This window comes from Chelonoidis abingdonii, chromosome 5 (assembly GCF_003597395.2).
Source record: "Chelonoidis abingdonii isolate Lonesome George chromosome 5, CheloAbing_2.0, whole genome shotgun sequence".
NCBI classification, from domain to species: Eukaryota; Metazoa; Chordata; order Testudines; family Testudinidae; genus Chelonoidis; species Chelonoidis abingdonii.
The window spans coordinates 74,649,720-74,793,898 of record NC_133773.1 but is presented as its reverse complement, the minus strand read 5'-3'; the positions used below and the strand labels follow the sequence as shown (position 1 = coordinate 74,793,898).

At 41.3% G+C, this 144,179-nt stretch overlaps 3 protein-coding genes across 5 annotated transcripts in view; 1 reads left to right on the top strand and 2 right to left on the bottom strand.

Annotated features, from left to right (window-relative positions):
- The window catches only part of SAP30 (Sin3A associated protein 30), a 15,344-nt gene extending 6,669 nt beyond the window's left edge, over positions 1-8,675 (bottom strand). The window contains exons 1-2 of the mRNA XM_032780193.2: positions 4,268-8,675; positions 2,067-2,189 (exon numbers count right to left, since the gene is read on the bottom strand). Coding sequence (XP_032636084.1) covers positions 2,067-2,189; positions 4,268-4,573 — 429 coding nt within the window. The 5' untranslated portion in view covers positions 4,574-8,675. The remainder of the gene's footprint in view (positions 1-2,066; positions 2,190-4,267) is intronic.
- Positions 8,676-30,375: 21,700 nt separating this feature from the next.
- HMGB2 (high mobility group box 2) lies at positions 30,376-32,654 on the top strand. The gene is made up of 5 exons (XM_032780194.2): positions 30,376-30,512; positions 31,027-31,197; positions 31,451-31,596; positions 31,684-31,858; positions 32,359-32,654. The coding sequence occupies exons 2-5, from the start codon at positions 31,048-31,050 to the stop codon at positions 32,518-32,520; spliced, it is 633 nt and encodes a 210-aa protein (XP_032636085.1). The 5' UTR covers positions 30,376-30,512; positions 31,027-31,047; the 3' UTR covers positions 32,521-32,654.
- A 4,435-nt stretch (positions 32,655-37,089) lies between these two features.
- Positions 37,090-141,177, bottom strand: GALNT7 (polypeptide N-acetylgalactosaminyltransferase 7). 3 transcript variants are annotated; one of them, XM_075066378.1, is made up of 13 exons: positions 140,699-140,988; positions 93,556-94,016; positions 73,769-73,935; positions 62,391-62,521; positions 62,014-62,093; positions 59,270-59,452; positions 58,929-59,111; positions 55,766-55,883; positions 53,099-53,221; positions 49,334-49,552; positions 43,383-43,481; positions 41,940-42,068; positions 37,098-38,929 (listed from the first exon to the last, which is right to left on the bottom strand). In XM_075066378.1, exons 1-13 carry the CDS (start codon positions 140,822-140,824, stop codon positions 38,792-38,794), a joined length of 2,157 nt encoding a protein of 718 aa, XP_074922479.1. In that variant the 5' UTR covers positions 140,825-140,988; the 3' UTR covers positions 37,098-38,791. The 3 variants fall into 3 exon arrangements, with proteins under 3 accessions (XP_032636086.1, XP_032636088.1, XP_074922479.1); XM_032780195.2 differs by lacking the exon at positions 59,270-59,452 and having other exon boundaries at positions 37,090-38,929; positions 140,699-141,177; XM_032780197.2 differs by lacking the exon at positions 58,929-59,111 and having other exon boundaries at positions 37,090-38,929; positions 140,699-141,014.
- Between the last annotated feature and the right edge of the window lie 3,002 nt (positions 141,178-144,179).

Genomic DNA, 144,179 nt, shown 5'->3' with positions numbered 1-144,179 from the left:
AAAATAAAGTAAAGAACAAGTTAAGAATCACTTAGAAAAGTTATATGCCTGCAAGTCATCAGGGCCTGATAAAATGCATCCTAGAATACTCAAGGAGCTAATAGGAGGTATCTGAACGTCTAGCTATTTTCTTTGGAAAACCATGGGAGACAGGAGAGATTCCAGAAGACTGGAAAAGGGCAAATATAGTGCCCATCTATAAAAAGGGAAATAAAAACAGCCCAGGAAACTAAAGACCACGTAGTTTAACTTTTGTGCCAGGGACGATAATGGAGCAAGTAATTAATGAAATCATCTGCAAACACTTGGAAGGTAGTAAGGTGAAAGGGAATAGCCAGCATGGATTTGTAAAGAACAAATCATGTCAAACCAATCTGATAGCTTTCTTTGACAGGATAATGAGTCTCGTGGATAAGGGAGAAGCGGTGGATGTGGTATACCTGGACTTTAGTAAAGTATTTGATACAGTCTTGCATGATATTCTTATCAATAAACTAGGCAAATACAACTTAGATAGGGCTACTATAAGGTGGGTGCATAACTGGCTGAATAACTGCACTCAGAGAGTAGTTATTAATGGTTCCCAATCCTGCTGGAAAGGTATAACAAGTGGGGCTCCGCAGGGGTCTGTTTTGGGACTGGCTCTGTTCAATATCGTCATCAACAACGTAGATATTGGCATAGAAAGTACGCTTATTAAGTTTGCAGATGATACCAAACTGGGAGGGATTGCAACTGCTTTAGAGGATAGGGTCATAATTCAAAATGATCTGAACAAATTGGAAAAATGATCTGAGGTAAACAGGATGAAGTTTAATAAAGACAAATGCAAAGTGCTCCACTTAGGAAGGAACAGTTTCACACATACAGATTGGGAAGAGACTGTCTAGGACGGTGTATGGCAGAAAGGGATCTAGGGGTTACACTGGACCACAAGCTAAATATGAGTCAACAGTGTGATGCTGTTGCAAAAAAAGCAAACATGATTCTGGGATGCATTATCAGGTGGGTTGTGAGCAAGACATGAGAAATCATTCTTCCGCTCCACTCTGCGCTGATTAGGCCTCAACTGGAGTATTGTGTCCAGTTCTGGGCACTGCATTTCAAGAAAGATGTGGAGAAATTGGAGAGGGTCCAGAGAAGAGCAACAAGAATGATTAAAGGTCTAGAGAACATGACCTATGAAGGAAGGCTGAAAGAATTGAGTTTGTTTAGTTTGGAAAAGAGAAGACCGAGAGGGGACATGATAGCAGTTTTCAGGTATCTAAAAGGGTGTCATAAGAATGAGGGAGAAAACTCGTTCACCTTAGCCTCTAAGGATAGAGCAAGGGAGGTTTAGGCTGGACATTAGGAAAAAGTTCCTAACTGTCAGGGTGGTTAAACACTGGAATAAACTGCCTAGGGAGCTTGCAGAATCTCTATCTCTGGAGATATTTAAGAGTAGGTTAGATAAATGTCTATCAGGGATAGTCTAGACAGTATTTGGTCCTGCCATGAGGGCAGGGGACTGGACTCGATGACCTCTCGAGGTCCCTTCCAGCCCTAGAATCTATGAAATGAAGAACATAGCAAGTCAAGATGAATGCCTTTTAAATTCCATTTTCCTATATTAATCTGCCTTCTCCTGAAATGTTAGGAATCACAGGAATTAAGTATGCCTTCTAACTGCCAATTCCTACTCAAAAATAGTTCTGCTACTGTATGGCTAAGCACATGGCTCCTACACTGGGAATCTGTGGAAAAAATGTTATGAAGGAGAAATCTTTATCAAAGTTAAAATTGGTATATATATAATTCCAACTTTCCTTTCTGGGAAAAATACTGTGTGTAAAACAAAATGAAAACATATCAATTAAATTACATATGATAATTATATATCCTAAATTATCAAATTACAACTAATACAGAAACATTAAAATATTACATAAATATTAATGAAGTGAGTGAAACACGAGCTCTCCCACCCTTTGAACAAATTAACATTGGAAAAAATTGCATTAACACAGACTTGGTAGCAATTAAGAACAAGTTTTACATGACAACAGCCAGGACAACTATTCAGCTACCTCTGGAGTGTCGATGTCTTGCACTGGTGAGTCACCATCATCATCACTGCCTTTTCTCTTTCTTCTGTTTCGCACACTCTGAATTAAGTTTTTGTGGAAGTCACAAATATAAAGATGTCTTGCCTAAAAAAGTAGCAACGCATATTTTAAACACAATTCCACACTAGTCTAACATCCAGGAAATACATGATAATGCAAATTACACATTGATGGATATACTTCATGGTAAATTACTGCAAGAGGTTCTGGTGACATTAACTATGAGTTTAAGAATTCTGCTTCTACCAGAACCCACAAGATAAAATTTGGTATGCTATAACTTACTGCATCCCATTTTGCCTAGAAAACACTTTGTATCACTGTACTGCTGCAGTGAGCCAATTCAAAATTGGTATTAACAAGCTGTAGAGAGAGCCAAGTACAGCCCTCTTACATTACTCATCAGAATGCAGGGAATGGGGTATGAAAATTACTTTGCAGTTCTGTTAAATGGACAAAAAACAAAAGCAAGATTTCACTGATTTCACTTCACAGCTCATTCCCTTAGTTTTACTTCCACCGTCCATGAAAAGTCATTGTAAATAAAGGACTTACACATCTATTTTTTGAAATTTCCCTTTTCTAGGAATTAGCTCATTTTGAGATTAGAGGCCAGTAGTTAAGTGCCTAAATACCTGAAAAAATCTGGCAAGAAGTTCTTTTATAGAGGAAATGTATACATACACATAGGGCTACTGTGCACCAGTAGCTCCCACTGGCTTCAACTGGAGCTGTGGGTGCACAGGGTGGGGGTGGGAATCAAGAACTTAGAAAGTTAAATTTGAGATGATAAAAACAAATTGGAGGCCTAAATGAAACTTCTTTACACATATAAACCCAAACATTGGAGTCCTAAGCTTTCCTTTTGTTAATGCAAAACAGTTTTCTTTCCCCATTTAGAGTTCACTTAAGTTTACTTCACAAGAGCTCTCTCATAAACCACGATTCAAAGAGAAAGCTCACAACGACCAACAGAAGCACAAATACAAATTAGCAACCATTTTCCCAAACTCATTTTTCCCACAAGTTTTCACAATCTATCGAGGGTGGTAACTGTAACAAGCATATTAGAAGCCCCTCTTTGGGCCAGCATCCCCTAACACTTCTGCTGTGTCAAGTAAAAATAAATCGCCTTTCCCAATACTCGTGCATTTCTCTTCTGAAGAAACAAGCATTCATTAGGGAAGGAAACCGGCAGACATTTGCTCTGCAGATTAACACTGCTCTGAATCTTACAAACGTTTCTGCTACCAAAGGGTGTTTCTGTCTCAGCAGACTGGGGAAGGGAGACGGGCTCGACCTGCCTGCGCACAGTTACACAGCTTGTAGCGATTTCTCGGACAGACAGAGGAGCACTGCGAAGAGCCTGATGGCTGCCAAGCGGAAGACACGGTGGCAAAGAGAGACGCGCAGCATTACAACACGCGGCGGAGCGGCCAAGTGTGCTGCCCTCACTAGAGTCAGCCACACAAACATGCAGAGTCCCCGCTCTGGAAGGGCGGCGGGGGGGGGGACGTGCAGCCCCCAGCTTCTTCTGCAGTAGTGGGGCAGCCGGACAAACAGCCTCCCGCTGGACTACCAGCCTGACTTTTCCGGAGGGAGAAGAAGGGAAGAGGAAGAAAGAGCAGGAGTCTCTCTCCCCCATTACACTGAGCAGAAGCAGTTTAAGCTTCAAGCACTCTTCCAGCATCCGCCGACCGTACCAAGGGCAAAGCCCAACCCCGTTTAACGCAGAAGTCTCACACTCGCTGCGGCGCGGAAGGGGGAAGTAGTTGAAGCCTTTGTAGGGGGTGACTCTTGAGGCCAGAGTAAGGCTCCGGGGAGGGGGTGAGCGATGGTGCAGTGCGCCCTGCGCGAAAAGCTGCAACGCGGCGCCTCAGACACATTGTCCCGTCAATAGCGACTACAGAAACCCCAAGGTGCTTCCCCGATACCCCCATACGGGAGGGCTCCCATCAGCCGCTGATCTTGCCTTGGGGCGCTCGGGGCCGGTGACCCCGCAGGAGTAGCCGTGACCGCCTGCCACGACGAGCGCACTGCAGGGAGAGGGGACTCACTCACCGGCCGGCCCTCCCTGACTGCCCCTCACGCCCGCCCCCGGGCACCCTCCCTCTGTCCCGGGGCGCGCAGCGGCTTTGGGGAGGGGGTTTCCCGTCACTTACACTCTTGTCCAGCTCGATCTTCACTTTCTTCTGCGAGATGCTCTTCTGGATCCTCTTGCTGAAGCTGGCGTTACCGGCTGCTCGGCTGCACCTCTCACCTTCCTCTCGCAGGCAGCACAGCTGCCCAGCCCCAGGGCCAGCACCACCCGGGGGCCCTGCGGAACCGGCGGCGGCGGCACCGGCACCTAACCCCGGCGGCGGCACCTCCACGGTGCCAGTTGCATTGGCCACAACAGCAGCAACGACGGGGGCGGCAACAGCATCCCCCCCTCTCTGGGTCACCTCTTCGGGGGCGAACCCGTTCATTACCCTAGCAGAGTCCCGATCCCAGCAGAGGAAGCCACCGACCCGCCCGGGCTCCTCACCCGCCTGCGCTGCCCCTTTGTCCGGCAGAGGAGCAGGATCCGTCCCTGCCTCCCGGACTGAATCAAACTTCCCCGCTGTCTGTGCGCTTGGCTGCAAGGGAGGGATTTAAATCTGCCCCATCAGCAGCCGCCCCTGAGAAAGGCAGCGTCCCCTGCAGGGGCACGATCCTCCCCCTGAGGGTCACCTCCGTCCCCCTGGCCCCCGGCAGACAGAGCCCCGCAACAGGGTGCACAACCCTTTCCCCAAGGGCAAACAAGGGCTCCTTCAAGGGGCACAGTGAGATCCCCGCTCGGCCCCCCTCCACTCGAGTCGGGGCCCAAGGCTGCTGGGGGACTCCCTGCGGCGGCCGAGCGCCTCACTCTGTAAAAGCCACGTCCATTCCCAGGGTCACCCCGCTTCCTCCTTCCCCCACTGTCATGTGGGGACTTTTCAGCTGTTTCCTATGTAACAACAGCAGCATCCAGCCTACGGCTCCGCTCCGCAATGCGCATGCGGGCTCCCCTCGCAGGGGGCTCATGGGAGCTGTAGTTTCTATCATTGCAGCGTCGGCAAGGGCGGGGAGGGCTGGAAAACTACAGCCCCCCAAATGCACCGCGCGAGTAGGGCTTGCGGTCGGCCTGGAGGGCCGCTGTAGACGGTTATGAGGCTGCCCCCCTCCCGATCTGATGGCGGGACAAGATTAGTAACTGCGTTTTCCTTCGCTGCACAGGCAAGAGTCCCCTCCTCGGTCCCCGTCAGGAGGGGGCGCGAGGCCCTGGAGGTGGCGCAGCGCTAGGCTCTGCTCCGCTTCCTCATTCAAAAACTGGCCGAGCAGCAGCCGTTAAGATTTGAAATACGTCTGTGTGGAAGAAGCTGAAGCGGAGCCGTTCGCGGCCTTCCCTGCCCCTCCTTTAAAGCCAATTGTCAGCGGCGCTGGCTGAGAGCGCCGCTGCTAGCAAGGCGGCTCAGCGCAGCCCGGCAGGCCCCATCTCTGCCCGGGGGTGTGCGCTGGGGGGCAGGGGTGCTGTGTGCGCAGCGGATTATTGCGGGGGGGGGAGGGGGAGTGAGACCTTGCGTAAGGCGGGGAAATGACCCCTGCGCCCCGTGGCAGCTGCCTCTTGGTACCATCAAGCAACAGGCAGCTCTATCCGTCGAGGGCGTCTCTTCACGTCCCCGCGCCGAAGGCGTTTCCTTGGCCAGCCACGGCCATGTTTGACGCGGACGCCGCAGCGGGCTGCAGAGCTGCCTGCTGTGTGCGCGGTGACTAGCTTTGTGGCTCCACTAACGTGTGGAAAGAGGCTCGCTTGAGTGAGGCAGCCCTTGCTGCAGCGCCCCTGCGCGTAGTTACCCCCGGAAAAGGCAGGGGCACTTTTGTCTCCCAAGCGACACAGAACTCGCGTGCCAGGCCAGCGGCGCACACACCAACTGCAAGCCGAGAGCGTGATTCTCATTTCTCAGCGCGTTTTTCATCTAGTCGCGCACAGATGTCATGGAGGGGTCGCGCCAGGACGGGTTTTAGAACTTCTTTCTGCAAAACCCTTTCCCCGACCTGTCTTCCTTTCTCCTTTAATTCCGCCCCCCACCCCCACCCCGAGGTCTCGGGGGATAAAGGCTGGAGTGTCTGGTTTGGGCGGTGGCGGTAGAACTAAGGAAGTTGCAGTGTCACTTCTTGAAATGAGAGCAAGCTGACAGCTCTAAACTTAGCCTATGATTTTGCCTGTGTTGATGAGAATTACTGGTCCTTGCTCTTTGTTGCTGATAGCTTTAAACTATATGTAATTTTAGTTAATTTGGTGAGCAATTAGATAACATTAAGATGAGGAATAAGGGTCAATGTAGTTTTTATAATTAAAAGGGACTTTAATTAAAGAAGATTTTAACAACAACAAATGTAGTCCATTTCTTGGCCTGTCATTTTCCTAGATCTCCCTTGCTGCTAGTAGGAACATTTTTATTGCAGCAACAGTTTTTTCTATCAGTACATAGTTTCTCTTTCCAGAACTTACAATTAAATTAAAATTTTCTGCTAAGTGTATTGTCAAGCATGATAGAGAGGTCAAAATTCAAGACTGTCTTCAAAAGGAGGAACAATTAAAATGGAGGTAATGATCAGTAAGAGTAAAAGCATTTGTTCAAAACAAATCTAAATATCAAAACTGTACAAAAGTACATAAAAAAGGTTAACTAACATATAAACATATAATAGTTCAGTTTTCCCTGGCTGAGGGATAGAGTGAAGAGTCAGACTTTGACCTACCATTTTTCTTCATGTGTTTGCATAGCCCATGGTAATGGAGTTTTCCTCTCAGCTAAATGGGGATTTATATTGACCATAGTTAAAGAAGTGTGAGTTTAGTCATTGAAACATTAATTCAGTTGTATTAATTACAGAGTATTCAATAGTTACCAAATCAAAACAAGTAGAGGGGATCGAGAGGTCAGAGAGTGATTTGAAGAAACAGGTCCTGTGTACACTACAATTCTGAGTCAGGGAACCTGACTATAACTATTCCAATCTATAGTGCAGATGGGATTTTAATCTGATTATATAACCTGGTATTATAGAACATGGTTAAGGTCCCACCTAGACTGGAATTTGAAACTGTTGTAATAATCACATAACTGAAATTCAGTTGGGCATGTAGACATGTCAATTACATGGAAGAGATGTGTCAAAGACTGAAGGTGAGTTAATAGAAAGCAGTTAGGAAGCTATGGTTTAGTCAGGCTAGTGGGCTGATATAAGGCTGGAAGTCAAAAGTCCTGGGCTTTATTCTATACTCTGACACTCTATGGACTTGGGCAAGTCACTTAACTTTTCTGTGCATCAGTTACCTATCTCTAGTATGGGATAATAAAGGTTACATTTGTAAAGAAGTTGGAGCACAGAGAGCCCCTTATTAAGGAAAAAAAAAGTAGGAATGTATAGGATAGCAGGCATATAAGGATACAAGTGGGTTCCAGGAATCCTCCCTTAGCAAATTTTGAGATATTAATTGCAATTTCCTGCATTTTAGACTGTGTTCAGCAGTAAGTGGCCAATATGCCATGAGGCTGAACTCATTTGCTTCATGAGCATGGAGAGATTCAGTCAGGTTCAACAGTGGTTGAGGTACTCTTTGACACCTGTTCTCAGACATGGTGGAAAAATCAAATCTAGCATAGTCATTATTACTCTACATGGTTTTGCCTATGTTAATTGCCAAACCGTATCTGAAACTGATTTAGCTGTAACAGCGTTTAAAATTACTTCAACTTGGAGTCCTAATCCAGCAGAAGCTCTATATGACTGGACTCATGAGCCTGCGTGGAGCTCACTTACCCTTGACCGATGACCCTCAACTCAATGCTGTCATACAGAAGCCACCTGAGCAAGATAGCTGCAAAGGCCAAGATGAAACAACCTTCTCAACAAACTGTCTGCTTCTTTATGGGGAGTGAGTGCTCCAACACTGAGGACCTCAGCCCTTGCCATCTGGTATTTAGTAGTGGCGTATTGTACACCAGTATGGGGTCAGTTGACACACCAAGTTGAACTCAACAATGTGCATTATCACAACTCTCCAACCAACTCATCTTCCATGACTTCCAGTTCTGAGGCACGTTGTTCCCCCTTACATCAGGAGAGAGATTGTAATTGGCGAGCTGCTTGAGAATGTATGTTCACCTTTTTAACCCACCAGCTACACGTCTTTCATTGTAACACCATGGTGGTTGAGGCTGCCATTAAAGGATGTGACAGCAGAGTCCCTGTGGTGGGAAGACTGGTGCTTAACACTGTCATGGTATATAAATCCTCTCCTTGAATCTTAGAGTCCAAAAGATGGGGTACCAGCATGAATTCTTCTAAGCTTAATAACCAGTTTAGATCTGATAGGCTGCCACCAAGCAGGACTTACAGTGCCTGGTACACTGTGGTCCCCCCAAACCCTTCCCTGGGTTTTTCAGCTTATAGACACTAGAGAGAAGCCTCCCCCCCGCACAAATACAAATTAAAATACTTCCAGCAAAATACACATTTGCAAATAAAACAATCAAAAGACTAAAATCGCCTTTCTCCTGGTACTTACGAAAATTAGAACATTAGAGATTTTTTCAGAAAGATTGGAGGAATCTGCTTACATGTCTGGTCCCTCTCAGAACCCAGAGAGAACACGGACAAAGAAAGAACACACAAACAAAGACTTCTCTCCACTGAGATTTTAAAGTATCTTGTCTCCTGATTGGTCCTCTGGTCAGGTGTTACAGGTTCACTGTTTGTTAACCCCTTACAGGTAAAAGAGACATTAACCCTTAACTATCTGTTTATAACAAACACCAACTACCAATCAGATCCTCATCATAGACCCTACTGCTCACCTTCCAGCTTCGACCTGCCATATCATCAATGGATCCTTCTTATCTGATTCCAAACTGGGCAAGGATTTTGTGCAGCCAACCACCATTGGGGTCTTTGAGACAATCCACGCTGTCGCTGTGATGCAGATCAAATGATGCACATTGTTGAGGAATGCCCACTAACCAAATTCAGTGATGGTTTCCGAGAGCTCCATTTGGCCACCAAGAACGCTATTGCTTGACTCTGCGAATACGCAAATGCTAAATAAATAAATCAGTGAAGCTCGCTGCAGGATTAGGGCTTTGGTTTTCAAAACATTTCAGAGTTTAGCATTGTGTGAAGAGGGATTCCATTAGATAAAAGTTGGTTCAAGACTAAAATTTTATAAAATCATGATCTTTTGCAATACTTGAGACCAATAGTAATATTTCCATGTAATTTTAAAAAATCCTGTGGAAATTTTTTTAAAATAAACATCCTTAACAAATTATACATATCAAACACTGCAGCAATCTGCTAATGCATAGACATTGAATAGAAACAAGACTGAACTGGATGAGCCTGACTGGATAGTTCACTGCTCATAGTTACACTGCGGCACCTGCACCCCACCCCTCTGAGTTCAGTGTTGTTCTGCAGGGTAGCAGGAGCAAGGTGAGTTGCAGGGCTGAATCTTAAGATGATATTGCTATCATAGGCAAGGAAATTTGCTTTTGTAAAAATATATTATTTTTAACCTGACAGGTTATCCTTTTAAACAACGGGAGATTAATGTCTTCCCTTTTTAGGTCCTAGAAAGTTTATTCTTTGGAAGCCCACTCATACATTATGCTGTACCTAAAGGTGCCACAGAATGTTACTGGAGGGTGAAACCAGCCTATTGGAGAGTGGTTAGGATAGGAAGGGAAATCAAGAGAAGTTTATTTTTGCATATATTATTTATTGCATTTGTTTTATTTTCTAGTATTGAGATTATAAAATTGATTTTTTTAAACCCCACTCCAAATACTCAAAAAAAAAAAATGCAGGGTCCTGTGGTGACCTGTGGTAAGTGACATGACAACACTGAGTGGAGTGTCAGGTGTAGTCTAGTCTTAACGGGCTCTAAAACAAAAAAGTAAGTTTATAGACTGAATTCCCTTTTGATATAGGGTATTCAGTACCCAACACTTAACTTTTGCTGAAGTAGTTTTAAATTATTAAGTGCCATCCCTTCTATGCCATCACATTCCCTTCCTCCTTCCCATCCCATTCCTCCTCAGTGGGCTCTTCTTCCTCTAACTTTTGAACCCCTGATCTTTCTCCCGAATGAGCCTGACCCCTATGGGGTGGGGATTAACCCTGGCCAAGTTTGAGGCCCCAAGTTGAAATAACCCTTAGCATTTGTCAACACACAGTTTTTGTGCCACTTTCACTATATAGGTTTGAAACCAGTGTAGTTAAAGCTGTACAACCTTCCAGTGTGAAAAATTTAGCATATACAGGTGCAGATACCAATATATCTTATTCCTGTACAATTTAGCTATTATCGTTAAAATAACCCACATCCTTAGCTAAAATAGTTAAATTGTTACAATAAAAATGTGTGTAAACCCGGGCTTTGTAAGTGATCCAGCTGATCTGATGTGTTCCTTTTTGTTAGTCCTCTGCCTTATATTTTGTAGGTTAACAGTGTTTATGTAAGATATGGTTTTATTAAAAGATTGAAAGCTGTAAACAAGGTCCAAAAATAAACATTATATTTTAAGAATAATCTAGGTGTTACAGGATTAAAACTGATAAGCCTGAGTATTGTAAAACCTTGGAAGATTTGTGTACATACCCATTACTATTTGTAGCAATTCAGTCTTTGAATGTGCCATTATATTTTGTCAAAACAGGCTCCAAGCTCCGTTTAGTAAATGGCTTCATTTTTATGTGCAGAGAAGAGTAAAATAGTTATCAGTTGATATGAAAAAAAAAAAAAAGGAAAAGTCACTTGCAAGCAAAATAAGACTTTTCTCCTTTATTCTTGTTTGGAAACTAATTGAATGCAAAAGTGTCGCAATTAAATTTTGTATTAATAAAGGATGACAAATTACTTTGATTTATGAAGCAGAAATAGAAGTTAAGGGGTGTATTTTCAAACATAACACCACAGAAATATGTGGGCAAACCTCCAAATTTCCATAGAGCGTCCAGGCTAAATTTGATATATTCTCACCCTAAGAGCCTCCAAAGTGAAAGATTACTTGATGCACATCCATTGATATTACAGTGCAAGACTTTGAGGTTACTATTTCAGTGGTCATTTGCCTATCTATTTTCCTTGACATTTTGTTATATGCTGTTATGTTCATCCTAAGGCCATGTAGAGTCATAAAAAAATACCAGAGAAAACTATTATCTCCATTTCTTTCAATTACAGGGAAACACTAGCTGGAGCATTTGGTGAAAATACTACTCTAAGTTTCGTTACACAATATAATTTGGCTGTTAATATTCAATATAAGGTACAACAAAGTCTCAGTCCAGCAATCTTCTTTTTTCATTCCCGCTACCTTTTTTCAAAAAAGTTTCTCTCGCAGCTATTTTGCTAGTAATGGAAACCCTACCATATCTTCCCAGCAAATATTTCCAGGTCTTGACTTGAATGCGTTTTCAAATACTGCAAAAACTAGCTGTCCTTCACAAAATTTCATTTAGCTGCCAATAATCTACAATGTGGATTTTGTTCTTTTGAAACCAAGAGAAATAAATTCACAACTGACACACTGTCCTCAGCTTACCCACTCTAGTTAGGTGTTTCCTCACACTAATGCATGACGTTCCACCTTTGCAATTTTATCCTAGAGGTCACAAAAAAATGGTGATGATCCTCTGTACCTTCATTACATCCTGAAATTTAGATTTTCCTTGCCCAAAATAAAGTGGGAAACTTTTGCATCCTTCAGTGTAAGTATTACAAGATAAATAACTGTATTGCAGAAACTGAGATGATTGCATCTCTATATCTGATCGTACTCACACTGAAGTTAATGGCAATATCCATGGACTCAACAGGAAGTCCATTCCCCTTCTCTGCCTAGGCATAGTAGAATTTATTAAGTACAGAATATTACATTTAGCAATTAATTTACTTAAAGATAATTTAGGCCCCAAATTTAGGTTCTGTTTATGAAAAGCTTAACAAAACACAATATTTGTTGAAATAGTTTCATGAAATTAAGATAAAGTGATTAAAATTTTGTTTTGTTAGTTTTAAATATTTCCCTGTAGTGTTTTGCTGCAGTGGGAGTTCTGGATGAATAAGAGGTGCTAGATTGGACCCTAATCCAAAGAGAATGACATGCAAAAAGTAATGTTTTTATAAAATGATTTCAGCTTTAATGTTCTAATTTATAAGTAACTGATAAAGAAAATTTTCTTTTTAAAGTCTGGTTTCTATTGTGGTGATAACCTTTAAATGAAAGGGTTGGGGAAGGGGGGAAGATGATAGAAGGCTTTGCACATTTACTACAAAAGTCCACAATCCAATAATATTTAAGGAGCATTGATAGGGGACCATGTCTTCATATGTTTATTAGATACACAGAGTTGCCAGTTCTCATGAGCTGTATCTTAAAGCCCCACCACAAATAGACAGGTGATTATGTAAGAGTCTCTGTTCTCCCTCTTTTTAAAGTAAGTTTCTAGCCCTCATGATTGCAAAGGAAAGCAGGGCCAAAGATTATGCCAATGGCTCAAAAACCAGAAAGCAAACAAAAAGAAATCCAAATTTTTTTTTTTAAAGTCATGAATCTCATGATTTTTGTATGCTTGGGTTAGTAATACTGTTACTATAGACAACATGTTTGGGCCTGGTCTTGCAGATCAGATCAGTGGGGCTCTGCAGAGGCACAGAGATCCGCCTACATGAATCTGTTTGTAGGATCTGGCCTTAGGAGGCATTCAAATACATTTAAGGATATATATTTTGTATTCGTTTTATATTTATTAGCATAACTAAAACAATAAAATGCAGCATTATATTCTCTTCTGTTATGTATATTTACTATTTGTGATGGACTTTTATCTTTACTGAATGTAGTCTTTACTACTACGATTTGGTAATGGCAAGTAGGGTAGTCATGGGTCCTGTGCCATCAATAGTTAATATTTCCAAAGCTCTTTGAACATAGTGTTGAGGTGCTAATTATCATCAATATAAAATTCATAGCCAGGAAAATCATATAATCTAGTCTAAACCTATTAAACAGATGACACCTGATCCAACAATTAAAAAAAAAAACTATCCATCAAGACAGTTTCTCTCTTAAAGATTTAAGTCCCACTGGTTGTACAATCTAGTTCTTTAACTACTGGGTCTATACGTAGGGGTGAGCAAAGAGTTTACTCCTTGCTTGCTGTCTTCAGCTAGGGCTTCTGTCCAATGTAACATACGTGGTCAGATTCTCTTTGTGCAAGCCTGGCCCCTATGGGGTGGGGATTAACCCTGAAGGTGTTTATTGTCACGCTTGGTTAAGATTTTCCATCAGAGCCTGGGGGGTAAGCTATGGATTGCTACCGAAGCTTCATAGTAACAACATTGGCAGTGGTCGCTAAGACGTTGTGATGAAGGTGCGCTCCCCCAGTTGTCTTGGGCACACCCTCTTCTCAGCTAGCACTGCCACATTTCAGGCTGAATTGGCCCATTGGAGCCTTCCCAGCAGACAAGAGGGTCTAGGTACACTTCAGCTCCACAAACTCACCCTGATGGCCTTCTGCCTGGGGATCTCCAGCACCTGGCTTTATCTGGGCTGCATCTGGCCCCCAGTGTCCACAACATCAAGGGGTGGTATTTTCAGAAGACCCTAAATCACTTAAGACTACACAACACCTATTAAAAGTCAGAGGGATTTGTGCTCCTAAGCCACTTTACTCTTTTGAATATCTAATCTAAACTATTTGTTGGGCTAGCTGTCAACCATCTGTTTTCACACGGAAGGGAGATGTTATATGTGGTGTATAGCTTAAAAAAATGTATGATACAAATAAAATAGCGTCTCTACAGAATGTTATGCACACAGAAGTTCTGGTCCTTTAAAACTGCCAATTCAGTTACTTTACTGTAGTAAGAAGAACAGGAGTACTTGTGGCACCTTAGAGACTAACAAATGTATTTGAGCATAAGCTTTTGTGGGCTAAAGCCCACTTCATCGGATGCATGTAGTGGAAAGTGCAGCAGGAAGAGATATATATAGATAGATAGATACACACACACACAGAACATGAAACAATAGGTTACCATACACACTATAAGGAGAGTGATCAGTCAAGGTGAGCTGTTATCAGCAGGAGAGAAAAAGAACTGTTTGTAGTGGTAATGAAAATTGCCCATATCCAGCAATTGACAAGGAGATGTAAGGAACTGTGGTGTGGGGGGGGGGGGAATAAGCATGGGGAAATAGTTTTACTTTGTCCATCCACTTCCAGTCTTTATTCAAGCCTAGTTTGATGGTGTGCAATTTGCAAATTAATTCCAATTCAGCAGTCTCTTGTTGAAGTCTGTTTTTGAAGTTCTTTTGTTGTAATATTGCGACTTTTAGGTCTGTAATCGAGTGGCCAGGGAGTTTCAAGTGTTCTCCAACTGGTTTTTGAATGTTATAATTCTTGATGTCTGATTTGTGTCCATTTATTCTTTTACGTAGAGACTGTCCGGTTTGGCCAATGTACATTGTACTGTAGTATATAACCCAGCAAAACAATATTAAAATTGTAAAAAAGTGACCACTGATTTGATTTTTCCTCCTTCCACATAGAAGATCAAGATGTCATTGGGCATTATAAACTCTGTTCCAAGCTCCTTGAGATGGCAGGAAGTGATAACATGGTACAGGCAGTACAGTCAGCCAGTGGGGGAGTGAGAATTGCATGTCATTCTCCAATGCCCTCCTCCAGCTGACTCAATGAGTGGCAAGGGTAGTGTCCAGAGGGAGAAGTTTCCATCTCTCTTCATTAGGGGACAGTCACTGTAATGTACTAGAGCAGTGAGAGAAAATCAAGACTGAAAAAACCCGCATACTAAATACATAAACCAACATTACTGTAATGTTAGCTCACTAACTATTCATTTACTGTATTACAGCTAGGACATGGCTACACAACAGTATGAAAACAATTACTATACCCCTGTTAATTTATGGATTGAGCCTACCAGCCAGGGTGAAAGATATACCAAGCCATTCCTCAATCGGGCCCCTTTATGCTTTTCTATTGAGAGTGTCTATACACTATTTTTTTATGTAGAATGGAGTCCTACCTCATTCAACATACACTTCAGGAGATGTACACATTCACTATGTGCATAAATACACCTTTGGGCATTTACCCCTGCAGAAAAATTTTAATCAGTAAAGATGAAAGCACTTTGTCTAGAAAAGGATGACAATAAAAACATTTAGGCAACCTTAACCATAGCTAGGATCAACCTAGGGTAAAGAATAAACAACTATAGCCTGGAATAAAACTGGGGAATGTCTATATCAGCCATTACAAATATATTAAGGTTAAAAAAAAGAAAGGGGGCTAGTGAACACAAGCTTGAGATAGAATGGATACACTGGGTATGTCTTTACTGGACAGTTAGCCTGAGCTCTTTCCATGATGATGCCCTTAACCCCCACCTCCACTCCCATCCACACACAGAATTCTCTCATCTAAGTTTAGTGGTAGTGTCATAAACAGATAGCTAAGGGGTAATGTCTCTTTCACCTGTAAAGGGTTAACAGTGAACCGGAACCCATGACCAGAGGACCAATCAGGAGACAAGATACTGTCAAATCTGGGTGGAGGGAAGCTTTGTTTGTGTTCTTTGTTCTCTGTCCCTGTTCTCTCTGGGGTCTGAGAGAGACCAGACGTAAGCAGATTCCTCCAATCTTTCTAAAACAATCTCTTTTGTTCTAATTCTAGTAAGTATCAGGATAAAGGCGGCTTTAGTCTTTTTAATTGTTTTTCTTCATCTGCAAATGTGTAGTTTGCTGGAAGTATTTTAATTTGTACTGTGCTGTGGGAGGAGGTTTTCTCTCTAGTGTCTATAAGCTGAAAGACCCTGTAAAATTACATCTTGAATTTACAGTGATTATCTTTACTCTTCTTTCTTTTATTAAAAGCTTTTCTTTTAAAAGACCTAATTGATTTCCCCCCCCCTGATTAAGGCTAAGGTATTGAGTTGTAACTTCATCAGGATTCGGGGGGGTGGAAAGGTAAGGTCCTCGTGGTAGCATCACGAAGCTTGACTGGTATGACCTACTGGGTGAGGGGAAAAGAGAGAAGGGGGAGGTTGGAATCCCTCGGTTGTAAGATTACAAGGAGTTGAGATCCATCAGTAGATCTACCAGGGGCGTAGCCCCAGGGAGGGGAAGCTTGGAAGAGGCAACGGTAAAGGAAAGGGTTTACTTTCCTTGTGTCAAGATCCAGGGGATCTGGGTCTTGGGGTCCCCAGGGAAGGTTTTGGGGAGACCAGAGTTTATCAGGCACTCCAAGTCCTGATTGGTGGCAACTATCAGATCTAAGCTGGTAATTAAGTTTAGGGGGATTCATGCTGGTACCCCATCTTTTGGACACTAAGGTTCAGAGAGGGGAATTATACCATGACAGGTACTTTGAAGCCATGCTAGCTGGCTCAGCTGAGAAAAGGGGTTAGAGTCTAGCTTTCATGGTCACTTGGGCTGATAACCCACCCACTTTGCAGTGATGACACAGGCTAAATCACTCAAATGCTAATAGTCTTTCAGTGCCTTCCTTGTGCCTAGGACAAAAAAGTTCTCCTACAATTAAATGGGGAAGACTCAGAGCGGCTCAGTTTATTGCAGCACCTGGAACCATGGGATATTCCACCCAGAACTCATAGAGACATGTGGAAGTACAGCACCAGTGAGTAATTCAGGTATGGCATTGCAATGTTACAGCTCACCCCAGGCTAGGCTAACCTGGGTGCCCATCACCCAGGCTAATCCTACAGTTAAGACATAAGAAATATAGGAAACGCTATATAGAGTGAATGGTTACAGACCCTTGGCTTTGCTATACTCATGGTGAGAGTGTATTCTGCTGTAACTACACTTTCTTATGTTATTGCTTACTTATTAAAGGTCAGTTAATCCAATTAAATTAAATCAAGCATATGCTTTCTTACTTTTCATCATACATGTTATTTTAGGGTTGGTCTACATTAGAGTTAGGTCGTTGTAAAGCAGCTTACATGGACCTAATTTATCAGTGTACACACTACAGCTTTGTTCTAGCTCTTATAAGGGCTTATCTACACTACCACATGGGGTCGATCTAAGATATGCAACTTCAGCTATTTGAATAGCGTACCTGAAATCAACATACTTAGATCTACTTACTGCGGTGTCTTCACTGCGGTAAGTTGACAGCGGACGCTTTCCTGTCGAGTCCACTTACACTCCTCGTTCTGGTGGAGGACCCAAGTCGATGCGAGTGCATTCAGCAGTCAATTTATTGCATATCTACTAGATGCGATAAATGGATCCCCGCTGGATCGATCGCTGCCTGCCAATCCAGCGGGTATAGAATCAGAAGGGACCATAAGGGTCATCTAATCTAACCCTTGTATGGGCAACAAAGGCCCATTCCAGCAATTCTTTGCAACTGATGACAATCTCTGCCAGATCTAAATGGTTTAAGGACTTTTACACCACTGTGGAATAGGTCAGTATTGAGTCCAACATCTCCAAGAGTATTACATGCTTTAACAGGGAACAGCACGGGAAGCTCACCAAACCAGCTCAGCTCTTTTGGCTGGAGTGAAAGTAGATGGTTCTCTCCCTTTTTCTGCTTACTAGTAGTTAACATTGCCAATTCACACAATGTTCCTTTTCTTAACGTCCCAGCTCTTGGAGTCATGTGCTTATTCAAGAATCTCAGTTTTCATTAAAAAAAAAAAAAAAAAAAGGCAGTTTCTAGCCCTCCCCATTTTAAAGAAAGGCTTGAAAACATGAACCCTTTAAGGCTTTAAATCAGAAGGCAACCCTTCCCCTCGCCCCTTTTTAACATTTCATGATTTGTAAGCCAATCATGATTTGGGGTGGTGGTGAGGTATGATTTTTTGAACACTTGGGTTTGGCAAAACTGTGCACCGGTACTAGTCTGTCCATGTGCTCAAGCTACAGAAGGGCTGGGATTGTGACGAGAGTCTCCTTGCCTCCCTCTCAGTATTAGAATAACAATAAAGAGCCCTAGCAGAATAAATGAGAATCGGGACCAACAGAGAAAAATCAGAAGAAAAATTGTAAACATAGTGTAAATAGCAAAACTACTATTTTCTTGTTGAATGGAATTTGAAAAAAGTTCAGTTAAATATAGATAGAACAATCATTGTGACCAAGAACAGCTGGTGTTCCTAATATTATCTGTGTTAGCACGAATATAGATTTGTTGTATTCATTTCTCATCATATGACCACTTCAGTTTCACTCTGCTCTGCAGCTGTCCTTAAGAGCGTCTACTGTATGTTGTCTTTATTTCAGATATTTGGTACACAGCAAAGTCAAAACAACTCACTAAACTTTAGAACTCCTAGTGTGACAACTATACCTCTGTTTTAAGATAAGCAGCCCTTACTGTGGCTCTAACTGGTTATGCAGGCTTTACACAGCATGTGATTTTGTGAAGGAGAACATTGCTTGTTCAGAATAATACATTAAAAATAGAGAGATATTCCTGTTTTATAGAATGGGTCAAAAACAGAATAGTTTTCACAATTTTTTTTTTTACCTCTTTCCTTCAAAAGTTTGACAATTTTTTTTTTCAAAATTAGGAGTTTTTAAAATTTGAGCAGCTGTACTATATTACCTAATTTTATCAAACTCAAATACAGAGAAAGTACATACTTACAATTTCAAGGGTACAGTAAATTATTCAGTTTTTTTAATTCATTGCGTCAACTGTTAAAATAGCTCTGCTTTTTAAAAATGATGATGTCCCAAACATAATTAATACCACAGAAACTGGTATGGAACAGGTCAAAATTATATATGCTTTCTTCCTTCTGTTGTAGAATTTTTCAGTCATAGTCTAATAAGGAGGTATCATAGGGACCTTCTTCAGAGTCCGGTTGCCCTCCCAAATAAATCCAGGGAGACTTCAGCTCTGTGCAACACCTTTGTCTGTTATTCTTTAAGCGTTTTCCCACCACCAGTATCCAACTATATACAATCCTTACAAGTTTCTCACCTACCACGTGCTAGGTCAATAACCAGCTAGAGGGTTTCTACCTCCCCCCCACACTGACCTCTCTCTCTCTCTCTGGCTGTCTCCCTCCTTCTCAGCCTTTGTAGCTCCTGCCTATCAGGCTGGTAGGTGCTGCCAATTGCCAGGCAGACCAGCCCCAATCTATCTACCTTGATTGGGGCTGGCAAGGTAGGAGTTGATTAAGTGTGTTTACAGCAGCATCCTGCCACAGTGCAAGTAGAGTAGAGGTGTTAGGGGACGAAAGCTGAGGGAAGCGCTACGCTGATGACATCTTCATCATCTGGACCCGTGGAAAAGAAGCCCTGGGGAGGCAGGCCAGTCCTCGCTTACAGACAACCTGAAGCAAATACTCACCAGCAACCACACAACAAAAACAGGAACCCAGGAAACTATCCTTGCAACAAAGCCCATTGCCAACTCTGTCCACATATCTATTCAAGGGACACCATCATAGGATCTAATCATAATCAGACACAACATCAGAGGCTTGTTCACCTGCACATCTACCAATGTGATATATGCCATCATGTTCCAGCAATGCCCCTCTGCCATGTACATTGGCCAATCCGAACAGTCTCTATGCAAAAAAATAAATGGACACAATTATAACATTCAAAAACCAGTCAGAGAACACTTCAACCTCCCTGGTCACTCAGTTACAGACCTAAAAGTTGCAATTCTTCAACAAAACTTCAAAAAACAGACTAACAAGAAACTTAAGAACTAGAATTAATTTGCAAACTGGACACCATTAAATTAGGTTTGAATAAAGACTGGGAGTGGATGGGTCATTACACAAAGTAAAATCTATTTCCCCAGGCTAATTTTCCCCCTATTGTTACTCACACCTTATCAACTGTTTGAAATGGGCCATCCTGACTATCACTACAAAGGTTTTTTTTATTCCTGCTGATAATAGCCCACTTTAATTGATTAGTCTCCTTAGAGTTGGTATGGTAACACCCATTTTATCATGTTCTCTGCGTGTATATATCTTCCTACTGTATTTTCCACCGCATGCATCCGATGAAGTGGGTTTTAGCCCACAAAAGCTTATGCCCAAATAAATGTGTTAGTCTCTAAGGTTCCACAAGTAGTACTCGTTCTTTTTACAAAAATTGTTTTTGTTAGAGTTAAGTTTGCTCAAGTGCATTTCCTTTCAATGCAATCAACAAAAATCAAGTTAAGGCAACATTTTTCAACTGTAACATATAACAAACCGATGAACTGCAATACACATTGAATCAATCACAATCACTCTGAAATGCATAACCTTAACTCCAACTACAGCTACATTAAGATATATTCCCTAGCGGTAAACACATAATGGTAAAGTCTATGGGGAATATGTTGGCCCCATTGAAGTATATGCCAAAACTCCCATTGACTTTAACATGGCCAGCATTTTACCCTATACTGTGATATTTGAATAATTTTGAGGTCAGAGTTAAGGTCAGGCATGAGTATTTAGGATGTTTGTATGGTTATACAACCATACAAACTGAGGTTGGTCTGGATTTTATTGTGGCCTTAACTGGGCATTTTGTCATTTTTTCGTGATTATGCTTATAAGGAAATTCACTACAGCAATCTTAAATCTAAGATAAACAGGGTTTTTGGTGTGAATTTCCCTCTTTTCCCCCCACTTTTAAAACATTGTCAGTACTGATCAAGAGCAGTGTTTAGATGTGGAATGAGGGAGCGAGATTGGGGAACTGATTAGCTGAGCTGGTATGGACAGTAGGCTTGAAAAACAGGTTACTCAATCTAGAACCATTTTTTTCTGGCCTACTGTGCACCTTTCTTTAGACCAGTTCTCTAGCTCAGGCTGGCTCCTTTGTTCTATGCCCTCCCCTCTCCTCAATATTCCCTGTATTTTCTTCTCTTCTTAATTTATATTTTACTGAAGATTAACCAACATTAGCAAAAAAGCAACATTTAATTGTGGTGTGGATTAGGGACTGAGGAAGGGGCATGGAACTAGGGAGCCATAGAATTTAAACAATAACTTCATGACCTAAATTGTACTTGATCCTCCCATGCTTTACAGTAAAAAGTAAGTATGAAGTCCTGGGATCTACACACCCTCAACTGTAGTCCATGTGTTGCTTGCAAGCTGAGCGTGGATTGACAGACACTGATGCTAGAAGCATTGCATAGGAGAAGAGCGCTATGGAGCTTCTAAGTTCTATAATTCAGCTTTAGGAAAAGCAAGGACTAGATCCCTGGGAGGGAATATGGATCAGAACACAACCCCCCCCCCCCCTTTTTTTTTTTTTTATAGTTTCCTCTGGAGAGAGGAGTAGCTGCATAGGAGGAAAGGGAGGACAGTGACAGTTTAGTGGAATGTTTGGTAAAGTCCAATTTTGTAGGAGTCAAACTCACTCAGAAAATGTTTCCTTTACCCTAGCATGGTGGCAAGGAAAGATTTACACACTAGAGTTTTGAAGCAGAACATTTTCCACACACGAATGCTCATATTGAAAATGTTTAGCATCAACACTGCCATGGAAAGTTTTCAGCATCAATATTCAGGCATAAAAAATTTTCAGTACTGGTTTCTATGTTATGTTGGAGGATATAGTGGAAGTTAGTGACTACAGATGTTTGGGTTTGAATGCTGTCTGATGCACAAGTATATAATATAGCCATCCACAAACAAATTTAAGTATGTAAACCTATTTTGAAGTTAGAAGGGGCTGAAAAAATATTGTTCAGACTTGCAGAGGCAAATTTGTAACCAACTGTAATTTCTAAACTACCTAATGAAATTACTTGACGCTTATGCAAAACAAAATTCTACTCTAATAATAAAATAAAATAATAATAATAAGATGATTAAAGTTTCTGTTCTGTTCTGTATTAGAGCAGGGGTAAAAAAAACAAACAAAAAAACAAAACAAAACGCATGTAATGGACCCTGGTTGAAATTGTAACTATGGTAGAGTGCAGTGTCTTTTAACCTTTCCAGGTTCACAATCCTTTATTCAAAGTCAAATTTTTTCATGCCTTGCCTTACATTTAATATAAAATTAGAAGTAAAACAAAAGTATCAGTGTTAACAACGATAAGCTTACATAAAGTTTGTGTGTGCATGTGTGTGTGTTTCGAGAAGTCAGCAAAGAATATTTGACTTTGAAGGGTAAGGGTCGGCAGGGAGTAGGGGAGGGACTTTTTCTTTGCTTTAGATTGTAATAAATTTTTCCACACCTCATGACCACCTTGGTTGCCTTTTGTAACCTCCCTTGGGGTCAACAATCCACTAGCTGAGAAACACTCATATAGCGAGCCACCTTTATAAGCCAAATTCTGCTTTCAGTTACATCAAAGTAAATCTTGATTTCAGCGGTGTTACTCCACATTTACATTGGTGTAAACTGAGCAGAATGGGCCCCTCCAAAGTCAGAATTTGAATGGCCTAGATGTGAGGCCTGCAATGCTTGTGATACCTCTAGTGACCCAGGTAACAGTCTTACAGGAAACGTACCGCTGGTTATATTATTATTGATTATCTGCAAACGGACAGCTAAAGGCTCCATCTCTAGCAAGGGTGGTTGAGAAGGAACTGAGGATGGTTAGCTTGTGTGTGCTGGCTAACCTAGTGGCATAGCACGAGGAGAAACAGCACATGTGCAGGCCCAATGGATATTGGTACCGAAGTTCTCCGATCAGCAGCCCAGGGATGCAGACACACCTACAGTGAAGCACCCATGGGGACACTACTCAAATAAGAAAACGTACTTAGGGAAACAATCACATAGGAATGTCTCACCAGAAAGAAAATGTCTCATCTCATCAGTTAATCAGATTCCCAAAACAAGATAATTGTGCTTTACAAATAAATATGTATAAATAACAGCAGCAAAGCAAGGTAAAATCAACTTCTAAAAATGCATAAGGATTAAGAAAACACTCCTAACAAAATAAATGAATAGCTCCTCACAGCACTATTAAGTCAGAACCCTGATTTGCTAGTCAGAAGGAAATGGTTTATAATAATAAGCCTACCTTAGGACACTATAAAATATCCACAATTTAGACTTAAAAACCGTAAACTGAGTAAGTGTGCCAACATTATGAATAGGCACAGCCATGGAGGTTAGGTAACACAGAGGATTTTGACTACTGAGGTTTCTTTTAGGACTCGTCTGTGCAGGGAAGCTTTTTGGAAGAACTACTGAGATTGTAAGTAGGGCAGGGACTGTCTTTTTGTCTTGTGTTTGTACAGCACCTCACATAATGGGGACCAGATCCCTGACTAGTGCTCCTAGGTGCTATGGTAATCCAAATAATAAGCCAGTATAACTCTTTGTAGACAGTGTTGGGATCTAGGGTTCCTTTTTTCAGTTCAACTTACATCTGTTTGGAAGTAGCTCAAACTAAACTTAAAAAAAAAGCAGTCTGAATCCTGAAAAAAAGTGTCCACAAGGGGATTTCACCATACAGATCTGCCAGTAAATTTCCCTGTGTAGACAAGCCCTTGGTACTGGGTCAAAGTGAAGTTGAGAGACTAGGCAGCATACTCCTTGATGGATATGTCTTTTGGGTGCTTGGAAATGTCTGGGCAGGAATGAATAGGAGGATCTCTGTGAAAAAATTGTAGAACACCTGACCGTATTATACATGTACTATCTGCCACTGACTGCAGGCCTTGTCTAAACTAGGAAAACACATCAAGGTAGCTTAACTCAATTGAAAACTGCACTGTAGACACAGTTTAAGATCTTGTCCGTGTTGAGTTATCACTTACGTCCTGCCTATATTATAACTTAACCTGCTAAAATCCCATGACCCTAAGCAACCAGCTTTGCTGTTCACCATCTCCAACAGAAGCAAGAAACCTGCCCAGCTCTGCACTATTGCCATGAGTGTTGCAAGCACAGGATACATGATCATCCAGTATTTGCAGAGCTGCAAAAAGAACCAAATCAGTAGGGAACATGACAGTTTAATGTAGGACAGATTGCAGAAGGACATAACAAAAACCAATTGAAGGCTGTTGGGGGCATTCACGGAGCAACTGCAGCTGGTGGAATGCCAGTTCTGGGCCCCAGAAATGAACACTGACTAGTGGGATTGCATTATAATGCAGATTGGGACTACGAGCAGTGGCTACAGATCTTCTGGACGTGAAAGGCCACATTCCTTGGTCTGTGGCTCGAGTTCAACCAAGCTAGCACAGGGACACCAGAATGCTGCACTGAAAGTGGAGAAACAGAAGCCATTGCACTGTGGAAACTTGCAAAACTGGATTGCTACTGGACAGTGGGAAATCATTTTGGAATTGGCAAATCCACAGTAGGAGCTATTGTCATTCAAGCATGTAGGGCTAATAATTGTCTTTTGCTGTGCAAGGCAGTGATACTCAGCAACGCGCAGAACATAGTGATTGGATTTCTAGCAATGGGGTTCCCGAACTGTGGTGGAGTGATAGAATGCATATCTGTATTTTGGCACTAGCCCACCTTGTCCCAGAGTACTTCAACACTGGGAATGCTTCACCATCATCAATGGTGGCTGGTCAGGAAAGGAACATGATCCATACATCTTTGAGAACACAGAACTGTTCAGAAAGCTTAAAACAGGGACTTTCCCACCCCCACTTACCATTGACAATAATGCCAATAACGACCTAAGGGAAGCCAGCCTGCCCTTTGCTACCCTGGCTCATGAAGCCATACCCTGGTCACCTTGACAGCAGCAAGTCAACTTCTGGTTTGGCAGGTGCAGAATGAGGACTGACTGTGATTTTGGTAGATTGAAAGTTGTTTACTCACATGACTGGATGCTGAAAGAAAAATATGATAACTGCCTCCCACGTTCTGCATAATCTGTGAGGCAAAAGTTACCGCGGTGGTGGAAGCAGAGTGGCTCTCTGCTGAGCGTGAGTAGCCAAAAACAAGAGCCATTAGAAGAGTTCAGTGCAGAGTTATGCTGCTGAGGGAGGCCTTGAGAAAGCACTTTATCAGTGAGCTATACAGTAATGTGCCGTGGTGGAGGGCACTGTACCTCACCTTGCAGTTTTGGGACCTGTTTGGAATTGTGTGATGCTTGGTATACATCTATGAATATACTACTATCAATGCACCTATTGATTTTGTGGTGTTTGCTTTACATTATCATTACACTGCATTTGTCACTGATCCTATGATTTGCATCACACTGTACAGTAACAAGTAAGTGAATGCTTTCAGTACTGCTAGGCATTCTGCAGGACATAGTGGGAATTAATAAAGATGAATTATTTCCCCCAAATTATAGTTTAATTTAACAAGACTAGTGCAAAAAAAAAATCAGTTAAATTTAAGAACAAATACATTAAAAACTTAATAAATTCATGGAACAGAAATTAACAAGGGGGGGGCGCCTATCTGTCTATTTTGGCTACACATACAAGAACAGTGACTCTCAAGGTAAGGGTACGTGAAACTGTGATTGTCCTTACTGTCCCCTGGTGTGGAGTGGGGATAGGGTCCCAATGCCACATGGAATGTTATGGGAAGATGGTGTAATGAAGTGCTAAAACTAAGTTCTCCAGGAACTACAAAGAGAGGTGATGTTTATCCCTATGTGCATAAACAAACTACTCTGCATAATCCCCACCTAACTACAGGGGAATGAAAAACAGATAACTCTCTTCAAGATAGTTAGTGTGATGCTGTGACTAGGAAATGGGAATCTTGGATGCATAAAACGGGAATATCAAACAAGAGTAGAGAAGTTATATTACCCCTGTATTTGACACTGAGGAGACCATTTCTGGTATACCATGTTGAGTTTTGGTGTACTGCTACCTCTTCTTGTACAAGTAAATTAATGAAAAGAGGATAGCTGTGTCCTGCTGAGTTGTGAGTGCCATCAGTATGTCCCTGTAATGGGGCACACGTGTATGTTTGAGCCAAGGTTTCTTCCCCTGCATCAGGCTTGTCCTTTCTAAACTGCTAGGACTGACTGGACTGCAGTGAAGTCTCAAACAGGTCGTGGATTGCAACACAGCTGGACCCCTAGAGGCATGTTTCCTCTTTCTCCTCACCCTTGCTCTTCACAGCAGGCCTCTGTCTCTCCAACACCGCAGAGGTTTTCATGGAGATCTGTAGGGTGGCAGTGGGTCTCCACCAAGTATGGCATGCAGCTCTTTTTAAAAACAGCAGGTCAGCACGGGATCGACTGTTGGCCTCCCTGGCCTTTTGGTACGCCTGCTGTAGTTCCTTTGCTTTAATGCGGCACTGCAACTGATACCCCTTCTACAAGCAGGTTATGCAGGAAATGTCCACATTTCTATGGCTCGTCCACAGCTGTGCCTTCCAGCCTCTTCTCCCCATAGTCCCAGGAAATCCAATCTCTCCTGTTTACTCCAGACCGGAGTGTCTGGAGCATATAGCCAGCATGGTCAGCTGGGCATTTGCATACAACAATAGCGAGTACAAACAGCAGTTCTCTAAGCTGGGCAATGAAGAAAATGAATTTCAAAAATTCAGTTTATAAGAGTGGGTTGCAGTCTTCTAGTCTCCTTGATCCCATAGCGGTCAGCGTTTGGCATTGTGGGAAAGCTGCTTGAGAACTGGCAGGGTCAATATAGGTAATTGTCTACACATGCATTGTGTTGACCTCAGTACATCAAGCATGGCTCAACACCACTGGGCAAGATGGTGTTACTGCATCGCCATAACAAGGCACTTACATTGGTGGGAGACAAATCTATGAGCATATCTACGCCACAAAATTAAGTCAACTTAAGTCATCATACTGCCACAACAGTAACTAAGTTGATGTCCATGTCCACACTATGCTCCTTGCGTCGGTAGAGCGTGTCCATATTAGCAGCTTATATCAACACAGAGAGCAGCGCGCCACAGGTAGCTATCCCACGGTGGGTGTCTTGGGAAGGGGTTGCAAAATGCAAAATACAGGGGAAAAGGGAGAGGATATCATTCTGAGATCATAGCAAGAGATACATTTGCAGAGGATAGCATGCAACTCCTTGTAAAAGTAGCATATCTGCAGCTCCACACTAGAATAACTGCTTTGGGCAGCAGAGTTGAAAATGGTGACCAGCGCAGTCATAATGGGCATTGTTGGACAGCTCCTGGAGGCCAGTTCAATTAACATAAGCAATGCAGCGTCTGCAATGCCACTATATTGACTTAGCTACATCAGCAGGAGAAATATTGTATTGTTGTGTAGACATTGACATTATTATGTCGCTGTAAGATGCCTTACATCAACGGAACTCTTTAGGGTGTACCAGGTCTAAGTGCTGCTTTTACAGGTCTAAGTCTAAACCAGGGATAGGCAACCTATGACACGTGCGCCAAAGGCAGCACGCGAGCTGATTTTCAGCGGCACTCACACCAGCTGGGTCCTGGCCAACGGTCTGGGGAGACTCTGCATTTTAATTTAATTTTAAAACAAGCTTCTTAAACATTTAAAAAACCTTATTTACTTTACATACAACAATAGCTTAGTTTAGTTTAGTTATATATTATAGACTTATAGAAAGAGACCTTCTAAAAACGTTAAAATGTATTACTGGCACATGAAACCTTAAATTAGAGTGAATAAATTAAGACTCGGCACATCACTTCTAAAAGGTTGCCGACCCCTAGTGTAGACACACACACAACTAGGTTGATGCAAGGCTGCTTACGTCAACTGTACTTTGTAGTGTAAACGAGGCCTTAGTGACAACAAAACAGACTAAGCTAATTTCAAAATAAAAATGGATCTCAAGTAGGAAGAGGAGAACAGAAATAAATAAAAGAATGTACAAGTTTTAGCACCTAAACTCTGAGGGCCAAATTTACCCCCTGGTATAACATGCTGCTCTGATAAGTACTAACTATAAAAGTTAATAGTTTGTAGAAAGGGCAGATTTACTGTTACTGAATATGGTCTCTAGGCTTTTAACTACAGCTTTCTCTACAGGGAAGAAAACCACAACATAATAACCAGATGACCACTCTTTTTGTTGAAACTGGCTTCTTTTATCCCTGTGCAAGAGAAAGGGGAAGCCTACCAGCCTCTTCAATCACAGACTTCTGTCTTAAACTGGGATAGTTTATATGAGGATGATGATTTAAAAAGAACAAAAAAAAAAACACACACACAAAAGTGAGAGATTGCAAATTCATCATTGAAATATGTATTGTAAAAAGCATCCTACATTCCCAAAGGAAGGGTTTGTAAAAACTGTCTCACTTACCAAGGAAGGAGGCTCAGCTCCAAATGAGAATGAACTAGGCAGGTCAAAACTTCTAGCTACACAAGTTCCAGGCTCTGATTCCATGATGAAGAAGTTCAGCTGTCACAGGAGAAGAGTTAGGAAAGCACAATAAGAAGGAAACACATCATAAAGCAAAGCTTGAAAAGTAGCGTGCACAAACATCACCCATGTTACCTTTAAGGACTAGCTGATGAGGGGGACTCACTGTGTGGAACCAGACCTATACAATTCAGAAAGCCTGAGAAGCCAGAATTACTGATACAGAGCAGCTCGTGGGCATTATAACCCCAATCAATTACGTTGGGGGGGGCGGGAAGAAGGGGCGGCTATCAGACATCACCACCCAGCAATAGCCGTTAATCCTTCCTCCTGCCCCAAAGCAGGAACTGCACCTTCCTTCTGATCTATAAACTCTAACCTGTGCCACAGAGCACAGCTAAGCGCGTCCCGCTTTCAGCTTCATTTAACAATGAAGACAGTGAGAGGGGACTTGTGACGGTTTGAGGAGATGTAGAAGTGAAAGTTAAAACATGGTTTTGCTATTTACCACACGTTGTTAGCTGGATCAGCAAAATATAGCCGACCTCTGGCCCTGCTGCTGCCAGCCCCCACACACATACTGTGGGGAGGAGAGCAGGCTGGCTCTCGGAGCTGCTGTTTAAAGCAGTGTTTACAGTCACTCTCGCTCAGGGTGTATGCTGCATGCATTTCAGTGAGAGGTTTCCACAGTTCTCTGAAGTTTACCCAAGTCGAACTGCCCAAGCTTGACAAACAGCCTTGCAGCTCCTCGCTCCCCACCAAGCCATTGAGCCTGCTCTTCCTGCATCCCCAATCCTTCCCTCCAGCTATACCCTGACTCACACCAACCCTCAGCCAGCCCCTTCGCCACTCTTCACATCTCCCATCCCTCAAGGCAGGGCCAAGCACACCCGCCATTGAAATCCGTCCCTACTGATACCATGCGCAGTGTGACACGCTGGCGGAGAAGGGAGCCAGGTAAGAAGCCGCAGTCAGTCACTGAGAAAAGCCCTTTTCCTTTAACACTGGGAGGGAGGGAACGGGAAGGCGAATCAGAGCGAAATATCACAAGAGGGGGGAGAGGAGGAGGGACAAGGATCTTAGATTTTTCCAGGTTACAAAAGCTGAGCCTGTTCCCCGCGCCACTCACTCTCAACAACGCCTGGGTGTGTAAGAAATCCTAGGGGACGCTTCAAGACAGGTGCTAACTGCTGAGCACATTCTCTCAATAGAGAGCTACAACTCCAAGCGCGCTCTACCCTATCTTGCACCGAGTTGCCGCCTTAGAGACGGAGCAAGGTATGCTGGGAGCAGTAGTCCCCAGCATCATCCCGGGCTCCCCACGTCCCCGACAGACTGCAGCCCCCTAATGCCAGCCCGCGTTACCCATACGAGCGTGATGTGTGTTCGTAAACCCCGCTGGCTTTTAACGGCCTGTAGGCTGTAAATAAGAAGTTTCGCAACAAACCCACCCGCCCTAGTTCCTTTCCTCAAGCCACAGCCGTCTCTACTTTCAGACTGCCAATCCTGTCCGCCTCCCGCACCTTTTTCAGACGCCTCTTGTTTTTCTCACTTAACATCCCTCCCCCTCCCTTTGTATTTTTAAACCACGCTACTCCGTCTAGCTCTATCCAATCGCAGCTCGGGTATTCCACTACAGCCAATGGCGGACATCCCCGCGGTTTTTTAAACTATTACTCGCCTCCAATCGGCGCCGTAGCTCTTAGTCCCGCCTCCGTCCTCTCCCTAACCGGTTCCAACGAGTACAGGAGCCAACGAACCCCTGAGACTCGACCTAACTTAAGCGCTGCTCTTTGGATGACGTAAAGAGAGCTAGGAACCAATCCATTGTACTTGCAAGCCTAGGGGCGTGACCGTGTACGGTTCGAAAGGGAGTGATAGCCAATCGGATAACGCGGTAGGCGAGACCGTAGGTGCTGTGGGTCAAGTTGCTGTGCCGGGTAGGACTGTGGAAAACAAGAGACTGTAAGTGCGTCGGAGAGAAACCATTTGGCTGTGGCAGACGGAGCAGATCCCAGGACCAGAGTCCGATAGCCCGCAGCCGCCGACTCTCACCGCACCAGGCAAGGCCCCAACAACTGCAGCCTGCCCTGAGGAGTGTCCGCACCGCTCCGTGCTGGTGACGGTGCCAGTGGGAGTTGGGACGGGACCAGCCATGGGGTGGGGCGCGGCGGCAGCTCCCGGGCGCAGTGGGTGGACGGCCCCGCGGCGGGGGCGGTGGTTTTGTGGTGACTTCTTGGCTCTCCAGGCCGGCTGGGCAGGACCGTGTACGCGGGTTGGGGCGCGGTGCCATGGGGAGAGCGCGAGCGCGGTGGCATTTCGGGAGGGGGTTGGTGGTTTCGCCGGGGCCGCTGGTGCGGTGGAGGCGCCTGTTGGGCCCGGGGAGGCCGCGCCGCCCCGCCCCGTGGAAGTTTATTCGGAGTCGGAGGCCGCTTGGCTCCTCGGGAGAGGGAGGGGTCGGGCCCGGGGGATGGTTAGGCGGGAAGCCGCCACTAGGGGATAGGCGGGAGTGGCTTCAGCCGCAACCCCGCCCGGCAGGCGCCGCCGTCCCTTTGCTCACTCCGCCTCCTCCCCAAGGGCCCCGTGACCGCTCCCGCCATGGGCAAAGGCGACCCCAACAAGCCGCGGGGCAAGATGTCCTCGTACGCGTACTTCGTGCAGACCTGCCGCGAGGAGCACAAGAAGAAGCACCCGGACTCCTCGGTCAACTTCGCCGAGTTTTCCCGGAAGTGCTCGGAGAGATGGAAGGTGAGAGAGGGCCCGGGCCCGCCCACCGGCCAGGCCGCACCTCGGGGCGGGCGGGGCTTCCCTGCTAGCTCAGTGGAGAACGGTGCGGGGTCTCGTGTCTGGGAATCGTGACTCCCCTCCCCCACCGCCTCGTCAGCCTGTTTCATGGGTTTATGGGAAAGAAAAGGATCCTCGGGTGCAGCTGCTGTTAGCTGTTAATGAGTCACCAGGCCTTTTAGCTGATCTAACGCCTCTTTTTGCAATGTGTCTGCAGACAATGTCTGCAAAAGAAAAATCAAAGTTTGAAGATCTGGCGAAAGGAGATAAAGCTCGTTATGACAGAGAGATGAAAAATTATATTCCTCCTAAAGGCGAGAAGAAGGGAAAGAAAAAGGATCCCAATGCTCCTAAAAGGCCACCGTAAGTGTCTTCACCCTGGAATGAAAGTATATTTTCAGTTTTGGGCAGTATGACACCTTTTATTTTTCTTTTTTTCTCCCTGATCAGATCTGCATTCTTTCTTTTTTGTTCTGAACATCGTCCAAAGATCAAAAGTGACCATCCTGGCTTGTCTATTGGGGATACTGCAAAAAAACTAGGTGAAATGTGGTCTGAGCAGTCAGCCAAAGATAAACAGCCATTTGAACAGAAGGCAGCAAAACTAAAGGAGAAATATGAAAAGGTACAGTGAAAATATCCAAGAATGTATATGTGGTCCAAAGTTTGAGCAGCTATAAATTAAAAGATGGTGGCATGCTCTGTGCTTTACACGAGGGAAAAAACCCATCGCTTCCTCACGATCCTGAATAGACTATACAATGTGACAGAAAACTGAAGAACATTCAATTTCTATAGAGATAGGTTAGACAAGGCCTTACTGTGTAGGAAAACACCAATGTAAAAATATTCAGGCCGGATATTGCAGTGATTCTCAGTCTGCTCCATACCCAAGTTGCATCTTAAAATAGGACAGAAAAAGCAGGAAGGCCATAAGCCCCTGAAATCTGATCTGGGGATTCCTTAGGGGTGGGTCATAAGTGCTAGTTGAGACCCTTTCTCAAAGCGTCTAATCCATATGTTGTTCCGCTCAGTATAACGCAAACAATTGTTAAATTAACGTTAGTCTCAGGATTTACAGGGATGTAATTCATTACTTGAAACTTAATGACATCACTCTTTCAGGATGTTGCAGCATACCGTGCCAAGGGCAAGAGTGATGCAGGAAAGAAAGGTCCTGGTAGGCCCACAGGATCTAAGAAGAAGGCAGAACCTGAAGAGGATGAAGATGAGGATGATGAAGAGGAGGAGGAAGATGAAGAGGAGGAGGATGAAGATGAAGAGTAAATGGATATCCTGCTGTAAAGATTTGTGCTCGAAGTCCAATATTTTGCTAAGAATGTGAACTCAAGTGCAGCTCATTGTTAGCTTCAGTATAAAAAAAAAAAAAACTGTACAGAATTGTGTATAGGTAATGTGATTCTTTGTAGGGAGACCTATATTTTTTAATGTAAGTAGTAGCTGAGGGCCGCTACAGTTAGGTTCTTAAACACAAAAAACGGATGTTGTGGAATGTTTTTGCATATTTAATGGTTTCTTTAAAATTCAGTGACTGATAATCTGATGTTTTTAGCAGAGTAAAACATAGGAAGTAGCAAAATAGCTGATCTTATATTTTGTAGAATATTGCATTGTATTACTTTTCTAACAATTTTGTAATAAAATGATGTACATTACTGTGTTCTGCTGTTACTGTCTTGGAGCATCTTCTAAAATACTCTTTATGATCATAAAGCAATAAATGGAGACACTTAGGTATTTATAATTTGACACTTTAAACTTTCTTTACTTGTAAGCTCTTTTTGGGGTAGGACTGCCTAATCTAAATACATTATAATAATGGGGCCCTGATTCTAAATAGTGATTGTGGATACTTCTGAAATGCTTGTAAGTGGCACAACTAGAATTCAGATTTTTCTCACATGAGTTGATTACATCTTACATCATTGCTTGCTTGAAACTGGCTTCCCTATTCTGTTTCTATTTATAAGTTAACAATTTTGGCAAAGTAAAATCCCTGAATGGAGGTTGGTAAATATTTTGTTTCCAAAGGCTTTGCTGCCAAAATATATATTTTTTAAGATAAGATAACCTTTTTCTGGCGAAGACATAGCTTTAAACTTAACATGCATCCTTGTTAATGAGGATTTATGATTTTTTTTAATCACTTTTTGAAATAGGCCCTCCTTAACCAATACCATTAAATTACATTAACACTGAATTCTGCTAGCATAGGAGAGGTGGTGTGTTGGGTTTAAAGGAAGGATTGAGGTCAGGTCCTAAAGCTTTGTCTAAAGATGTTCTGTAGCTGCCAACAGGTACAATGATAACAGCTTTGCCTTACAATTTTGCTTCTGTACACAATCTTAAACCCTCTATCCCTATGCTTTCACTTATATAGCTTGACTATACTAGTGCTTAACTGGTGATTTGATCCCTTCCCCTTAACAAAAGAGAATTTTACAAAGTATTTTGATGGTACCAGGAGCTGTTAATACACTGATTCAAACAAATGGGACTCTGCTATAAATAATCAGGTCCTTGATCGTCCTGTCTGTCTACATAGGCTCAGAAACCTTTTTAAAGCATATACCTTAATACCTGTTTTTAGGGTTCTAGTTCTCCAGTTCAGTATCCAAGATGGCTTGTAGGTGACCCTATGCACTAGGTCAGCAGTTCTCAAATTTTGTTGCCTCATGACCCTCTTCTGACAACAAAAATTACACAACCCCGTGAGAGAGACTGAAGACAGCCACAGGCAGGGGCCATGTAACCTTAATCCTTGGTGGTAGGGCTTGGGCTTCCAACTTGCTGGGGCACAGGGCACCCTTGGTGACCCCATTAAAATGGGATCATGACCCACTTTGAGGTCCCAAGCCAGAGTTGGAGAACCCCACTGAAATTTGGTGCAGGCACCCCTTTATTAGACAGTGGGACAGATAGGCTAAATTTCAGTGAGTGGCAGTGTGACTCAGCCCATGTGGTTCCAATACCACAGAAACCTAGCCTGGCTGGGAGCAGCTGGGGCAGATCTCAGTAAGTGGTAATGCAACCTGTTGCATGGGATTGCCCACTAGTGTTCAATGTTGAAATTGTGGTATATGGCCCTGAAAACAATTATTTAAAACACTGATTCCAATAAATGGGATTCTGTATTAATGGACCCAGTTCCATCAAGATTACATTGGAAAGTCTCATTTTGTTAAAGGGGAGGAGTAGGTAGGAGCCACATTTTTTAAAAAAAATGAAAATGAATGTGAGTGAAGGTTGAGAGCCCATGGTCTAAAGCAGGGATGGGCAAACTATGGCCCATGGACTGCTTGTGGCCTGTCAGATGCTTTTATCTGGCCCTCGAGTTCCTGCTGGGGAGTGAAATTGGGCTCTTGCCCTGCTCCAGCCACCCAGTGATCCCCACCCCGACTCTCAATTTCAATGATGAGCACCATCTTTAGGCATGCAGAGCCACACTGCACTGGTGTGACTTCACTGTGCTGTTTCTGGGATTGGAACCCCATCCCTGTGCAGCAGGCCTGGCCTCTCCATGCAGCGGAGCACCTAATCCCCACCCAGTCTCTTATGGCCTGACCCTCAAGAGCCTCAAAACCACCCTGAGGCTGCACCAGTTTCAGCTAGGGTGTTGCTGCCCATGCCAGTGCCTGGTATGCCCCCCCTCTGAGTCACTGCTGGCAGGGCCCCTTGAAATCTCCAGTACTGTCCCTGTAGAGCCCCCCAGAGTCCCTCTCCCCCACCAGGCATTCATGCCTGCCCTACAATTTTCATACCCAGATGCTGCCATCAGGCCAAAAAGTTTGCCCACCCCTGCTCTAAAAACTTTAATTCCCCAGCCAACTAACCCACTTAAGCCCTAATCAACATAGGGGCCTAGTCGCCATAGCATAGCTGCAGTACAGTTAACTATGGACACTCTTTTACAATGCACTCCCATTTAGAAGAATCATTGCTGTAAGAATCAAGGTCATATAGTGATCAAAACAGACAAAAATCATTCTTATAGGCTAAACATACTCTGCTTATAAGAATCAAATCATCTAGGAGGGATGTTAGGCTTATAAAAGACATTTACTGTAGCTCCAGTCTGAAATTGGTAGTTTTTTTTGGGGGGGGGGGGGAAGAATCACCCTTTCCCCCTAAATTGGGGCAAATTCTTTTTACTCTGTGCCCCCTCCCTCCATTTGACAACTTGTAAAATGCCAAGTTTGTACAAGCACATCAACCTTGGTGACGTTACTGTCCAAAAATGGAAATGATGGGTATTATAAGTGGAATAATCTCAGCCCAGTGAGAGAACTAGTTGTCATAACAGTAACCATTTTACATGGAGGCATACTGTTAGCTACTGGAAAAGATGTGTAGGTAACACCACAACTGAGCACTATAGCAGCAGTCTCATCATGTTCATACAGTAACTCCTCACTTAAAGTTGTCCTGGTTAACATTGTTTCGTTGTTACGTTTCTGATCAATTTGGGAACATGCTCATTTAAAGTTCTGCAATGCTCCCTTATAATGTCATTTGGCAGCTGCCTGCTTTATCCACTGCTTGCAGGAAGAGCAGCCAGCTGGTGGGGGCTTTGGAGTGGCAGCCCCCCCATCAGCTCTCCGCTCCCCTAATTTCCCTCTGCAGCAGCTGCCCAGCAGGCTACCAATTGCCAGCAGTTCAGCTGTCCCTCCCCCCACTGCCATGTGTTGCTCCTGCCCTCTGCCTTGGAGCTGCTCCCCTGAGCCTCCTGCTTAATCTGTGGGGGAGAAGAGGGGCTAATGTCAGGATGTCCCCCTGCACCCTGCTTACCCCATCTTCCACAGAGCATGGGGGACACATGACAGGGCTCAGGATGGAGGGAGCTTCCTGGCAGCAGCTGCCATTTCAGCTTGTGGATCTGCTTAACAAGGCAGTGTACTTAGAGTGGGGTCAGCGTACTTAAAGGGGCAATATGCATCTCTCTCACACAGTGCGTGCCTCTTTCTACCATGCTCTCCCCTCCCCTCCATTCGTGCTGCCTTGTAGAGCGTGAGGCTACATTAACAACGAGTTAATCCTTGAGGGCTCAGCCAACTGCTCGTTCATCATTCAGCACTAAGGCATTCCCTGGGAAATATCCTACCCTCTGACTTAATCACCTCAACCAAGCCTCACAATCATCATTGCAGTATTAAATTGTTTGTTTAAAACCTATACTGTGTGTATATTAAATATGTCTTTTGTCTGAAGAAAAAAATTTCCCTGGAACCTATCCCCCCTCCCATTTACATTAATTTTTATGGGGCAATTGGATTCACTTAACATGGTTTTGCTTAAAGTCATGTTTTTCAAGAACATAACTACAACATTAAGCGAGGAGTTACTGTACTTTGCTGAGGAAAAAATACTGAAGCTTGTGATGTGGCAAGTTTAGGACTAAATCCTGCATCCTCCTCCCCTTAAAGTCCAGTAGCTATATTCCTACACAAACAGAAGAAGGTGAGCTTATTAAAAAAAACAACACACTATCTTGGTAATGTAATGTTGTTAACACTAGGTACATTTTCATGGCTGGTGTAAGTGAATACATACTACTGCTTAATTCTGAGGAACAGCGTTTTACATTGTAGTTCAGAAATTCAAGTGACAGCACAGCGAACTGGGCTAAGGCAGTGGATGGAAGGGGCCAGTGATCAGGGTGCGAGTCTGGGATTTGGCCTGGCTCAGGTTAAATGCCCTGCTTATCATAGCCGTTCTGTTCAATATCTTCATCAATGATTTAGATAATGGCATAGAGAATACACTTATAAAGTTTGTGGACAATATCAAGCTGGGAGGGGCTGCAAGTGCTTTGGATAATAAAAGTATAGCAAACCCACAAGTTAAAATATTTGTTTTAATTTTCCTCACCTAGAAAACACGCAATCCAGCATTAAGATGCACATCGGCTCCCCAAATATTATCCCTAATAAAACTTTTGAAGATTTATACAATTTCTACAGAAACATACAGTGTATCAAAATCTGCATAAATCAAATTTATAAAATGTGTAGAAATGCATAGTGATATTATCATCAGTTTACAAAGCAAGATATGGGACATCCCCCCCCACCCCCAAGCAGGCTACAATAGGAAAAGTCATTACAGCAACAGCTTCTGATGTTCTCATGTTTTGCAGTTCGCAGTTTCAGATACAGATTCATATGCACATACAGTATCTTTTAATGAATTGCACAAAATACCCATTTAAAATACACACCTGCACAATTTATATGCCACCTTTCTTTCACTAATGCATAGTAACATGATTAATCTACCCAACACAAAAAAGGGAGTCAGTTTTCATACACACAAATAATAAAGTTACCTATACTCATTCTCCTTTTTCCAGTTTCTCCCTCCTTTATTTTCTAATTCTATTTTTCACACCTTTTAAAGGACAGCTGAGAAGTTTAAAGAAGCCAGAGGAGATCCCAAATCATTGCTAAAATATGCATAGATAGATAGCTTTATAAAGGTCAAATTCTGCCTTTAGATATGACACACAATCCTTTCTAACTTCAATGGACGTTACATGGAACACATCTGCATTTGAGGGCAAAATTTGGTTCTAAAACAAATACTTTCAGGGTCTGATCCTGTGAGGTGCAAGGGCTCAACTTTTGTTGGTGAAACTTACGTAAGCCGGGGTGGGATTTTTTTCACTCATTGGACCAACAAAAGTGCTAGTATAGACAAAGCCTAATATACCAGGTGCATCCAAGTGCTACTCAGCACACCTGGTTCAGCTCACTTAAAAGTTCCAATGAAATTACAGCACCTACCTGCAAAAGGGACATTTTGCAATATTTTTGGAACCCCCTACAGCATTTCTGGTGTGGTCTGTATTTTTATTTGCCTTACCAGGATGTAGTGAATACAGAAGTCAGATTGGCAAAACAAACTTGTCTTCAGTAATTACGTGGGTGGTACAATTAATCCTTGTCAATATGACTTATCAACATATCCATACTATACATTCCATCAAATGTTTTTCTTGTAAAATATATAGAGAAATGAAAGAGGCACTAATGTTGAAATCTACCTTTCCAAAAAAGCAGCATGACTGTGAAAGAAGGCCACTCTGGCTAATAACCCGTGGCAGTGCTTGGTAGGATGTAAAATAAAATAAAAAGATACAACAGGTTGATAATCACCACATTATATGAAAGTCTGGTTACTCCAACCTTTTCAAGTGTGTGTAAAAAAACTGCCTTCAGACCCCTGAGTGAAATCCCAAAGAAGACCACAGTGTCTTTAACTTTGTTCCTATAAAACATAGCTAAGAGCACATTAAACCCCCAACATCTTAAAACAAAAAGATGTAAACATCTACAAAGTTTAAGGTAAAAGCAGTTTTGTAAACATTAACTGCAGATGATAATGTTATTGTAAAATCACAGTTCATCTATGTCCTTCATCCAAGTCAGGAGATTTCAGGCTTGCAGCTGTACAAAGTTAATAGTTGCAGCAGTTTTCAGGTTATTTTCAGTCCTGTACAAATTAATGTTTCAGTAGGCCAGGTTTTTGTTTGTTTTGTCTATACACTAAGAATGTTGTTCATTTCCCATTTTTGTGTTGCTTTACTGGAGTCACATTCAGTGATAAAGACTTGGTGTAAGACCTCTGAGCGATCTAAGCACTTCCCTGAAGGAATATGGGTAAATCTATGTAGATTCTGGAAAACAAAACAATCAGAAATAGATTTAAAATCTTCCCCATCTAATATGTGTAGCTGTTTAAAAACAAATTACCCAGGGTCCCTGTGAAAGTCACATTTCTACATTAATAATTTTATCACTTATTAGGCCTATATTTTCACATCTTGAAATGTTACAGTATAAAAAGGTACATAGAGGCACTTGGTCTGTTTGAAAAACCTACACTTATTCCTCATAGGAAACAGGCTACTTCTGCATAACTGATCCTAAACTATGTTTAATAAAAAAAAATTGTCCAGCCTAGATTTTTTTTTTTTAAAAGACAAATGCTTGAAAACAAGACCTTTCTTTTTTAGGATTGCCATCTAATCCGGCTGTTTATGCTTCACCTAAAGTTATAACCACAATGCCGACATTACAGCAGTGCAAATATTTGGGGTGAAAGTGATGATTTGCCTCAGGTCTTCTCCCACATTTTCTTTTTCCAGTGGTAGCAGGGAGAAGTGGGGTTATGACATAGCCATTGTCCCCCAAATCAACAAGTCACCAAAAGACAAAGGGAATATTCTGACCAGATCTGGCTATATTCTCTCTCTGGGATACCTGAGTGGCCTACAGGAGCACTGCTACTTAATCCCTATAGTCACATAACTGATTCACTAGAGTAGGACAAATCTTGTGACTGTTTGACTGACACTGAAACACCCCTCAAAAAATGTTGCTGTTCACGTCTGCACTAGGCATCACATTTCTTGTACTGGTTATAACTGTTATCTTCCCCTAGTCCACCCCCATCAGTGAGAATATATTTTTAAAATAGGTTGCACAGTAATTAAACACTGAAAATCTGCCTCACAAGTGCACCAAGTTTCCAGTGTTTGTTTGCTTACCCACCTTCAAAAGTCTTTTATCATATTTATTTGGAAGTAAACCAAATGTTTTGGTCCACATTCTGTGCTGTGCCTACTGGGCCACGCTCTTCTAATTTCTAGTAACAGAAACACTGAAGCAAACAATTGTGCAATTGGCACAGCTACTGTGGAAAGGGATTCAACTTGTGTAAAATCAAAACCTAATGAAATAGCAAGTAACATGCTGAGCCACATTAGAATTGGTGGAGACCAAACAAGTTGTACATATACACTACAAAACAAAGTAGACACCAAAACAGTGTGTATTGATTTTTATCTGCATTGCTGGGATTTAATGGTCTTTTCTGTCTCTTCCCAGCTTTTTAGCTCCATACAAACAGCTTTTTGTTATTCAGGACCTCACAGCTGTATGCAAATATTACAAAAACGTGTGTATCAGTGGAAGGCAAATGGACTTTCACCACATAATGCTTAACAAAGAATCTAGCTGCTTCAGGCAAATAGAATCCAGATACCAACAGACTAATAAGTGAATTGATAAATGCACAACAAGCTAGATGGTAATGAGTCAGAAAACAACTGGGTAATAGCAATCTGGCATTCAACCCTGTTAGACCACATTATGCCCTCAAATACATAATTGAGGTGTGTGTGTGCGCGTATGTATTTAAAGCCAAAATTGCTTTATTGGTGTATTCCATCTTTATCTCTTTTTACTGGAACAAAAGTGTAAGCTGACTCATTAAATATAATAGAGAAGTAGGATAAAAATGTTTTCAAAGTTAGTACCTATTACAAAATACATATTTACTTAATAGCTGTTACAAGCTATGAAATCAAGACTTCATTTAAAAATTCAGATCTTTCACAACAGCATCACACAGTGGCCACACGCATCATTTGGAAAACACAAGACAATATTTACCGAGAGAATAGGTAGCTAACTCGAACAAAACCAAATGCTGAACAAGACATAGGACAACACATATAAATTACTAAATTTAGCAGAAATAGAACTAGCATTGCTGTACTTCCTCTCCGCTCTCTCAGTACTGCTGAAAAATGTAATTTAAATGGAGCGCTATTTCAGTAATAAAAATGTAATTTAAATGGAGCGCTATTTCAGTAACGTAATCAAGTTACATTATTCGAGCTACTAAATTCACCCTAGCATCTATGCTAGCTTCTGGCAGTACAGACATTGTGGAAGACTCTCTTGGTGGGAAGGGCATTAGCAGGAAGGTTGCTGTTGTTGCAAGCATACTATCATTCTGCAATGAACAGAAGCCATTTAACTCATGAGATGTTAGTTGTATGTTCAGTTCAACCCACTGAGCTCAATGTATATTAATCAGTTATATTTTCAAGACTTGCAAAGCTGTTTCATATTGAGTTTAATTCTGTACCATGTCTAGAAGATTCTCATTAAATTATCATAAAATGTGTGAAATGATAGGGGGAAAAAAAAAAAAAACAAACAAAAAAAAACCTTCATTGGGGTGTGCATGCCACCACAGTGCGAAAAAGGGGGCAGCGGGAATGTGCTGATTCAGCACATACCCATAGAATCATAGGACTGGAAGGGACCTTGAGGGGTCATTTAATCCAGTCCCCTGTACTCATGGCAGGACTAAGTTTTATCTAAATCATCCCTGAGAGGTGTTTGTCTAACCTGCTCTTAAAATCTCCAATGATGGAGATTCCACAACCTCCCTAGGCAATTTATTCCAGTATTTAACCACACTAACAGTTAGGAAGTTTCTCCCTAATGTCTAACTGAAACCACCCTTGCTGCAATTTAAGCCCATTGCTTCTTATCCTAGCCTCAGAGGTTAAGGAGAACAATTTTTCTCCTTCTTCCTGGGCAGCAGCTCTCCTGGTGGAATTTAAAGCTGCTTTTCTGCAGTGGAAATCCTAGGAGAGGGTGGGTAGTGCCAACAAAACCCATCTTCCCTCAGAGTGAATTCCTCCCATAAAGCAAGAGGAGAGCCTGGTACAGGAAAGTGAAATTTACATTTTGCCACACCAAGTTCACTGAATCTGGTCCTACAGCTTTACTTCCAGATGTATGCACAATAAAAAAAATCTTAACAAAATGGGGTGTAAAAAAAGACTTAACAAATCATCTATCCTTGCACCATATGCTGTCACATACCTTGAAGTATTGCCATTCCTTGTATTCATTTAGATTACAGTGCGTAATCATAACTTTTGATCCATCAGGTCCTTTAGTCAAACACTGGTCATACTGCATTAGTTGATTAGCTTCATTTATTCGAAAAAGCTAAAAGAAAAATATTGAGGCACCTTTTTGTTACTGTAGACACAAAGGGTGAACTTTATAAGGTAACTGAAATTTTAGAAGCAATACTTTAACAATTAATTTACATCATCTGGAATATTCTTTTGAAATTATCATCACACCTACCTTTGCTTAAATAGGGCTGATTTATTTTAGGTGATGCAATATATTAGCTTTTCACTATCAGACTTAGCATACGAAGTACTTACTTTCTGAGCTCAGAAAACTAAATATATACAACTACTAAATTAAGTTAAGAACACAGGGGATAAATGCAAAAGATTTTAATCGGAGAGGCTCCTGAGAACAGCTTGGATAAATCAATCGGTGGGTTGATGGCTGTATAATCAGTGTCTTTCAGAGAGCTGGAAACCAGTGAACTTTTGTCCTCACCAGTATTTTCAAATGAAGACAATAATAAATTTAAGAACTACAGAGCACTGGGCCAAAAGGAAAACTACCAAACTGAAATACAAACAGATAATTTCTGCTACTTCTTAGATCGGCATTTAATTACGGTAAGATTTTACAACTGAAAAAGAATGATTTTTTCATAGGCTTTCTAGAGTACCATATGCTGAAAATGTATTTTCACAGGGTACTGCATTATATTTTAAACTACAGTTACAACAATGACATTTTTACTTTAAGAGCCAACTGAATATGATTTTAACAGGGGCACCATCCTGTATGACTGCATAAGATTAAGTCCTATATCTATCTATCTATCTATCGAGAGAGAGAAAAGATAATTTTTTGTTAATCTCTTCATTCTGCTTTGAGCCATTTTTCAGTTTACAGACTTTCAAAATTTTAAGTATCAAATTCAAGAAGATAAAGCTACCTGACTGCCTGAAGTAGGTTTGTCCTTGTGGTGGTGAGATGGTAAAATTGTGAAGACTTGGGCCAAATTGTGCAATAGTCTTATTACAATTATCTGTTAGGAACTAAGCTTTTTCCAGTTTAACTCAGCTTCACTTAAGGAATCAAATACAAAAATTAATTCATGTTTCTGGTAGTGGAAAGCCATTTAGTGCATCAGTGCATTGCACATCTATATCACAATTCTGAAAAGTAGTAACTAAGGCACCACAATGAGTAAAAGGAATATTTCCTGAGTGGAAACAAATCCCAAATTCTCACCCATAAAAGCTGGCACAGTCTACAACTTTTCCCCCACATTTAATCTACTTTTTGGTAACCACAGTAGTTTTAGGGACTTTATCAGAGAACAGCTTTATGATTATTCATTGCATCAACTGTCTCTTTCAAATGTCTTGCCTCGAGGTTACTTACCTGATTACCTCCCATTCTGTGGCACGGTCCAAGTTCTAGAAAGCCGCCATTGGTGTGCCCCATGCTATCTATGCAGTAAGCAGTTTCAAAGCCTCTGATCTGTGGGGGTAGACAGAGAAAAGGGCTTTTTCCAGTTTAGTTTAGACTTTGGGAAAATATGATCTCTAGTGCAAAGAAGTTAAGGAATATCCTACTCATCATCTTCCAACAAATAATATACACGGATATTTGAAGCAAGACTGCAAGAAATTTGAATCAAATGAAACAAGGATGTTAAATTCTCAGGAGAAAGTTTTATGAATCCAACTGTCCATACTAATTTGAGAGCTATTGTGAGATAACAGACATAAATATGCTAGTGAATATACTGTATGGAAGTCTGATTTCAAATTTACCATATTCATACAGAACAGGGGCTCTTTCAGATGTAAGCCTGGTTTCTTATGCAGTTAATCCCCCATGAAAGGATTCTTTACATGTTCCTGAATAGTGTGCAGCAGGGGCTTGCAATTAGGGTTGATCGGGCTTCCCACCTAGGAGAGGATCTGAGGGATGAGATAGGTGGTTGTTTTGTTCAGACTTAAAATGAAATGGAGCTTGACCTGAATGTCAGAAAATTACGATGATAAAGCTTCAACATTGTAGAATTCTGGTGTCCACATTTTAAAAAGGATTGTGAAAAGAACCACAAAAATGATTTGAGGTATGGAGAAAAAGCCTTACACCTTGAGAGACTTAAAGAGCTCAGTCAAAAAGAAAACAGAGCTTATTTGATACAGTATATAAGTACCATGAGTGGGGGTGGGGGAAATACCGAGTACTAAATGATTACTGATTGGCAGCTAAAGTCAGACATATACAAATGGGAAATAAGGGGTGAGGGGGAACCAAACAAACAGTGAAGGTGATTAACCATTGGAAAAAAAGGTTTCTTTTGATATCTTCAGGACTGGATGCCTGTCTGGAAAGTCAAACAAGTTATTGAGCTAAATGCAAGGGTAACTGGGTGAACTGTAAGAGCCTGTCATATACATATTGTTCAGCTAGTTAATTGTCACAGAATGAATGGCCAAAAAATCCCTTTTATAGGAGTTGGGCCTACTTTCACATATGAGCTCTGGGAGGTAGCTGAGCTGAAACATATCAGCAAAGGATCAGGTGATTATTAAAAGCCAGAAAGTGACTCAGCTGGAACAGAGCTGCCAAGAGCCTGAAGGCAGTAACAGGAAGGAGAGCCAGAGCTACCAGTCAGTAGTTGGACTCCTGTAGGAGGAAGCAGGGTATGGCTGTCAGGCAAGTGGCCTGTAGAATGGAAACCTGTAGTGAATAGATAAGCCCCTACAGAACACCCAAGGTTAGGGTGGGGAAAGGGTGCTCAATGTGCTGCACTAATTTTATGCGGAAGAAATAAAACTGAAGCCCTGAGAAGAGGGTTTGAACCAGATTCTGAATATGGTGTCACTCCTTCCTGGACTGAGGGGACTGGCCAGTAGCCTATAGTGATCTGGCCCTAAATTCTATGAATCTATGGGTGTTTATCACAGCTGTCTTCCCAAACAGATACAGTTTATCATCAATCTTTGCACATCATGAACAGCAGTGATTAATGAAGTTTCCAGTTAAATATTAACCCAGTTGTAGTAGAAAGAGCAAGCCTGAGTCACGAGTCCTTGTATAAAAGGTCTGAACTAAAGCAGTGGTCAAGCCTTGCTAATATAAAGCAAAGTTAGCAAAAATCAGGCTGTGAGCAGAAGTCAGGTCTTCTTATAAAAAATGCCTGCTTGCAGGTTCGCAGAGCCTGGCAAGAATAGGCCTGGTACTGCAAAAATATACACATTCTTGAGAAGTACTAGGCACAGGACACTCATGTAAACACTTTCCAGAAGGGTGGTACCAGAACACCCCGATACCAAGTATGACACAAACACGCTTCCCAAAGATGATCGAGAATCCCGCCATTCACTGAGCTGGTCCACTGTTACATGCATACATGTGCTAGTGTAACCAGACACTAGTCTGGAGAGCTAGGACCGTGCTTTATCAACAATAAACCTGGCCGGGTGTCTTCGCTACTAAACCAAGTCTTGTGGTCTTATTGAGCAGTTCGATCGCAGCCTAATGTACAGACTATCTGACCAGAGCCAATGCAGCACGCAGAGAACACACACACACACACACACAGCCAATGACTAACTACATCAGTGACATGGTTGTTCACCAGCATTCTATTCTAGTGCTTCCACTAAGAAGCAAATAAGGAGGGAGAACCTACCAGCAAGTTAGGGTGTTTTAAACAGCTGGAAATTAGTGGAGGGTTGACATGAACACTAATCCAAGAAGCTACAATAAAAAGCAGCCATCCACTTAGTGAAGGAATCCTTTAAATATGAGAAAAATAGGACTGGAAAGAACTTTATATCCAAATAGTAGAGTCAAAAACGTTTTGGCCATCCAGAAATACAACTGAGGCAATGTTACTAAAAGTGCAACAGAGGAGCATTAAAATCCTGTAAACATTGTGTAATGACTGCTGGCCATCGTTTAAGAGAGATCAAAAACATTTCAGAGAAGCCCGAAGACATAGCACTCTGATTCATGCCACATTACTTCAAGCTTCCCTGTCATTTCATCCAAGTCCCAGGGGCTGCTGGCTTCAATTCCTTTTTTCAGAGATGCTCCCTGCCTTTTTTCCAGAAACTATCATAGTGATTCTCACAGCTCAGTCAGGAGCTAGATGTTGACATATTTTCCCCACCTTAGGTGGACTTCGGAACAGTTCTAAAGCTGATCAACTAACTTATTGCTTTGTATTAACTCTTGGGCAAGAAATTTGCCTTGATGGAGATAGTCTTGTTTGCCTGGGCTCCCTGATGCAGGACTGTTTGTCCATCTTCACATGCACTTTGTACAACCAGGTCCAAAGGCCTCATAATAGACCCTGACAGATTCCCAATGTGCCTATTGTGCACTGGACAACTCTGTACTCCACCACTGCTCTCTGGAAGTCACATAAGTAGATCCTTCATACCTATAGAAGAGGAAGTTCTTTAAACTACTCCCTTGCACATCTAATGGATTAGCCAATTGATTAAGTAGTAGAATGGAATACAGGGCTTCTTATTCTGCCAGTTAGAACACTCACTATCTCTGCCTCCAGGTTCTGCAGAAGTAGGTTCAGTATACTCATAGGGGAGACCAGGCAGAGCTTCTGGGGGACTAAAACAATCTTCATAAGCCAAGGCATTTCCCTGGCTGAATAGGGAATCCTACAAAGGAGTATGTAAAAAACCCAGCGAGGATTGTCTATGAAAGAGAATTCAATTCCCGTAAATCATGCACTGAATTTAAACCCTGCCAAGTTGTTTTTCTTGCAGTTATATGAGAATGCTGAATCTGTGATGTCCCAGTAATTTTAACAGTCTTCAAAGTCACATTCAAATACAAATATCTTGATTATTCTGCATAATTGTCTCCCGATATGCCTTTTCTACATACACCAGTGTTCTTCACTGCAAGGCCCACAAGCCAGTGGCAGCTCCCATCGACCCTAAGTGTGGCTCCCTAAGTTCCCTCACTGGCACTTTACAGCGCTGCAACTTTTGTGCTCAGAGTTGTGAAAAAACACCCCCTGAGCGCTGCAAGATACAGCGCTGTAAAGCCTCGGTATAATCAGTGCGGCAGCGCTGGGAGCATAGCTCCCAGCGCTGCACGCTACACTCCTAGAGGATGTGGTTTACATGCAGCGCTGGGAGAGCTCTCTCCCAGCGCTGGCGCTCCGACCACACTCACACTTCAAAGCGCTCAGCGCTTTGAAATTTCAAGTGTACCCATTCCCTAAGCTGTGCAGCTGCATAGCAGGCTATTAATAGCCCTGCAGCAGCTCTAAAGGGCCATGCAGAGGAGAGGAGAGAGGTAGTGGGTGGGTGGGAACCAGGGCGGGGAGCAAGTTGGGACTTGCAGGGCTGCTCTGGGCCTCGGCCTCAGAGCTCCCTGCTGCTGGCAGGGTGGATAGAGGGCCCCTTCCCCCATTGCTCCTGTACTGCTTGCCAGCACCCAGCCCTGGGGCAGCCTGCCTGCACCCCAAACTCCTCATCCCTGCACCCCCAGCCAGAGCCCTCACTCCTGCCCTGCATCCCACCCCTCCACTCCCAGCCCTGAGCCCCCTCCTGCACCCTGAACCCCTCACCCCCGCATCCCCTCTGCCCAACCCCCCTCCTGCACCCCTCACCCCCGCATCCCAACCCTCTGCCCGGGCCCCCTCCTGCACCCTGAACCCCTCACCCCTGCATCTCAACCCTCATCCACAGCTCCACCCTAGAGCCCTCACCACCACACTGGATCATCTCTCACACTCCAAACCCCTCGGCCCCACCCATGTGGCTCTCACATTGAAGTTTGTTTTTTTTTGCCAAAGTGGCCCCCACTTCAAAAATAGTGAAAAGCACTGAACACCATATCGTGATTTCAAGTTTCTTCTCAAAGTACAATCTCACTCTGAAAGATGGACTCAGGATTATAATCATCAATGAAGAAGAGTACACACAGACAAAAGAATTCTCAACAAAAATGTGGAACTAATAAAAAAAACACGTTAAAACATCATGAGTTGGTTACTTACTGTTGCATTTGATCTCCTGTTGTTACTCTATAAATACAGTATTTTCATACCTGTCCGTCAAGTGTTATCCAGACCTGCTATTTAGTGTCATGGTTACTGGGTAAGCTGTGCCTTAGAACACTAACTCCCTCTCACATTCACCCCATGAGACAGGCTTTGCTACCTTCCTCCCCTCTTGGTGGAACTACATGGTTCTGCCACTTTTTAGACTGGATCTCTGGCCTGCAGCCTCCCTATTTACCAAATGGGTCAACCTGACAGACTCAAGTGGGTTTAGCATTTGTAAGCACATTATCTCTGGAAACCTGTGACCAGCAGCTAGTTAAAGTGACACAGAAAGTAGCTTATTCAAAACAAAGTAGTATGATTTGCCAAAAGGAACACAGCATCTAAGAAAATGGGTTAGAACAGCGGTAGGCAACGTATGGCACGGGTGCCGAAGGCGGCACGTGAGCTGATTTTTAGTAGCACTCACGCTGCCTGGGTCCTGGCCAGCGGTCCAGGGAGCTCTGCATTTTAATTTAATTTTAAATGAAGCTTCTTAAAACATTTTAAAAACCGTTTTTACTTTACATACAACAATAGTTTAGTTATATACTATAGACTTATAGAAAGAGACCTTCTAAAAACATTAAAATGTATTATTGGCACATGAAACCTTAAATTAGAGTGAATAAATGAAGACTCGGCACACCACTTCTGAAAGGTTGCTGACCCCTGGGTTAGAACAACTACATGTTGCATACACATATTAGTCTGCCTAAGATTACTCTCTATTCATAGCTTGGGTAGGTTCAGTTTATTACCATCTCTGGAGAGCCAGCCTGCCTGCCGCATGTCTGTCTGCCAGAGCCTCACTATGACTGCTGACAGCCCACTCATCCCCTCTTCTTCTCTAGGGCAACATCTTGAAGGTTTAGGATCCTCTATGATCTTAGCCTTGAGAAGAGTAAAACATGCCAACTAGGCTGGAGCTCAGCAGAGACATTCCCCCAGTTAATAGCTCCACCCATTGTTCACTTAAGGAGCCTTATCTTTGTCATTGTTTTGTTTTGTTTGCATGCCACTTAACAGCCTCCTTGGATATAACTCTCACACTCAGGCAGGATAATATTAAACATAAATTGAGGTGCATGCTATGCATGTAAAAAAATAATATATATCTTCCCTTATTTTCCACATTTAAAAACAACAGTAACCAAAATAAATTCTTTGTTTTCTGTTTAAATATTAAAATATTTATCAGGTACAAGAAGTTACAGTGGCTTCATTGTGGACTCCTAACTTTAAAAACCTATCACGCGCTGATTTTAGATGCATTTACTGTACATACCTCTCCCCAGTCCACATTTTTAGATGGTAAGGGATAGTGTGAAGTTATATCATAGGCTATTTCTTCCATAAACCATTTAAAACTTTTGCAGTTGTGATCTTCACGGAACTTTTTCAGCTCAGATATATCCCCATACGGTAGTGCTTTCGTCTCTGGACGACTGGCATAGAAGTAATCTTTGTACTCATCCCACCAAACTTCCACCACTCTGACATAGTTCTGTAGGGGGGGGAAAAACATCACTACTGCAAAATAAAACCAATATCTTGTATGTATGAGGAATTTAATCTCACAGATTTAAGAATTCTTAGAAACATGTTAATACGTGTTATACAGCCCTCAACTTGCCACCTTTACAGAAGATACAGCATAAAAGTAGTCTTTTTATATATTTTGGGGGTAAGACTAGAATAATTAAGTGAGCTTAGTGAAGGTTGTAATTATAACTAAATCTAGAGAATTCTCTTTTTTGAAGAAAAGGTTGCCTTAGTTAGGAGTACAATGAAAACAGTGCTGTTCATTTGACTGCAATACTCTAGAAAATGTGATGTTTCATCTGGAGTTTATTTTCATCTTCTACACTTTGTAGCATTAAAATAGAGTGACACCTATTAACCTCCAACTGGATTCCACAAGTGTAACTGATCTGGATCTTAGGGCTTTGTCTACACTACAAATGCCACTGCAGCACAGCTATGTCACTATACTGCTGTAGTGCAGACACTTGCTACAGCCAGGGCCGCCCAGAGCCGGGGGGGAGGCAAATGGGGAAATTTGACCGAGGCCCCGCAAGGGTCCCCATGAGAATAATATTGCAACTTTTTTTTTAAATGGAAGGGGCCCCCAAAATTGCTTTGCCCCAGGCCCCCTGAATCCTCTGGGCGGCACTGGCTACAGCAACACAAGGGATTTTTCTGTCACTGTAGTTAATCCCCCCACCTAATCTCTTGGTAGCAGATAGGGTCACAGAAGAATTCTTCTTCTGAATTAGTGGTGTCGATACTGGAACATAGGTTGGCTTTATGACATCTCTCCGGGGCATACATTTTTCAAATTGAGTTTTAAGTGTGGACACAAAAGAGAGATTCAATCTCCTCTCCATGCCTGCATTGGCTCAGCAGTACTACCAGGAATTATGATTATAAACATACATATATGAAAATAAAAAGTGTAAAATGATCTTTAATTTCACACACACAATCTTATCACACACGGTCTTATTCCCCTCTTCCCCAGTCTTCATCTTCCTTGTAGGAAGCTGTCTAGCTCACATTTTGATCTAGATTTTTATATGGATCTCATCACTGTAGTATTTGAATGCATCTGCCACAGATGGTTCTTTTTCTTTCTTTCAGCACGGTACAGACAATGTTAACAGTATGCAATTAAAACATTCTTGTCATTGAAGCAAGCAGATATAACTGAATACACAAGGGAGTAGACCTGTTTAGTAAGAAGGTACCAATTTTACTTTGTCACTTTCAGAACAAAACTGCACTTTAAACTAGAACAGAATATTAGTATAGCACAGGAGTGCATCACACTGTATTTACAAGGATAGTAGTGATGTATATTTTATTCAATAGGGAGAAAATGATTCCAGATGAGGAATTTTCATATAAACAACACAGTTGGAATAAAGTACTTACTGACTATTCTTAAAGAAAAATGAGGTTTCTTTAAATGAGAGTACGATAATGTACAGTAACTTGATTTCTTCAAGATATTTTGTCTCTGTGGGTGCTCCACAGTGCCAGTACCCTCTTGACCAGAGAATGCAAAGTGATGTCTCCGGGCTCACGCCTATTCACAGCAGTGCCTGTGGCTTCCAAACAAGGGCATATAAGGAGGCATGGACCTACTGTCATTCAGTTCCTTCTTGACTGTGAAGCAGAGCCTCCAGAACGGAGAGAAAGGAGGACAGGAGGTGGAGCACCCATAGGAACAAAATATCTCCAAGAATTCTAGTTACTATAAAGTAAGTAAATGTTTCCTCCATTAAGTATATATATTTCACTTTAGGAGACTCCCAAGCAGTAACTCAGCCAGGAAGTTAGTGCTGAAGAGGCAAGTCCAAAATGTTTCAGAGGACTGTGTCACCAAAGGCAGTATAATCCCTGGAAGCAGATAAAATGGTATAATACTTAGCTAAAGTATGAATGGAAGAACAAGTTGCTGTACTAAAAAAATCTGTTATAGGAACATCCTTCAAGAGAGTACAGGTGTGGACTGAGCTCCAGTGGAACTAGCAGATCCATAGCAGGTTAAGATGCAACCCAAAACCCACTTTGACAGTCTGAGCGGAAACAGGTTGATCCTTCATCCCCTCTGCAAAGATACACAGTTTAGGATTATCTTAATCCTGTTAACAGGGCTGGCTCTACAGTTTTTGCCGCCTCAAGAAATGCATCAAATTGCCGCTGCGGACAGCGGGGGCAGCCTGCGTGCTCTTAGGGTGGCAGGCGCATTTCTGTGGTGGCGGCAATTCGGCAGCAGCTTCTATATTTAGCTGAAGCTGCCACGGACAGCTAAACATAGAAGCTGCTGCCGAATTGTCACCGCTGCGGAAACACGCCTGCCGCCCTAAGGGCACACGGACTGCCCCCACCGTCCGCGGCAGCAATTCAGCGCGCTGCTTGGAGGCAAAACAACAGGGACTGATGCCTCTTGCAGAATGCCGCCCCAAGCACCAGCTTGGAATGCTGGTGCCTTGAGCCACCCCTGCCTGTCAAGGCAGAAGGCGAGGATCCTTCTGACATTTAGTCTATGTTGGCTGATCTGCTCCTCTAGAGGTATGAGGTTTTTGGGTAGAACACAGGCAGGTGTATCTCTTGCTTAATGTGGTATTCCAAAGAGACCTTCGAGAGGAAGCGAGGAGAGGGATGTAGTGTTACCTTATCTTTATAAAAGGTGGTAAATAGTGGGTCAGCCATAAGAGCACTGAGCTCTCCCATTCACTGCCTGAAGTGATGTCTATGAGGAATGAAGTCTTGGAGATGTGGAGAGGAAACAGGCCACCACTGGTTCAAAATGGAGGTTTCCTCAGTGCACTGAGAACCAATGTGAAGTCCTACTGGGGAGCTGGGTTCCGTAGGAGGGAAACAAATTGCATATGCCTTTGAGGGATCTAGCTGTAGTAGGGTGGGCAAAGACTGAGAAGCCTTCAACAGATGAGTGGATGGCTGTTACAGCACCCAAATGTACCCCAATTAAGCTCAATGACAGACTGTGCGTCTTTAAATCCAACAGGTAGTCCGGGATTTGGAAAGCAGAACCTCTGAGGCTCGGGAAGAACCAAGGGGAACACCAGAAGAATTTTCACTTCTGAAAGAAAGTTTTGAGAGTACTAGATTTCCTGCTTGATAAGAGAACTGACTGGATCTCATCTGAAACAGGTTAGCTCCATGCTCAAGAACCATCCAGGAACCATGCTCTCGAACCATCCAGGAATCATGCTCTCAGGTTCAAGGAGTTGGGGTTGAGATGGATCAGGGTCCCTGAGTTCTACATCAGGAGATCCTTCTTGACTGGAAGACAGAGAGGTGTTGTCACAGAGATGGCACAAGATTCTGCTCTGTGCAGGCAAGTGCCTGCGGACACTGTTTTGCATTCTCTGGTTTTAAGAGCATGGGTGCATGCGCATCCTATGGTGGAGCACTCCCTAGAGACATAAACTCAAAGACTTGTAATAAAGAAGAAATGTTGTATGTGTACAAGCATTGTTATTTAAGTTAAAGTACTCTGCAGTTTTAAGTAAAGCCTCACCTTCAGCGTAGGAGAGGACCCAACGTACACTGGGGGCGGATTTCCTTGCCAACCCTGGAGACGATAGATGTGTCCAACACGAGAACAAGGAACAAACAAGAGCTTCCCTCCACATTGCCAGATCTATAAGTTAAAGAAAAGAGTGGTGGAAAAGTTGATAATACACATGTAAATTAAACTTAAAAAAACCCAAAACAATTACGAACTAATTTACAATAGATTAAAACAATTAAATTACATTAATTGGATAACATGCTGAGCTCATAAAATAAATTTATGCTTAAGCCTGAAGTAAAATTAACAATGAGAGCTTGAAATAAAAGTCCTGGGCTGTATCCAATACATTCTTCAGTTCTACAACAGACATGTTTACAAACACCATTTTATAAATCATGTTTTTGAGATCCTATTCCATGACTATTTGCAAAGACAGGAATAAATGGGTACACAGAAACTGGAGCTGGTCAGGATTTATTTTATTAAACATCAGCTCATATCTCATCATCATAGGCAGTGTTCTTGCATTTATACTCACCCCAAATATTTTTCCTAATGGAAGTTATGGGGACACAGTACCCTTGGGTAACTCACTGGACTACTCTATTCTGGATAGATTTGTTCATCCCAAAGTACAGTAGCAGAATCTTAAGAAAACTGCACCAAAACTAGGAGATAATCCTAATCACATATTCATAGAATCATATGACTGGAAGGGACCTCAAGAGTCATCTAGTCCAGTCCTCTGCATTCACTATCTAGACGAGGGGGTGGGCAAATTTTTTGACTTGAGGGCTGCATCTGGGTATGGAAATTGTATGGTGGGCATGAATGCCTAGTGGGGGAGGGGGGGCTCTATAAGAGATGGTAGTGAGGTGGGGGGAGGTTGGCATGAGGGGATGGGCCTCCATAGGGTCAGTACCATGGACTTCTAGGGACCCTGCCAGCAGTGACTCCAAGAGGGCTGTACCTGGCACCATCATGGGCGGAGACACTCTTGCTGGGATGGGTGTGGCCCCTGGGTGGTTTCAAGGCTCTCAAGTGTAGGGCCATAGGAGACTGGAAGAAGACTGGGGGCCTGCCGCATAGGTGTGGGGTTCCAATCCTGGAAGCAGCAGAGTGAAGTCGCACCTGCACAGTGTGGCTCTGCATGCTGGAAGATGGTGCTCATCAAGGGAATTATGAGTTAGGGGCTGGGGAGCCCCCGATCTCTCTCTCCAGCTGGAGTGACAGAGTGGGACAAGCCCCCAACCCCCCTCCCTGGCTGGAGTGGTGGAGCAGGGCAAGCCCCCAACCCCACTCCCTGGCAAGAGCTCGAAGACGGATAAAAATATCTGATGGTCCAGAAGCAGCCCGTGGGCCAGTTTGCCCACCCCTGATCTAGACCATTCCTGACGGTGTCTTTTAATGGCGTTTGTTGACATCCTTAAGAGATCAAGCCTCCAGTTAATGGAAACCCATTTACCCATCAACATTACTGCTGTAACACTAAAACCGAAAAAAGAGGTGAACACCACCAAAAGTGAAAAAGTAACGCTGAAACAACACCACACACCACTTTAGGGTCATCCATTAAATTTAAGAAAAAAGAAAGTTTAAATGTAGTCTAAATAATGCTGCTTTTAAATGTTTATAATTAAAGATGGGCCTGAACTATCACATGTGATCTGAACCCATTAAAACACTCGGGATGTTCCAAATCACATCTAATTCCAGATTAGGACTGCATCATTTGGGACCATCTATTCATAACAGATAGTATTATTCATAATAATATACTTTCTTCACTATGGGGAATCTTATTATCCTATTGGTTTTCTTTCAGCAATTTTGTTTAAATGTTTACTAAAGAGGTTTTCTTTACAAATTTTGATATTACATAATACTTTTATATTTGTAAGCTTGAACACAACATCGGTTAAAGTGGCTTTCAATTCTTCTGAAGAGTTGTGTTCTGTTTTTGTCCAGAAGTTAAACTAGTTTAAATGTTCATTACAGGACTATGTAATGACCTCCATCGTCATTTCAAAAATCACTACACAGAACATTGGTTACTTTCTCAACCCAAACTAGTCCTTGCTCAAGCAAGACCCAGGACTGGAAAAAGAAAGGTGTTGCAAATGAGGACTGAGGCTCATTAGGAGAGATCTGATTGCAACACTTGATTACAAATGTGCTCAGTTACTTTACTAAAACTCAGCCCAAAATTTAAGGGTCATTGTTCAGGGATGTTCGATCAGAAATTCTGTCTAAAACGTTTGTTCCTGTTTTTGGGGACACAGCTCTTTGTTCTGCTTGTATCTGTGTCCTTTAGAGTCTAAAGGGGCATAAGGAACTAATTCTTATGATCTTAATGTCTTGCTAGATGGAAGAGCATGCATGTGTCTAGCAATCAAAACAAAATTCTGTGCCCTGGTTTTGTTGGTGATGAGTCATGTCACTGGGATTTTTCCATTTTTATAGTCCTTGTTTTGGGAAGCCTATTTTATTGTCCATAATTCTGAAGAACCATAGGGTCATTTTTCATCCAGAAGGGTGATAGAGAAGGGGGAAAAGTATCATCAGGTTAGTTTTCTTGACAGCATTCTTTAAAGTCATGTCCATGTATGTTAGTATTTCTAGAACTAAGTTAATTTTTCATTTTAAAAGGCAGATCAATTTTGCTGTTACCTTGTAAGAAATTTCAAAGTTTTCACCACCCCAGATTTGAAGACCTGGGTCATAGAGACCCAGTTCAAAGAAGAAATCACGTTCGATGGCAAATAATCCACCAGCCATTGCAGGAGACCTAAGAGAAAGAACAAACAAGTAATTCCTTTCACCAACAGAACATGACTCCTCTGGGGGGGGGAAAAAAAAAAGTTACTCTTAATATAAGAAGCAATTTCTTGTTAATGCGTGAAAAAGATTAGACTGATGGCAATACATTTAGAAATTACTTGGCTTTATTATTGGTTCATTATAAGCCTTCAATGATTCTCTGCATTTGATACTTCTGTTAGTTTTAAAGAAGTCACTTATGACAATTCTGAATTACATAGAGCATTGGCCTACACTTTTCAGCCAATCTGCATCTGAAGTTACATGCCACTTATTGCCATGACAAGAACCGTTGTGGCAACAAACAGAAAAGGTCTATTCATTTCGTGATGCATATGAGAGCATGTAAAGTGGACTAGACTCTACAGTACACAAATTGTGTTCTGAGAAGCTGCCAACTTGAAATCTCATTGTGCAACATGCTAGTTATACAGGTTTAATCCATACTTAAAAAAAAATTATTAATGTGAAACCAGTGGGAGGGCCAGGCATAGAGGATAAATAATTTAGAATTATTCTCAATGAAATTTTTTAGAGGGGCAGTGTACAGGCTTCAAATCTAGGTTTTGTTTAATAGAACAGTTTTGTAAAACCTACATATGCCAAAATTTTGATAACATTAAAAACTATTAAATGAAAAGATGTTCTAGTTTTGATTTAAGAATTTAACTGCAATGATTACAAACAAAATTCTTTACCAATGTGCTAGGCATATGAAAGTGAAACTAGCTAATCTATTTTCATTGGACTTGTACTGTATCGTCCACCTTGGGATCAAAAAGCACTATAGAAAAATTAATGAATTAAGCCTTATCCAACTCCTGTGAGGTAGGCAATTATTAAAAAACAAAAACAAAACCCAACCCCACCAGATAAGGGAACAGGGCTATAAAGTCTCCTGGTCACCAAGATGATCTGTGGCAGAGACAGGAATAGAACCAAAGTCTCCAGCCCAACCTTGCTGAGCTAAGTAAAATACAAACAAGTAAACTAGTAACATAAAATGTGAATAGATTTTTAAAGATCTGCTTTATTTCATGGTGATGTCATTAGTAACATTAAGGACTCCTTTCATATATTGAATTTTGAACTTGATGGTTTCCCTTTTAAAATATTAACAGCTATATATTCCTGTCCTGCACAGAAATGCATGGAAGGGAACCATTTAAACTAAGTTGTAAAGTTAGCACATATTCTCTGAGCAACCCAGAAGAGTGGCAGGTGTGCAGAGAGGAAGGCCAACAAAAAGCAACCAACACTGTGGATCTATCACTGTGAAAATCTCTGATCAGATGTATGGTGGGTTCTTTCTGCATGTTCCCCTTGACTACGCTACTTACTGTAGTTGTTTTTGACATTCCCTTATTCCACATAGTTGTATCATATGGATCCTTTTCAGAGTCCAAAAAGCTGCATAATTCAGGGATGTGGAACATCATATGGAAAAAGTAAATATGCAGAAAGAACAAGCACCCCAAAACTAAAGGAGAGCACAAGTCTGAAATGTTGAATTTTCAATCTTGGCCTCTGACAAGAACACTGTAAAATCCACACAAGCTCAGCAGTTTATTTTACAAGGTTTGAGGTGGTGAGCACTAAGATTTCTGAGGATCTTTCCACGTTACAGAACATTTAAGAACTATTTTATTCTGCCTAGACTACTATTTTCAGCAAAATGATTAGCTAAATTTTAACTGTTTTCATATTACTGCAGTAAAACATGTGTATAGCTTGGGCATAACGGGATATGGTTCTTTTTCAGAAAAAGAGCTAACAGTCAATAATTCAACTATTATAGCTGTCACCTAAACCATTTTTTAAAAATTTTGATTCTCAGAACTGTTCTGAAAACAGTTTATAAAGTTGTGGACAAAGAATATGATAGCAACCTTTGAAACAGCTTAACACTAAGTAGTTTAGTGCTGATAAAATTCCAGTGTGGACAGCCTTCTTCTCTATGACAGGATGTTGTCTATATTACATAAACTACTGAATAGACCAAAGCTTCATAATTTCCTTGAACATGTTTTGCCATTTTTGCAAAGAAGAATCACAGGGTGAGGGCTGAGTGAAGCATATCAGCAGCTCCTGCAATTTGTTTAAACAACAAATAAAAAATGATATGAAACACTATTTTCTAAATATGTGAAAGTGCTTTCAAATAAAAGTAATTGGTTATAAGATTATAGTAATATAAGGGAAAATACAGAGCAGAACCACAGCCTCCCAAGTCCCAAAAAAAGTCCAGTAGCACTAATGTTTAAGCAAAAATTTGCATGTATTTTTGATAAAAAAGAAAACGTTCCACTCACAAAGCAAAAGAAATAGGATGGAATACATGAAATTCATTAAAGCCCTCCACCAAGACAGAGTGGAATTCTTTTTAGTTAAGTACATTACAGAGAGAAAACTTAGAGCTAGTGGGTTATCGTCCTAAAATTTCAAAGTAGTGCACTTGTATTGGTCAGATGGGACCTTCCATAAAGCAAGTGAGAATGATCTGACACGAAAAAGAGGGCTATATTACTCCTGATGCACTTGCATTGATCTATTAACAAGGAATTGTACACATGCATCCATGAGAGAAAACAGCCTGAACATTTTATGTATTATAAAATTCTTTTGAACATTTGTAGCATGCTTATTATGGAACAGTTAAGTAAGCAATTTTTATTGTTCCCAAAACCATACCTGAAAAGAGCCCCCATTAATAGTTCCATGAATTTTGCTTGAAAACCAAATAAGAACATCTGTTTTTCCAAATGACAATTAGTATTCTGAAATACATCCTATATTTTGCTTGAAGCGTTAAGTACATAACAACAGAAATAGAGAAGCACAAGAAGTTAGTGAAGCTAAATTAGCAGCGTTTGACCAAAATAATTAGTAATAGTAAGATACTTTTTTTTTGGACAAAGCATCTTCAGTTGTTAGAGTATTAAAAATATGTGCAAGTATTTAGTAGATCAGTATCTCCTTCAGAAGAGAAATGGGTAAGTGATTTAGTGATTACCGATACGGCTCAGTTTGTGTCTTTCTCATTTCCTTCTCTCGCTTGGTCAAAGGCACCCTCTTCCATAGCATACTCCAATCCCATGCTCCTCTAGCAAACCCATCTTCGTCACCACCCCCTTGGGGTACAATAGTGTAAGTGTTGCCATCTACGACATCTATGAGCGGCACAGTGCATGTGGTTCTGCAGGGTCGTGGATGGTGGCAGTGAGGATGAGGTTGCGTACAAGGACCCACGACACATTTACACGAATCGTAGTTCATGGGAAAAGAGGGGGAAAAAATGAAATGATTTAGATATGCATTCAAAACAATTCACAGAATAAAAACAGCACTCTTTACCGATAAGGCTCAGTTTTATGCTTTCTTTTGGCCTTTTCCTTGTGGCTTAACGGAATTCGTTTCCACAGCAAACTCCAGTCCCAGGCCCCTCTGGCAAAACCATCTTCATCCCCACCTTGCTGCGGCTCAATGGAATAATCATTCCCATCTATGTAATCTATTAGAGGCACAGTACATGTAGTTCTGAAACATTTTAGAAGGGGAAGAAGAGAGGAAAATATAATTTAAGGAAGATATGCTGTCTAATCTAATACATCTACCATTTAGTTTTTATTGAAATGTAACTTAAACGAAAGGTCAAATGTAAATATATATCATTTCAAAAATTTAAAACTCCATTCTAATGGAAGAAAAAAATAATATACTTTTAACAGTCCACAGGTCAATGCCAGAGCACCAAATTACACAACAACCCAATGGTCAGAAGTTAAAGCTAGACAAATTCAGACAGGAAAGAAGGCATTAATTACTCTCACTGTTAAAAATTTACCACTGGAACAATTTACCAAAGGTCATGGTGGATTCTCTATTGCTGGTGATTTTTAAATAAAATTGTTGTTTTTTCTAAAATGTATGGTCTAGGAATTATTTTGGGGAAGTTTTCTGGCCTGTGGTATACAAGAGTTCATACTAGATGATCACAATGGTCTCTTCTGGGCTTGGAATCTATGAAACGCATAGTGAAAGCAGACAAGTTATGACAGAAATGTTGACACACCAATCTTAACACTGGCCTTCTAATAAAATATTGCTTGGGGCAATGAGGGGGGAAAAATGGGAGACCTGAGAGGGTTAAAGGAAAGGGAAAGTACAGATCTCACGATTTTGTAATCTTTCCATAATTGCTGCTATTTACGTGGGATCTCAGTGGGTAAAAAAACAAAAAGTTTTAGCTCTTCCTGTTGCAAATGGAGCCTTTCACTATTCAAGTCTGTACAGTATACTGTTGTCCTATAAAGCCATTCTTTTGGGGGAAAACAAACTAACTAAACTTCGCTGCTGTTGGATCAGGCATTTCTTAGCAGCGGTTTTAAACACAATGGCCAAACATTCCATCAGAAGATTCTACATTTGCTTTTTACAAATACACTGTTTGCTGTGATCCATCAGACACAATATGCAATGAAGATAAACATTCTCTTGTTTTTCCTCCCAGTGTTTTCATAATAGGCTCTGCTGATGCATTGACTGAATTGAAAGTGCAAGTTTTTCCTTAACACTTCCATTTTAGAGGCAAATGCTATATACAATAAGAAAAACAAAACAAGGGGAAATGACATCATAATCTTTACCTCCAAACAGGAGACCAGAAAAGTAGCTCTTTCATCTAACTCTTTGCAAATTTCCATTTCAAGGCTTTGTCCAATCAAGTAGCAGCTATCAGCACCCCTCAATACTGTGGCCTTCAGCACCAATCTCTCTCTCCCTAAGTTTTGTCTTTGAAAATGTTTCTTCAGTGTTCTCCACAACCTGCCTCCCCCAGGTAAAGGGACTGAACGGGAACAAGAGAAAGTGCCCATATCCCAAACAACTGAAGCACCTGGAGACCTGGCCTATCACCAATGCAGTGGCCTTGCAGGACTTGTTTCCTGGCACTTTTTAAGCCTCTGACATACTTGTAGTTAAGACTCGTGCGGTACAATAGGCTGAGGGATTCAACAGCTTTAAAATAAAGATATGCCACACTTCCATACCCCTCCTTCAACTACTGAATAAGCCAGGGGTCAGCAACCTTTCAGAAGTGGTGTGCTGAGTCTTCATTTATTCACTTTAATTTAAGGTTTTGCGTGCCAATAATACATTTTAACCTTTTTAGAAGGTCTCTTTCTATAAGTCTAAAATATATAACTAAACTATGGTTGTATGTAAAGTAAATAGAATTTCAGAATGTTTAAGAAGCATCATTTAAAATTAAATTAAAATGCAGAGCCCCCTGGACTGGTGGCCAGGACCCAGGCAGTGTGAGTGCCACTGAAAATCAGCTTGCCTTCTGCCTTCGGCACGTGTGCCATAGGTTGCCTACCCCTGGAATAAGCCAACTAAAGCTAAAACAGCAGCACAGAGCAACTGCAGCAGCCAGGTGGTTCAAAGGATCGGAGGCAGGTTGGGTCCACGCCTTCTTTATAGGCTCAAATGGCGTTTCGTGCACATAGTTGCTTGTGGTTCCAACATTAACTACTAGCACAATGTCTGGGCATGCAGATAAGGCAAACGCATCCCAAAGGCAAGGATTTGTTTGAAACAATTCTCTAACTTTAAAATTAAGAGAAACAAATATATTTTTGTAGTAACTACCATAATTATTGCAACCCTAAGATCACAGAGGCTGTAGTAGTCTGAAAATTTCCACTAAATCAAAGTTGAGGTCCTTCTCTCTCCCCAATTCCTACCTCCATTTAAAATATAATATTTCTGATTAATAATAATCTTGTTTAAGCAGGCTGCTCATTCATCTAGTAAGACATTTTCACAACAGGGGGTCTGTAAGATAAAGTCATTGCAACAGACTGGATTGTCCTTAAATGTAATCCACATTTGAGTACCTTCATTAAAATAAACTAATGAGAGATTTATTTGTATGACTGTCACTTGTTACACGACCATCTCTTCCACTATGGGAGATGATGCAATAGTTGTAAAGTGAACAACACACTGAATATGGTTTAAAAACATGAAGATTGTTACTGTAACTATTTTTCTTCTTAGGAGGCTTTCTGAGTTATAGAAAAACAGGATAGCGTTACCTGTCCTTAGATATAGGAGCTACAAGTGGTGCATACCAGTTAACTGCCACCTCACAATGGGCATCAAGGTAAATCAAAACCTTTAAAAACAAAACAAAAATAAAAACAAAAAAAGGCAGGGAGATATAATATCATTTGAGATTTCTGGATACAAATCACACATTAATTGAATCATCATATATCTTACATTTTGACACAAATTTATACAAGTTTTTTTTATTACATTATGGTGTAATACCTCACTATAGTGAGGCTTTAAGAATTTAAACCATTCTTATTTCAACAATGTTCATAATAAAATAACCATTTTAAGATTTGTTAAAAATATTTTAATGTAAAGAAAATACAAATGATTTTATTTATCAAACATTTTCTACCTGTCCAAGTTTAGCCTTCTGAGCTCCGATGCTTCTAGCTTGAATTAAACCTTCTCTCCTCTCATTTCGAAATACCTTTACAAGGCCATTCCACTGCTTAATGTACTCGTCTAGTCTCTCTTTTAAGTGCGCTATCAAATAATAATAAAAAAAGAATTTTTTCCATGTTATAACAATTAGCGTTACACTTTTAATGCAAACTAAATATAACTGACCAGATTACTAAAGGAACAGATGTTCAGAACTAAGAAGTTCTCAAATACAACACTGTCTGATCTATTATTGATAAAGTGCTCATAAGTGTGATGAAAACTTGATTTGAAGTTCTCTGATTTTATAGCAGGAATTCTAGCTTTAGTACAGAAAAAGTGAATAGCTGCACTATACTAAGGGATTGCAAAAGTAGATTCTGAACCACCTTTCAGCAAAGACCATAGTCAATGACACTTCACTAACACGCCTCATGATTTTGACTTGATATCACATTATTTTGGGAAATTTGCATGATGTCTTTGTTAAGTTATCTGTTTTTGTCACCTAAAACTGCTGGGAACTTGAGGAAAAGTTCTGCAAGACCTGGATCCCTCTATCCCTTTCAACCCCCACATCTCCAGGGTCAGTCAATGCTTCCCATCCATCTCCTCAATGAGTACGTCCTTATAGTGGCAGCTGTATTCACTAGAAGGAGACACAAGGTAGGTGAGGTAATTTCCTTTGTTGGATCAATTACTATTAGTGGAAGGTACAAGCTCTTGAGCTCTTCTTCAGGTCTGGGGAAGAAAGCAGAGCTAAATACAAGTTGGGACAGATTGTTAAGTAGAAGGGGTAACACGCTGGAAGCGCTCACTTGAAATGAAGTGGTGTTAAGATTGTTATGCATAAAGGATTTGAAATGGGCAATTAAGGGTAGCAGATAGCGTGTGTATTACAAATTGTTGTGATGAGCCATAAAACCAGCATATCTGTAAAGTCTATGGACTTTGGTGTCTAGCAGAGTTATGAATTTAAGGTCTCAGGCTCATGTTTTGAAGGTGTTGGCAGGTTTCCCTTTAGGGCAAGTACTGAAATATCAAAAATGGAGTGATCGCTTTGTGAAAAAAGTGTTCGTCCATAGGTGATATGGTGTGGCAACATTTGGTACCACTTTGAGTTGGTGTGTCCTGGTCTGTGAGGAGCTTGCTTCTGATGATGAGCTTGGTGAGGTTGGGAGTTGTTTGGACGCCAGAAGAAGAGGTTTGGGAAAAATTTCTTTCAGGATGCGGTCTCAATCAAATATGGGTTGTAATTGTTTGATGATAACCTGTATGGGTTCCAGTGTGGGGTGCTAGATGACAACTAGGAGAGTGCAGTCAGTAGGGAGCCCACTCATCTGGTACTAAACCAGAAAGCCCTCTTTTTGAGAGGTCTGTCCCCGATCTGGACCTGGGACAAAACCAGACATGTCTGGTTTGGTCCAATATCGGATGGGGGATACCACTCCACCCCCCCGCACTTAAAAATAGCGTCACCTGTGCAGCGTGACTTCACACGTGCCATGCCGAGAGTGACAGAGCAGAGTGCTTTAAAAAATGGCTCCCACTGTGCAGGGTGACCTCACATGAATGGTGTGTATGAGGTCATGCCAGTGGGGATGGACCCAGGCTGTTCCTGGAAGTACTGGAATTTACAGTATTCCAGGAATATGTGAGTAGCCATGTAAGTGGTCAGTGGGTTTCTTTTTCCTGTATTGAAACAGGTTCTCCCAGGGCATTTGGATGGCTCTTTTCATGAAGCAATTCCAGGGAAATCTGCACACTTTGAAAACGCAAACTTGGGAATTTATATTCATAATTCTGCTAGACACAAAAAGCCATGGATTACAGAGGGACATTGTTGTAATGAGCCATACAGCTAATCTGCAATATACCACACTGCCTGCTATTCTTAATTGCCCACTTCAAATCCTTTATGCGTAACAATGTAACCTCCAATTGCCCATTTCAAGTGACTGTCTCCAACATGTTACCTCTTTTACTTAACTATCTCTCTCAACAGCTCTATGAAACTCAAAAGATTGTACCTTCCACTGACGGAAGTTGATCCAATAAAAGAAATTATCTAATTTACATTGTCTCTCCCATATTCTGGGACCAACAGAGCTACAGCAACACCTCAATAAACAGAGCAGCTGAAGGACGATGACTGAGGGGCATGGATTGTGGTCCATCACCTGATGATCATACCACAAAGTAATACACAAAATGATAAAGATGGAGAATCACTGATATTAGGCAGAAAAACTCTGAGGTAGAGAGAAAGTTTCAGGGAGGATGGTAGGAGACAGGCTAGAATACTTAAAGGGCTCGGTTACATATTTAGCAAAAATAAAATCAATCAATAGATTCAGGTATAAATATATTCTGATGTGGAAATCCCATCGCAGTTATGGAAAAAGTGTTTCATTCTTGCAGAACAACTTCGCACAAATGATTCAGCTCAGAAAAATCTGAACATGCACCAGAACAGGTATGTCTTGTTCCTATGAAGTTGCACTGATTTAAATAAAGGTGTTAAATTAAGAAGATTTCCTTAAGCCAGTGCAAATCCCATTGTGGACTCTTATTTTGATTTAAGACTAACATATTTCAATTTAGCTTAAGTCAATTAAGAACAAGTTTAACCTACACCAAAATAATCCACTTAAACCAAAATAAGGGTCCACACACTAGTTTTCACCAGTTTATTTAAACCAGTACAAGTTTATATATAGAAAAGGCTTAAATTTTAGTCTCATAAATTATTACATTTTACCTCACCTTTGACAAAACTACTAATAAGATGCCAACTTCAAAATGTAAGTAATGAGGTTGTGCGTTAATCATTGAAATAAAAATGGATTTTTAAAAACCAAAAGAATATCCAAATTAATTTCAGGAATTGTGCATCAAAAAACAGGAATTTTTGTTGAACCTGCTTTCTTCCAAAGCCACCTGAATACCAAATACTATTTAACCCTCCATTAAAAAAAAACAAAACTAAACTAAAAAATATGATTGTCAAAATCAGTAGGGACAAAATCTGATCTACTCTCTTCTCCCTCCCTTTACATATGCCACAAGTTTGCAAACAATTCTTTGAGGGTTACAAATATTTCACATATACCTAAAGACTAAGTTAGAAAAAGGACAATTATTTATATACGTCTTATGCATTATATAGAGGATACATGATAGATGCAGGATAGACATTTTACAAAATGAATTTAGCGTGGATTCATAACTACAAGAAAGTTATGAAGTCATCCCACGCAAATGTCAATAAAAGCTTTACACCACACCATTACTTATATGCCTCATACGTTACAAGAAGACTTAGCTGTCTGTAAAACATTCCTGATTATTAAAAATTGAATATATTTCTAACACTTTCTGCCTAAAAAAGCAGGTGCTTTAGTTATTATAAATTCACCTATGCAGGGCTCAGGGAGAAGTGGGCAAACTTTTTGGCCTGAGGGCCACATCTGGGTGGGGAAATTGTATGCAGGGCCAGGGCAGGGGGTTGAGGTGCAGGAGGGAGTAAAGGGTGTGTGGAGGGGTACGGTCTGCAGGAAGGGGCTCAGGGCAAGGGGTTGGAGCTCAGGAGGGGTGTGGGGTGCAGCAGGGGCTCAGGGCAGGGGGCTGGGGTGCAGGAGGGGTGTGCCAGGTGGCTCAGGGCAGGGAGTTGGGGTGCGGAAGGGGTTCGGGCTCCGGCCCGGTGCCACTTACCTGGAGTGGCTCCAGGGTGGCAGCAACGCGCACCTGGCTGCTTGCCCTGGCCACTCTCCCAGAAGTGGCCAGCACCACATCCCTGCGGCCCTGGGGTGCGGGCGGGGAGGGGACGGGACGGGATGGGATGGGATAGAGGGCTCTGCACGCTGTCCTTGCCTGTGGGTACCTCCCTCGAAGCTCCATTGGCCGGTTCCCAGTTCCCGCAGAGACATGGTGCTGGCCGCTCTTGGGGCGGTGGCTGGATACAAAGCCCTGACGGGCTGGATCCAGCCCGCGGGCTGTAGTTTGCCTACCTCTGGCTCAGAGGGAACTATAAAAATCTCTAAAACTCATTATGGGATATTTTTCAATGGTAAGTATTTCAGAATTTTGAAGTCTATTATCTAAGGCCCTTCCAGGCCTAGGAAATGAGCACCTGTTCCCATTGGGAAGCTGTGGATTTCCCCCTTCCCAACATTATACAGTTCCAAGGTCTAGCCTTGCAGGGATGCGAGACAACAGAATATAAAGCCTTGATATTTTATGTTTAGAAAATCTGCCACTGGCCCAGTGCTGAATTTTGTGATATATTTCGTTTCTTTAAAAAAATATATATATAGGTGGTTTGAAAGGAAAGATGTGTTTGTTTTTAAATTAATTTTAAATTAAGGGTGTACTCCTGCTATTTAAAAAAAAACCTTAGAAATATCAAGAACGGTTAGTCTGGTTTCTCTCGATTTTGCTGAAGAACCTCCTATATGTTTCTAAATAGTGAGTGCTGTCAATTAATGTGATCAAATATTCCTGTGCCTCTCAACTGTTCAGATTTTACTTCTTTAGTTCTCAAGTTATCATAGGTCTTACCTACACCAGCCATAGTTGTGAGCACTCTCATGGTGATGCTACCAGTGATGCAGGTCTACTGGGGCCATCAACAGGAGTATAAGCATAGACAAAGCAACAACATTAAGTGAGGTTTGTACCACTGTTTCATCTATATATGCTCTGAGCAGGGTTAGACAATACATTGATAAAAACAGTGGTTCCCGGCATATGCTAGCTCATCCTCTGCTGCTACCTCCTGTGGAGCTGCACCAGTGGCAGTAAAACAAGATTTAAAAAAATAAAATAAAAATAAAATAAAATGGTCAGTGTAGACAAAGCCTATGATAACTTGAGAACTAGTGAAAAGCTGAGATCAGGAGCCCTTAGCTGATGTAAATCAGCGTAACTCCTTTGGATTCAAACGGAATTGTGTCAATTTATACCAGATGAGGATCTGGTCCCTTTTCTTTACAAAGGACAATAAGACCTCGGTTCAGCAAGGTATTTAAGCATTAGCCTAACTTTAAGCACAAGTGGTCCCACTAACTTGAATGGAACGTCATAGTATTTTGCTGAGTCGAGGTCTAAATGCAAAACACAACGTTAACGCAACATTAAAGTGTACAGTTAAAACAGAAGGATTCGGGAAATATAAAAAGTAAGGTACCTGCAGCAATATAAAGATTAGCTATACCCTCCTTATGTCTGATATTTGGCAAAATAAGAATATATATTAAAAGCTACACCTATACGAAACAAAGGAAAGGAAATATTCTATATATATGCACAATGTGGCCCAGTTGACATTGATATAGAAACTTTTGCATTCTTTCATTTTTGGATTTTAAACATCCTAGTAATGCACATTTTTCCATTTAAGATATCAGAATTGTGATGATTTTACTAACTTGGCATTGAATTCCTGTCATTGCTATTCTCCTGTGCTTCTGACAAAACAAGTTAAAAAAGAAAACCCACTCTGGAAATTCTCTACAACCAAATATTGTGCACACTAGAGAGTGCAGGGAGAGAGAGAAGTGTGCCATTTATTATAAAATATTGTTTTGAAAATATGAAAAAATGCATAAACAATGCCATTTCTTTCTAGTAACTAGAAGAGAATAATATTATTAATGAATAAAAAAAATATGCTAATAGGTGCCCTTAATGACCTTTTAGCATTTTGAATCTGGCATTTAGGAGCACTGCCAACAGCAAAAACATCACCTTAACCTCAAGCTACTCAATATGCTCTCAAGTGGGGAATCAGAGCTCCACTCTTCACTACTAAGATGGCAGTGCAGCTAATATAGCACAAAGCACCTGAGCTGAGGCTCAAGCTTTTCAGGCAACATTGTCTGGTAGCTGCATTTAACCAGTTCCAGACACGGAAAAGGAGAAAATGCAAAATTAATTTTGATTTAACTGAACCTGTGAAAACTGTACTACTGTATGCACAAGCACACTAACAATGATAGCATGTGTGAAGCATGCAGCTAAGGATGGCAGAGTTGTACATATACCTGACAGATTTATAAGCACATTTCACAAAATGTTCATGTGCTAGGACTAGGGCATCTCAGAAGCCTTGGCTTCAGAAGCTTACATGATGTATAATAGCTCCATGCACCTTTAAGGAGCCCCATTCTGCCAGCCTGAAAGCAGGAGATTCCCAGCTCCCAAGGTTCACAGAGATAGGCCACATAAGATGCTTGGGATATGGCACTCTAGCCAAATGGTGTCAGATTATGTTTTGGTTGGTTGGTTTCCTCCTACCCCTAAAAAACATAGGAAATGCCATACAAAAACTCACTATGTTAAAGTTGCATGCTTAAAAACACTGAAGAGAGTTAGGAAATATAAAACCACCAAGTTCTATACAATGCTTTTCATCTGTAAACCTCAAAGTGCTTCACAGAAGAAATAATATTGCCACCTCCTTTTTACAGATAGGGCAAATGAGGCACAGAGAGATGAAGTGACTTGCTCAAAATCACCCAGCAGACCAGTGGCAGAGATGGGATCATCTGAGTTCCAATCCAGCACACTATTCACTAGGATACATATTATATATGTAAGAATCAGAGACTATAATTAAAAGTCTATATATTTTATATGACAATACTAATTGCATAGTTATGCTGTTTCTCAGGTAATAAACTTCACATTTTTCATTATAATCTTAGATACACATATACCAGGGGTGGCCAAACTTTCTGACCCTCCAAGCCGCATACAACAATCTTCAGAAGTTAGAGAGCTGGGTGCACCTGCTGGTGCTCAGGGCTTCAGCCCTGCAGGAAGCACTTTACGGGACTTGGAGCTTCAGCCCTGTTCTTGATGAAACCCTGAGCCCCAGTAGGCATGCGCCACAGAACTGAAGCCCTAAGAGCCGTCTCTCCACTGGGCAGAAGCCCCTACCCCACCACCTTGCTGCAAGACAGAGGTCTCAAGCTTCCCCCTCACCCAGCCAGGCAGATTGGGGGGATGGGAGGGCTCCAAGAGCCTGTGAACCACAATCTGGCACCCCGACATATATTATTATATCTTGTAGTACAGGGATTGGCAACCTTTCAGAAATGGAGTGCCGAGTCTTCATTTATTCACTCTAATTTAAGGTTTTGCATGCCAGAAATATGTTTTTAAAAGGTCTCACTCTATAAGTCTATATTATATAACGAAACTATTGTTGTACGTAAAGTAAACAAGGTTTTCAAAATGTTTAAGAAGCTTCATTTAAAATTAAATTAAAATGCAGATCTTATCAGTTTAGTGCAGTGGTTCTTAACCTCAGGTGCACATACCCCCTAGAGGTGCGAGATGCCCTTTCGGGGGGTGCGAGACATGCAAGATTTGTTTAGAAGATAAATCAATGAAAACACAAATTAAGCACAGGCACATAAGTACAACGACTTTGTTTCATCATACCAAAGTATTTATTTACATGAAACATTTTTTAATGATTACTGTAATATACAAACCAAGTTTTTAAGCTAATTGTAGTGTAATTTTTGATAAGGGGGGCGAGAACATATACTGAGAACTCCAGACTGTCAGTGGGCTGAGCGGGGCCCAGTGTTGTGTATTAAATTGCTCCTCACAGGAATGTGCTACTTATGGTGTACTACTTAGGGCTGCCAGTCCTGATGCTCTGAGCGGCATGATAAGGGGAAACGAACAGGGGTGGCTGGATTAGTGTGGGAGTCCCGGGGGGCCTGGATAGGGGTCAGGGCAGTCAGGGGACAAGGGCTCAGTCATATTTACAAACATGAACAGTACTATGAATTCAGATTAGTAAAAAAGTTTGTTGGTATTTAAATAGGCTATCTAATTTTACAGTGATGTTAGCTTTTAACTGGGTCAGCAAGTCCTTGAATTGCATATGAACATAGCTGTGATGCCAGCTAAAAAGTCTAGTATATGGCTGCTGACTAAAGTATTTTTAAAAAAATATCCCTTAGAGAAATATTTACATATAATACAAAAGTCTAAACCAGCTTCTCAGATGGTATGATTCCATTAGGAGTCAATAGGAATATAATGGATCATTCTTTGACAGCGCTACTGGTCTAATGGATGCAGGGAAACGTACTTGTGAAACATCCTGATTTTAGTAAGGCTTCTGACACAAGTCTACATGGCATTCTTGTAAGCAAGCTAGGGAAATGTGGTTCAGATGAAATTACTATAAAACTGGATGCACAACTGGTTGAAAGACTATACTCTAACAATAGTTATCAATTATTCACTCTTAAACTGGGAAGGCATATCTAGTGGAGTCAGTCCTGAGTCCAGTACTATTCCGGTCCTTAAATTTTCCTGCCTCATAGGGAAGTTGTGAAAATTAATGTTTATTTATCATTTTAATAATGCTTTACATGAAAAAAGTCTAAGCTGCTTTTAATACAATCATTTCAGCTTTAAAACTAATTTCTAGGATTCATTCTTTACCAATATACCCCTGCGACATGGGGACAGGCAGAGGACAAGTATACTGTGTGCCAGACTGTTTAACAATACAAAACGAGAACCACTTCAGTGCTGGATCCCCATACAGCCAGAAGCCCTCCATATCTCCAAATTCAACTATTCAAAGGAAAAAAGGAGTGTAGGGGGAAGCATACCCCAGATTCCCCCAGGAGCAGCTCAGACTCACCTACGATCAGCCATGCCGCCTTGTCCTTGCTATATACCAATCCAAGGACAGACAGCATAGAAATGCTGTTGCGTCAAGATTTGGTAATACTAGATTTGCATAGGAACTGCCATACTAAAAGCAGACCAAAGGTAATCTTCACACTCTCAGCTACCCATGCCAGATGTTTCAGAGGAACATGCAAAGATGCCACAATAATCATGTATACAACAACTTGCCTGTAGAGGAAACTTCTTTCCAATCTCAGGTTTATGCACCTTATAAATGTTTATCTTATCTAACTTTTCTGTGTGAGTACTTATTTTGCCCCTCATCACTGTAGCATCTCAAAGCTGTCCCCCACATCCTAGTATTTCTGGATTTAGCTGCATAATAACCCAGTGAGGTATGGAAGTATTGTTATCTTCATTTTCAGATGAGGAACTGAGGCACAACGAGATTAACAATTTGCCTGAAGTCAGAACGGAAAAGGTACCATAACTGAGCCTGGTACTCCTGAATCCAAGTCCAGTGCCATAAGCAAAGATTATCCTTGCTGTAGAAGCAAATATTTTTTATTCACACAAATGTCTAATCTTTTCCTGACTCTTACTAGGAATTCTGTCTCAATAACATCTTGTGGCAGTGAGTCTTTCAGATTAATTATGCATAGTATAAAACAAAGTATTTTCTCTGATCAGTTTTAAATTTAAAACAGGTATCGGACTGACCCTCTCTATATCATTCATTATCTTATTTACATGTGTCATAAACAGATAGCTAAAGGTTAATGTTTCTTTTACCTGTAAAGGATTAACAAAGGGAACCAAACACCGGACCAGAGGACCAATCAGAAAACCAGATTTTTCAAAGTCAGGGAGGGAAGTTTTGGACTTTGGGTCTTTTGTCTGTCTCTCAGCTATGAGAAGCTTCTTTCTTCTTCTAATCTTCTGTGCCCAACTTGTAAGTACAGGTAGAAAAACAATATAGGCTTTTATGTTGTTTTGGGGGTATTTACATGTGTGTAACTTGCTGGAATGTTTCAAATTGGATATCTTTTTGAATCAGACTGTTTATTCATATTTTCTTATAAGCAATAGCCCTGTATTGTCATCTTGATGCAGAGTTTATATTCTTATGTCTTTTTCTTTCTTTTTTTTTTATAAAGTTTTCTTTGTAAGACTTGTTTGAGTTTTTCTCTCTGGGTAGGTTAAGGAACAAGGGGAGGGAATTCTCTTTGTGTTAGATCTACGGAGGGTAAGCTCTGCAGCACCAGGGAGTTGGTGGGAGGGGGAAGAGATAGGATCATCTCTGTTTCCTTGTATTTGGGGTTTGTCTCTTTGTGGAATAGAGGAGACATGCTTCTTGGTATTGTGATGTAAAGAGATTGCATCAATACTCTCAGGTTAGCCCAGAGAGGAAAGTCTGGGCGGGAGAGGGAGGAGGAAGGGAAGTGGATTATTTCCCTTTGTTGGAGACTCAAAGCATCTGAGTCTTGGGGGTTCCCCAGGGAAGGTTTTGGGGGGCTCAAGTGTACCAGGCACTGATTCCTGGTTGGTGGCAGCGAGATAAGATCCAGGCTGGTAATTAAGCTTGGAGGTTCATGCTAAGCACCCAGATTTTGGATGCTACGGTCCAGATTTGGGAAAGAGGCTTATGATAACATGTACATTAACATGCCACCTCTTGATATTCTCTTCTCAAATCAGCTTCACTTTACATTGCCAATGACCATTAGACCTGAAGATTTCAATATTAGGAAAACAGTCAGAGAGAGCGAGAGAGTGTGTGTTTTATAATGCATATTATATACTTAAAATCATACATATGTACACACGGCATTATACATTCCCATTTTGGTTCACATCTGAGGAAAGGAAGAACAGGGATGATGAGCACAGGCAGGAAAGACTATAAGCATCTGGAAGCTTTGATGACATGCAGCTGGAGCCCATATGCCACCATGAAATAAAGAAAGTTTTTCATGTAAAAATGTGTGGGTAAAATAGTTTTTCTTTCAATGAAATATAAGCAATGATAAATGCAGTACTGTGTTTTAAAGAATCATGGGTGGCTCCAAAAAACATTAAGACAGTGAAAAAAATAATATGGTTTACTGAATAGTTCTAGTCAAATTTCAACTATAGTCAGAATTAAGATAGTATTCCCCTGTGAGGGTAAGATGAAAGACACTTCTTACGTCAAATTTAGCAGTAACTCTTCAATCAAAAGAAGAGAAGCAGTGAAAATATGAAGTTAGATAAGTACTTTGCTCACTGGTTTGACCGTTACTGATAGGGCATAGTGCTGGGCGCTGTTTCAATTTATCTCTAACCAGATTATCCTTTTAAAAATTCCTAATGACAAAATATGCTAATTAACCCAGACGTCCATACTAATGTGCTAACCAAACTGTGGGGAAAACCTGCCACATATTCTATGCATAGAACAGAAATGTATGCATATAGACCAGTGTTTTCTTTTCATTACTATCCATGGAGATGTAGCTTGTGTTTTACTGAAAGACGAAAATGACTGTATAAATACCATTTTGTTTTTCTTGCACAGTTAAATACAATCCATATTGTACAAATAATAAAATAATAATAAATCCACAAAGCTAATTTTTAAAATTATTTTAATACTTCCCCAGCCCTTTTCTACAGATTCAGTGTTAATAGACCGTGTATTACCTTTGTTACTGAAATCATCAATCATCACAATTTCTGCCAAGTATTTCCTTGGTGTCCTTTTTATTACACTGTGAACTGTCCTCATGAGCGTGGACCATCCTTCATTATGGAAGACAATGACAACACTGGAGGTGAGCAGGTTCTCATCATAATGCCAATACTTGCACCTGCAAAAAGATTTTATTTTGTTACTGTAAATTTGCCAGTGTATCTCTTAATGTGTGTGAATGAAGTTTTACTTAATGTCTCTGCTTCACATTACAGATAAATAGCATTATCAAAAATAAAATACAGCATTACTATTTCATAAATTCACAGGATTTTAAGGTCAGGAAAGACCATTATGGTGTCTGACCTCCTGCATTATACATTTATATTACTGATTTATAAAAAGCAGCAACCAGTTTGTAATGTTCCTGTAAACCACACTGTTACAAGTAAAAAGAATAGTTTATTAAATGTTTCCATTTATGTCACATATTTAGGATACAAAACCTGCAAAATCTTGTAAATTACTACTATAAACGTTAGGTGGACTGTTTCTCACTGTGTCCCAAAGCCCTGGTTTATCAGTCCTTTCATATCTAAACACATTTTTAAGCACACAGATATTAAGTGATAGATGTGCAGAAGCTGCACACATATGCTCATTTGCCACTGATGCATATAAAACTTTATGTGCTATATAAAATCTGTCGGAAAAGCATAGCTGCTTATGGAGAAGATTTTATCTTTACAACAGAAAATATTTTATTAATTGGTAATCACTGATGCATAAACTTTCAGCTATGATGAATGAAGGCTAGAAGTGCCTTGACATCCATCCCCGCCCCACCCCCCTCCGCAAAACAACAATAAAAGCATTGTACCCAATCTACTGAGGATACATCTTTTTGCAAAATTCTATGTAGATATACAATTTTTTAAAACGGATAAGTCAACAATGAAGCTCAGACTGCTGACAACAAATTTCAGCCACAGCCCAACTTCAAAGGCTTCCTATTAAAAAATTTATCAAACAAGAGACCAAACAAGAACTGCACACAAAATCCAAACAGCCTAAAAACGAACAGTATGAAATTTCACACTGATAGACCATCTACATTTAGGGGGTAAAAAACCCAAGAGCTGGTGGCCACTTTAGAACGTAAACTATCTACGATATTGCTACCAGGCATCACCATAATAAAAAAGTAATATTCAAAATTCTGAGCTGAGTAACCTTTAAATGGCTGCCATTCCCTCATACATGAACAGAAATTCAGCCAGGACAGTACTTCTCAAACTTTTGTAGTGGTGACCCCTTTCACACAGCAAGCCTCCAAGTGCGACCACCCCTGCCCTTATAAATTAAAAACACTTTTATATTTAACACCATTATAAATGCTGGATGCAAAGTGGGGTTTGGGGCGGAGGCTGACAGCTCAGAGCCCCCACATAATACCTTGTGACCCCCTGAGGGTCCTGACCCCCAGTTTGAGAACCCCTAAGCTAGAACCACAGGAGGTGGCACATCAATAACAGTATATCCAACTGGTAGTCCATACTTCTGACATAGGTCACACAAGATGGTGCAAAGTAAAGTGCAAGGAGCCCCCTAGCGGACAACTTTGGAATACCCTCTTCAGAGAAAATTTTTAATTCCCAATAAGTCCTTGTGACCTGAAGCATGCGGGTTTATATCCAATCTAATGTAACGATGGATGTTCTCATTATCCATATAAAAGGTTTAAATATTTTAAAAATACTACTAAGATTTTGGGCTCTAACATCATGTGGCAATGAGTTTCAGATGAGGGACACTATGTAAAAGTATTTTCTTTTATCAGTTTGAAACCTGTTACCTTTTAACTTCATTGAATGTTCCCTTTATCTTCTATGGTTAAAAAAAGAAAACAGGATTTACTACAACTTTGCCCTTTATTATTTTTAATGCCTTATGTCCCCTTACCAAACTAAACATTTCCAATCTTTTCAGACTGTCCAAGTCTCTAAAACCCTTCTATTAGATCAGGGGTAGGCAACCTATGGCATGGGTGCCGAAGGCAGCACACAAGCTGATTTTCAGTGGCACTCACACTGCCTGGGTCTTGGCCACCGGTCCAGGGGGCTCTGCATTTTAATTTAATTTTAAATGACGCTTCTTAAACATTTTTAAAACCTTATTTAGTTTACATATAACAGTTTAGTTATATACTATAGACATCTAGAAAGAGACCTTATAAAAATGTTAAAATGTATTACTGGCACGCGAAACCTTAAAGTAGAGTGAATAAACGAAGACTTGGCACACCACTTCTGAAAGGTTGCTGACCCCTGTACTAGATCATATGAGATAAAGGGTGATGCAGTACATCAAAGTGCATACAGAACTTTTAGTGCATGGTAACAGGATCCAAACAGCCAGACAGTGTGCTACAGAGTCACACCCTGGCTTGCTATGCACTAAATCACTGTGTAGACAAATCATTAGAAACCAGCAAGGTGTTTAAGTAGTTCAAAATATTCCTTCCAATATGTATTATGTCACATTTCTCAGTACTGAATTTCATTTGCTATTGTGCTGCCCATTTACCTAATTGCATTAGATCCCTCTGAATTTGCTTAGTCACCTTACTTGTGACCAACCTAGGCAAGTTGTGTCAGCTTCAAATTTTATCACCTTACTGCTCACTCCCTGTAAGAATCTGCAGGATTGTAATTTGGGACAATGGAGGTTCTGGACTGATGCTTCCACATCCCTATTGGAAATATAGGCTGGATTTCCACTGAGGGACTGTATGAGGCTAGACACTGCAGAAAGCACTGCTCCAGGAGTGCCTGAGTGGTGACCGCCCCCCACTGATTGGCTCATGCTGGTATATAAAACAGAAAGCCATCATGGTGAGCTGTGTGAGCAACGACATAAAACACTGCTTGCTTCTGGTCCAGACCTTGCCTTGTTGTGGACCCTAGACTCTGGCTTCTGAGCCTGGTTTGTCCCTGACAGCTATTTGCCTGCTGTTTGTAACCTGGTGCCTGATCCTGACTCTCCAGTATCCTGACCTGGCTCAAACCCGACTGTGCTACTTGTCTCCCATCTGCAACTTGGTGCCTGATCCTCACTTCCAGCTCAACTCCAACCCCACTATTTGTCTCTTGACTGTAACTTGGTAATTAACCAGTACACACAGGCCACCCATAGCCTGGCCCTGACACTCCTTTTCCAGGTATCCTTTTCCATAGAATCATAGAGTTAGAAGGGACCGCAAGTGTCATCTGGTCTAACCCTCTGCAAAGATGCAGTATTTGTTGGGTCTAAGCCAACCAAGACAGATGGCTATCTAGCCTCCTTTTCAAAACCTCCCCGAGGGAGCTTCCACAACCTACCTGATGGTATCAATACGACCAGTCCTACTACAGAAAATTGGAGGAATCTACTGTTAAGTTAACCTATTGCCATGTTGAAAATTAACTGTTAACTACAGGAATGTCTATAGAACAGGAGAGATTCTGATCTTGTTTTCCAGCATTATCTAACTTGTGTTTATTAGGTGTTACAGAAAAACAAAGAAAGACAGAGCAAGCTCACACCTTATTCCTCATTTTTATATTTCCCTATATACTGTACCAGCGGTTATCTGTAAAGAATCCTGCATTTGACTGATAAACAGAACAATTATGTTCATCATGCAATTGGATGTTTCAAAAACAAAATTTAGAAAGCAAGCAGACATGCACATAGTTGGAGCGTTGTGGATGACTACCGGCATTTGTACAAAAGGAGGGAAGAGATTTGCTGTTTTAAGGAAATGTGATTCAGTGCTATTCTATATATATCACCAAAGCAAAGCTGAAATCTGGTGGACATAAATTAGTCTCACATTCCGGAAACCAGTTTATAATGTGACTGAAAAATCTATTAAGACTGTCCCTAATGAGGCCTCTACTCTCAAATGAGTTTGAAATACCACTTCTGAAATCAGAAGAGCTCTTCAAAAATATGGATTAGAGACTGTATATTTTATATCTTGCTATTTTTATAGCTGAGAAAGAAAGAAATAAAAGACAATCACTTCTGACTATCAGTTAAGGACATGCAAGTATCTGTGGACAGACTTTCAATTAATCGTACATTCAGACACTGGTTTTTCACCCAAAGTCTGTGTCACAAAAATTTTGTCTGATTTCAAATAGGAGTAACTCCAGCTTGAAGCAGAAACCTCTTCTGGTATTCCTCCACTCCGATACGAGTTGTTGGCAATATAGGTACTATACTGTGTGCAGGCTACACGCTTAGCTATTGTGTCCTTTTAAAGTTATTTATTAGAGGAAAGTTTTTCCACTACGTATTTACTCAAGGCAGGTTATGTATTTGAACTGTGTTCTGGTTTTAAATATGCATTTATCTGGATCAAGTTTGGAGTTTTAGTTACACTTATTTGGAAGTATTTCTACCACCCCATTATCATGCACTCTAATATATCATGTTCTAAGACAGAAAGGCAGCTGAAATCCATTCAAAAATTCAATTTAAAGGTCATGGAAAATATCTGTATGTTTGCCTTATGAGAGAAGGCGGTATCTGATCTAGATTGTACTGCCAACTTTTGTCTTTACGAAGTTTAAGCACCGTTATCACATAACTTGTGTTCTTCAAATAGGGAAAGACATTGATAATTAATAAAGATATAGAGATTGCATCCTGATCCCCAAAAAGCTACATAAATCACCCAAAAAATGGAAGCGACAGCCTTATTTTAAAGCTAAAAAACAAATGTTCTGCTTGTTCCTTTCTTCCTGACGGTACAATTTTCAAGAGGAAAAAAAATCTAATAGTAAATCATGTTCTGTTCCTGTAATAGCTTAAAAAAATTCTTAAAAATCTGATTACAAAAGCCGACCATCATGAAACATCTGTTAGTAATTTAACAGCATGCTGTGCTCTAGTATATTTAACAGACCTATCACACTGACATAAAACCAAGGAAGGCCTAGACTTTTATTATACAAATCCAACCTAATCCCTGCAGATCTAACAGTTAGTAGACATTGCACTTGTAGGTTGAAAGTCGTTTCTGGATAAATGTGCTATTTGTTAGCTATAAGACTACAGCATCTATACGCCTAGTAAGAGCTTATTCCTAGCCATTTCCAGAGACCTGATCTAATTTCTTGGATAGTCAGTGTGGTGACTCATCACCAACAAGCCTGTGAATGGTACTCAGAGTTTACAATAAATGATGCATTCAGTCTGCTCTCGCAATTCTGCATTTGCCAACTGGAGTTTGAAACAGTGTGTGCATCTAATGGCTTCAAACGTATGCTATGAATCGTCAACGTGAGCTATAATGTGCTAATTTTTCTGAGAAGCGTTAAATTAAACAATTTCAAATAGTTTAAGTGCTAAATGATTCTCCCTCCTCCCTTCTCTCCCAACACTTGATAAATCCTTTTCCTGGCTGCATATAGGTGGAACAGTGATGACATCCAGTGGTAGACTAAATAAATGCCAGGTACAAATTAATTCCAAGAAACAGGACTGAGTAAGTTTTCCCTATAGTTTAAACTGATTTTACATAATTTCACATTGAATTTAAAAATTATGACTGGTCAGACTAAAAATAAAAGACTAGATTAGAATTTGTTTTTATACAGCACCTTTCACACTCCAAGTATGAAGTTAACACAGACAAATACAGGAAGATTAGGCACAGCAGTCGCAATTTAAATTTATCATGAAATTACAGATATCCCACCTGTCCCCACAGGAAAGGCAATCCTTTTGGGGTGGGGAAGGGGAGGGGAAGGGACAAGGTAAAGAGGGATTGATCATATTTGTTTGTGAAGGATAAGAGACATTTTATCCCACTGACACCACAGTGAAACTAACATGCAGCTAGTCAGTTTCTCTTTAGGTTTTCTTCACTAGTCTACCTCAAACATTTTGTCTAAAAGCAGAAGTAGAATCTTCCATTACTGTGGGTGATCTATGTGAAATGAATTGATGATCTCAGTTTCTTGCAGCAGGTCTTCACATCAGACAACAACAGGTACTGCTGAGTGACCATCCTTAACACAAAAATTGAATGACTGTGGAAATAGATTTCAGAGTGGTAGCTGTGTTAGTCTGTATCAGCAAAAACAATGAGGACTCCTTGTGGTATCTTAGAGACTAACAAATTTACTTGTCTACTGTATTTTCCACTTCATGCATCTGATGAAGTGGGTTTTAGCACACAAAAGCTTATGCCCAAGGATTCCTCGTTGTTTTTATGGAAATAGAGTTAGTTTCTCACTCTGTTAGGTGTATGCACGCATGCATGCATTTCCCCTCCAGAAAACAGGCATTATCTTGACAACATGGAAAAATGCATATTCCCAATGAAGTCTAGCATCTGTCCTGTGAATGCAGGGCTATCGAGATGGCAACTTAATACTACCATAAATTCATAAAATAAATAAAGTTAGTATTCAGAAATGCATACCCACCACAATAGCTATTGTCCCTTCTGATGACTGCAGCAAAAAATAATCATTATAGACTTCCACAATATTTAACATTCATGGAACCTCTACAACAATCTGAGGATTAGAACATATCATTTGAGTTAGTGCTCAGATCATTGCTCAGAAACTACAACTCACAAAGCAGTAGGGGGGAAAAATGCAGTGTAGGGAACAACCCTGAAGCGACAAAGAGACAAAACTAGATAATCTCATGGATCTTCTCCACTTTTACAACTCTTGAATACCAAAACCAGAAAGATATAGAATAGGTACTGTGGTCAAGTTGAGTTTCCCCCAACATAAGAGGGAGAGAAGCAATTATAATGGGCTATTTAATACTGGATATCTTAAGAATAAAGTTTTCGTCTATATTTTAGTTTTTTAATTCCTAAGAAATCTGGTCTCTCTTGCTTAAGATGTTATGTTTTCTATTTCGACCAGAAAAAGCAATGTGGCCATTTTTTCTTGCACACAACTTTATCTATTTATATTGTAGTCACTTCGACCTATATTTTCAAAAAAGTTTCCACTCATTTAGAATGTCCGATTTTCAGAGGTATTAAGCACTTATACTGACTTCTTTGGGAGTTGTGGTAGCTAAAAATTTCAGGCTCAGCAGAGAACCAAAAATTAATGAACAGTTTTGAAAATGTAGGCCTTAAAAACTTAGCATTTACATTACTGAAACATATTCCACGTGTCATTCAGACATTAAAAATAACTAATTTATTTCTAAAATTATATAAAATGAGATCAAACCAGTATCAAACCCTTCATAAACAAATTGCATTTTTAAGCTGATTCCAATTTCAAAAGATTTGTGATTCATCGTGCCACCTAGTGGTAACTATTTTGTACTGCTCACTTTTTTGATCCTTTGCTCAAAAGTGATATGGTACTGGTACAGTAACTGCAATAGTCTTTTTTTAAAAGCACATTTTTTTCATTCACAATCATCTTTTGAAGTCAGATCGGCTCATTACCTCCCTCCAACAGCCTTTCACTGACTAGCATACTGGTATCATAGTCAAATTTTGAATTCAGGCCTGCCAAGGACATATTTTTGTTATCAAGTTTTGTTAGGAAGAACAGTTAAAACAAAACTGCATTTATTTTTAAGAGTTGCACTGCCATTTACAAAATATCCAACTAAAATTCCCATACAGCATTTTCAGATATTCTGCTGACAGCACTAAAATCCTACATTTGTAACTGCAAGACTTTCTGCAAGTCAGAAAACATTGCATGGATTACTGTTGTCATCTCAAAAGAAAGGAAAAGGTCCATGACCTTTTGGAAATAACCAACAGCCATTTAATACTGTGAAATCTTAACAGCCCAGCCTCTTACCTGATATACCACGTGGACCTAAAATAATCCAGAAGTGGGCTTGAGGACTGCTACCATGACGCATCATTTCTGTTGTTAACTAGATGTGACCAAGTAAATTTAGCATTCCAATTTACATATGGAAAATTTTCTATCCAGTTTATAGGCAATCCACATATAAATGATAGTAATGTAAACATATTTTATAAAACAGGAAAGTGATCTGGAGAGGAGGTGAACAAACAGTCCCCAAACGGATCATTTCAGTCAGTTTGGTTTACCATTTTTTCCATGACTTAATAGGGGATAGCATCCCCCCGGCTATTTAGTCAAGCTAACAACTGAAGACTGTGCTGCAATGGCTAACACTCCACACCACATCCCAGCTTTGCTTACTTCCAGCCCTACTGTCGCCCTTCAGTCTCCAAAGAACAAATTTTTTCAAAGCAGTGGCTATATTTATTAAAGTGCATGGAAGAACGGGTATCTCAGTCATATCTCTTAATCTGCCAGTGCCCAGATGTGGAATACAATTTGTGCAAAAAGCCCAAATATGGGATTAAATAAAATAAAATAAAATAAAATAAAATAAAAAGGTTAATGCAGGAAAGTTAAAACAATGCAGAATTCATTATTTTTCATGTAAATAACTCTTGCTATAGCATCAGTTTTAAGATTCTTTATTTCTGATGTAAATAATTTTCAACAATAAAAATAAGGGGACACAAATTGTATGAGATGATGGTAATTTTGGGACAAAAACAGCCCTTGAAATAAGGTATTTTTCAGACTATGGTCCCAATAAATATTTTCTGTTTTACCACAAACAGTTTCATATTTCGGATTCTGTTGCAGTCGGTAAAAATGCTGCTTTTTCACACTACGTTTTGATTTCTCTCATGCTACTCTGCTGTGATAAAAGGTGAAAATGTAATGTGCACGAGGGTGCCGATTTTATAGGGATGTCCCAATTTTATAGGGACAGTCCCGATATTTGGAGCTTTGTCTTATATAGGCATTTATTACCCCCCACCCCCATCCCGATTTTTCATACTTGCTCTCTGGTCACCCTAATGTGCACTTACATCATGGACTTCATGCTGGAATTTTTCTGCTTTACATTGCTTTTCTATCTGTATTCCTAAAGATTTTGTAGTTAGTTTTGAAAAGGTTCTGACCTCCCAAATGCAAAAGGAGTAAAACAACCTCCCACTCTATTTGCCTGGTTGTCTGGAAAAAGAAGAAAAAATGATGTGAAAAAGAGGATCATATGACCTATATGAACTAAGGTATTTTTAATCATGGTTATTTTATTATTATATATTGCTTTGCAATGGGGTGATTTTAAAAGTGTATCTGACTTTTGGAGAAGATTAATCTTAGTGTTAACATTCGTTTATCTTATATGCTTTATCACCTAAGATTAAGAGGCTATATTAATAAATTTTATTTCATGCTAACTTGATTTCTTAATCATAACAGTTCTTGTGTACACCAAATGCTAACTTGTGTTTAACATTATATTGCTAACTTGTGTTCTAACATCATATTTTTCCCTGTAACAAGCCTGCTGAGGAAATGATACTGAGAAAATAGGGTCAATGATGGTACTGAGTTTCTTGTTTGTGCTACTGAACATCTGACATGGGTGAGCAACTTTCCATTTGCCCAAAAGCATTTAGAACAAAAGAAAACACATGATGAAAGTGGACAGGTGAGGACTGGGAAGTCTTGCATACAGCAGATGGAAAGAAGCTGCAAGGTCTAGTGGAGAACTTGAATACAGAGCTCTGAAAGTGTTGTGCTATATTCCCATTTGATTTTTGGAATCTGATGTTCTGTTTACAGCTCAATCTCCCCATTTTGGACTAAGTACACGTACAAATAAATTCACTTACAAATACCTATGTCTGTGCCAATGTCTCTTTCCCCCAGGAGGGGAATAACCCACATTCGGAGTGCTTCTACAATGGGAAAATATATAATGGCAGGAGCACATAGTGTTAAAGCGCACTGGCTCTGTGTACACTCTTCTACTGTTAGTGGCACTGGTAGAGCTGGACTGGTACAGAAAAATGCTTTCACACTTTCCTGCTACACACAAGACCTTGGAGGTCTGATCCACCAATACATTGCTAATTATATTTTAAAATAGCTATATTTTCCCCTCCTTTGGAGTCTTGCCAACAAAGCAGCTGAGGACATGCGGTGAAGAGTATAGCCTTCTTCTTCAAGTCTGATCACTATAATTCACTTGATTCTCATAAACTTAAGTCTCAGGAAAACACTGTTTTAGTATGCTTTTTGCATAATAAAACCTCTTTTTTGGTAGTTCATGGAATTATTATAGTGTGCCATATTACAAAAATTGATTTTTCCCTAGGCTTTGTGTATAATGAAAGCAAGTCCTTAATGCTTGGTTTCCAAGGAGACAGATACCAACTGTAATTTCTAAAAGCTTATTTAATTAAACAGTATCATATGTGTAATTACTACAACAACGCAATTAAGCAAATCACCACCTTCGTGAAGGAAGCAAGCTTTGGCATTGAGTCCTCCTGTGGAATCTCCTTTGTTATACAGGGGAGCTGACTGGAAAATTAACAGCTGTTTAGAACAGGGGTTCTCAACCTTCTTCCCTCTCTGAGGCCCTCGATATGCTATAAAAACTCCAGGGCCCCGCTGGAGGAGAGAGGCAATGGAAAGAGGGCTCGGGGCAGGGACCTTCAGCATAGGTGTAGTCTGACTTCTATTTGGGGGGCGGGGAGCAGGGGCCAGCGGTGCCACCCGATTCACCTCAGCAGGCCACCTGCCTATCGGGCTTGGGGGTGATGGAGGGCACAATCAAAAATTACAACTCACAGGTGGAGGGCCTAGCTCAAAAAGTTTGAAAACAGCTTAGGGCGCAGGAAGGTGGTAGCTAGGGGCTGTGTGCAGGCAGTGGGGTAGCTCAGGGAGGGTGTAGAGAGGGGGTAGCTGGGGATGTGTGCACAGAGGAGGCTGTGAGTGTAAAGGCTGTGAGTGTAAAGAGGGGTGTTACTGGGGCTGTGTGTGGGCAGGGGGGTAGCTCAGGGTGCAGGGAGGGGGGTAGCTGGGGCTGAAGGCAGGCAGGAGGCAGCTCATAGACTCATAGGTCAGAAGGGATCAATATGATCATCTAGTCTGACCTCCTGCACAAAGCAGGCCACAGAACCATACCCATCCACTTCTATAACAAACCCCTAACCTATGTCCAAGTTATTGAAGTCTACAAATTGTGGTTTGAAGACCTCAAGCTGCAGAGAATCCACCAGCAAGTGACCCATGCCCCACGCTGCAAGGAGAGCGGCACTAGGGGCTGTGTGCAGGCAAGGGGTAGCTCAGAGTGCAGGGAGAGGGGGTACTAGCGGCTGTGTACTGGGAAGGCTCCTCTGTAGTCCCTGTTCCCGGAGCCAAGTCTCCCAACCCAGACAGCTCTTACCGGCTACCTCTGCAGGAACAAAGGGGCCTGGGACTTGGGAGATGAGGAACAGAGGAGGGAACACTGCGGCTGCCTGCTCCATGGTATCAATCAGAGCATCAGCTGCCTGCAGTGCCCAGTGTAATGGCAAAAACAGCAGCCAGCACATTTTCTCACCAATAGCAGTTACCTACTGAGCCTCAGTTTGGGTGAGCGTGCTCAGTACAACCTAGATAGGAAGTTCTGCCAGGGAGCTGTTTGTACCACTACGCTGGCGAAGCTTCGGCCCTGCACCTCCCAGGAGTCCCAACTTGAGCCCTGCGAGGGGCACTAGGGCTCAGGGTCTAGGTTTCAGCCGCAGAGCCCCACAGCCCCCTTGAAAGGGCTCGTGGATCCCCAGGGGCCTGTGGACCCCACATTGAGAACCGCTGATTTAGAACATATTAAACTCACTCTGTGTGTTCAGTTTAAATATTGTCCCTCTCTGGTTAGCAGCGGCTTCCTCACAAAATCTGGCATTGGTATTTGATGTTGATGTGATAGTTTGACATTATTATGATGACTCTGACCTAATAAAGGGCTATTTTTCAGCAGATTGTTATAGGGAGGATGGATACTTCACCATACTCCTATATTCCTACCAAGACAGGTTATTTCCTACCTTTAACAATCTAGGAATAAGAACCTCCCTGCCCTCCAAAAACTATAGGATTTAAGGAAAAAGAGAAGTCTTTGCTCTTCCACTTTTGAGACAACCATCAAAATGGTCGACGATCTTGCTCTTATCAGTTCCTAAAATGTTAGGGAGCAGGGAAAAGGAGAACTTCACCCTATTGCTAAACCCTTATAAATTTAGAAACAATACTTTATTCCATAATTTTTTCATAATTTGTCAAAGTATATTTTACTGTAAAAGTGGAATTATACACAATGCTGCAAAAATATATTGAAGGAAGTATTTTCTTCATTTTGGTACACAAATAAGTTGTGTTTGGCACATGATAAGCAACTGTGACACTTCTGAAGTGCAATTTTTAATTAAGGTAAACAAGATCAAAATGGACTGATTGTTCATTTATAAAAACTGATCTTGAAAAAAATTAAACTATGTTATAATTTAGATGACCAAAAGAATAGGAGAAGAGAACCTTGTTTTTTTTAATTTCAGATTACTGAAAAGAAATTTAAATCAGCAGAAAGTGTTTGCTTATTTAATAAATTATCCATGATGACAGTACCCCTTCACTGAAAATATACAGTTGTATATAGTCAGAGGATATGCCCTTTAAGGGCTATAAAGTAATAAAAGGTGGAAAACGGAGGGGAGAAACCCTGGAAGAACTGGGAGGAAGAGCAACAATAAATTCAAAGGAGCAACATAATTAAACGTCTGGATATTACTGGTTTAAAGATTACTGAGAACAATTCTATGATAATTTTGTTTTATCTTCAACTAATAATACACACACAATTTGCTTTGATGGAAAGTCTTTTTTTTTTTTTTAAAGTTATATCACAATGAATATTTTGTTGCCAGCAAAATAGCCTTGCTCAGTTTATAACTTTAAAACGATAACATGCTGACCAAAGTCAGATTTTAAGAAGTGCAGCACTTACGCAGCAGCATCTGAGATACATAATAATAGATCCGAGGCTTGTATAAGAGATGATTAAAGTAATTCACCATGTTATGTCACAAACATTCACACAAATACTTTAATCTACTAGCCATCAAACTACTCAATTTTTTCTCCTATAACTGAAAAGTCATATATTGGTAAATAGTAGGAGGAGAGGGAGAGATGAAATGTAGCATAAATAAAATCCTAACAAAGCCATCACATTTGTAACCACGATTTCTATTGGTTATATAATAAAATGGCAAATAGAAGAACAATATGTTGAGTACTCGTTCTTTCCTAGGGCCAACATAGTTAATTATCCTGGTTTATTATCCTGGCATATAATCTGATCAACAGAATGAACATCTCTGGCCTAAGGGCTCTAACATACGATAAAAATTAGTAAATAGGACAGACAGGGAGTTTCTAAGTATTATTTATTCACAGTATATCCTAAGAGAAAATTTCTTGATTTAAGTTTCTAATACAGATACACATTTTACATTGTATTTGGTTTGAATTAACTTAGCACAGTGAACTCCATCTACCAAAAGGAGACCACATATGGATTTAGGTTATTCTATCAAATATATCTTTTTAATAGGAGAACTTTTTTACCTCACTGACAATCACAAGAGTAAAAGTTGCAAGCAGTAAAATTACTGCTATAATTAATGCCGTGTGTACACAGCGTTCTTAAGGATATGAAATGTCAAAGTCCTGTTGTTTTGGTCTTGGATACATTTTGCTGTGTAGTTTTATATACAGGACTGTTAGCACCACCTATTGTTAAGTTTGCCAGACACTTCCCATTATATTTTGTATTCATTTGCTTATAACTTTTTTGCTGGAATTTTACATGCTGAATATATTTCTCTTTCAATTTTTTTTTTTTTTTTTTTTTGGAAAAATTCAGGCAAAGTGGTTCAGTCATTTCAGAGAATGAGGTTAGGGAAAAATGTGTTGTTTTTGCCCATATTAAAAAATTCTGGCAACTTTCTCTAAGAGCTCTAGCATCCCAATGCTTGGGGAGCAGGGACTTGAAATTTCACAGAGGTTGTAGTCATTGTGGGATGTGCCTGGTGTCCATCACCATAAAAATCCACCTATATTTGGCCAAGTTATAAACTTTTTGGGAAAAAAACTGCAGTTCACATATGCTCAGTAGATGTTACTTAGATTTTAACTGCTTTAATCTCTGAAGAATCCATCCTCACTAAGCATGCTTGAGCCTCTCTCAGCTCCTTCATTGACAAGACTGCATACACCATCCCCACGGAGTAACAGCGGACTCTTCCTCGAGACCAGGCAATCTTAATTCTGGGATGTCCTAACTTCTGAGTGCATGATTTTTAAGGTTAGTAATGTTTTTAATGTAGGTTTGTGTGTGTAATTGGAAATAAAACTAGAGCATGCAGCTCCAATTTCAATTGTTTCTTGGGGATTAAGACACAGAAAAAAAAGAGTGTGCTTTATACTAAAAAAGCTAGAAAAGCCACACATTTGCTTTGCATGTGAGACACATCTGCATACTGAGTAGTTTTAGAAACAGCTCCTATTATACAGAAAATCACCATGGAAGTAAGATGAAACAATGGTTTGCTTAACCCGGGTAATAGGAAAATTCATCCATGCTTACCTGCATATTTTTTTCTTTGAGTACTAAGGTCCACAGATCTGTGACAATGGGTACTTCAGTCTGCTTTCAGTGTGGGGGCAGGAGAGACCAGTCAGGCACTAGCAGCCCAAGAATGCCTCACCTCCAAAAGTTCCCTCCAGTTGAGAAAACTTCCACCACCAGCATAATTCAAATCTACCTTCCTAATTTACAGATTGTATTAAATATGCTTTAGGTAAAAAAGCACAACAACAATTTCTCCTACTTCGGGGCAAGGTGAATTCTATCTAATGACTACAAACCCAAATCCTTGGATATCGGTTTCTGTAGCTATTCTGGATGATCCATTTGTTCTTAGAATGGACTACATCTGTGGATCCTATTACTTCAAGGAAGAAATTTTGAGATAAGCACTGATAAAATTTTCCAATTCCTCTTCATACTAAGGTACACAGATCCATTACAGTGGGATTTTCAGAGCACCGTAGCTTCAGTGTGGGAAGCAGGATCATCCTTTAACCACGGACATCCAAAATGAGGTAGATTATCTATAAATATTGCATCCATCTTCTCATGCACTAAGGCATGAAGAAGACTTTGGCATTGGTTAAGGCTCGATAACCAATATGCAGAATTTGGTGAATTTATGTATTGATAGGCATCTGCTGTCTAGCAGATTTCAATACTGGAGAGATGACTACTCTGCCCTGAGATTGTCAGTTCTTATAGGACCTTGAGTTTGATGCTTAATTGAAGGAAGACTATTTCTTGAATTTGCGTAGAGAATCAATGCAATGATTGTAGAAAGAACTACCTGCCAGAATTAAAAGTATAATATTGCCTTTCATTAGAGAAAGCTCCATTTCAAATACCCCTCTCCCCAACTTTGATTGGATTGGAGATAGGAGCCATCAGGAGGCCTTCATTAATGGATAGAAAGTAAAAGGAATCTTTCTGTAAGGGTTCAATCTGAGTACTGCTGCAAAGTGCAAAATTAGTTTCCAAACACTGATAGTTGAGTTTCTCTTTGGTACAGATACCAAGTTAAGTTAGATGTGTGCAAACCAGGCAACTTTCCAGCTTTATAAAATGGAGGCTGGTGAGAGAGTAGAGTAAAATGAAAGAAATGGTGAGTCAAGCAGCTGCTTACAGCCTACCAGTTCTTTCACATCTGGACTGCTGTCCCTCTGATCACTTCATAGCCATCAGCTGGGAGGAAGAAGTGGTGGTGATGGTGACACATGGCAACCTATAACTCAAGTTGGGAACAACAGCCTGGACCTTAGGGCATGTTGAACCACAGCAGCAGCTGGAGATGCAAGCCAGATACTTTCCGCATCTTCTGGGGGCAGTAGAAACCTCTATCCCTCCACTACATTTTCCCAGGGTGCATGAGGAGGGATAGCTAGCTATAGCTTTTCTAAGACAACAGTAGACTTCCTAAATGTAAGTTGCACAATATTTAATACTCTCTTGCCTGAAAGAGGCTCAATTCTTTTTTTCATATTTTAAATATATTTTACTATTTGATTCTCAAACTCTGATTTTGACACTTAGAAGAAAGAACTGCCTCTGTGAGATTGCATGTTTGCATGCCTAAAAGAATCAGCACATCTATAGCCTGTCTTTTCTGCACTGATCGACCATGCTGCACTCTGAGGTGAGCAGGAGAACCCAGCACTGATTTTATTACTCATTTAATTTCTCCCTTTTGGAGTTTGTCCCCATAATCCTGCTTCAGAGGGAGGATGAAGTTAGCCGCAGAGGAGAGGGAGCTGAACCAAAAGACCCCTTACTGCATTCTCAAGCATTGGCAGCATCTGTGTGATATCCAGTGTCTCCATCCCCAATCAAAGGGGACTCAGGGTGAGGAAGGGAGAGGAAAGTGTGTGTGTGGATGGGGGCCAACCAAACTCTGCAGTCAGAGGTGTGGATGTTGGTGGGGGTTACTGGGACTCAAGTGCATTGCCGTTCTGGCTTCACTCCCCTCATAGAGACAGGAGCTGCTTGCCCTGATGCCACCTTTTTTCCAGTCTGCTCAAATTCTTTCCCACCCAGAGAAGAGAGAGTCCAAGGTAACCCCACTGTTGAGGCCACTAAGTGTCACTAAGCATTATTCTAAGTAATTTTAAAAGGTAAAGGCTATAAGAATATGGAGTTTTCCCTCAGGCCTCTCATGAGCAAGAATCCGTCCATGTTAAACTCTAATTAACCTAGCAGGCCAATAAATAAACAAAAGGCCAGGTGTCCGCAGCCTTATCTGTTGTAAGGCTGCTCAGACTGGTATGGAGCAGAAATAATGAAGCCTGCATACTTTTGGTCAATCCTGATCAGTACCCTTGGAGAAGGTCCTTGCTTTGCCCACCTGGTCTGATCAACTAGGGGTCTTTGGGGGGCCCTCTCTCCGCTCATCATTGTTTTTGAGCGTACCCCATTTTTAAACTCCTCCCGAACAACGAATTTGTGCCTGAGATCTCCTGATTATTGAAACCAGCGCAAATGAGTCCTTCTCCATCCTCCGAATGCTACTTGCAGTTCCTGTCTCTATGTTGCTGCTGTCCGGGATTGGTAAGAGCTCTCTTTTCTCTTGCAGGCCTCCCCTGTCCTAGCTGCTGCCTCGTTTCCCCAAGCAGACAGACCCAAGCTAACTCCTTGGTTCTGGTATCTGTAATTCAGTTTCTTGCTCCCGCAGCGCCTTTGCTGCTAAAAAAAATCCGCTGTGCCGCTGCTGGCTGTGCCTTCCTGGACTGTAATCCTGGGCGCAAGCTTGCAGCCCCCCCCCACTGCTGCTGAGGTGCACCTATTAGAATCAGGTTCTTAGTCCTATGGATAATTTGTAATTTCCATTTTGGCATAGCGCTGTGGTTAAGTTAGGCTTAGAGAACTGTTTTGTATTGTGCTTCTGTAAGTTAGGTTTAAACAATTGTTCATTGTGTTCTGTTACTTGCCTAATAATTGTGTAGTCTGGGTTAAGTTAACGTTGTCATAGATAAGATGCTGTGTTCTTTATAACTTGTGGTTAAAGTTCTGTCTTCCCGCTGCCCCTCCCGCCCCCCAAGCTCCCCAGTCATCGTTTAACAGTCTCTCTGCTGTTTAAAACTGGCAGCCTGTCTGCTCCTGGTGTTCCCTGATTTCAAACCTCCCTCTGCTCTCTGCTCTGTGCTCACTCTACCCCTGCCTCTCTCTCTCTCTCTCAATCCCTTCCCCCACATGTTACTAGATCGTCCGCTCCTACTGCTGCAAACTCAATTGTTACTGAAGTCTAGCATACAAACGCCATTGGTTAACCGCTTTTTTTTCTCTCTAACACCCTCACCATTTACCATTTTACCACTGTGACACATGTTTCCCCCTAGAGTTGTTGGTTATTTACACATTTTGCCCATAACGTGGTTATATGCTGCTGTGACAACCCCTTTTACATAGCAATTGTAAAGCAACCTGTTACATTAACCTTCAGTGTCAATTGGTTACCAACTGTATTGTACCACCAACGCTGTATTATACCCACCACTAATTAAAAACCCCCTAATACTATTTATCAATTTATCAAAAAAGAAACTCCTCCCCCCAAATCGTCTACCGTTACACAAACCTAAAAGAAACCCCTCCCCAATTGTCTACCTTAACAAACCCCATACCCCTCACTATTGAATTTTCCCTGTTTTTGCATTTTCTTAATAAAAGTTTATTTTGCACCCCACCAGTGCAGTAGTTGTCCCCCAAGATCCCGCACCTGCTGGCAGGGTCACCCTGAAGCTTGCAGGGGGAGCAACTGCTGCAGACCCCTCAGGAGGGGAAGTGAAGCTGATGGGTCAATCTCTGCACAGATCAAAAGCAGGCCTGGGACATATCTGGGAATTAAACCAATTATTCAGCTGATCTTATAAACATTTGAAATAACATTTGGAAATTTCCTCTGAAAAGCTGTGTGGTAAGGAGATCTGGATGAGCTGCTGGCCACTGTGGAAGCAGAAAAAACTGCAGGGAACTGTCCCCAAGCTGCAAGCAGGCAGAAGTACCCATTGAACTGAATTTGAGAAACAGGACACAAAAAAAAAAAAAAAAAAAAAAAGAAGATAAGGAGAAAAAATGCTGTAGTGTCTAAACAGTTAATTCAGAGTATGCTCTTTTTCTTTTTTTAAACAAGCATGCAGCAGGCAGTAAATTCAAACAACAGAAGATATAAAAGTATGAGTCAGGTTAGCAGATGGCTGATTGTGTCCCAGCTCCTGGAGTGGAAAACACTCATCAGAAAATACACGGGTGGTGCTACAGTAACCAATCACTCAACCAATGATTCAAATGCCACAGCTGGAGACATACAATCCAGAGCTTGGCTTCAAGCCCTGTGGTTGGTACAGCTCCACATATGGGGATGGCAAGTGAATGAGATAGACAAGTGCCATATTTCACATAGCAAACAGACACAAAAAAAACAAAACAAAACAAAAAAGATAATAGTGGCAAATGATTTAGCAGTGATCAATATATTGAACTCAGAGGAGCTTTTCTTAACACAGATTTAAGAACGAAAACGTGAAGATTGAACACAATCCAGCCTTCACAAGCTGCTAGAAAGAATATCTGTAGAGTAATTGGAAGAAATTGTTATGAACTCTCAAGCCCCATCAAAATATACCTCCAAACCCCCACATACTAGAGTAAGAAATTTAAATCTCTAAGGCTGTTTTCTTCACTACAACACACAAGAAGCAAAGTGGTTAGGATTATGCTGATGTCAGCTTTCAGTTCTAAACATCTCTATGGCAGATAAATAGTTTTGTGGATATAGGGAGGTAATCAGAGTTATAGGTGCATACATCAAGGGAAAGAATATATTTCTTAGTTTTGCTTTTCTATCACAAAGAGCTCTCTTTAGAGGGCTTGCGAAGTGATGGGAAGAGGAAGTGTTGTAATGCTCTGCGCAAACTTTAAAAGGACATAAAAAGGCTTATTCACAATATTAAAAAAATCTTGATGAGAGATTGAAAATAAAAGGATAATTAAAGAAGTGGCTGATCCAAGACATCCTAATTCAAGTGATTAGGCAGGAGAATGGACTACTTCAGAGGGGCAAGCAATTGAGATTAATAGTCAAGAAAAGATTAAGTAAAATAAGAAGACAGGAACGTGTTCGGTATGATGCAACAGGCAGTCTGCTAACACAAGATATCTTATTTGGCTTCATCTATTCTTTAGTTTTAAAGATGTGGTTAAAACTTGTAAAAAAATTATGCAATCCTTCAACAACAACAAAACAAGAACAAAAAATAAGAAGTCTGCTTACTCTTCTTGACGCAGGTCATTAATGCTCCGATCTAGTGAGATCATATCACTTGCCACCATATTAAACCCAAACTCTTTAATGCTGGCTTGAATGGATTCTTTGTAGTCTGGTCCTAATACATATGCCTTGCCTTCCTCTCCGGGGCCACCAGCAACTCCATGAGGCTCAGGTTCTTTGGGCTCAAAATTACCAAGGACTGCAGGTCGTAAAACAGGATCATGGTATGTAAATGTCTGAGGCTTAAATGTGAGATATTGCCTCTGCATGATGTTCTGCTGATTGTTATCACCAACATGATGTTCTAGTTCATTTTTGGCCTTATTTTTTCTTCGAATAGATTCTAAGTCCACTTCCATGCCTTCAACATGAGGCCAGGGTACCACAGGTTTGAATTTCTCATTTCCTGGAGCTAGTCCATGGTTTCCTTTGTCTGGCACGGGATTCTTAGCTTCTTTGTCCTCCTATATGTATATTAAAAAAAACAAAAACACACACATACACAGTAGGAAACCATTACAAGCTATGATAAATATAGAACTCAGTTTTTTAATCCTAAACCTTATATGCTGATACTCAGTACTAAAGTAGTAAACAAACAGTAACAGCAAGCAAGTATTGTTTACAGATTGGACTCTGGGTTCTACTGTCAACCGCCACATGCTTGGAGAGAGTGTCACTGGGGACTTCTAATAGGACTAGTACTCCTAATTCTCTTAGGCACTTCCACAAATCCCACTTACTCTCTCTGGCTGAATTTCTCCCATTTATAAAATGGTGTGGTAAAAAACACTGAGTTATTTAATAATGCCTTACGATTCTAAAGCACCTTTTAAAAGGGTCTCAATGTTTACACTAGATATGAATAGCAGGATTTTCAAGAGTGTTCATCATTGACCTAACTCAATGAATTTAATGCGAGTACAATTAGGGTAATGTTGAGTGCATCTGAAAATCCCACAAAGGCCATTAATTTAGGACCTATCGTTAAGATTTCTTCAAATTGTGAAGAAAACAGGAGTAACGGTAAAGTTTAATTTTTCTTAGAACACTGATGAAAGCATTTAAGCCAATGTGACATCTGGCAAACAATGTAGAAATTTTGATCAAGAGTCTGTTGCACCAGGGTATTTTAATGCTTGTAGAAATTATGAATGAACCAAGTTGCTAAAACAAGTTATTAGACTACTACATCCACACTTTCATCTATAACTGTTACTTTTTAGGAAATCTTGAAAGACGAAGAGAACAGAAAGTAGCTCAGCATGTGTTGGGGCACATTTTACAAGGAGATAATAAGCTACCATGGAAGATAATAAAGCAAAACACAAATAGTAAACAAGCAACACAGATACATACATACACCAGAGGGGACTGGTGAAAAGAGTAAGAGCTACCATGAAAAATATTCTCTCATGACTGCCACTGGAAATCAAGAGGGAGGTCCTACTGTAGACAGAAAAAAATTTCAGGTATAACCAACCAATGAAGGACTGGTTCATAGAGTAAAGAAGCCTCCAAAAGTGACAAAACTACAAAAAAAATTAAAAATTCCTTAGTTAGTTAACAATGGTATAAAATATCTTACTCCTTTCACTGTATTTTGATCACCTTGTAAAACAGAAGTTCTAGGTGTTGATGTAGCAGGAACCTACATGATACTCTTCATATTCACTGCATTCTAGCCATTAAAAAAAAAAAAAAAAAAAAGGCTCATCGTCTACCAAAGTTGTTAATAATAATAGAAGATATATCAATCTCCTAGAACTGGAAGGGACCCGACAGGTCATCAAGTCCAGCCCCCCTGCCTTCACTAGCAGGACCAATTTTTGGCCCAGATCCCTAAGTGGCCCCCTCAAGGATTGAACTCACAACCCTGGGTTTAGCAAGCCAATGCTCAAACCACTGAGCTATCCCTTCCCCTCTTTAGTGGTCATCACCTACTAAAGTTGTTACTAAACTCCCAGATTTTGAGAGCAACAATTTGAGTGGTGCTGAGCTAAAGGATAGCCAAATCTGTTAGAGATTAAGTACATCAATTGTTTCTTAAGGCAGTTTCTAAACTTCCACATAATTTATTGTCAGTCTAAGACATTCTTCATCTACTTGATCTAGTAGAAGACTTGGAAGCACATTACAACCAGGATGGATAAAAATCAATGATTTAAAATAAATAAATAAATAAAAATTGGATTTTTTACTTAAATCGGATTTTGAGGGAAAAGCCTATCTAAAGATAGTTTTAATTAAGATACATTATAGCTCAAAGATATTTCATCATTGAATAGGGATTATAAATTCTAGTTCTATAGTATGAGACAATATATTCATGTAATGTTTACGAAAAGTTTTGTAAATGAGTTCCAATAGTTCATGGATTAGGGACCGAATTTTATGAGGCTCCTGGGGCTTCTGTATAGATTGTTTAGGTTAATCTTTCTATCTACCCCATGGGACTCAGTGCTCCATCTAGAAGATAGTGAAAAATATAGTTGTTACCCTATGCTATTATCATTTTTGATGCAGTAGTGATAAAAAATAAATAGCTGAATCAGGCAGATCTTCCTTTTACAATTTTACCTTTAAAGTAGTACTGTCAGTGAATGCAATGAGTAATACTAAATGAGCAGTATGGTAATAATACTTAAATAACTGCATTGACTTATTTTGTTAGAGAATCTATCCTCAATATACAGGATTCTGAAGACTATCCACCTTCAAGAGCACCATCATTTTCTATAGTTTCAGAGTTATCTGCCAATGCTAGTGTCACATAGCCACAGTATATCATCCATAGCAAAAACAAAAACAACCAAACTCCATCATCCAGAAACAACCATAGATAAGTTTGTGATGAGAACCCGTGGATTACAAAAAGAGGTAATTGATGAAAAAATTGCCCCGTTTGTTTATGCAACAAACTCTCCTTTCTGTAGGATTGAGAACCCACACTTCATTAACACGGTTCAGTCATTAAGACCAGGATATAGTCCACCCAAGTGAGCAGATGTTGCAGGCAAATTGCTGGATAAAGTGTATGAAAGAGAAATTGAGCAGTACGTAAAAGGTCTGGGTGAAATTGTTAACCTAAATTTTGATGGGTAGAGCAATGTCCACAATGATCCTGTTGTATGTGCTTGTGTGACAACAAAAGAAGGGAATGTTTTCTTTACAGAAACAACTGATACATCAGGAAACACACACACAGCAGAATACTTACAAATAGCAACAGTAAAAGCTATAACAAACTCTAGAAAAAAAAATTCAAATGTCTAGTATGCAGCTTGGTCACAGACAATGCTGCAAATGTACCCAAGATGAGAAGAAATTATTTAGAAGAGAGTCCCAAGCTAATAACATACGGTTGCAGTGCTCATTTGATACACATCCTAGTCAAAGACGTCAGTGTTCCAGAAATAAAGGCTAATGTTGTTGAAATAGCAAAATACTTCTGTAACAACCACTTTACAGCAGCTGCTCTGAAAAAAGTGGGAGGAACCAAGCTAACTCTCCCACAAAACATGTGATGGAACTCAGTAGTGGGCTGTTTTGAGCACTATATCAAGAACTGGCTTAATATGATGACAGCTTGTGAACAAAATCATGAAAAAATAGATGGCACTGTCACAGTTAAAGTTATCAACATTGGTCTTAAGAGAAATGTTGAACACATGCTGAGTACCCTGAAGCCTATTTCTGTAGCCTTGAACAAAATGCAGGGAAATAGCTATTTTACTGCTGACACAGTTGAAATTTGGAAGGAACTGAGTGCATATTTCCCTTTTTAAGATCTCAATAACAGAGTTAAATTACAAGCATTAGAAAAACGAATGGGACAAGCACTCTCTCTTGCTCATTTTCTTGCAAATATTTTCAATACTTGGTACCAAGGTCAAACCTTAAACAGGAAAATGAAGGTGAAGGCGACTGAGTTAGCTGAGGAAGCCAATATTTTAAGTTTCTCAGGTTGACCTGGCTGACATAGTTGAATTAATTTTTGTTTTGTTTTTTAAAAATGTTTCATTTAACTATTTTAGTTAAAAACAATTTTAACAAAAACAAACGTTCAAGTTTTTTAAAATCAGGTTTAACTAAATTCAAAAATTCATATGTTTGTTTTGTTAAAATATTATATGTTTGCTGGTGAAGAAAAATAATCCAGAATAAATAACGTTGTTATTTTAGTAAAATAAAACAATTTAAATGTCTGTCTGGTGATATTCTCCTCCTAATACAGCATAGCAAGAAAATCCTCCAAATATTAATGATTAATCTGTTGAACTGGAGATGTTTATGAAATCATTGGGAGGTGAACTATCTGCTTCAATTATCTTTGGTAAATGAAATAACCAAACAATCATTCATTTTCTGATATAATCTGAAAAGTTCTCAAAATAAATCACTTTAAAAATATATTGTGCGTACCTTCTAAAAATGAAACCTACATCTATCTCTTGAGTTGAAGAATATTTATTAAGGTTATAACAACCAACAAAAATTGCACTTTTATGTAGAAATCCATGATTAACTTGAGTCTTCCTGACTAATGATTTAAATCAAATCCACCCTGATTACACTAGTTTGAACTTTCCTAAATACATACAGTGTAGTTTTGTTAAGTTGTAAAATTAATTTAGTGATACACATATTGCTAAAATGAACCTCCAGATGTCAATGGAGTATGGTTGATTGAATAGGATACAAGTATGCTACAGGACCAATGGAAAAACCAAGAGACAGAGTGTCTACGAGTACACAATTTGGGATTATTTAAAAAGGAATTGTTTTACAAAAAAGATATTCACAAGCAAGTACACAGGTTTTAGGTGGAACACATCAGGTATCTGATGTACAATTCAACACAAGAAAATGCAAAGGTACATAGTGTGAAATTATAATCACAACAATGTTGCAATATCGTTACATTGTAAACTAAAAGGTCAACTAGCAGTTTGTATAGCATTTGCACAGTTGGCTATGCAAATATTTTGGCCATAATACAATAAAATACCAAAGTATGTGCTTAACATATATGCTTAAGTCCCATTGACTTTGAGACTTAAGCACATGCTTACATATTTTCACGAATCAGGGCCTTAATGCAGAGTTCTATTTGGTTAGTAGATAGGTGTTACTTATTCAGAATGTACAATAAAGAAGAAAAAGCTATCTGTCTAGATATAGTACAGAGTAGATTCAGGTCAAAGTGGTAGTGGTGTGTTTATTGTGTTTTAGAATGAGTTCACAGGCTGAAGCACAGCAATCTTCAAATCAGTTCTGGTTTATCATCAGAGCTGTTCCATATCTTGTATTTCATTTAGTTGTATTGTAATTGGTGGGTTCTTTTGTGAGAAAGTGTTGTAATGCATTTTCTTGATGCTTTTTCTAATATTCTAAATATTTTCGTACCTTTGGGAGTACTATCTAGAATATAAATAAGCATGATTGAAATCCAAGTTTATGTTTAAAGTTTTTTCTAAGGATTTATGTATGCATGACAAAAATATATAGAATGTAAGTAGACTCAGAAGAGGTATGGAGCAAGTGTGATTTAAGAGAGGCTGGTTGTAAGGTAGCAAGCACTCTACTGGAATTATTTATGGTTGTTCATATAAAAAGAGGGAATGTTATCTACTGTGCATGCCACAGTCCAACCCAAATCAAGAAGTTATAGACTTGCCTTGATGCAACAATTATGTAAGATTTCAAAAGAGCAAAACACGTGTTAACTGAGTGACTACTTTTGGTTGTCACCTCAATAATTCCACCTTAGTTAGGAATCTTCAGAGTTCAATTAATCTGATCAACGAATCTGGCTTGCCTGAACCAAAGAGAAATGTACTGTCAAAGTCATTTGAACCTTTTTTAAAATGTTCATACCAAACTTGGAAGGCACAGCTGTGAGAAAGCATCTCTCTGTTTTTGAGTTATGAGTTTCTCTTCTCTTCTCTTCCACATCAAAGGAGAGAAAATTGGAGGGAAAAGCCTGAGAAGAAAGGAGGAAAGGCTACGTTGTTAGCTCCCCTTCTGCAGCACCCTCTCTCCCTATTCCACAAAATTGATAAGAGGGCAGGTAAAAATCAGAACAGTCTCTGTGAAGGTAAAAGCAATCGTTAGTGCTGCATTAGAACTCCATATCTGACAGCCACTCAGATGAAGAGTAGCACAGAGTCCTGGTCAAAGGGAAGCACAGCCAAAATGTGAGGTCACACAACTCAGGCTCTTCAAATGCATGCCCCAAGAAGTGTAGGACTGGGGGCCTGGATTCCTTGCCAATCCTCTGGCTCCACATGAATGCAAGCCCCTCACGTCTCTGCTGTTGTTTTCCTCATCCCCTTAAAGGGAATATGAATCAAGATTTCAGCAAGTTGAAACTGAGGAGTCTTTTTTTTTTTTTAAACTTAGTTTTTCTTCTTCGCATTCTTTCCCCACAAAAGGAGACTGTTTGGCTCAAAATGAGCAAAAACGACAGCCTAATGTCCTAACTGTAAACAAGACCTGAGATGCAACACAGAGCTGCTGGTATCCAACAGTAACCTGTGAAATCTACAAGTGGCTTTACTCACTACTAGAAGACTCTCTTTTACAAGCACTTTTATAAATCATCCATGGTAAAAACAAAACAAACAAACAACCTGGCATGACTTCCATAAGGTTGAAAATTTAGCCAATTGGCTAAATGTGGCTTAATACGATGGCTGCAAATAAAGATATCAAAAATAGAAATGATAACTAAGAGACAGAATATGTAAGTCAGTCTGAGAATACAGACTACTTAGAGACTTCTGAAATAATGTCCGAAGTACTAATTTCATCTTAAACAAAACTAGAAGCCTTTTGTTTAAAAAGAGAGGAGAGGAAAGGTTTATGATATTTAAAAGAAACCAAGGTTAACTGAAAAGAATGCATAGCTAGATAAAATTCTTGAATGTGTAAAAATGAAAGGGAGAGCAAACTGAGAAGAAGAAATTAAAAGTGTGTCAGTTAGTACACTCAAACTCCAAGTTGTAGTGAGGTAGTGTGGTTCCCTGCCGCTCGAGAGAGAGGAGCCCCTCTAGACATCAGAGTGGGCAGAGCCATGGAGCTCTGAGCCCGCCCCCCAAGAAGGTCAGGCATTGCCCCGGAAGTATAAAGGCCCAACCTCAGGACTCACTGGGAAAGCAGCTGCCGGGGAGGCCAGACGCATCCGGCCTAGCTTGCGATTGGGAAAGCCCAGCGGCCTGCGGAAAACCCGAGGACTGGCCCGACCTGCCCTGTGCCAGCTACCCAAAGGAGCTGTTGAGCCTGCCCCTGGCCAGCTATCCCGAGGAACTCATGGTACTGGACCCCCTGAGGACACCACCCCAACCCAGGTACCTTAAGACGGGGAGTCTGGAAGTAGTAGAGTGACCAGATGTCCCAATTTTATAGGGACAGTCCCTATTTTTGGGTCTTTTTCTTATATATGCTCCTATTACCCCCCCACCCCCCTCCTGATTTTCCACACTTGCTGTCTGGTCACCCTAGGAAGTAGCCCGGGGGCAGCAAACCCTAGTCTGGCCGCAGCACTGCCAGAACCCATGTCAGTGTGTTGTGGCCAGGATCCCCACTGACTAAGCTGCGGGTCTTCTGCCTCTGCCAAGGCCCCGGGCTGGGATGCAGTGGAGAGGGAGGGCCTGTGTCGCAGGTGGCCGTCTCTCCCTTTCCCAGGCCCTTGGAACCTAGGGCCTGGGCCTATTGTTTATATCCTGTTACTGCTCAGCCCCTGCCTGAGCACCTGACGCACCAGTGACCCTGCCCCCTGCCCCAGGGCCTGGGCTTACTGTGTTTATTTGCACCTTCACTAAAGCCGTAGAGGACGACTCCCATAGCTGGACTAATTCCCTGCAAGAGCTATTCCCAAAGGTAGTGAGGTGGTGTGGTTCCCTGCCGTCCCGGAGAGAAACGAGCCCCAGCTAGCTTCTCTACACAAGTATACAAACTCACAATGTATAAAAATAGATTCACCCTTAACAGACTGGTATTTATCTCAAATTAGTTAAGAGAAAATTACTAAGAGGAATATCTAGCAGATATTAAGGTTTTTGTTTTGTTTTTATTGTGAAAACTTTGGAGGCTCCTCTGCTTTTTGTAGCTTAGTACCTGTGGAACGTATTTCTGATTTAGAGAGTTGGGAGCAAGGGAGTTTAACAAAATGTACTATCTTTGTCAGCCACTAATCCCTTAATTCTGGCTTCACCAGCCCATAGTGTTAAAGGACAATACACATGCTGCTTGATCTCAGTCTGTATATAGAATAGGACACATATGGAAAGGTTTTACAGTACAACTAAGCATGCACCAAGCAAACTGTAGCTCTCAAAGACCTACACACAATTCTACTACAAATTACAATATTTAAAAATAACCCCCACAGCCACCCCAGCTTGTTTATTAGTTCAGTTTATTAGTTTTTGAGGTTCTAAAAATGTGTGTCCATAAAGACCACCTCAGGATATCATCAGCTTGCTGAGTCAAGACACTTCACTACACACTTCAGCATGCATTTAACATATTAAAAGTTTGATTTTCCTACACTTGCCTATGCCACATATAGTCCAGATCTTAGTTCATGCAAAAAACAACAGTAACAGATTAACTTGAAGCTGGGTGGGTGGTGTCAGGATGTAGCATATTGACAAATCTGGGGAAATGGTCAGAGACTTACTCTGTTTCCAGTGCAGGTGACTGGATAAAGTAAATTAACGTACATTATATTTATACAGCCTTGTGGCTATACTTACAAGGCACACTTTGTTTTAAACTCAATTTCTTAACCACGTTTCCGTTAGGATCTTGTTCTACCATCAAAAATTTTAACAATTTTCTTTTTAATTAACATATTTACATTTCATTATTCATGCAGCATGTTCTCCTTTTGCATTTTTGTCTGTTTGCACAGTGAAATTGCACCAGTCTCTTACTATTTAAGTTTCACTTTCTGGTCTTTATTCACTAGTACAGAGCTATAGATTGCAGTGGAACATTTAATCTTGAAACTATCAAAATAAGGACCTTCCATTGTGTTTGAATAGTAAAATATTAATAATTTGCTGCATAAGACTTTTTTGAATTTACATTTTGGGTCCCAGAGAGGAGACTGGTGCTGCTTGGATGAAAAATTAAATGAAATGAATCGATCACAGGATACACACACACACACACACACACACACACACACACACACGTTGGGCCCGAACTACCAGACTGACATTCAAGAGATTAGGATTTTTTGTACATTTCACTTGGCCATCAGCACACTGTACTCTGTAGAAAGTGCAACACAAGAAAAACAGCTATGACAAGAATATGGAAGATTGCTCAAGAGGTAGGCTCAAAACAAGCATAGGAGAGAACCAACATACGTAACAACTCTGATATTTGGGGATAGATTTCATTGTAGACACCTATTAATTTCAGAGAAATAAAACATAAGCTCCTCAGCTAAGGTGAAAGGAGGTAACCTGTGACAATCCAAAAATAACTTGTATGATTGCAGATCACTGGATTAATCATCATCATCATGAGATTCAGTATAAAAGCAGAATTTAAAAAAGTCCCCAGTATCTTCAGAGAAACTCAACCCTGACAACCATTACATGCAAGCTCTTAAGAGTCAGTAGGATTGTACAGGGTGTAAAATCAAAGCAGAATTTTTAAGCAGAAATTAAGACTATTTCAACTAAAGAAGAATGTTGGCACTGCAACCTATCTAGGTTTTTATATAGTTGTCCATCACCATGGTATCTGAGCAAACCCTGTCTGCATCTTTCACTCTCTTCCCATGATGTACATTGATAAAAATCTGCCAACTCTAAAAGCTAGATCTGTGACCTTTCAGAATTTCCACAGAAGACAGAATATACAAGCATTTGTGTTGACTAGATTCTTCTATAGCAGGGGTAGTCAATTATTTTTTGTCAAGATCCCAATTTCTTGGTTGAGGTATTATCAAAGTCCAGACTCCAGAGAAGAACACCACAAATGATAAGTAAATAAAAAGATTTCTTGGTTCATTCAAAAGCGTCTGGCAGTCTGGATATGGCCTGCAATCCGCCTATTGACTAACTCTGTTCTATAGTAAATCTTAGAACTTGTGAAGCCTCATAACTATAGTTTTAAAAAAATGTATACATAATTGCAATTTTATTCTAATCTTGCCTGATGCTACACTGTGGTTTTTGTTAGGTAGAATTTAAGTTAAAGTTTACATGCCTATCAAAAACACAAAGAATGCTAAGTCACTGTGCTAACTTGGTTACTTTGTGATGTGTGAAGCACAAGAAGTTAAACAATCCTTACAAAGAACTTTCTCATTCTTACCCAAGTGAGAAACCTTAGCATAAGAATCACAGAACAACTATTTGTGAAACACAAATGTGTTCACGTAGAATATTTCAATTATATCTTTGCTGGAGAAAGTGCTTCACAAACACTCACAATAATAGTCATCTTAGCCATGGCAATTAAAAATCTTAAATCATATTAATTTCTTCACAACAACTTATACAGTTGAAGATGAATGAGATTCCTGTTGTAAAAATACAGCATACGATTCAAAAAAAAACCAAAACCCACTAAATTTAAAGGATATAAACAATACATTACTTGTGTACACCATTGTGGAACCAAGAAAAACAGTTCTAGATCTACAGAAATGTGAATACCTTCTGTTCCTTCTAAAATATTTGTAACATGCCCCATATCCACACACAAGTGTTCCAGATGGTTTACAACCGTACAGTTTCAGAAGGCAGAATGGATCCAGCCTCAGTCTCGTTCCACAGATACATTTGTAACTGCCAAACTGCAAATTGTCCTCCTATTATAACTATCTCAAAGTAAGCTGGCTTCATTAGTCTACTACTTTCTACACTCCACTGGGATCAACTTGGTCAGAAGCTACTTCTACATACAAACATTACTACATTCACCATAGACAACAGTGAGCCATTTCCAGACTTTTAAAAAACAGATCTGCAACAACTTGTTTATAACTGAATTCTCCCCTCTCACATTGAACAAAGAACATCTTCTGAATGTCCCTCCAGTTGGGCAGAGACAGACATTCAAGCTCCAATCATGTTATAGGCTGAGACAGACATCCAAAAAGAGTGGGTGGACTCTATAAATATACTGGTGTATAACTGGATGTCCAAGCTGGTTGCTGAAGTTCTCCATAGTACAATGCATTGGTGAGACAAACTTATAAGCTTAAAAAAAGCTTTCAAAAATAAAACAAAGAAACAAAAATACCTCCCCCCACCCCCACTCAAGTATTTTTCCTCTGCCCGCAAGACCATCCTGCCTGGCCCCTGAGCTCCCGGCTGGGGAGCCTAGTCCCCAGCCCCTCCCCCGCAGCCACACGGGTAGCACTCTGGCCCGCTGCGCCCGCTGGGCAGCATGGAGAGCGCAGCTGGCTCTGGCTGGGTGTCACGGCTGCAAGCTCCTGCTGCTGGTAAGGGGACAGGTTGGGTAAGGGAGCAGGGGGGGTCTAGGAGGCAGTTGGATAGGGCCGAGGTTCTGGGGGGTGGTGGTCAGGGGATCGGGAACAGGGAGGGTTGGGAGTGAGAGTCCCGGGGGGCCTGTCAAAGGGCAGGGATGTGGATAGGGGTCGGGAGGGCAGTTGGGGACAGGGAGAGGAGGGGGGTTGATAAGGGCGTGGGATCCCAATTGGCAGTTAGGGGCGGGGGGGGGGGGTCCTGGAAGGTGTGATCAGGGGACAAGGAGCAGAGGGTGGGAGTCCCAGGGGGCTGTCAGGGGTCAGAATAGGGGTCAGGGCAGTTAGGAGACAGGGGGTTGGATGGGAGCAGAGGGCCCAGGAGGGGGCAGTCAGGGGATAAGGAGCAGGGGGTTGGAGGTTCTGAGGTGGGCAGTCAGGGGGTGAAAAGTGGGAAGGGGTGGATAGGGGGTAGGGCCCAGGCTGTTTGGAGAGGCAGAGCCTTCCCTACCTGGCCCTCCATACAGCTGCACAACCCCGACGTGGCCTCAGGCCAAAAAGTTTGCCCACCCCTGTACTAGAGAGAGAGTCTGTCTAGCTGATCATCTAAAAGTACACCACAAACAGTTGAAAGGACCATGGGTGCAAGACCCTAGCCCAAAGATGCCAGGATTATAGTTCAGTCTCTGGCCGTCTTTGGCTCTCTACGTCCTTGCAAACGGAGCAATGGAGATGGCAGACCTTTGAGGCATGTAAGCAGCTTTTTAATGAAAAATTTCCAGCTGGGGCTGATTTGGTAGACTCAGGCAAATGAGATTTCTGGGTTCCTAGAGCTGCTGTCATAGTTTGTTATTGGGAAAATATTTATCTTCATTTAAGAATGGAAGTGTTGACCTCTCTCCCTGTTCTGCCAGTACCTGCCCTCTGCCATTCTGCATGCGCCCTATCTCTGTAGTATGAAAAGCAGTAGTGGCTTGACCATCCAGCTGAGTTCTCCCATGATTCCCCTTGACACATATGCTCACTTTGGCTTCAGAGACCCTATTCCAAGTCAAGGCTAAAGTGCCCTGCTCAGTGTTCACAGCAGTTGTCTATGTCATCCCGTGTAATAAGAAGCACAATAGCTGACTAGCGAAAGAAAATAAATTCTAGAGGTCACAAAAAATAAAAATATTCTACGAAAGATTATTGGTACTGTGGGCATACAATCTACATCACATTTTATCTGTTGCACATCGACCAGCCTGTAGTATATAAAAAGCAGGATTATGCAATCATAGTATAGACCTGAAGAAAAGCTCTGTGTAAGCTCAAAAGCTCATCTCTCTTACCAACAGAAGTTGGTCCAATAAGAGATATTACCTCAACCACCTTGTCTAATATGCTGGGACCAATAAGGTTACAATACTGTACAGGACAGTCTAATTTTCTATTTAAGACAAAGAAAAACAGGTAGAATCATGACATTCTATGCAATGTATTTCAAACAACAGTATGCAAGCTGAGTTATATATCTGCAAACACATCCTGTCACACAATAAGCACAAATTTGGAAAGTAACTGGAGTGAAAGTACTACAGGCAGCCTAGTAGAATGACTTATTCTAGCTGAGATTTTACATCACTAAATTCAGCTACAATGCCTGAAAAATACTCAGATAGGTTTGGATGCTGTCTATTAGAACAAGGACGAGGGTTGTGTTTTTTTTTTTTAATTTAAATTAGATCTATCTCTCAACTCTCATGGTAGCAAACAATGTCTGTCTAAAGGAAAATAAATTTGTAGCATTGCTACCCAGCTTGCCTTTAACTCACTCAAATACTTTCTTTCATTCCCTGATGGATTCTATTTTCTCCAGTGTATGGTGGTTTATAATCAGTTGTGTCACTATATTGGCAATAGCTACCATACAGATTTTTTCCTCCTCTCCTACCCACGTCCTGTGGGCTCTCTTCTTCCCCCAGCCCAGGGGGTATTTTGCCGCCCCAAGCACGGCAGGCAGGCTGCCTTCGGCAGCTTGCCTACGGGACGTCCCAGTTCCCGCAGATTCGGCAGCATGCCTGCGGGAAGTCCCCGGTCCCACGGATTCAGTGGCCGAAGCCACAGGACTAGCGGACCCTCCGCAGGCATGCCACCAAAGGCAATCTGCCTATTGCCCTCGCGATGCTGGCAGAGCGCCCCCTGTGGCTCGCCGCCCCAGGTTCACATTTGCCATGCTGGTGCCTGGAGCCGCCCCTGCCCCCAGCTTATCTTGTAAGTAACAATCAGACTACTTCTTGGTTTTCAGGTATACATAAGTCCTATTTATAACAATGTGCCAAGTAACCTTGCTCAGTGCACACCTAATCAATGCTCAAACAAAAGGGATCCCAAAGTTGCCAGTGCTGGTAGAGCTAAACCAATACTGGAAATGATAGCAAACATCTATTCCATTTTTAGAAGTTGATCAGGGTGGAAGGCACTCTCTCTAAAACAGAGTTGGGCAAACTATGGCCCGGGTGCTACATCCGGCCCTCCAGATGTTTTAATCCAGCTGTTGAGCTCCCGCTAGGGAGCAGGGTCTGGAGTTTGCCCTACTCTGTGTGGCTCCCAGAAGCAGCAGTATGTCCTCCCTCCAGCTCTTACACGTAGGAACAGCCAGGGGCCCCTGCCCACGCAGCTCCCATTTGCCAGGAACCGCGGCCAATGGGAGCTGCAGAGCAGTGCATGTGGACAGGGCAGTGCAAAGAGCCGCGTGGCCGCGCCTCCACGTAGGAGCCGGAGAGGGGACATGCCACTGCTTCTGGGAGCTGCTTGAGGTAAGCGCTGCTGAGAGCCTGCACTCCTACCCCCTGCCCCAGCCCTAATCCCTCTCCTACCTGCCAAACCCCTCAGTCCCAGCCCAGAGCACCCTCCTGTACTCACAACCCCTCATCCACAGCCCCACCTCAGAGCCTGCACCCCCAGTCGGAGCCCTCCTTCCCCCCCCCACATCCCAACCCCCTGCCCTAGTCCGGAGTCCCCTCCCACATCCTGAACTCCTCATTTCTTGCCCCACCCCAGAGCCTGCGCACCCAGGTGGATCCCTCACCCCATCCCACACCCCAACCCTCAATTTCGTGAGCATTCATGGCCCGCCATACAATTTCCATACCCAGATGTGGCCCTTGGGCCAAAAAGTTTGCCCATCCCTACCTTAGATCCACTGAGAAACAAGTAGCTTCTTTTGAAAGTGGTCATGCCCCATGATCTCCTATTTTATTATAAAGCAAGTTATTTTTCTAAATACTATCTAAATTTCACAATACTTGCATTGTCATTTCAAATAGAGATTCATGGTTGACCAGAAGTAAAATTTTCAAGAGTACTTAAGAGAGAGACTCCTAAATCATATTTTCAGAAAGGGCTTAGGCATTTAAGCTCTCTTGAAAACGTTACCCAAACTCCTCCAAGTCTTTTATAATGACATATAAAACTTGGTTCTTCAAATGTTTCGTTCGAATGCTGAACATCTGGCGATATGGACTGACCTGGATGCCTACAGATCAGTCATCCGGAAATCCAACTTTCTGCAAACAAGATCTGCTTTTACCCAGCACTAGCAGTGCAACAAAGAAAATAGAGCAAAAGGATACTATAAAACTGAAAATAAAGTTGGATATTGTGTGAACAGGACTACTGTCAAAACATACTCCCATCAGGAATTTAGTATATGGTGATCTATCTAACTTAATCATGTCTTGAAGGGCATTCTAGCACTTTCACATATTACAACACCTATCTCTAATACTTCGTATGTAGACAAGTTAGTTCTAATGCATCAAGATAGAAATATATTGCAAAGCAAAGTGTTAACAAAGCCAGCCGAAAATAAAGCCCTGTGCACAAAAGCAGTTCATGAGATGAAATGAAGTTCATTCACAGAAAGTTGAAAAGGAGGGGGGAAAAAAAAGGAATGTTTAAGAAGGAATTGAAATGTTATGGTTATGACAGAACATTTAAAATTAACCAACTGGAAGGTCCAGGCTGAAACAGTCTTTGATTATTCCCCTAGAAAACTGAACGCATGTGATTAGCTCTCCTTCTTTCAGTCTAAGATTGTCCTTATTCACAATAATATGGCCTCCACCATCAATACACTATCATTGCTACCTTCTCACTACATCGATTTTTTGACAATTTGCCCTCTTTGCACCCTCTCACACCACCATCTGATCTGGTCTTGCACTGTGCTCACAATACCATAATCAGTAATCCGTTCCTTTGCTTCTGGGACTTTTCACAATAGTTTGTTCATCACTGATCCAGTCTTACTATAACCTCCTTCCATCCTGTCTCACTGAAGGAAATACCTTCTTGAGTAAAAAATTTTCAACATAGTATCACTAAGAAGGTCCAACCTGGGATTTGTTTTTGCCATACCATTTCAACTGCCCTGCTCCACAGAGTTAGCAACCTTTCTGCAGAGTAAATCATCTTCTTCACTTCAGGAGTACTATGCAAGTGTGTGTGCATATAAGTTGTTAGAATGAGACCTTAAAAACAAACTCATGTCTATTCATACGGACAGATTCTTCAGAACTTCAAGACTAAGGGTTTACCCATCTGTCTTTCATTAAAGTTTCTCTGATTCCCCAGTTTTGCAGGAAACTGGTTACTCTTTTCTACTCCAGAAGTGGCTGCATTTTAGTATTGCGGCATGAATACATATATTATATAAAGCTCTTTGGGGGCACAAAGTGCTTTATTTTACATCTTATCAAGACCAAACCTTGTATCAGGGCCTTGTGTGGACTAGGGAAGGAATGCATGTAATTTGAAAATGGAGAAACCAGCATTATCCTCTTTAAGACTTATCTATTTCAAACATGAATATTCTGTACAACGTTAGGTTTTGGAGGTAAAAGGGTCAAAAACAGACAGATGTTTTTGCTTGAGTGGTAGGAAGCCATACTACAAATCAGGCAGAACTTATATTGTGTGTTTTTTTGTTTACTTTCAATTACAACACATGAGATCCTTATATCTATCTGCATCTCTCTGAGAAAAACCTCATGAAGTTTTCAAGATGAAATGAAACACTCCTATCTGCCAATATAATCTTTTTAATTGCATGATAAGCTGGTGCAGCTGCTCTGGCCCTCCAGGCTCGGAAATCAGTTAGGAACATAGTGCTGATAAAAGTAAATGGAGGACACTGGAGGAATAGAGATGAAGTTCCACAATCATCTGAAATACATGAAACTACTTAAAACCATACATCTGTACCCCAGCTATAAGAAATCAGAGCAAGGAACTAGTAGCTAGAATATACTAACTGGATCCATTGAGAATGGTCTCACATAGGTTTCTGGAGGGGAATGCAATTACACCTTGCATGTTTCAATATTCTTTAGATGAGCTTTTGTCCATATTTATTACTATTAGGAGACTAAGTGTACTGCAGACATTTATCAAGATAAACGAAAATGCACTGCTGTCTTTACACAGCTCTCCATGCATGTGCTACATTTCAAGACTTTATCATCATTAAAGTTATGAAAGGGCATTGTAAGAAGCTTTGAGAAACTCTGCTTTGAAAAAAAAAAATTACAAAATTTGCAGACTGTTTCAATGGATTTACCACAGAGTGCAAAACAAATCTGGGACAGTCACCTGAGTATTTGATATTCACTTGGTCACCTCAAGAAGTTACTTATTTTGATTTACAAAATAGAAATAATGAATTCACTCTCTCCCCCAACCACTCCTCCATGCCTTTCTTTTTCTTTTTTTTTGGGCGGGGGTGGGGACAGAAAGAAGGAAGAAAAGTCTTCATGATATTCAGTGAAAATACACCGAGTATCATATTATAATACTGAGGCAAACAAACTTCTCATCTCTCCCTTTAAAAAAAACAAAACTTTTTTCCTTAAAAGTTAATTCAGTAAGAATATGCATTCCAAATAATACGTGAAAAAAGTGTTTAGCAACAAAAGTAAAGCGGTATTGTAGTTCCCATACCGAACATAGAAGGGACCTTAGGAACTTGCCTGTTCACCTCATGACAAATAAAACAAGCCACACTTCAGCAGGCTTACTGCATTTTGCTATTAAGTATAGAAGCTGAAGCTCAGTGCATTTAATCATTTTGTTATAGCAGAGCATGAACTGTTACGATGAATGTGTGGACACAGTTTTATTATATCCTCTACAGCAGGGGTGGGCAAACTTTTTGGCCCGAGGGCCACATCAGGGTATGAAAACTGTATGGTGGGCCACGAACGCTCACAAAATTGGGGTAAGGGTGCATGAAGGGGCAAGGTCTGTGGCTGGGGGTGCAGGCTCTGGGATGAGGCCAGAAATGAAGAGTTCAGGGTGTGTTTGGGGGCTCCAGGTTGGGGCAGGGGGTTGGAGTGCAGTTGAGGGGGGGGTGAGGGCTCTGGCTGGAGGTGAGGGCTCTGGGATAGGGCTGGGAATGAGGGGTTTGGGCATGCAGGAGGCTGCTCCGGGCTGGGATCAAGGAGTTCAGAGGGCAGGAGGGGTCAGGGGTGCAGGCTCGAGGAGGCACTTACCTCAAGCAGATCCCAGAAGCAGTGGCATGTCCCCCCTCCAGCTCCTACACAGAAGCACAGTCAGGTGGCTCTGTGTGCTGCCCCGTTTGCAGGCGCCGCCCTGTAACTCCCATTAGCCCTGCAGTTCCCAGCCAATAGGAGCTGCAGGGGCAGTGCTTGGGGCAGGGGCAGCATGCAGAGCCCCCCTGGCTGCCCCAACACATAGCAACTGGAAGGGGGAGATCGCTGCTTCCGGGAGCCACGCGGAGCCCTGGCATGTGGAGCAGCCTCTGACCCAACTCCTCAGCTAGAGCACAGGAGCAGGGAAAGCCCCAGATCCCGTTCCCCAGCAGGAGCCCAAGGGCTGGATTAAGTCGGCTGGTGGGCATGGCCTGCGGGCCCCAGTTTGCTCACCCCTGCACTATAGTTAGTCACCAAGCGCGTTACTGTTTGGTGCTCTACAGCCAATTCTACTGATGAAGTCTCTAAAAGACAATATTAACATACAAGGTATGTAAATAACTCCCCCTCCACACGTACTCTCCTCCATTCCCTTTCCCCTCCCCCGCCCACTTCCCACATGATGATGGACTCCTTTATTGTCTTAAAAATAAAATTGAAGTTTTAAGCTTTTAGAATCTTTTCCGGCAATATCTGCAACGAGATAAAGAGGCTATCCCCGTCACTATGAAACCAGACTGCTTATAAGTCATGGAAAACTAGAACACGGGTGTGCACATCAGCAGACGCTGGTATATATGAAAATAAAGACGTCCACAATGTTTTGGAATGGTTTATTTATACAATTTGTACGATCATCAAATCTTTGAAGACGACGTCAACAAATACAAGACCAGACATTAGACAGGTAAAAAGCCTCTTAATCTTTGGTAAGCATCTATGTCTTAAAAGTGCTTAAGGTTCTTATAGCCTTCAACAGGAGTTAGTATAAAAGTCACTTTGATAATGCCTGCTGGAAACGCTTGCATTTAATCAGTAGTACAGAACTTTAAGTCGCTGACGCTGCTGCTTTCAAACTAATTTGAACAATAGACAAAAGCAAAGTTGCATGGATTTTGCTTCAAGGAATGAATAAGAGTCAGGACTCTCAACAGCAGGTCTAACTGCATGATATACAGATTCTACAACTACATGGGAATAATTACCTGTATTAGTACATATATTCTTACTAATAAAGTTTACGGCTTGTAAATTTTTTTTTCTTAAGAACTCAAATCTTTGAAGTTCAAAGCTCTTCATTTGAATAAATGAGCTTTGAGGTTTGGTTAAAACCCATCCTCCAGAATAATTATTCAAGTCCCTTCCTGAATCGATCCATAAACTCATTAAGCCTATTTCTTCAAAGCCCGCTTCTACCATGCTGCCTTTTAAACATATATTTTTAAAATCAGACAATTAAGTGGTTTCAGGGGCAGAGGAGGATAGTGGGCACAAAGTAATTTTCAAAGTAAAAAATTGTAAATATATGTAAAAAAAAATCAGGGCTTTGGAGCAGAGCCAGAGCGTGGAACTGCAGGTTTTTGCCCAGAGTTGGAGCACAGCCGGAGCACAGAAAATCTTGACTGCTCCAGTTCTTTTTCTCCCCATTTTCAATCCAAAATGAAAGCTATTTAGCAAGAAAGTCCTAAAGGTGCCAAAAAGTTTCAGATTATATAATAATTGATACTAACATCTACTTTACCACTTTACTTAATATGTCACAGTTATTCTCACTTCAGCCAAAATCAAGATTTAATGTACAGATACAAAATTACAAAGTTTTTTGGAAATAGGTTTTATTAAAGAATCAGATAATCATCAGACATCTGGCAACAGTGCAGACTGCTCCCACCCTTGTGCCAAGGTTAGGTGAGTACGTACTCGCGTAGATTAGTTAGATTAGTATGTGCTGATACTACTTTTGTAAGGGCTGATCAACAAGACGTGCTGAATGCTGCGATTCAGAAAAGTGTGACACGATGTAACATTTAAGATATCACAAACAGATATATTGCAAAAAAAATAATGCTTTTGTTTATTGATATATTAAGATATCGCAAGAGTTATTAATCACTTAAGCTTATTTCTCACACAGACTCCTGTTACCAGTACATTTGTTCATTTGTATATGCGCCCATATCACTCTGGCAGACTTATTTCATATGTCATCTGTTCAACAATCTTTTGGTAGCATTATTTGTAATTTTAAATTTACTGAAAAAGTCACATGCAGACATAAATATACAGTAAACATTTTTGCATAAATTAGTAGTGATTTTTGTGATATATCCAGAGTGATTGGAAAATGTCCAACACAACTTTGGGGGTGAATCCTTAGGTCATTAAGAAAAAATGTTTTTGTAAACACGTGTCCTAAAATTCTTTCTAAGGGAGCTACAGTCCCTTCAAGGAGGTGATGAAAAGTTAATTTCTGATTAATACCTCAGAAACACTTTAATATAAAGTAATGAAATTACGTCTTTGTCTTAGCATTAATATGTGCTACCATATTACATTATCCAAAATTATTTAAACCACAGGCATCCCAAACTGGTGGTTGGTCATTTTTATTTCATATTTCAAGAAAGGCTTGTTGTCAAGTGCCCCTGGCTACAAGCGGTAATGTTATGTTCCATAATAAGTTAATAATTTTTGGTTATTTATTACATTTAAAATTTATGGTTCCAAAGTTGAAAAATAAGTAATAAGTAAAACTGTTTGTATCATTCTAAGCATCTAAGCAGATTAAAATTTTTAAACAGTTTTCTCAGAAACAGTTAATTATACAAAATAAATTAGGAGTACCATTTTAATGCAGGTTTTAGTATTAAAATTATATTCCAGGGTTGTATCTGTTAAGTCAAAAATTTAAAAAAATATTAAATAAAATTGGTCCAGTCCTCCCAGTTCATGACGCCTGTAGTTTAAATAATTTTATTTGAATGACTTTGTATGACAGAATGTTGGAAATAAACTTTAACAGGAAAGTGGATTCAAATTGCAAGCACAGTCCTTTTAGTTAAGAGAGCAAATTTTTGGAAATATGTTTTTGCTTCATCAGCCTGAATAGATTATAGAAGATAGAATAACAACAGCTTCTATGTTGTATAAATCTATTCAGGCTGATGAAGCAAAAACATATTTCCAAAAATTTGCTCTCTTAACTAAAAGGACTGTGCTTGCAATTTGAATCCACTTTCCCATTAAAAATTATTGTCAACCTTGTAACGTGTATCTCCTTACTTCCCAACAATTAATGTTGTAGAACAGCGACAGCACATACTAACCCTATGGCACATACCAAATTTCATTGATATCTACATTAAAGCGTTTTTGAAAGATTAATTAAAAACTTGGAAAATATTTTGAGTAATTTTTACCGCAAAATTTGATAAGAAAGACTTGCAATTTATACAAATTTATATTACGTACATTAAAATACTTCTTACTTCATTAAAACTGCAAGAAACATGTTAAAATATACTTCAATAATAGTTTTGTGTAAAAAGAAAATGTGATCATTTTTGTCCAGAAAGTCCAAAAAATTGGAAGTACCTTAAAGTAGTTAAGATATCATAAGCAGGTACGTTAAAAAAAATGTAATGCTTTTGTTCATTGTTTTTCAAAGATCATAACAAGAAACCTTTGGATGTGGTAGCAGCACAAGAAGATTTAGCCATGGCTTCAACAAAAAAAATCTGCACCCCATGACTGATAGCCAATTTATGGAAAAGGATCTCAATGACAACTTTACTTTTGAATTCAAAAAGCCCACATTTGGGCTTTTGGGAAAAGTAAAGAAGAAATCGTCAATGTCAAGGTGGAAAAAGGAAGTGAATGGTGAGCTCAAACCATGTAGCTTCAAGACAAGTGAAGCAAGTGCCGTGAAAAGTTTCAGCCTTTGGTGACAGGTAAAACGTAACCATCCTGAAAACTATGTGGCTCTGGCTACAAAAAAAGACCAGGCAAAACAGAAAGCTGACACGGCTAAACAACATTCATCTGGCTCTTTGAAAACTCTTTGAGAAAAGATTTTTTGCGGAGCTTCATTTGAAAAGAAACCCAAAATTAAGCAAACAAAACTTGACTCATATTTGAAGTCTTCAAAGGTTACAGTCACCATGGATTCCAATACTTTCCGTGAAGGGCTGATGGAAATGGTTTGCTTGAGTTCAATACTGCTCACTACCTTCAGGCTAAAGAACAAAGGATTCCAAAAAATTGCAGGTGAAATGGGTCAGCAGCTTGGCGTTTTGATGGGGCACGATGCGGTTGGTTATTTAGTTGTCAGCACAGCTGAGTCTGGTCGTGAATTGCTCAGAAAAGCACAATTTTCGCCCCAAAGCTACCTGAAAATGGATGCGGCAACCTGTGGAAACAGAAATTTCCTTGCAATCAGTGCTCAGTACTACGAAGAAGGAAAAGATAAAGCTGTGGTAAAAACCTTGGACATAATCGACACCGAAGTGCATCACAATTCTTCATACGTGAAAAGTGAAGTAAAAGCTATTTTAGAAAAATTTGGGATCAGTGAAATGCAAGTGCTGAGCATCTGTGTTGACAATGCAGCAAACGTGACATGTGCCATCAAAAATTTCAGCGAGGACAATGAAACCATTTCTACCTCCGAGAACAGGGATGTGGACAGAACTGAAGCTATTTTGCCGGATGAAGTAATTAAAGGAACGGATAAAATCGAACTCAACATGGATGCTGCTGCGCAATGGATTAATGACCCTAGCCTCATACTTCCACATGGCTTCATAAGGACAACTCAAAAGTCCAACTAATGAACTGTGGTATTCACACTCTTCAGTTGGCAATCTGGGATGGACTGAACGAAGGACATGCAAAGAAATTTCTGGCAAAAATTTGACAAGTCATCGTCAATCTACGAACCCCAAGTATTCGAAGTGTTCTGCTTGACCTACATGGGGTAATTCAGGCATTGGATACTGTAACTCTCTGGGTTCAACATTTGCGATGATTGATCAGCTTCTCGTTTTTCCATCTTACTGTGAACAAGTGGCTGCTGGTGGAACAAGAGAACTCAAGTTAACAAAAGCTGAATGGGACAAAGTGAAGAATCTGCAAGACCTCTTGGCAAAGCCAAACCAAACAACCATGAATCTTCAAACTGTCGATGTAACCCCGGGAGTTTTAATGAAGGAATGGTGAAAACTGTCAACATTCTTGCAAGAAAGTGGTGGACAAATTGCAGAAGAAATTCTATCCTTCATGCAGAAACATGAAGAGAAGCTTTTTGACCATATTAATTTCCTTGCTGGAGTTTATGTTGACCCACGGTATCAGATTCTTCTTACCTCAAGGGAAATACCACAGGCAAAGGAAGGGCTCCCTGATATTTTTTGACAACTCGAAAAATAACATCTATTGCTACATTTTAACTCGGCAAAAGAGGTTGAAGAAAACGAAACAACAAAAGTAGTCAATTGAATTTGCAGTTTTGGAACGTTCACATCCTTCAGAAATAGCAGGCTGTTCTCAAACTTCCATCTCCACTCTGAACTTGTTCGAGCGTCCATCTATGAGACATCTTCAACCATCATGGGACAATGGAGATAATTCAAGCATCAATTCTTCAGAAGATGACAACTTCAAAAAGGAATTGGATAAACAAGAAAGACACCAGCGAGTTTCTGTGATTGTAATGAAGCATTATTCGAAAGAAACGTTAGGGAAGATTGTGAGGCAATAGAGTCTACTAGCAGGCTAAAAGTTAAGTCTGTTTTTGAGGCCATTCACAGCTACCCACACCACATTCAGGCTGCCTGTAGAATTGCTTCCAGCATGCCAACAACTCAAGCTAGTATAGAGCGACTGTTTTCAGCTTTAAAGTTAATTTTAAATGATTTGCAACAGGCTATGAAAGACTACTTGATTGCCGCAGTAATTTTTTACAGAATGAATTATGAAGGATTCTAGTTTGTATCATTGTTGATGACATTTAAATTGTTTTAAAAGTCAGAATAAAAATAGTTTTTTCAAAATTACAGTATGCACTTTTTTATTTAGTTAAAAATTAATTTGAGTCTGAGCACGGAGCAGCATCAGAGTGGAGCTGAAAAGGAGCAATTCAAAAATTTGATTACTCCAAAGCCCTGGTAAAAATTGTATATACCTGTATTAGATTGTTTCCCTCTCTCCTCATCCTTCATTTGTCACTTGCCATCTTGTACTGCAAGCTCTTCAGGGCAGAGATGGTCTCTTCACATGTTTTTGTACAGGGCTTAACAAGCACACGTGCACGTGCGCGCACACAGCCACACACCAATAAAGTCAGTATACAGGAAGATTTTAACCAAAGCTTTTCGTTTCAGAACTATCAAAGTTTGTCTGTTATTTTGTAGGTAAAAACTGTTTTCTAACATACAAAAAGACAGGACCACACTTGGGGCTTAGTCAGGCAGCCCTGCCAAGAGAAGATGCAAGGTTCTTTAAAAACTTGTCTTACACTTGCCCGCAGCATGATATTAAAAATAAAAAAGCATACAAACTTTACTTTTAAACCAAATAAAGCATTAGATACCCAGACAAATCAATATTTTCTCAATGTGTTGCCTGATCACACAGCTCAGACTTAGGCAAGCCTGCCAAAAAAAACAATGGGAATTTGCCTGAATCAGGATTACAAAATCAAGACCTATGAAGGACAAGAGCAAAGCAGGTAGCAGGGAACAGTGAATTAAAGATTTTAAAAATAAAAATCACGTACACACAGAGCAAACTAACTTGTTATTTCACTTTGTGCTCTCCTCCATGGCTGAAGAGAATCTGTGTGTGTGTCCCCTAATCATTTATGGAAGCTGATTGAAGGTATACAATGATAGGCCCAATGTTTTAGCTACCTTAAAGTAAGGTTGCAATAAGACTTTAACCCAGGTGGCTCAATACACAAGAGCACCTCTCATCTCTGGAGACTATTACAGACTATTTTCTCTTAGGTCAAAAATAAAACAAATACATGTTCTTAACCTGATGCCACATGAAGCTCCTCTAAAAGAAGCTTGTGGCTGGAATGTTAGGGGTGTCAGAAGTAAGTAATATCAGAAGATCTGTGTGGGGAAGCTTACACATAGTGTTAGCTTGCTCTCCCATAGTTCAATGGATTACTTTATTCTTGAAAGGAGAGAGTAATGTTTCTGTTTACAGTTCATGAACAAGCACTGAACAGAGAGATGCAGTTCGACTTCTAATATATGCACAGGAGCATAACATTAGGTAAAAAGCTGAGGAAAAACTGGGGACTCTACACATGACAGTTCCTTTAAATTAAACTATTATTTACCATACCTTGCATTTATTCAGAATCATTAAAAACAAAATTAGCTAATGCACAACCTTCCATGTCTTAAGAGTTTTTAAAATAAGCAACATTGTTTATATGTTTCTGCAATAAATATTTGAATATCATATGGTGAGAAGAACAGTGACAAGCAAAAACAAAAAGATAAGGGACACAAATCTCAGTTATTGTCAGTCATAATATTTTGTTTTGGAAACAATCTTTTCCTATGCTTTAGTAGTTTTCAGCATTATAGTTTGACTATATGACATAGTTGGATAGTCACAGATCCCAAAAGAAATGTGGTTTTGAAAAGAAGGTAGGACAAACATCCAGGATTTGAAAAAAATCCAATTGCCTACTTGTTACTGACGAGAAGTTTTTCCCTACTAAATGAAACAGCCAAAAACTTAATTTCCAGAGAAGTTGATTTTTTTAAACGAAAGTTTCTGACTTCATAGTTTACAGAGATTTCTAAACGTGGCTATAATACTGCAGTGATTTAAACTATCTTCCCAAGATGAGACATACACAGGTTCACTGGCACAGTGAAACTGACAAAAATCATGTTAATTTCATGACATTGCAGGGTGAACTATGAGAAACTATCCCCAGTGCAGCATCTGGCTGAGCTAAGAACATAAGAAGGCCATACTGGGTCAGACAAAAAGGTCCATCTAGCCCAGTATTCTGGCTTCTGACAGTGGCCAATACCAGGTGCCCCAGAGGGAATGAACAGAACAGGTAATCATCAAGTGATCCATCCCGTTTCCCATTCCCAGCTTCTGACAAACGGAGGATAGGGACACTATCCCTGTCCATTGTGGCTAATAGCCATTGATGGATCTATCTTTCATGAACTTATCTACCTCTTCTTTGAACCCTGTTATAGTCTTGGCCTTCACAACATCCTCTGGCAAGGAGTTCCACAGGTTGACTGTGTTGTGTGTGAAGAAATACTTCCTTTTATTCCTTTTAAGCCCACTGCCTATTAATTTAATTTGGTGACCCCTAGTTCTTGTGTTATGAGAAGGACTAAATAACACTTCCTTATTTACTTTCTCTACACCAGTCATGATTTTATAGTCCTCTATCATATCCTCTCTTAGTCATCTCTTTTCCAAGCTGAAAAGTCCCAGTCTTATTAATCTCTTCTCATATGGCAGCCATTCCATACCCCTAATAACTTTTGTTGCCTTTTCCTGAACCTTTTTCAATCATACTTCTTTTTTGAGATAGAACAACCACATCTGCATGCAGTATCAAGATGTGGTTGTACCATGGATTTATACAGAGGCAATATATTTCTGTCTTATCTATCCCTTTCTTAATGTTCCCAACATTGTTAGCTTTTTTGACTGCCGCTGCACACTGAATGGATGTTTCAGAAAACTATCCCCCATGACTCCAAGGTCTTTCTTGAGAGATAACAGCCATTTAGAGCCCATTATTTTGTATAGTTGAGTTATGTTTCCCATGTCCATTACTATGCATTATTGATGCATTTATTTTGCTCACACTGTGTCATCTGCCATTCTTTACCCAGACACCCAGTTTTGAGAGATCCTTTTGTATCTCTTTGCAATCTACCTGTGACTTAACTATTTGAGCAATTTTGTATCATCTGCAAAATGTTGGCCACTACTGTTCACCCTGTGTCCAGATCATTTATGAATATATTGAAAAGATGGGCCCAATACAGACCCCTGGGGAAACAACTATTTAGTCTCTTCGGTCTGAAATGACCATTTATTTTGTTTACTATCTTTTAACCAGTTACCAATCCATGAGAGGACCTTCCCTCTTATCCCATGACAGCTTACTTGCTTAAGAGCCTTTGGTGAGGGACCTTGTCAAGGCTTTCTGAAAATCTAAGTACACTTATATCCACTGGTCCCCTTTGCCACATGCTTGTTGACCCCGCTAGAATTCTAGGAGATTGGTGAGGCATTATTTCCCTTTACAAAAACTGTTGATTCTTCCCCAAACAAATTACATTCATCTACGAGTCTGACAATTTTGTTCTTACTATCGTTTTCAACTGTTTGCCAGATTCTGAAGTCAGGCTTACTGGCCTGTAATTCCCGGATCACCTCTGGAGCCCTTTTTAAAAATTGCATCACATTGGCTATCCTCCAGTCATTTGGTACAGAAGCTGATTTAAATGATAGGTTACGACTACAGTTAGTAGTTCTGCAAATTTCCATTTAGTTCCTTCAGAACTCCTGGGTGAATACCATCTGGTCCTGGTGACTTATTACCGTTTAGTTTATCAATTTGTTCCAAAATCTCCTTTATTGATACCTCAATCTGGGACTGTTCCTCAGATTTGTCACCTAAAAAGAATGGCTCAGGTTTGAGAATCTCCCTCCCATCCTCAGCCATGAAGACCGATGCAAAGAATTCATTTAGTTTCTCCACAATGGCTTTATCAACCTTGAGTGCTCCTTTAGCACCTCGATCGTCCAGTGGCCTCACTGGTTGTTTAGCAGGCTTCCTGCTTCTGATGTACGTTAAAAAAATAAAATTGCGATTACTTTTTGAGTCTTTGGGCTAGCTGTTCTTCAAAGGGATGCTATGATCATCAGCTAAAGCAATGGAATTGTGGTCTCTACATATGCAACTTAATGACAATATTGATGTAAAAATTCATCTTTCACATTTCATGAACTTATCCCTCATCCACATCAGACATTTATGAACACTCAACATATGCATCTCAAGCGTGTAGAGCAGGTCAGAGATAAGTTTGAGGAATGTATAAGGTGAATTTTTACATCAATATTGTCAATAGCTTGAATGTACAAACTGTAAAGGTTATGAAATATTTACCAAAGTTATCTTTGTTGGTGCAAAGGCATATTTAGGCTTGACAGAAGTCTATTATAGATTTTAAGACTCTGTTCTGATAAAACCTAATGGTATAAGTAAAACTGTAAGAAACTGCAGAGTAATCATGTTTGTAAGAACAAGAAAAGATAAACTTAAAAAAAAAAAAACAAGCTAGAAAAGACCAGTTTGAACTAACTCTAAACCTGTACTGATGGTGAAGGAGAGAGTTAACATGGAAATGAGAGACTAAAAAAATACTTATCAGAAAAAATAACAAAAAATTATAAATAAATTTATGCAATAAAGGAAGGTTGAAGGTGCATTGTCTGGTGCTGGAGGCAACTGTGGTGAGATTGTCCTGATAAGCTTCTGATATCACTACTTGCTGAGTGTTTTGACTTAATAAATATTTGTTTACCCACCTGCTGAGTAAGTGAATCTCAGTCCAACAACTTTCACTTATTTTCACACTCCAAAATGCTCTGTGTTTTGGAGTAAGTATAGTAGAAAGGATATTAAAAATTATTGAAGTTTTTGTGGGGGAATTTCCAACACACAGTTTTGTTTTTTTTTAATAAAATATAAAGGAGAAGCCAGTCTCTCTTGCTATAGACCTTAAAGCTTATTGTTTGTAAAAGGAAAGTAGCTTGCCACAAATCTTAGCACTTAATGGTTTAGTTGCTTATATTTTTAAGAACACAAGCATTTCAGCAATCCAACTACAAGTCAGTTAGCTAGAAGTTTGTAGTTCTAGAACCAATCTCATCCGAGAAATCTTATTGCTTATTCCTAACTCTGCAAGATCCCTTGGCTCCAGATTTCTCAAGTCTGCAAGTCAGAGAGAAGAAAAGAAAGGAGGGGGTGTAAGGAGGCACCCTGGCTCCCCGTCGCACCTGAGGGAAACGAGCCAGAGCAGGCACCCCCGTGGGCGGAGCCACTACCCCCTGTTCCCGCCCCCTGGAAGTCAAGGGGCGGGACAGGAAGTATAAGAGCCAGGGCTCAGAGCTCAGTTCAGGGCCGGCCGCTGAGGAGGACGGATGTGGAGGCCCGAGCTCCCGCTTGGCCCAGCCTGCCTCAGGCCCACTACCCAGAGGAGCGCTGGCCGGAGCTGCCCCGGGCCCACTATCCAGAGGAATGCTGGTCGGAGCTGCCCCAGGCCCACTATCCCGAGCAGCGTTGGCCCGACCTGCCCCACGCCAGGTACCCCGAGGACCCCCAGCCGCAACGACCCTGTGCCGGCTATCCGGAGGAGCCACCGGACCCTACTGCCTCCCAGGTATCCGAGGAGCCCATGGTCTGGGACCCGCCGACGTACGCCGAGGAAGGACAGGTACCGGGAGAAGGGGGGATTGGAAGGAGCCCGGGGGCGGCTGACCACAGTCAGGCCGCAGATGGCCCCGAGCCTATGGTCGTCTGTATCGGCCACGATCCCTACGGATCACCCAGTCAGTGTGTTTCGGTGCGGATCCCCACTGACCGCCTCAGCGGCGACAGCCGCTACCAGGGCCCCGGGCTGGAACGCAGAGGAGTGGGTGGGCCTGTGTTCCCCCTGCCACCCGTAACCGGGTGGCAGTATCCCCCTTCACCCAGAGCTACAGGTGTTTGCTGCTCTTCCCTGCTCCAAAGGGTCAGGGCCCCCCTGAACTGTTTGTTGCTCTGCCCTGCTCCAAAGGGACAGAGCCTCCCCTGAACTGTTTGTTGCTCTGCCCTGCTCCAAAGGGATCAGAGCCCCCCGGGACTGTTTGTTGCTCTGCCCTGCTCCAAAGGGATCAGAGCCCCCCGGGACTGTTTGCTGCCCCACCCTGCCTGAGGGCCTGGGCTGTAGACTTTTGTTTGCTCAGCCCTCGAGTACGGGAGCAGAGCGTGAGCCGTCCGGCGGCCGGGAAGGAGGCGCCCTGGCTCCCTGTCGCACCTGAGGGGACGGGGCCCGAATGCACCGGCTTACAGGGGGAAATAGACATACTGCCAATATCACTGTTTCAGGTATTATGCAAGTACTTTCACTACTGGTCATTTTGCAGAGCCTTGGAGGCAAGAAGGAGGAAAAGACAGATCTCTCACTGAATTTTAGTAGTTTTTAGACATTTATTTCAAGCAGCATAATTTTTTATTGCATTGATCTGACAAGCATCATGTATTTTGCGTGTGGCAACACTTTATTTAATGCAAGTAGTACAGTAAGATTCAAGAAAATAGTCCAAGTTGTTAGAAAAGACAGTTTTAGCATTTCTCACCAACATTCGCAGTGGTGAGCTATTTGTCAAAATTAAGATTGCTGGGATTAAGTTACAAACCTAATACTGTATTTGGACAAGTTTCCATGCAAACGAAATTCCTATGATTATTCTCAGCTTTTCAAAACAAGTCAAGTCATTCTCCTTTTGCTGCAATACTAACTAAACCTATCACTTCGATCCCCTTTGTGTAGTATTCCAGGCTGTAAACTCTCTCTCATTAGTGTCCCTGAACATAAACTTGATCTGTAGAATTTAAAAAAAAAAAGAAAAAAGTTTCTAAACATATGAAGAAAAACATAACAGCCTTAGACTAAAACAAAATATATTGCTTTTCCACATGTTGGGCTAATAGATTTCCTAAACGAGTAAAAAAAAAAAAAAGTAACATTAGTCTGCATCATTAATTTTTTCATTATCTACTGAGATTATTCTTCAACTATCTAGTTTAACTTCAGCGCAAGAAAACCGAAGGTCAATTGTTGAGCAGCAGGTTAGAAAGTGACTATTTTAATTAATTTCTTAAATTGCCCAACAAATATGAGCAAAGAAATCTTTAACAAAGTTATAATTAAGTACTACATGGAATATAATCATTTTAATAGCACAAGTTTGTGATGGCTGCAATCAATCTAAAGTGGCAAATCTACATCTATGTAGGTACTCCCAAATAAGTACCAAAAACTCATATTCCTCAACACCATCGCAATGTCTCTCTGTGTGTATATATTATATATTTACAGAAAATATTTATTTTTAAAAAATATCTCCCTCCCCGCCCCCCAAACAGGAAATCCCAATATCTTAGTTACATGACTATAACTGTACATGACTCAGAAGGAAACAATGTTTTAAGTATATCATTAAATAATTATGCTACACATAACACCATGACTTTGAAGTCCAATAATTTAAGACCTGCAGGAAGGGAATGAAGTGTTGTATGCCCCATTGTGAAGCTGAGAATCATCCCCTTATAATGGTACAAAAACTCTTGTTTCTATCTTTCCAGAATAAGATATTGGTTACTTAAAATCAATCACTGATCCAGGCCTCAATCTGGCCTTTCCCTGAGCCAGAGACCAATATACTTTTCAGAGAGGATATTCCATATTTAGGAGAAACAGGAAACATTTTGCAGCAGAATGATTAAAAAGCAACAGCTGTTTGAACCTGCTCAGAGGTCTGGAATGTCAGAATAGTCCTGGGGGAAGATGTATTAAGGGACAGAGGGTAGGTGAAGCAGTCAAAGGTGCATGGTAAATGCAATTCATCACAAGGCTATCACCACCACATATGTTGCATGTTACACACACACACACCCCTGCTTGAAGAATTTAATTTTGAGGTCTTATCTGAAGATTTTAAACTACAATTTAAATATAAGTGTAGCAGGACATATTTCAAGAATGGAGAAGGCTGAAAACAGGATCTCCTTTCTCCCTGAAGAAAACTGTAACACAATCACCATTTTTCCTGTTATCCTTTCATCAACAGGATTAATAAAAAAAAATTATTCATTACATCATCTTCCCAGCAGGTTTAAAAGGATTTTATTTTTCCTGGTAGTTTTTCCATACTCAATTTACACATTAAAGTAAAATAAGATTTTGGATGTTTAATTCAGTAAATAGAGACCCTACTTGTTTATCTCACACTCAAATATTGTTAAGCATCACCAACCCACAAAAGGCAGGATTCAGTTTTATTCCGACTTGTGTTACAGTCTGAGCTGAACTGTCACTTTACTGATAAGGGTCATCTGGAATACCTAGTAAAACAGGTGAAGACAAGCAGAGAGTTCCTTCCAGAACACTGATTTTTAAATAGGAAAAGCCAAAATGTTCAGTTCCTTAAAAGAATGTTGCCTCTGTATTGTTCTACAATATATTTTTTTAATGTCTCATAATAAGAATTACTTCTGTCTTAGCCAAAAAAACAAAAAACCCTTCATACTGTGTTTCAAGGCAACAAGGTTTTTTTTTTAAAAAAAACAGTATTTTATATTGAATAAATCAGACAAGTTCTTGCTAAATAGAAATTTTCATTGGACAAGAGTTACAAAGGGCTTAAAACACATATTAAATATGGACTCTTTTAAAAAGGAAATTGCTATCAGCTTACACTTTACTTTCTTTAAAAGGTTGAGAGACCTTTTGAATATAAAGGAAATCTTCCAAATGTAAGCAGAGTGTAAACTGGTACACTGTTTCTTCCAAAATCTTCAGACAACTCCAGTACTTTTGCTGTTGCTCATAGCTTTTCCAAGCAGCAGTGATAACAGCACTATTTATATATCCGTGGGCAGCAGTGAAACCACCAAGCTGTCAGGCTAGTTTCACTCTACTGCAGCTTGGAAAGCCAGGCACAATACCACAGGAGCTATTGACTAGAATGGATAACTCAAAGAGCGGCTGAGAGAGAGGTAAATTAAGTGGACACAATCCTGATCCATGCAGCAACCAAGAGGCTCTGTATTGAGAGGAACAAAGATAGTTCTTCCTTCATTCCAGCAACCAAAGGGTGTATGTACACACGGAAGGGAAGAGTCTTCAAGATGGTATGATTCCTTCCAGCTGACAGGGACCAAAAAGGGACCAGAGATAACAATCTGGCAGAAATCTTAGCACCCTTCTCTTGCTCAGCAGTTGGAGGCATCAACCTGTTTCCAGGGAGACTCATACAAGCCCAGGAAAAATAAGAATTCTTTTCTGGAAAAATAAATTTTACTTAGGACTCAGCAAAATCAGTATTCGAGAGACCATTCTCCATTTGCGGAATCCCAAGAAAGAGAGAGAGAGCCAGCATGGAAAAAAACATTATCCATTCCACATATGAGAATGTTTGAGTTTACCTGAAAAGTGAGAGCACCCCTTTATGCTACGCCACCTGCCATGGCTGTACTGTTATAAAAACATCACAGGATGCAGGAACATTAATCCTATTGCTTAGCTAAGGAAAGCTACAACAAACTAATAAATCCTGACCTACAAGATTTTGAATTAATAAGCACTGGCTTAAAGATTTGAATAAACTCCAAGCAGAGGTTATCATGAGTTTCAAATCCTCTACTAAATCTACATTAGAAGGAGGGAGGAGTGGTGAGAAGAGAAACAAACCAGTAGACTAAATAGGTTGCAAGGACTTGAAGAAGCTCTTTGCTTTCATTTGATGATAATAATTTAAAATGGCTATGTGGCCAGAGGTAATATAATGAAGGGGAGGTCACTATCCAAAATAGCTTCTAAACATAAATGCTCCTGATGCCCCAATATTTTGAAGTGTTAGATATAGTTCTAAATAAATGGTAAGCTTTTACATTAGTCAGTTTTCTGTAATCAAAGTGTGAATTAAAGATAACAGAGAGGAGGCAGAGACCTTTTAAGCAGTATGTTTAGATTTTTTTAAAAACTAATCACGCTTAGCAGATGCTTGCATTCTATAATTGAAGGAAATCTAGTGATTAAAAATAACTTATTAAACCAGGCGGGCAGTTAGGAGTGGGGGGTGGTTGCGGTGGTGGGTCCCGGGAGGGGGTGGTTAAGGGACAAGGAGCAGGGGTGGGGATTGGATGGGCTGTGGGTTCTGAGAGGGGCAGTCAGGGCGCAGGAAGTGGGAGGGGGTGGATATGGGGCAGAAGCCAGGCTGTTTGGGGAGGCACAGCGTTCCCTACCCAGCCCTCCATACAGTTTTGCAACCACAATGTGGCCCTCGGGCCAAAAGTTTGCCCACCCCTGTGACAGCCTATTTTAAATGGCCCTCAGAATCTGGAAAGAATTCAAAATTAAGTCGAAAAAGCACCTGATGCACCATCTTTGATGAGCACCAAATACCACAATGCTCACTGGCCCAGACTTCCACGTTTTTAAAAACAAATCAAGTTTTTGATTAATTGATATTTTAAGATGTCCCATTGTCTGACCACTGAAAAGCCACTACTGCACAGAACAGTGATGTTAAACATTTTAAAAGCTTTCTAAAAATGACAGCCTAACAAACCTGGTGTAGTGACTGTACTTGAAACTTTTTGGCCCGAGAGCCACATCGGTATAGAGGGCCAGGTAGGAAGGCTGTGCCTCCCCAAACAGCCTGGCCCCCGCCCCCTATCCACCGACTGCCCACCTCAGAACCCCAGACCCATCCAACCTCCCCCTGCTCCTCATCCCCTGACCCCCGCCCCACGACCCTACCCACCCTCCCAGGACCGCACCCCATCCAACCCCCCCGCCCTTCCCTGTCACCCGGGACTCCCAAGCCTATCCAACCCCCCTGCCCATTCCCCATCCCCTGTCCGCCCCCTGCCCAGAATCTCCAACCCATCCAACTGCCTCCTTCTCTCTGTCCTCTGACTGCCCCCAGGATCCCCTTGCCTCTCTTACCATGCAGCTCTGGCAGCCGTGCCAGCCGGCCGGAGCCACACATGCTGCCACGCTGCCCTGCAGGACCGCGCAGCCCCACTGCCCAGAGCGCTGCTCAGGGAGGAGCCGGAGGCTAGCCTCCCTGGCCAGGAGCTCAGGGGCCAGGCAGGACAGTCCATGGGCTGTAGTTTGCCCGCCTCTGCAATAGACAGCGTGGAATAGTAGTGACATTTTATTTGCCAAATATCTAACAGATTTTTTTAAGTTCCTCTTTAGTCACCCTGGCAAGTGTTTTAATAGGCATGAAGATTTTTTAAAAGCTTTTTCAAAGGATATTTAGAGGGAAGCATACATTTAAAAAAACATACTTTTGTCTGAAAATATTTAACCTAGTACTCTAAGGAGCAAAAATAGAAATTATTGTAATTAAGATTTAAGATAAAATTCTGCCATTTACTTTCCATTTTTGGCTGCGCTTTGGATATAGCAAGCTCACTGTTTTCTGTATAGTCAGTCAGTCTTTGCTTAAGATATGAAAAATTTGTGAATACTTCTGAAAATCTGGCTATAAATGTCTCCTCTACCCTCTGCTGAGGGTCTCTCACACAATAGGTGAAAAGTGACTAAGGCATTTGACCTGCATGGAGCTTGTTTTATAATCAAGGCCTTACAGAGCCCAAATGACATCAATAAATCTGAATGCCTGCATGGAGCTCATTGTCGATTCAGGGTCCAAGGATCTGACCTACCGCCCATCCCATTCAACGAGCAGTGGGTCAGGCTCCATATGAGAACATGGAAACAGAGAAAATGACCCTAAACAAAACACTTTCAACTACAAAACAAGTGAAAATAGATTTTGCTCTTTAATCCCCCACTGGGAACGGTGGGTCCTCAGTGCCTCTGAAGAATCAGGCACAAGGTATCTATGGTCAGATACCCAAAGACTGGGGGCTTGACTACACTTGACAGTTACAGCATTGGTGGTGGCTTTACAGTGTTGTAACTTACTCCCCGTCCACATTGGCAAGGCACATACAGCACTGTATCTCCCTGGCTACAGCGCTGGCTGTTTCCACCTTGACCTGGGGAATAACAACTATAGTGCTGCTTTTGCAGCGCTGGGGTGCCAGTGTAAACAGTGATTAATCTTATTATAATGTAACTGACCTCCGGAACCTTCCCATAATGCTTTTTAAGAAAAGATAACACTCTGTTTTGTTGTGAGCTCAGAGCTCCCGGAGCTGCTAATCTAAAAAACGAGCAAACAGTAGCTGTGTTTGAGCAGAGACAGGGATGGGGGATCCCCTAGTGTTTGCTTGAGGAGAGAAGCAGCCCGGAGTGGGAAAGAGGGGTCTGTTTTGGAGCAGCTGCTTATCTGGTCTGAAAGTTATTTGCATTTAGTGAATAAGAGAGGGGTGGGGGAAGGGGTCGAAACTTTTTAAATGATTGAAGGTTGGTGCTGTGTATCTTCCAGTCCTTAGAACTTGCAAGGCAGGGAGCTGACACAGTGTCAGCTCCAAAAATCCACTCTCTCTGTCTCCCCCACGCTCCCTGTCACACTCCACCCCACCCCCCTCTTTTGAAAAGCACATTGCAGCCACTTGAACGCTGGAATAGCTGCCCATAATGCACCACTCCCAACACCACTGCAAATGCTGCAAATCTGGCCACACTGCAGCGCTGGTAGCTGTCAGTGTGGCCACACTGCAGCACTTTCCCTACACAGCTGTATGAAGACAGCTTTAACTCCCAGCGCTGTACAGCTGCAAGTATAGCCAAACGCTGGGACACAAAAATCTGTAAGAAGGTTGGTTTTACATAGAAAAATGGAATTGTAAAACCACAGACTGGCAGAGGGACTCATGGGAAGTACACCATTACAAACTCTTTTTCAATCTTTTTAAAACTGATTCAATTTCAAGTTCACAGTGTCACTAACATTTTCTATAACAAGCAATAAATGCTTGTTACAAAATAAAAAAACACAAACAGTTTGAGTCTTTATCCAAAAAGAGTACTGTAATAGTAACTCATAATTTTCCCCGAGTTGCACAAAAACAGTGTTGTGATGTTCCCTTATTCCCCCAAAACCAAACCACCACCCCAGTGGAAAAACCAAAGGCATAAGCATATATATTCTTCCTACATAAAAAGGCACATTTTCAGAATTGGAACTTTTTCATTTTGGATTACAACAGAAGCTCACTACAACTGAGCTCCTCCTCGATCTGCTACGATATGTTAAGCCTGCCATTTTTCTTCCTTTGAAATTTCCCCTTAGACACAGATACCTTACTGAATATACTAGCTTTTTCACAACTAGACTGTTACACAGTTTTGGCCAGACCCTGAAGAGAGAAAAAAAATTCCTGTTCTGATTTATACTCCAAGTGGGCCCAAAGAATCTCAACTAAGGCACCCCAGCCCAGCCACCAGCACCCGTTTCCCCATAGAGCCCAGCCACGGGGCAACCCCTAGATACCAGCGCACCCCTCTCCACACAGCCCAGACACCAGCACCCTCTACCCCACAGAACCCAGCTGCAGGGAAGCCCCTAGCCCAGACACCAGCACCCCCCGAGCCTTTACTCCTCCAATTTTTTTACTGTCCCACTGGGGGACATGGTGTAGTGCGGCCCTGCCCTTCCTCATCCTTTGGCAGAACTGGGTCTCCCAGGCCCTCTCCTGTCCTTGAGAGAATGAGGATCATATAGCATTCACCTCCAGTCCTGCCAGCTGAACATTCCGCTCACTGTAAGCTGGGCTCTGGTCCACAGAGGCAGCCAGAAATTCTGCGGAGGAAACAGGGAATTCTGCAAAATTCTGCATTCTGCAGTGGCGCAAAATTCCCCCAGGAATAAATTACTATGTCTTGCAAGTAGGTGTCTCGTAAACACATAACTTCTTCCCCTTTCCAAACATACAACTTGCCATACTGACTCAAACCAGTGGCCCATCTAACGCAGCATTCTGTCTCCAGCAGCAGCCAGTACCATCTGCTTCAGAAAAAAGTTGCAAAAATGCTACCACAGTAGAGCCGTGCAACCCAACGGGACCGAACTACAAGTGTTGGGTTGGGTCAGGTCTGATGACAACCTGACCCTCACAAGCTCAAGCTCAAGCTGAGCCATCTCTAATCACCTCCTCCTGCCCGTGGGGTCAGCACAGCACCACCTGTGTGCCTCCCTCCTGCCAGCTGCTGCCATCTCACTGCGCTCATGTGTGGTGCAGAGTTAGCGTGATGACAAGTTGCAGTGTCTCTAACTCCCCAACACACGCAGTGTGGTGAGATAGCAGTGGCCAGCAGGAATGGGGCATGGAGCCCCTGTTGTCGTGCTGACCCCACAGGCAGTAGGTGGCTAGAGATGGATTGGGGGCACAGGGAAGCCCCAATCAAGGTCATTCCTTAAAGACAAGGCAGCGGTGCTAGCACAGATTTGGCAGGTGGGGACGTGTCAGAGTCAGTTCTGAAAACGACAACACTCTTCGGTCGAGTTCAGGTCAGCGCTGCTCGCCTTGGGTTCAGGCCCAGCTTGGACTTTAAAATTAATCCAGATCTGTCCTTTACACCACAGTAGGCAGTTAAGGAATAAACTCCCCATAGGGAAAGTTTCTTCCTAACCCTGCATTAGTGTAAGGATGGCTTATGCTTTGAGCATGAGTGTTTGCATCCTTACCCAAACTTTTGGCTTTTTAATTCTGATCTCATGGCACCGGATATTCTTCTTATCCATAGAAAGGGAAGGGGTTTTTTGGTTTTGTTTTGTTTTTCAAATATGCTCCATGAATTGAGAGAATATATTTTGTTTGGCTAGTCAATTCTGATTACGTTTGTTTTAGACTGCAAGCTTGTGAAACTTTTCAGAACAAAGGATTGTCTTTTATTGTCTCTGTCCAGCACCTACCACAACAAGGCCTTGATTCTGAATGAGACCTCTAGGTGTGACTATAATACAAATGTTAATAGATATCCATTTTCTTTTTTAATTCTGCTAAACTCATTGCCTCAATGATATCTTTTGGAAGTGAATTCCATGGGCAAATTATGTGAAAATTTGCTTCCTTTTTTTCAATTCTGAATTTGCTCCCTTTCATTCTCATTGAATGTCTCTTTCAACCTGCACCATGAGAAGAAAGCAGAAAATCTCTCTCTTCTATACTGTTTTTTTGTATAATTTTTAATGTCACCTCTTATTCACCTCCTCTTTAAACTGTCCCAGTTTTTCCTCCCACCCTTTCTTCATATAGAAGCTTTCCATGCCTCTAACCATTCTCATCTGTCTTTGAGACCTTTCTATTCCAGTAATAATTTGAGACAGAGCAAGAAATGAATACAATATTCAAGGTAAGAGAGTACCATTGATTTACAGAATGGCATTATAATATTTTCATGATTATTCACCATCCTACTCCTGGCTGCTTGTGCAGGGAGTGAAGGGTGCAAGACTTTTAAAGCAGAAGGGGTCTGTGATGAAATGTAACCCTGTATTCACACAGTACACACTATTGTAACTCTTGTACAAAATATGTCTTGTAAGGTAGTATTTGAAAACTAAGAACTCACTGATGAAAAATATCATGATCAAATGTGTGTATTAATATATGTAAAGTTATAAACATAAGGTGAAATTATGACTGAAGTGTGTTTACCAGACATATCTGGAGAGTGGGCAAACCACGTTTCTCAAAGACAAAGGACATGCTGACACGCAACTTTACTGGTGTCAAAGTTAATGGGCAATCACCTATCAAGTGGCCATTCTTTGGCAGGGGAGAGGGGAAAGAGGAGAGCAGGAACAAACTGATCTGCATCTTAGCAAACAGCATGGAACCTCTTTCACCACAAGACTCCATGATCCAACCTCACAGTAGGAACAAACTTTATCTAGGAGTAACCCTCAGGAAAACACATTTCAAAAGAAGGACAGGACTATAAAGTGAGATGCAAAAACATTCCAAGTTCTCTCTCCCCATTCCTATCTTTCATTGTCACCTAAAAAGACAAAAGAAAAAGTGTTTGGACTTTGGGAGAGATTTTGACCTGAAACTGGGGCAGCCCTATTGCATGGAGCATGAGGTAAGAATTTTACCTTTAACCAAGTCTAGTTTAAGTTTTAGCACTAGAAAGCATTTTATCTTTATTTCTCTTGTAACCATTTCTGACTTTAATGCCTTGTACTTACTTACTCTCTTTGTAGTTAAATAAAGAATAAAATTAATTTAATTAAAACCAATCCAGTATCGTCTTTAAACTGAACTGTGTGGGTAACTTCATTTATGGTAACAAATTGTTGTATACTGATCTCCTTTGAGGAGCAATGGACCTGAGAGGGCTGGACAGTGCAGAACATATATTTGGGGGGGGTAATCTGAGACGGTTTGTATTGGGGTCACCCTGCAAGTGATAACCAAGGCTGGTGGACACCAGAGTGTGACTGACAAGCTACAGTTATGCACAAAAAACCCTCAGGGTATTACCTGCATGTTGCATGGCTGTAAACAGCCCAGATTGGAGCTACCTCAGCAAAACAATGTGAGGCACCCAAGGTTGCAAGGAACTGGTAACACGGCCCCTAACTGCTCTGGATTGCACCTCAGAATGTCATACAATTCCAAAGACTTGGTTCTTGAAAGCTTATAAGCTTTATTAGAATTTTACTCCCTGCTGTGCCTACGTGTTTATAAATGCTTAGTGCACAAGTGCATTATTTAGCCTTAGCAGCAAAATATTAAATTCTAGTCTATTTTTAGATTGTATGGCTTGAAAAAGGCTTTCAGCAATCTGGTGTTGATTTTTTCTTCTATTCAAACAATAATGTAGTTTTTATATAAGAAGCACAATTTGTAGAGTAATGCCTAGTGATAGAAACAATAATCAGTATAATTGAACATAATGCAGACAAAGCCATTTCAGAAAAGTAGTAACAATTATAAAATTCCTTGCTACACTGTTTAGAAATAGAATTCAGATAAGACTAATCTATTAATACCCACTCACAGCAATCATTAGAAATAGAATGTGTGAAATACACTTGTTAGATATGTGCTTTGCACAACATGAATACGTGAGCTGTTTTTCTATTGGATAAAGCTGTCTCATAGTAGACAAGATATGTTGCTGCAACAAACACTCTAACACAGACCTGTGTTTAATCTGGAAACAACTCTGCAGAAGTGCAGTTTGAGAACTACTAGTCAAAAGCATACTAGCTTCTGAAAAGGTCAGACTGCTGCTTGACTAATGCTCATTAAAATAGAGAGGATGTCAAAGAGTTAAGTATTGTTAATTAATTGTAAAATAGCGTATTAGTAGGTAACATCACCCTCTTCATCCAAACAAATGACCCTTGATGAGTGCTCCAAACCCAAATACCAACAGCCACAGAAAAATAAGGCTCAGAGACCTATACAGTAAGTTTTTATCGTCAACCATACTACCTATACAAGATGGTTAAGTACTAGAAAATGTGTTGTGCTGAACAAAGACTGGTTTTTAAAAGAGGTGTTCCGAAATAAGGGCATCCACCACTTTCCTTGGGAGATTATTCCAGTGTCATACTCTCCCCTTCCTGATATTTACCCTAAAATTGTACTTTTAAAAATTACATTCCATCACTTCTCACATTACTCCACTCTAATCCCTAATGATTTCTCCCATCTTTGAGGTTTACACCATTCAATCACTTGTGGACTTTTGTCCTCCTTCCTCTCCCCCATCCCAAACTGTTCATTTGCTGGATTTTGTATAGTTAGTTTTTACTTTTACTTTGTAAATCCATCTCCGCTGATATACCCTAGGAGAAAGTCTTGCCTTCCCCCTAAAACAGTCAATTATGTTTTAATGCGTACGCTATTATATAGATATACCCCAGAGGCTGATGTGTTAGGGACACATTGTAAATTCCAGTATAAATAATACAAGAACAAGAAATTTGCCATAGTTAAGATTTTAATCCCATTTATACCCCAAATACCAGTGGTGAGACAAGCAATTACTACTTTTCCTAGAATCTTTATAATGTAAATTCCTCCATTATTTCTAAAAGCAAATAATTTCCAATGATGACAGCTCTCTGGGTATGGCTACACTTGAAATTTCAAAGCATTGCCGCAGGAGCGCTACCGCAGCAATGCTTTGAACTGTGAGTGTAGTCGCAGCGCCAGCACCGGGAGAGAGCTCTCCCAGTGCTGCACGTACTCCACATCCTCATGGGGTTTAGCTTGCAGCGCTGTTTACACTGACGCTTTACAGCGCTGTATCTTGCAGTGCTCAGAGGGGTGTTTTTTTCACACCCCTGAGCAAGAAAGTTGCAGCACTGTAAAGCGCCAGCGTAGCCAAGGCCTCTGTATACTTAGCCCAAGTTTTTCTTCTTGTCCCTCCATTTTAGTGTCCACGGTAGTGTCCCTTCCAACCCTGATATTCTATGACTATGAACCTCCTCCAAATTATTCTTAACCTCCTGCACCATGGGGCATACTAAATACTGAGCTGAAATCCCACTAACTACTACTTGTGTTGGCTGTATTTTAGTTTCAGGGCATGGACCTTGTTTTTATACATAAAGCATCAAGCACACAAACTACAAGATACATAAAATAAGTGACTAAACAAAATAACCAATTCACCTGACTAATAAATTAAGACCTAGTCACTCTCTTGGATAGTGTATGTAACACAGAGAAACACATTTAAGTCTTCATTAGAAATAGTGTAGTTTTCCAAAATGTATGATTAAATGCTGATCACAAAATTAAAAGTCTGAGTAGTTCAACCTGCATATATCATCTATAGGTAACCACTAACAGAATACCTCTTCCCCAGATCCACACATTTCAGACCTGCGCTTGCTAAGTGCCTCAGCTGGAAGTGGTTTCCAAATCAGGGCTTGGCTACACTGGAGAGTTGCAGCACTGGTGGTGGGTTTACAGCGCTGCAACTTACTCACCGTCCACACTTGCAAGGCACATACAGCGTTGCATCTCCCTGGCTGCAGTGCTGGCTGTACTCCTGCTCTGCAGGGGTATAAGGATTGCAGCGCTGATGATACAGCACTGCTCGGCAAGTGTGGCCACCAAAAGCGCTGTAATTGGCCTCCGAGGTATTCGGAGGTATCCCAGAATGCCTTTTCAGCCACTCTGCTCTTTTGTTGTGAACTCTGGGCTCCCAGAGCTGCTTATCTAAAACACAAACACAGCTCATTTGCTCGAGCAGAGGCAGGCAGGGGAATTCATTTGGAATGTTCACAGTTTGCTTGAGGGAGAGAAGCAACACGGTGGGAGGGGAGGGGGGAGTCTGTTTTGCAGCAGCTGCTTATCTGATCTGAAGGCTATTTGCATTTAGTGAATAAGAGGGGTGGGGGAAGGGGTCAAAACTTTTAAAATGATTGAAGGTTGGTGCTGTGTATCTTCCAGTCCTTAGAACTTGCAAGGCAGGGAGCTGACAGTGTCAGCTCCAAAAATCCACTCTCTCTGTCTCCCCCATGCTCCCTGTCACGCTCCATCCCACACCCCTCTTTTGAAAAGCACATTGCAGCCACTTGAACACTGGGATAGCTGCCCACAATGCACCACTCCCAACAGCGCTGCAAATGTGGCCACACTGCAGCGCTGGTAGCTGTCAGTGTGGCTACACTGCAGCGCTTTCCCTACAGAGCTGTACGAAGACAGCTGTAACTCCCAGCGCTGTAAAGCCTGTAAGTGTAAGTCAATAACCCTCAGTCTTACTTATATGGGATGGCTACACTTGAAATTTCAAAGCGATGCGCGGCAAGCACTTGAAGTGTGAGTGTGGTCGGAGCCAGCAGGGCTGGGAGAGAGCTTCCCAGCGCTGCATGTAAAACCACATCCTGCTACAGGTATAGCTGCAGTGCTGGGAGCCACGCTCCCACCGCTGCCGCACTGATTACACTGAGGCTTTACAGCGCTGCAACTTGCAGCGCTCAGGGGGGTGTTTTTTCACACCCCTGAGCGCGAAAGTTGCAGCGCTGTAAAGTGCCAGTGTAGCCATACCCTATGTGACCTGAGAGAGAACTAACAGCTTGAACCAAGCAGCAATTGTGCATGCACAGTAAACAAGCAGCTTTCTGCTAGCGCAGCAGTTCTCAAGCTTGCATACCGGTGACCCCTTCAATATAGCAAGCCACTGAGTATGACCCTCCCTTAAACAAAGTGTTTTTAATTTATAACACAATGATAAGTGCTGGAGGCAAAGCACGGTTTGGGGTGGAGGCTGACAGCTCGCGACCCCCCATGTAATAAACTTATGACCCCCTGAGGGGTCCTGACCTCCAGTTTGAGAACCCCTGTGCTAGCGCTTAAGTTAAGGGTCTGTCAGCATTTCCAAGTTTACAAACTCTTGTTTTCAGAGCTTTATAATTGGCAGTAATCATTCATTTTATGGCTAACCAACCCCCCGCCTCCATCACAACTGTAGAGGTGTTAATAGGACACTTCACTTTGAATAGCCCCTTGAAATATAGGTTAACTAGTTATGCTAAACAATCTGCTGCTCCTTATATTTAGCTGCAACACTCAGAATACATTTCCTAAAGAACAAGAGCACTGTTCTAAGCTCAAAAGCTTGTTCTCTCACCAACAAAACTTGGTTGAATAAGAGATATTACCTCATCTACCTTGTCTGTAATCATTCACTTGCAGCAGAAACTTGGCCACAAGGTTTCAGTTCAGAAGCAATTTTTAGTTGAGTGAATTCAGTGTTTGTGAAAGGTGGCAGTTTCATTACACTACAGTCCTTATTTTAATCAATACAGGCATACAGAGACAGTGCAAAATTCTTCACATCAGGAGTGCACCTTAAAAGTGAACAGTAGGAGCCACCTCAAACTGCAAGTAGACAGCCTGTGCCAACTGACTCCAGCTCACAGAACTCAGCCAGTGGGGCTGTTTCATTGCTGTGTAGACTTCTGGGCTCAGGCTGCAGCCCAGGTTCTAGGAACCTCTGAGGCAGGAGGGGACCAGAGCTCAGGTTCCAATGAAACAGCCCTGCAGCCCACGACACACAAGCCCAAGCCAGTGGGCACAGCCCAGCCATGGGTTTTTCCTTGCTGTGAGGATATACACCTCTACCTCAATATAACGTGACCCGATATAACATGAATTCTGACACAACACAGTAAAGCAGTGCTCCGGGGGGGGGGGGGGGGGCTGCACACTTCAGTGGATCAAAGCAAGTTCGATATAAGTGTTTCACCTATAATGTGGTAAGATTTTTTGGCTCCCGAGGACAGTGTTATATCGAGGTAGAGATGTACTCTGCATTTCCTCTCAATAACTACTACCCATGATTTGCCTACTCCTCTTTTAGGAGACAAGTTTCCACAGCTGTCAAGTCTAACACCCTTCATAAGCACTAAAAATAAATGATTTTAGTGAATTTAAACTGAAATGTCATAGACAAGAAAATTCACGTGCAAGTAAAAATTCTAAAGATTTTAAACATGGGTTTATTGTACAGGAAAAAACATGTTTTTAGAAGGACAGATCAGAAATTAGAAAATCAGTTTTCTAATCAACCATGAGAACTCCAAAGGAGCCATTATAATCCATCATCTCAACCATGTCTGCCAAGATTCAACTAACTGTACAAGTTTCAAAAAATAGCAACATCTCTTGAAAGAGCCTATTACTTTTCACAAGTTAAGAATTATACAAACTAACTTTCTCTTGGTTATTATGCAAAGTGTTCAGCTATAAAAGCCAAACACCGCATGAGTGAAAGCCAGAATGTCATTTCAGATTTTTAGTTTTAACTATGAAATTTCCTTGCTTGCTTTTGTGGGTTAAAGTAAGATCTCCAAGATTACTTTAAACTTAGCTTTTAAACATCAACATGATGAGCAGCACTTACAAGATATGATCCAAACAGAAATACCTACTGAGAATCCAGTCAAGGACAGGTCAGTTTATTCTCAACTGTGGTAATGCCGTGTAACACATGCTGTTGGAGAGCATGCACATTTGTTTCTCAGACCTCTTAAGTATAGCATTTTTACAAGTTACCAGTAAGAAATATTTTAACAACAAAATTCTATTAGAATAGCAGTCAGTTGTTCTAGATACCAAAGGCCATGCTACTGTTCCACTGTGGGGACTTGTAGCCCTGAACAAGGTCTGTTCTGCCGCCTCCACACCAACCACTACCATGCCAGTAGCAAGAGCCTTTCATATTACTCTTCCTGCTGGATCTGCTCCTCTTGTCTCCATCACAAATGCTCCTCTGTTTGTAGCAGGTGGAGCACAGTGGGGGCCCGTTGAGATAAGAGATACCCCATAATGCTTATGTTTTACCATGTATTAAAAAACAGTACACCCTTTCTTCTTTTCCCCCTTTCACAAACTTTCTTCATTCCCCTGTGATGTGGTATCTGGACACCTTACAAAGTTTAAATTGAGACATTAATTATCTTAATATGACAAAATGTGCCTTTAATCTAACCAGTCAGTTAGGAATTAGTTCAGTTGGGAAGGCCTAGGGAAAAATGGTGCAATCTATAGCTTTTACTAAAAGTGGCCAGGATTGTTATGTGCATTTTCCCAGGGAGTGAATACAGAGGTGCAGGGCCTCGACTAGAAGTACCGAGGCAGAGATGCATATCAAGTGTTTGACAATTAGGAGATCATGGTTCAAGCTATTGTTTACTGCAGTGAAAGCATATACCTGAGCCAGTGCTCTCTTATCCAGAGCGAACAAGGTTACGGCATTGTTTTTGAACATAAAAGACTACCTCAGACAAACTGATTAACTACAACTACACCTGACTAACTACAATTAGTCCTGTACACCTGTGCACCTCTTGCTTCTGCCACTTAGTTCGCAGAAGAAGGCAGGGCATTTCCTACCACCGGGCGGCCGCAGGACAACAGAGCCCTTCCCCTCTCGTCCAAAGCCTGTGGGCGGTTAGTGTCGCTCTAATGACCCTGGTGAGTGCAGGATACACTCACCGAAGCCAACGCCTCTTGGGGCTAGGCTGCCGCTGCACCAGAGGGCTGCACGGGCCGCAGCCTGGGCCCCTCCCCGGTATTGGCCGCCTGGGGGCGGGCGGGACTCCCCCTACCCGGCGCCACAGGGTCACGGCAGGCCCGGGCGCCCAGCGAGACTCGATGCCCGGGGTGGCCGCCATTGCGAAGCCCACCCCACCCGTGCTCTGCAGCGGGGCCGGCTGGGCACGGTGCCCGGGCGCTGTGAGGAGCCCGGCTGCCCAGACCGGCCGTAGCAGCCTCTGCCCGGGGCCGCAGCTCCCCGGTCGGGCCTTCAAACGCCACAGGCCGCAGCCTGGGCACCAGCCGCCGCCCGGCGAAGGGGGGGCCCTGTCGGGAGCAGCCGCCTCCCACGGAGGGGGGTGGGCGGGCCAGGAGACACCCTCACCCCCGTCCCCCGCCCTGCGGGGGGAGCCACCGCCCCGCCCCGCCAGAGCGCTTACTCACCCGCATCCTGCCCTGCGGGCTCGGCTCCTCGGCGCGGGGGGCCAGTGAGGACCAGAGCAGCAGCAGCCCCAGGAAGCTGCCCGCCAACAGCACAGCACGCAGCAGAAAGCCCAGCTTCAGCCGCATCCTCCCCCGGCGTTAAACCCTGATACTGCTTCCACTCCCGCCGACGCCCGCCTCGGCCCCTCCTGAGCTACTCCCTCCCCAGCCCGGAGCCGGGCTCGGGTTCCCCACGCCGCTCCCGGCGTTGTGTCCCCGCTGCTGCTAGCTCCAGCCCCCTTCTCTCAGCTGCTGTTGCTGTTCCTCTCTTTGCTCTACCAGATCCCGAGCTGCTGATCCGCTGCCTTCCCGCTGCCGCCCCCTGCTCACTCCGTCACTGTGCTGCAGGCACAAACTTTTTCCTCCCCTCCTCTACCCTTTAAACTACCCCGATTCCTCTCTTGCTCGCCTCGTCTTTTCCCTGCTGAGCTGCGCCCAACAGCTCAAATGATCTGAAGCAGGAAGTCACCGCAGCAGTAGCTCCACGTGGCTGATTTATAGCGCTGAGGGTTTTTCATATTGACTGCAGGTTGCCTTTTCACACGTCTCCCTAAGAAGGTGGACTTATACTGAGTAAAGCTGGAATGTGGTGTGCAAACACCAAACTGCGGCTCCTAGCTTCGTGACGTGGAAGAAGGGATGAGTTCCGGGTTTACGCGTTTACCTTGGCTTGGAAAGAGAGAAAGAGTCCACCCTGGCTTTGTAACTGTGTTTTTTAAAACTATCATATCATCATATTTGGAGCCTGACTGAACCAGACCCAGGGCTACCTCGGGAGGGCACACATAAGTGGGGAGATTTGCCCCAGACCTTGCAGAGGCCACCATGAGAATATAGTATTCTATAATAGTGTAACTTTTTTTTAATGGAAGGGGCCCCCAAAATTGTTTTGCGCTGGATCCTTTGGGTGGCCCTGAGCAGACCTTTGTTGTAAAATACTACTTTTACTTCATCTCCTCCTGCATGTTTGTAATGTGATATTTGGGAACTCTGATATGTGCACCTGCCTCCTCACAGGTGAAAACTTTCAAAGAACTAAGTCTAGGTTGTCAGGCCTTAAAAATGATTTAGCATGTGTGTGGCCACATTTGGCAGATCTTATTCCTTAAGTATTGGGAAGAATGAATACCTTGTAGTTATTTTTACTTTAAAGATTAAACTATATTCCCCTACACACTGCTAGCTGTTGCAGCAATAAGCAAAATAACTTCCCAACTTTCTGTATAACTAAGTTCAGGTCAATAACATGTAAAGTATATGCTTCACTTTGTTCATGTTGAGTAGACCCATTGAAATGGAGTACTGATTTTGTCCATAGTATTAAACTAGTGTACCAGAAACAAATAGTATGCAGTCTGAGCAAATAACAATGGTGTAAATTCAATATAATTCCTGAAGTCACTGACTTTTCTTAAATTTTGGCTTGTATTCCTGACAGCAATCATTCCACAGTTGCACTCTTCTGATAAAAATGAACTGCACTGAAAGTTAAACATTCTGTTTTTATTTTCTGCAACAGTTATGAAAAATGAGCATAGTAGTTCAAGTGCAGTTATCAGGAAAGTAGTCATGTAAAAACAGTTTTATTTATTTAACAGTTATGCTTTTGTATATTCAGTAAGAGTCAGTTTACTGAGTTTTTTCAAATTCCTGTTCACCCTGCAGGAATTGACTAGATCCAACAATCCTGATCATTGCCTTTCGAGTGATAAGTTACTGTAGAACAAGATATTGCATATGAACAGGGTTCCCCTTGGAAGATTTTTTTTAAAAAATAGGAAATGTAGTGCTTTACGCACTTGGAAACAGAAGTCTTTGTCAATGCACAAAACTAGTACAGCACTGTTAGTGGCATTAACATTTCCCCTATTCTAATAGCTTGATGCAAAAAACTAAATAAGTTAATGCTGAGTTAAAGGTACAGTTAAAGATTCCAAACCTGCAATCCTCTGCACAAGTGCTTAACTTTGTGTGTGTTTTCCAGTGAGAGTTATATCTAGAATTTTAAAAGTTTACTGGATATTCACTAGCTAGAGATAAATATAAAAGACAAGAGTGGAGACTCACTGAGGAGCTCATTCTAAATTTGAAGTTCTAGCTCTTGGAAGGGTGAAAGTGGTGGGATATCTTTCTTTGCCTTTCAGAGCCCCATGGTGGCTACTGCAAAAAAACAAACAAACAAACAAAAAAAAAAAACACCAAGTCTTCCCTACTGTCTCTTTTTGCTAATGTCCATTTTTTTGGGCCCTCCTCTTCTATGACTAACTCTAGTTCATCTTCTGTTGTAACTCATAGCTTTCTCGAGGAGCAGCAGAAGAAAGAAATGATTTACAGTCTTAGTGCTGTCCACAATGTGATTGTAAAATTGACAAGAGTCTTGTAATTTCACTCTCCTGTTGCTTGCTCAGTAAGGGAATCATTGAAGCTGGCTGTCAGCAGACTGAGGAAGACACTACGTGTCAGTTCCAGGCCTCCTGACAGCAATTGCAGAGCAGAATAGTCAATGTGCCCTCGTGTAAGCCCAAGCTGTGTCCATGTGGACACAGTCCACCTGACATTTGGGTGATGATGCACCTGCGCTGGCAGGTGCCCAGAGAGCTGCTGGGTGTGGTCTTCTGGCATGGCCAGGGCTTCCACTGTCCTTGCCAACTGTCTAATTGCACAAACCCAAAGACCCTTGCCTTGCCCTGCCCCTTCCCTGAGACCATGCCCCTGTCCAGCCCCCACCCTCATTCACTTGCACCAGGCTGCAGCAGGGGGTTGGAGTGCAGGGGCTGGGAGGAAGTTTTGGTGTGGGTTCTGGGAGGGGATTTGGGTACAGGAAGGGGTGAGGGGTCCAGGCTCTAGGCTGGGGCAGGGAATTGGGGTGCAGGAGGGGATCAGGGAGTTGGCATTTACCTTAGGCGGCTCCTGAAAGTGATTGGCACACCCTTCTGGCGGCAGCTCATGGGGAGGGGCAGGGGTTCTCTGCACGCCACCGCCGCAGGCACTGGCCCCACAGCTCCCATTGGCTGCAGTTCCCGGCCAACTGAAGCTGTGGAGTCAGCACTTAGGGTGAGGGCATCATGCGGAGACACCTCCTGGGCCTGCAGGGTCATGCCAGTCGCTTCTGGGAGTGGCACAATGCAAGGGCGGGCAGGAAGCCTGCCTTAGTGCTCCTGCACTGGGCCCTTTTAAAGTCACCCAAGCACGTGGGCAATTCCTACCCCCAAGTCAGCGGGCCTGTTCAGTTCACATTTGTAAGGTCATTGTAACAAGTAATTGTTTTAAAATGAAAGTTTAAATTCTGCAGAAACTGATGGAAAAAGGCTTCATGCTAACCCCAGGCAAACGCATTTTTCAAGCCCTGCACCTAATTAGCTAGCCTACAGATTGCCTGAGGACAGCAGTCCCTATGTCAGCCAACTTGGCAGATAACAGGCTTTTTTCCCCTCACAAAAGA

Coding starts and splice junctions, on each gene's coding strand:
- HMGB2 (XM_032780194.2), top strand. CDS start 31,048: ATGGGCAAAGGCGACCCCAACAAGCCGCGGGGCAAGATGTCCTCGTAC. Junction 31,597..31,683: donor AATGCTCCTAAAAGGCCACC/GTAAGTGTCTTC, acceptor CTCCCTGATCAG/ATCTGCATTCTTTCTTTTTT. Junction 31,859..32,358: donor TAAAGGAGAAATATGAAAAG/GTACAGTGAAAA, acceptor TCACTCTTTCAG/GATGTTGCAGCATACCGTGC.
- GALNT7 (XM_075066378.1), bottom strand. CDS start 140,824: ATGCGGCTGAAGCTGGGCTTTCTGCTGCGTGCTGTGCTGTTGGCGGGC. Junction 59,453..62,013: donor GCTCCTATATCTAAGGACAG/GTAACGCTATCC, acceptor AAAATGTTTCAG/AACTACATGTACTGTGCCTC. Junction 53,222..55,765: donor ACTTTGAAATTTCTTACAAG/GTAACAGCAAAA, acceptor TTTAACTTATAG/ATCTGGCAATGTGGAGGGAA.